We start from the raw sequence: 132613 nt of genomic DNA, 5'->3' as shown, positions 1-132613 counted from the left end.
ATACGTTTATTGTTTCCGAAAACAATTTATCCTAATTACTTAGTGGATCGGAGCGGACGTTATTCATTTAACTAAAGCAGTCAACCACACGCCGCGCGTCTCAATAACTCCTGCCTACCCCACAATCTGCGGTACAAGTGAATATTATAGGAAATAAAGCTCGTGAGCTTTTTTAATTAATTCCTGCTTAGGAATTGAACGAGTGGCTGTTTATGGTTTAAGTCATAAGCAGTAGCAATGTAAGATAATTGATTTTATTATAAATTTCACTTTGTTATGGGTAAAGTATTTAATATGAACGTGAGTTAAAGGAATATTCATAAAAAGAGAGTAAGCTTATGTATAACAGGCGATAGGAAGAGTGGATGAAGGTGCCGTGCTGCATCCCGCCTATATAATGGGGCAAAAGCTGGTGATTATATTCCATTTGGTATAATTTTTTTTGTACCTACGAATAAGTAGGTACAAAAAGTTGAGATTCCAGTACTATTTGATATATTTCGTCAAATATTTCCACTAAAGTAGATTTTTTGTTTATAATACGACGGTAGCAAACGAGCATACGGCCTATCTGATGGTAAACTCCTACCGTAGCCAGTGAACGCCTATGAAATATATTAAAATTACTTATAAAATATTTTGTATTACTTTGATTAAAACTGTGCAAAATTTATGCATGAACATTTTATTGAATCTGCTAACAGATGCCTAAAATATTATCACATTATAAACATAATTATATTTAATTAATGAAAAAATAATATTAATATTTCAAAAATATATTAGTTATTTTAGAATATAGTTATATATGTTTCAATATTGTCTGTAATCTCTTTTAATTTCTAACTAGCTGTAGTTTTGTTAAATCCGCTAACCGCTCATGCATTGTCACCCACGTACCTATTATAGATACGGGACCGTTATCAAATTAACTAGATCGTTATTAGCTGACATAAATTCATTGTGCTGCATATAATCCGTACTCCCCTATATTTAGGTATAATAACGTTACTTATGAATAATGTTATTTTGTAACGAAGGGCCAAATAACAAATTGGTAGAAGTAGATACATTCGCCGGAGAATAAGAAAAAATTTAGATACATCATTACAAAATCATTATGTATGCGTTAATAAAAACAGATTTTATTCACAAAATATCTCTTTGTTTTCGAACAATTCTAATACTGTTGGCTACAGCTTTACCGAACGATACGGAACGAATGCAGATGGCACTCCAAACCCGGCAAAAGGACATAGGGTTCGACTGAAGGTCAACTCCTGACGGAAACGACTAGTCTGAGGGCACCGCTAGGGGTTCGAACCTAGGCACTGGCCGTCGCAGTTTCGATCAATATAGAGGAGTGCAAAATGATATATTTTTTTAATTATGCGTGAAAAATATATTAAATCAAGAAAATAAAACATTACCTATACATATTTGACACATACGCATATATACTCTTTTGTTTATTATTAAAGTCTGTGGTCAAATTTAGATTAATATTATTTATCTATAGTACAAGTTTAAACGTAGACTAGGCTGTACGGTCTAAGGATCTTTGCCTGTTCCATCACTGAAAAGGAGATGGACGAATATGGGAAAAAAAAATCTCTATAGTACTCTATAGTGTTACTGAATGTTATGTTAATTATGGTCGAATTTCGACCACAAGGCGACTACTAGTATGAATAATGAGGCGTCCATGTAGTATTCGTGAAAATCTCATCGTTTGCAATGCGTCCTTGTGTGCCTGTATAAATATTGAATTAACAATGTAATATACACACTACACCCATATGTAAACTGAATATCATTAATCAAGTAGAAACGGAACAGGAGATTGTTGTCAAGACCCGTATCTTATCTAGGCATCCGTCTGCCTGAGGACTAGGTCTTTATCAATGCTAATATGTACTACACCCTTCGATAACACATGTTGATAATGTCCAGTCGACGACAATGTAAGCGAGCTATACTCCACACAATCTTGACGTTAATAAAGAGGTCTAAAGCAGAGGTTCCGAAAGCGATTTCCGCAGTGACCGTATTCTACCCGGGGCTTTTAAAATTAACTATGATTTTTACTGCCTATGCTGTAAATAATATAAATGACGTACCTAGTTGAGTAACTTGAAACGGTCATGCTCGCTATAAAGTTCAAACTTGTGGCGGCGTGGTGGGCCGAGTCAATGTGCTCTCTTTAATATTATTGAATACAATGTTGGCCGGCTCATCCGTCATACTCGTGAACGTATGCTGCTTGTGGGGACTGGTCTATTCAGGTTATGAACACTGATTAGGCTTTTTGAACTACAACATTTATTTGAAAAGATTGCTAGCTGAGTTTTTTGTCATTAAGAGTCTAATATACCTACATGAATAAACATATTTTGAAATTTGAGCAGAGTAACCATTTTCTGTGTATTGTATCGGCTAAATGATTGCAGTCTTTATACGACAGCATAGTGAGTCAGGATTGTATTCATAGTCATTCAGGGATAGGGTACTCTTTTACATACATTTACTTTATAGCTTAGTTTGGTTTTTTTATAAAAATACAAATAGGTATATACGAGATTATTTGATTGGTTTTCATGTGTAATATATATTTATATGTATTCACTGATGGTGAATGGACTTTATTGATTTGAGATTTTTTAATCGTTTCTCATAATCGGTTCCTATTAATATTTTTAATCTAATTATCTTTATGAAAAATAGGGACACTCCCGCTTATTCACAAAAAAACAAATATAATATGGCAGTAAAAAATAAACACAACCCTAAATTTTCATCCTACTACCATCAACCCCTACTTTTTAATAACGATTTTAATTTATATGGCGAAACAACATTTGCGGGGTAAGCCGGTAATATATATTTTTTCTTTAACTATGTTGTCCTTTATCAAGCTATTTTCTTTATGTGAAAATAAATCAGAAAATAATATATAATACTAACAATCAATCTGAAATATATTATAGTTTTTATAAACGTTTTTACGTTGCTTTTGTTAAAAAAATAACAAACAAAACAATGTAATCGAATTACAGTCTTCAGGGGCCATCAAAGTTGAAGAACCACTGTTCTAAAGTGATGTATTCAGATGTATCCATATGTATCCAGATGTGTAGGCTTTCTATGAATTTTTGAAATTATCATACCTATTTGTATAGGCACATATCAAAGAGCTCAACGTATGTAATATCACTTAATATGTACATAACAATTTTGTACTTAGGTAGTTGAGAACCATTATTACTTTTGTTTTTCTTATCTCAAAAAACAAGAAAGAAAAATATAGATAGAAATTGTAATTCTTGCCAGTTCTTCTCATATAAACTAGCTAGCTGAACTGTACTTGGCCCACGAACAAAATTACTGCAACCGTAACTAATTTAGTAATCTGGCAACATGGTATCATCAAAATCAGTGCAAATTATATTAAGGTAATAATAATCTCCAGCGCCATCTAGTTCCAAGCGAAGCAGAGCTTATGTATACAGACATAACATACATATAAAACACCCAAATGAACACAAACAGTCATACTCATGAATATACATGTTTGTTCCGTGCTAGGAATTGAACCCGCAACCGAGGGAGGTGTGTTAAACTGCTAGTCCACCGAGGCCGTCAAAGAATCGCGTAATAATAATATCTATCTACACTTTTTCATTTTAAATTGGTTGCGTAAATGGAACTCCTTAGTGCAACAACTCGTAATATGATAACAGAAATCAGTATTTACTCGAGTTTCAATAGATTTCTTTTAGTTCATGACTTTCTGCGATCTAGAGGACATCATGTTCAATTTAACCAGTGGGCTATCAAAAAGCGTTTATCAATTTGTGATAAGTAGTATGCTCCAACCTCCTTCGGGGCAAAAATACTTTTTTCAACTCTACTGCACTACTTACATCCGAAAAGAAGAATTTTTTTCATTAGGAGAGTTTTTGAGAACATCTTTTAGTTTACACAGCGTTTTCTTTTTCGGACTAATCTAATGCTGTTGGCCGCAGCTGACCTTCACAGCTTCACCGGATGATAGAGGGCGCTTGCAGATGGCACCCCAAAACAATGGACTGGCTATTGGAGCGGCTGAAGACCAACTCCCGCCAGACGGATACGACTTTACTCTGAGGGCACGGTAGGGATTCAAACCTCGGCTCACGCAATTTACAGCTTTTCACTAAATGCATATGAAAGAATGTATATACGGCGTTTACATTAAAACAATTAATAAATAAACATTTGTCAACAATTAATAATTGTTTCTTACTTAATCTTTACTTTATTAAAACAATTATTAAATATTCTGGATGTTTTAGACTCTAAAATATAGGTACATACAATGTATATTCTTGTTGTACCTACTGCCACATTATTCATGAACTTATTACAAAGTCAGGTACAACTTGTAACTATGACTTTTATACTTTAAATATTAATCGAATATACGCAACATCTGTCTCCAATTGAGTTTTTGTGAACATAAAATTAATCAAGTACGTTTGACACGCCTCAACTTGTGTTCCGTACATATATATTTTTTAATATGATTGGGATGGCTGAATTAACTAGAGAATTTATACAGCAGTGTCATCATCATCATCATCGCAGCCCGGAAGACGTCCACTGCTGGACATAGGCCTCCCCCAAAGATCTCCACGACGATCGGTCCTGCGCTGCTTGCATCCAATGCCTTCCAGCGATCTTGACCAGATCGTCGGTCCACCTTGCTGGAGGCCTTCCCACGCTGCGTCTTCCGGTCCGTGGTCGCCACTCGAGGACTTTACTGCCCCAACGGACATCTGTCCTACGAGTGTATTATACAGCAGTGTAATCTTACTTAATCTTATTATACATGGATGGATGTCTATTACTTTTTCATGCAAAAACTACTTAACGCATTTTGATGACACTTTTCAATAGTATAGGTTATACATCAGAATAATACTGGCAATTTAAAAAGTTATTATGTAAATTGGGCGTAATAAATCTCAAATAAGTGTAATGCAGACGAAGTTGCGCGGGTTAGCTAGTATTTTATAAACGCGAAAGAGTATGAGCCTAAATGGATAGATGAATGAATTTTTGTAACTCTTCACGCAAAAACTTTACAGTAATATAGCTCCATCAGAATAACACATACACTAAAAATTTCATGCGGGTCAAACCGCGAGCACAGCTAGTATTGTTATACGATTAAGAAAAACATCTGCGTAACGAGAGTCTGCGTTCCGAATGAGTGGTAGATAGATTATAAAAAAATATGACTATTCTTATAAGTATTAGAGATTAGACTATGTGCTTATATTATGTTTATTAAAATAAAGATTATTTATATGCTATTCTATTTATAAGACTTGTTTTTCTACTTCTACTTCTTACTTCTACTGTAGCTTCTACTTCTCTTTTCCAGATATTCGAGAAGAATTAGTGGAAAAAGCGTTCAATCTATTAATTCACATAAAAAATAGACATGGAGTAGGTATGAGATATGCGAAGAGAGTTGGCCATAGAGTAATAACAATAATTTTAGACTACAGAGAACCATACATCTGTTCTGTATTTATGACAGAGTTATCTTATCAGTCTGTGTGAACCCTAAAAAGGGCTAATAACTAGTTACAAATAGCAGACGTAATGAAACATGTCCAGCCACCACTGCCTGATGTGACAAGACTAGGAAACTACTTTTTACCGGTGACCACGCTCCAAAAAAGCAGGCTATATTCATCTCCATGTTAAAACTGTATGATACCAAATTTAATAGCCATAATGTATTATTTAGATTAAAAAAAGACATAGCCTATACCTTTCTAAAGGTTATCATTGCACCTGTAATCTGCGACGGCCTCGGTCTAGCGGTTAGCACGCCGTACTTCCGATGATTGCGGGTTCGATTCCTCGTTCGTTTCGATTAATATTCAAGAGTATGATTGTTTGTATTGCTATGTATGTATTTGCAAAATGTATGCATCTAAATATTGATATCAGTTGTCTAGTATCCGTAACACAAGCTCTGATTAGCTTGTGACGAGATAAGTCTGTGTGTATTATAATCGTTATTATTATTATTATAATTCCTTTGGTTTACCAAATGCGCAGATGCCCACCTGAAAGAAGAGTCATCGTTTTCGTTCCCATACTCCTCCGAAACGGCTTGACCGATTTTCATGAAATTTTGTGAGCGTATTGAGTAGGTCTGAGAATCGGCCAACATCTATTTTCCATCCCCCTAAGTGTTAGAGGTAGTCCACCCCCAATTTTTTTTTAATTTTTAGGCAAAACAACGTTTGCCGGGACAGCTAGTTATATATAATATAAGTTTCATCATATTCTGCTGTTTCCAGCGTACAAATACTAATTCTGTAATCCAAGCATTATATATTCTAAACATTAGTAATTCTTGATAATTTCTTACTTTAAAAACATAATGGAATATATCATATTAAAGAGGTGGTAAAAGAATTTTCAAATTACCACCTCTGTTTACGGATTTACGCGGGCGGGCACCAGTGAATGATGATAAAATCCCATCGTGACAAATTCACTACCAATTTCTCATGATAGTAACCAGGATGAACTACGTGGAGGTCAACTTGGCATACATTGCTAACAAAGGCGTTAACAGTCCATATTACCACAGATAACATAATATTACATATAACAATTGAGTCTCCATTTTACAGTAGGGAAATATCATATTCCGTCCGAAGCAAGGACAAGTGGCTAGTTTAATATATATATATATTGACAGTGATTATATATGATGCATCGATATATGAATATTGCAGTACGCATCTATGTGTAGTCATATCTTATCTAGACAACCGAAATTGACTCCTTTTTGATAGCCACTTCATTTTGCTCCATTTCAGAGGTTTGATACAGTCCGATAATCTATACATGCATTACTTATTATTACATAGCACGGCCGAGGTGAATATTAGTCAGAGAGAGGGGATTTGTTGGGGTTTTTCAAGAAGGGTATATTAAGGCTTCTAAAGGGTCGGCAAAGCGTCACATCCCTGGTGTTTCAGGCATCCTTAGGCTACGGTAACCGTTAAACAGATAAACATGGAAGATATGCTTGTTTGCCACCATTATACTATAAAAAAAATGGGCGTAGTGGCCCAATTGGTAGCAATGGTCAGTTTGACCTCCAAAGGTCCACAGGGTCCGCCTAGAAACCATTTTTAATTTCTAATTCTACACGATGGGCTCTTAATGCTCATTATATCATCCTCCACTGGTACCCTGCAGCGAATACCTTTAAGACAGATGGATGTACGATAGTAATATCGTACATTAAAAATATATATAGTATACTAGCTTCCCCGCGCATTTTCGTCTGAATTACACTTACTTAACATTTATTATTATATTTCGACCAATTTACATATCTTTTTAAATTATAGGCCATATGTGATTCTGGTGTATATGCTACTAAGATTAATTAATATACGTTTGGATGTTTTTGCGAGAAAGAGTAACTCCATCCATCCATACTCACAAACTTTCGCGTTTATAATATTAATAATATTAGTCACTAGAAGTAGAAGTACATAATCATTATATATAGAAGTATATAGACATATGTATACACGATTATTGCAATTATGTACATACTCGTCAGACAGGTGTGTCGAGGCATGGCGGACTGACTGATGGTCGACCGTTGGACTTGTGTCCAGCTGCGGGCGGAATTGCGTTTGGGAAATTCTTCTCCATTCTTCAAACTTAATGCTAAAGTCTAATAATCTTCTATACGTGTTATAAAAATGTTAGTGCGTAGCATGTCTACGCGAAAAAATATTATGAGACTTTGTCTACAATATCATAAAATATAAAATAATGTTTAATAGAGTATTTGTCTATGCGTTTGTAAGAGAAAATCTTAGAAATGACATGTCCAATTTGTGTGCAGTTTTCACTATAGTAAACTATGGTGAACTTCAATTAAAATACTGTTTATGTTATACCAATCGATTACAGTGTTGTGTAAAACTCCACGTACAATTTTGTTTCTTTTGTTCCAATCGTTTTACAAGGAAGAAAAAGTTGTACGTTACTGAAACAGTATGTATACAATACATAAATAGCATACAAGTTTAGTTTCTATTATACATAATATATAGTTTAATTCGGTTTATGTATTACAGTGTCTACTGAAAGGCAAAAAAACAACTGAAACAAATGCTTCTCACTTGCGATAATGGTGAACCAAAAAAATCCTGCCATTTTCCTCTTTTTACTATTATATGTATCACATATTTTGATTTGTTCTTCGTAGAGTAGTTTTAGAAAAATATAATAGAAAAAACAGAATAGTAAAAAACTGTTTCATGTAAAATTGATTATTGATGTAATAAAAATTCTATGTTTTAAAAATAATATCTGAAAAGAATATTCTTAACTATAGTCGAACAACAATTTTTTTACATAATATTTTTTCCGAATCCGCTATCCCGCTGTCAGTTGCACGGTGTGTAAGTACAGCGGTTGGGTGGCAACAAGCTGTCTGAAACATGTCCAATTATATATCGCGCTATAACAGATACTGCAAATTCGAACCTATATACATTTGTGGGTGTGTGGAGATTATTTTAGACGAGTTACCATCAGTAGTTTTTCTCCTGAACTGGGATTAATATGTTCTATGAAATTATTACATTATTTATGTAGCTGTTTTATTTGAGATAGACTTTGAGTAAAGTTGCTGGGGTACCTTTATCTCTAGTTTGTCTATCTATTTATGCTTATTTGCCTTTCTAGTTATCATTACACAGTATGACAAAGTCACTGTCGCTGTCTGTCCGTCCCTATGTATGCTTAAATCTTTAAAACTACGCAACGGATTTCGAAGCAGTTTTTCTAATAGATAGAGTGATTGTACTACTAATGTAACACTGAACAAATGTCTGTTTAATAATAATAAAAGTATAATTAAATCTAGATAAGGCCCATATTGTCAGATCGAACTCCACGCGTTCTACATGTAAATCATAACAGCTAATTACTTGAGAATTCGTTGCCAAGACCTAAATGACCTGATTGACTTTTTTTTTTTATTAGTTTTATGTCATTGAATAACAAACAAACAGGCTGACGACCGCCTGACGGTAAGTGGTAAATGTTGCCTATATACATGAACACTACGAACACCATGTAACGTCCATGATATCATTCACGCGTTGCCATTGCAGAGGAGTAAAATGTCGAGTCTCTCGACTACCATTTTACTACCATTTTCCGTATGCTGCACAGCCTGTGTTAATGAAGCTGGGAGAACCATTCCATTCTCATCCCTGAAAATATGTCTGTCTATTTTACTGTAATCTGAAATACTTTACCGTTTTTTCTTTACTTTTCGTACGTACTTTGGGCCCATAAGTGTTTGTGCATTGTCTAACAGATAATCCACTAATTTATTATTTATTTATTAAAAAACCAATGCGAAAATTTCTTGCTCATACTCCTTGTTCCGAATGAGTAGTAGAATAAAAAAATGACTATTTAAAAGTACTTCATCATCATCATTCCACTGCAGTCCACTTATGAACATAGGCCAACCAAGGCACGTCACGAGGATCGATCTTTAGCACTTCTCGTCCTGTATTACCTGCAACCCTACGTAAAAGTGCTTATAGTAAGTTTTTATTTTATATGATATACCAAATTACATACAAATGAGTTCAGCCGTTCGAGTAACAGACATATTCACATGCAATCGCAATAGAATGTAGTACATATTTAAGATTAAGATATTTGAGTTGGTCAATGCGTCAGTACCAAGTAAGTAAGTACCAAAGTAGGTTACAAATACATTATGCCTATTTACTCAATACACAATAAATGATAAACTAAATATTTACATAGCTTGAAAATATGCGATAGTAGGTACTAAACTCGTGTATTTCTTCATCGCTATTAATATTATGATACAGTAATGGTGTCTGTTACATTTTTACAAGCTCCAAATTAAATTGAAATGGCGTATTATGAAAAATGTTAAAAATTGGTGGTTAAAAAAGTGCTCAAGATACCAGACTCGATCAGAGGTAGGGGCAGACCACGCGCCACTTAGTGGAACAATGTTAAGAAGCAGATGGACGAGGACAACCTTACTGTTCAGACAACCCTGAGTAGAGTTCTCTGGCGCAGATGTACAGGGAGACCCGACCCCAGGTAAACTGGGGACATGGGTTGGACAGACAGAGAGCATTATTAAAATTCTCAGAGTAGTCCTAGAAATAACAAAGATGGCGCTGAAAATCTGACCCGCGATCTTATGTAAGCAAACCACAGCATCTTGATCTAGCAATACCTGTGATAATACATACATAATAATAACACTATATGTCTTTAATAGTATATTAAAAAATGTCAATCTGATTTGTCATATGACTAGCAAAGGGACCCTTTGTCCCCATTACTGGGGTGAAGGGAATTGTTAGTAATGTGAACTAACAATCCCGTTGCTAGCAATGTACCATGTCAGTTTAACATCCACACGGTGCCCGCTGGAAACCATCGTGGTAAATTGTTATTTTCCAAGATGGGCTAACTGACCTCAGTTATGCTCATTTTATCATCCTGCACTGGTGCCCTGCCAGCCCAATCCGTTAGCGTCTAAAAACAACATAGTCTATTTAAGCAAATGCAAAATCTGCTGTTTTATAGCACAGGGAACAAACGAGCTTGTCCCCTGTGCTATAAAACAGCAATGAGTATCCGCAACACCAGGGTTGCAAGTACGTTGGCGGCCTTTTAAGAAGGAATAAGTTATTTTCGTAAAGGTTTCAATATTCGATTCGGAAATACCATTGCTGGAATAGTCGTCAAGCAGGATTACCTTTCAACAATGGAGTGTGTATGTATATATATTATACTTAATTTGACGTGAGACTGCACTATAATTGTATACAGTATTACAATAATTTTATTATTTATGTAATTCGAATAGCAAACAATCTTACGTCCACCTGATGTTAAGCGGTAACCGTCGCCTATATACATGAACAGCACTACGGACATCACGACATCATGTGACAACCGTGATAATCAAATCTAAAATCATTTATCATCTAGGACATTGCAGCCGTTAATTAACGTCAAGTTTTTTGTATTAATATTATTTTCCCTGCCATCCAGTTTAGTCTTCATGTCTTCTGTCCTGTAATTTTACTTTACACTATAACCGAAAAACAGCTTACAATCTAAACTCCTTGGCGACTAATAAAAATAAAAAAATAGTACCTCAAATTTAGTGAGAGTTGCTGACGATTAATTTTAGTTTTTTTTAATTTAAATTTAATTTAAATTCATTTCAATAAATAATGGTAAAGATGAATTTATTCTAATTTATTTTGATAAACAATGCTCCGAGTTCTTATGCTGTAATGGCCCCAAAGATTATCAAAAAAGACGCTTGGCTGTAAAATCACTGTATGGAAGTGTCCTATTAATATTAAACTGCGTTCTTTTTGTAATAAAAAATGACAAGATTATTCTCTAAAAACATATCGATAGCTAATCTATACCGTTAGGCGTTCGTATAGATGAAAAATTCAGGAGGGGATTATAGAAAAGATCACGCGAATACAGAAAAATATTTCATGCAGGCAAACTTGCAGTCAACGGCTAGTATTATAAAATATCGTAAAGTAGGTCTACACGTGTGCATAAAATCCATACATAATCTAACTACATAGAAATGAACTACATACGAGTACATGTTTCCAGGAAAACGCAGGCAGGCTTTAAAATTATAAAAGGTGATTTTGAAACATTAGTGTTTTCAGTTTTTTTATATAGCACAGTGCACAGTAACTAAATTCCCTTGAAGTGGCCACAGCAGGCTATGAAAGCGAATGAACTTGTGTACTAAAATCCGATTTTCAGTAAAAAACAAAAGAAAAATTTTCAAGCAGTGTTATGTACGTTATACTTACTTAGGTGAAATTCTGTAATGATGATGTTAGATTTGACCATCAAATAGCTTGCCAGTTGTGATTTAATTTGAACGGTGAACGACATTGCTGGGAATTTACCTACTTTCGGACGAATAATATCTTAGTACTCCTGGTTGGTACTGTTTATAAAAAAAATGATTAAAGTATGCATTACATTGCCAATCAACTTATTTGCCATTGCAATCATAGAATATAGCGATAAAATTTGTAATATCTTTTCATCTAATTCGATTCGAGAGCAGTAGAAGCGTGAAAAACAGCACTACTGATATTATGTAATATTATGTAATGATAATGAAGTAAAATGTAGTGGTTACTTGCTTAATTATAATGAGGATAATTTACCAGCTATTATGCAATACATTAAAATATTCAATAAATAGGTAACGATGTTATAATAAATACTAAACTAGGTATTATTACAATTTTGTTCAGATTCTCTTAATATATACTGTCAAATAATCGCGCGCTTCGTTTTTATTCGATCAGCTCCATCTATGATAAAATATGGTACTTAGTACTGCGGAAAAAATGAAATGAGTGCTTTTTATTTTATGTATGATATTTTAATAGCGACAAAACGAATTATTGTACTTTTGTCTTAACTACAATATTAAATAATTAATTTACAATGTCATAGGAGTCAAAATATCAACAGTATTAATTGAACATTATTACAATCGACAGCAAATGTACCATTATTTGAAAACTGCCGCTACGTGACATAGTGTTTTCGCCACCTAGCGTTGAAATTAGGAAACAGAAATGAACAAAGAGAGCTAGCTAGCCACCACTAGAAATTAAGGTTGTGTGTTATCTCTGTCAGTTGCGCATGGATCGACCGAGCGTGAATGCGATAGACTGTACTTTCGGCCATCATAACCATCTTTCTTTCTTGTGCAACTGTTTCTCTTCGGCCGTGTTCTAGTGCAAACGCAGGATGGACGCCATTCGTGCGAGATAAAATTTTCTTCGCTCGGGAAGCGATAGTTAAATGTGTGTTCAGTGGCGGGCGTGAAGCTATGCTATAGTGTATTTGGTGTTCCGTGCTTACGGTCTGGCCGTGTGGTGTCGACGTACGAGGAGCTCGGCTTCGGCGCGAGGCGAGAGGCGCGTGCAGGCAGAGTGCAGCGCGAGGCATGGCGGGCGCGAGCTGAACGGACGGCCGCTACTTCCGATATCAGCCCGCTCGCGCTCCGCCGCCGGCCCAATGAGCGGGGCAGGTTCTACGCGGCGGAGGTTATTTTATGGGTATTTGCGTGAGCTGCCGGCGCCGCGAGCGGAAGGCACCCGAGAAACGGTCGGTGCCGAGCGCGGGCGGGCCCGCTAAGGGCACTGCGGCGGCTGAGTTGCTGCCGCGCCGCGTCGATCACCTGCCAGCCATGGCCAACTCCATCTCCAATATCAAGATGACGAACCCTATCAAGGGAATAGTCAGCAAGCGCCGGATACGTTATGTTAAAGACGGATTCAACCTGGACTTAGCCTGTATCCTTTTCTGTGTTCAGTGTTGTTACCGTGTGTGAATCGCTTTATTCCGCGAGATCGATGTCGCGAGCGATAGGTAAGTCCTTTTTGTGTCACGCTCAGGTTCGACCTTGAAATCTCATTAGGTGGCTCGTTCTGCTGGGCACGGGCAGTGTCTCGCCGTTGTCGTATCGTAACCTCGGAATACGTGTGACAACTCGGTCCGACCATCCTTTTAGATTTGTCAAGGGCATTCGACTATAACCTATAAATTTTATACGTAAAACCGCAGCTACGAAATTGGCTTCATGTTGAAAGTCAATGAAATTTAGATTTGTTATAGATATCGATATCTAAAGTTCCATTAATTTGCGGATGGCTAATTAGTATACACAATAAATTAATGAGTTTGTGAGTGTTGGAACAAGAAAAACTGCTCAATTAGCTAGGTTGAAATAGTTCACATTAGTGTCGTAAAATTAATATTAGACTTCAAGAAATGACATTTAAATGTAGTAATGAAATATAGACGCATAAACAGCGGCATATTATTCAGCTAGACAGTGTTAATCTTGCATAGCAACAAGCTATATAACCTATACTATTGTATACACAAGTTGTGTATACTATTTTTCTGTGAGACTGTGTACACAGAAACTATGTGATAGTAATTTTATATAACTACAAAGATATGTAGCTATAAATACTGTGATTATGAAGTCCTACACTGATAGTGTTGTGTAGATATTGGCTGCAATGTGGATATGAATTTATTTTGTCTAGCGATGAGCATATTGGTAGTAGTATGGGTTCATATCTAATTAATGTTTATCAATCTTGTTATTTATATCGCTAAAGATACATCAATTAAGATTTTATGGGTGGTTAGGTTATCTGACAAAGTCTAAGCTTGGTGTGTGCACACTCGCTCAGTGTTGTACGCAGTCATAACTCAACACTTGCTAGTGTAAATGTTAACAATTTTAGTCATATTCATAGTGTTGCTATGATGTGAGACAGCAATAAATTATCTTATGACTAATTATAATATTTATTCTGTGAATTCTACACAAATGGTATAGGATTTTAATGCAAACAAATCTATGAAAAAAATAGGCTTACTTTTTCATTTATTTGCATCTGTATTTAAAATCTATGCTATTAAAACTAACATTAAACATTATTAATTCACAATTCTAAGTGCAATATGAGATGTTTATTTTATTCAATCAAATTTGAACCATCATTGTATTAATCTATAAAATGAATTCTGCATATTGAATGTCCCTAGTTGAGGTCACTAACCCATCTATATAGGTACATAATATTAATATATATCTAGTCATTCTATCAGTCTGTTAGCATTATTTTTTATTATACAACATTATTGTTGAATGTCACTGAGCAAAGCATTTTGTACTATGAATATTAAATAAGAAAGTTAAGATATGATGTCAATTACCTCAAATATTTGCATTTGACTTAGCAAATGCATTTGTATATTTTTTTTCAATCTCTCGTATTTACATGCATATGCATGCTATTTTATTTCTCTTTATATTTAAATTTGTGTGGTAAAGGAGGCCTTTTCTTATGATTTCTATTGCAAATCATAGTGTCTTCTCTAAATTATAGTTTTCATGAAGTTAACAAATTATTCTCTCTAAATAATGATTTTTATTATAATAAACTATGGCTACATTTAATATCATATCAAATAATTGTGATTTTAGACTTGGTAGTGTACATAATACTGCTACTGCTTCAGGTATCCATAAGCTATTGGTATTGTTACCATCAGATGGATATGCTTGTTTGGTACCATTGTGCTATAAAAAAAGACTGAAATCTTTTAAATTTGTTGAATATCTTACAATGCCTTTGTAATAACATATTAGTATGTAAAATGAGATGTTAATATGTCAAATACAGAGTAAGGCTTATTATAACTTCTAATCTCCATCTTACCAAATCCTTATTTTTAATTAATAAATAAAAATTGGAATAGTTTTTGGGTGTTTTTGGGTTTGGTTGATTAGTACTGTAATTTACATGTAATTGCATAGTGTTGAAGATGTATCAAAGTTAATTAAATATAGGCCATTTATAAAAAACAGTATTCAATGAGAATAATGAGTATGCAAGTAAAAAACATCAATTGAGATATTAAATTTACTGCTATATACTTTTGGACTTTCTCATACCTACATTCATTAATTCTAGTAACTTAAATCTACATATTATATTCCAATATAAAGCTAAATTATAAAAATAGTAATTAATATAAAAAAAATAGTACTGGTGGTGATTATTCTGTTAGGCATAGTTATATGAACACTGGCTATATTCTATTGCGAAGAAAGAAAAGAGGTAACCATCTTATTATCTGTTGGAACATCATCATCATTGACTTTGGTGCATCTTGTAAAATTTCTATATTTATAGATTTTGCCCATCTCATCAACAGCAAATTGCCCAAGTTGTAAATATTCTCAATATAATTAGTAGATTTTCTGTAAAAGTTTTTAGTTGTCAATGTTAGTGTGACAAAGAAGTATTTAGTAATTGTTACTCCTGTACACTATACTTGTAAGAGTTTTATAGTGTCCTCATAGAGATTGAAAGAGTTAAATGCAAATTTTATACTTGCATCTGTTCTTTGTGGTTATATTTATATACATATATTAGCATTTCCATGTCACATTCAAATATTACTATATGACTTTAGATTGGGGATAGTGTAGTTGTTAAAAAATAATGGAAAATAAGCTCACACTGTTTATTGCGAGGAAGTAGTATTATTCTAGTAATTTCACATTATTAGCTCCCATTTTTATATTAATTTACCATTTGACTAGGGAGGTCTGTGTGGAATATAGTTATAGACTAGTTAAATATAAAATTAATAAATAATAATTTATAGAATATTATTTATAAACCATGTAAAATTTTCTTGGCAAGTATTTGGGTCCTCAGTTTATAAAACTTAAAAATTATATATTTCTATTTTTATGTTAAGGATCAGACACACTCATATAACTTAGAAATATTTGTATAATAACACCATGTGACTTCCATTTGAAATTGTTACTTTTTTTCCTCTCTCTTATTAATTATAATTAAGACTATATTTTCTATATAACAACCATTTGTCTGTTTTATCAACTCTCTGGAATCCTTCCATCTATTCAGTTGCCATATTCCTTTTCTGTTTTTTCCCCACAATTTGGTGTTTTCAGGTTATAACAATGTTTTCGACGGATTACATGCATAACTTAAAATCTTACCCACAAAAGCATTTACATATGCATTAGTTCATCTATGCACCAAACTATATCTTTTCGAAAATTAATAAATATTTTAAAACGGTTAGTGGTTACTAATGGTTCGTTATACTGCATTAACAAAAAATATTTTTATTGTAAAATGGATTTTACAACATCAGCATTAAATTGAATTTTGCTTTTTTTTTAATAACGTAATATTATGCCATATAGCCACAGACAATATAGCTTATGGTCTATGTGTCGACATACGAGACGGCGCGGCGGCAGTGCCAGGCAGGTCATATTGTATTAGATACAGATTGACTTTTACCCCGACTTCGTTCGCGTTGTATTAATATATTTTTCCATTGTCACTTCCTCGATCAAACATGTAATAAGGGTATATATTGGCAGACAAAAAAATCGCATAGTATTTAAAAATTACAAATTTTGTTGGAACGGTTTTCGTTAATGGCAGTCTCTGGCGATGAACCATAGAAGAATGATAGGATAAAAAAGAAGTTGGTTTTGTTAGCCCAACGTTTTGAATTCATTAGTATTTAATTACAGTCTACCTGATATGGTATATTGTTAGCGAAAGATGTACCAATCCATATTGTTAATAATCCCGTCCTCTCAATACACGTACAATTGTCCCCCGTCTGTGCAGATCCTAAGACGAACTACACATGACCATAAAAGAGCAGCGGTGGTGAGGGCCCCGGATCGGTTCCTAGATTGTCTCATGAATGCGAAGGTCGTTTATATCTTCAAATTATTGTCCTATATGTATCACAAGATTATTAACCAAGACGCGTGAGAGACCTTTATAGAGTTATAACATTTTACCAATTTCTGTCTGGTCACGTTCATATAATTCAATTTATGGCATTTCAATGCCCAGTTTTTAATATAGATCTTCCTTTTTTACACACGTACCGGCTACTGATCACTGTAATAGGGATGTGCGGAAGAGAAGCGTCCAATTTTTACCCGGGGCCGAAGGCATTGTTTGTAATGGGACCCTAATAGCACTGTTACCTTATCAGGTCCACCCCGTGGACGTGGTCCGCTCTGGGGACCATTGTATTTGATTTTTTATACTACAATATTTTATACTACATCTGATGGTAAACGGTATCCGTAGCCTATAGACGCAGAGTATTTCAGATACTCTGGGTCACGTGCGCGTTGCCAAACCTCAATTACTGTTAAATTCTCCACAATGGTCTAAGCGGTATTCCCAAAAAAGACTTTGTAAAAGTCTTTTGCGTGGGTACATCAGTCTCACCTATTTTAGCTGCCAAGGAGCTTACTTTGTAAACCGTGATTGTGAGGGACGATTACGGAGTGAAATTACAGGATAAGAGGCATGACATCTTAGTCCCCACTAATGGTATCAAGGGAGTCACGTGATAATGTGAGGTCCGTGAATTACATAAAAAACATCCTCCACTGAATTACCGCCAACGTATACTATTAGTAGACGGGTTCTGTTCCATATTCGTCCAAAAGAAAAAAGTGTTACCACTGCCATTGCTCAGATATTGCCACTAATTTTAGGGTCGTGTGTAGACCGTTTAAACGGTAATGGTATAGCAATCACGGACACGCGACTATCTCTGACAGAAACTGTCTCTGGCCTGCGCGACTACATTGGGTGCGTTTAATCAGGCGGCCATTATCAGTGACCTAGAATATTTAGCACATTGTCTGTCTGTCTACCCCGTATCTCATTGACGTGCAATAAAAATATATTATTCTGTGATTCAAATGTACTAGAAATGTTTATTACCAACTTATATAGTTTATAGCTTTTTTTAATATTGAATGGCTGACAAGCTTACGCAACACAGGATGGTAGGTGGTAAACGTCGTCAATATACTTTAATAGTTCCACGGACATCACATAATATATCCGTCGTGTGCTGCCTAATTCCGGAGGTCTAAGACGTCATACCTTCGTAAATTCACTACCTTATCCCACCTTTCAACCGAAACACATCTTACAAAGCTGCTTGGCGGCTGAAATAGGTGAGGCAGGGTACCTCTGTACGTAGAGAACTTTATATATATATATATATATATTAGTCCACATCACAAAACGCCAAAATAAAAATGATTGACCATGAAAAGAAAATTTAAAGGTGAACGTACCGCAACGTGCAATTATTGTAAAATTATCTTAGTCATAAAACAAAAGTTATTTCTGCAATTAGGCACTTACATAAGGCTTGTACTAATAATAAAATGGCTCCATATCAGGCAATATTAACATAGTTCTGACACCAATATTACTACCGGCTTTTGCCCTTTAGTTCGCTTTGGATACAGTAATCACAACTAGTACTTCTAAAATGTGAATCTGCTAATAGTCTTATTAGGGTTGACGCCTTCGCTAATGGTAGAATCAGGATGAAGTCAGTTTAGTTAGTTCATCCATCTTGGTGATATCGCCTCTGGATGTAAACAAAATGGTTTCGATAGGTTTCCACAGGCCGGTCACCACAGCAAACCGTCGTGGTCAATATCAGATCAATGTGTTACGATGGACTAACTGACCTCATGCGTATCTTATCATCTGCCACTGGTGTCCCGCCATCGTATACCGTAAGCAAAGGAGCGAGCAGCATTCCATTATCATCCTTTAAAAAAAAACAATGGGTATTTAGGGGAACTGCGTGGTTATCAATCTGACATGGTACATTGCTATCAATGTGGTAATGGCAAAGGAATAACATTTTAATCCATAGGAATTGTAACACATGTAACGGCTGTTTTTCTTGATGGTCGAGTTGCTATTTACGTGTATTGAGATAGTTACCATTTTCCACCACGTTGGTCGTTAGTATGTCTGTCATTCAATAGTTTGATAAAAATAGTAGCCTAACTCTTTTTAATGTACAATATCTTTAAACTGCCAATGAATTATAAAAGATAATCTAATAATAAAAAGTATAATCAAGTTCAATATTTTATTGCTGCATGCATATATATATGTAGATATTACGTTATTAATGAATATCGAGTTATTATTAATTAAAGTTTGGATAGATATGAATTTCATATGGGCTTTTTTAAATAATTAAAAATCTGCAAATTAGTTGTGGCAAGGAAAGTTAATTATCGATAAAAACGAGATTCACAGGTTTTAGGCGCCAGCGTTAAAAAATATTCGATAGGAGACGTGAATAAATCACATAAGCTACAATTACAGTACTTTATTATTACCAACTTAAAAAAATGATGTAGCTTCTCCAGTTGTTTGTAACTCGACATATTTTCTTAATGTGTGTAAAAAAGATTAAATGTTACCCGCGAGTATTGTATATTTATAATTTTATGTAATTTCTCTCAAAGTTATTTACAGTTTTCTACGAGTCATTTGTGTAGTTCTATTTTAAACCTATTTAATGGCATCTCAATTACCTGCGGTATTCTATTAAATATTTGTGTCGAACTGACATGGGAGTTAGTTTTATGTATACATGTAGGTTCTACATGGTGGTATTCTTAATGTAGTTGGGTCTTGTAAATTTACTATTATTATTCGTTTTCTCGTATAAAAAGGAATGCTTTTTACGAACATACCTGTTTCTCATATACGTGGTGTAAGGTGTTTTTTTATTGATGATAATGGAATGGTGTACCAGCCTGCGCCAACGGCATCTACTGGTGGCCCCACCAGTGAAGGATGAGGTCTGGTCAATTAGCCAGTCATGACAAATTTCTGCTGAATTTGTCTAGATGGTTTCCAGGAGGTATGGTGTTAGTTTTTCGTCTCTTATTATATTATTATGTATAATCTTTCTGACATTGGGATATCTGGTGATGCGTAATGCGTAACATTGTAATAGTAATGATATGATGCAACATGGTAAGATATAACAACATACTGCGAAATTATCCCTTCAGTGTTGCTAAGTGGATGTGTATTTCTAAACTGACTTCAATAAGAGGTTTTTAACTACGTTCTTGTTTGTATATACATACCGTACGTACTATACTTGTATGTATATGTAGTCTTTTTTCAGTTATGCATATTTTGATGATTCTTTTTGTTCTTTGTTCCCTTGTTGGTCTCATCTTTGTTTTTGTGGAAAATAATCTTACTAAATAGACCTATCAATATTGTGGTTGGACGAATATCGATGAAATCATCGTTTTGTAATGGAGCAGGTATTTCATGTTTCCATATTTTTCATCTTATACCACTTGTGCATATTATAAGGAACTTGTTACTAGCGCAATTAACAAGAGAACAATAGAAAGTAATATAGAAAGACAATTAAAAGTCTATACCGACCCGCTTGGCTATTTATTTCCGTCTATTTCATATTATGTAACATAATACTATGTAAAATGTATAACACTATATCCAACGCGGAAATAAGCACTATAATCTATTTGCCTACATAGTTATCCACATAAATATGCAACAAATTGCATGAATAGGCTGTAAAATTGTTCAATTTTCTGAACTGCTCAATGGAGTTTAAATTGTATACTGTGGCCAGAGAAAAACTTTGTATAAAGTTGTGAGTAGGTACTCGTAGGTATTTGCATATATGTACTTACCTCTGCTACTGTGTCACCTATTTCTGCCAAGAAGTTTGCAAGTATTATTCTGGTTTTAAGTGAGATAAGGCGGTAAAATACTTAAGCCTTGAGACCTTAGTCTTCACGTATAGAAACGCATGGTCTTCACTGTGTATTTGTAAAGTCCTTGTTGCTGTTCATGTAATATAGGCGAAGTTTAACACTTGCAGTCAGGTGGGCAATTTCTCTGACACTAAAGTTTTTAAAAAAATTGTACGTATTTTGAAATTGGACATACAAGTATTTACTTATCGATACGGAAGGTATAAAAATATTAATACAAAAACTTGACTTTCATAAGCGGCTAAAATGTCCTACGTGAAAGATTTTTAATTTGATTTGATTACTATGTAGGTATTATATCAAGATAATTACGGTGATATTTCAATCAAATTCGTTGATCTGTTCAAGCGTGATTGAATAAAAACCATCCAATGATCTTCATTCTCACATTTACATATATCACACTGACTCTAACGCATAGCTTTCCTCGCGTGAATTAATATAAAATTTCTCTTAAGTGTTAATTTAGTAGTGTCTATTTCCAAATATGTCCTAAGCCCAAATGATTGACATGTATGTCTTGGTTGGGGTAGTTTTTGGATGTTCTATTAGCAATTATAAATGCTATGAAGTTTAATCAGGTTTAAATTAGAATTGTTCGTAACAGTGTGGCTTAAGCACCCGAACGATACTCGACCAAAGACAAGACAAACGTGAAATGTTTAAGATTTTTTAAAAATAAACTATCAATAACACAAAAATGTAAAAGGCAAAATAGCAATATATATAATTAGAAAAGACTAAGATAATGTAACACTCGTAGTGATTACATCAGTCCCTACAAATAGTACCCCTTCACGAGTAGGGCCTATTTATATTTTTATATTTAAATGAATGTTTATAATTATAACCTCAAATAACGATGTCATTGAAAATATATTATTAATTTGTGCCTTGTACAGTTATAGTCCTAAATATCATCACTGTCTTACCTTTATCGCTTTGTTTGGATTCTGCGCAGTATGTACTTCTTCCACTGATTTCTATCCGCCGTCATATCTGAGCTTACTTTCCATTTATACATTTTCTCACTCAATCCATCCATCTTTATTTTGGTCATCCTCACCCTTTCTATCCATCCACGTGCATATTAAACTCTTTTCTTTAAGACAAGCTCGCTCCTCTGCCTAACATATATTGTCCTAAATAAAAAAAATATAAGTCCAATCAAAATTTTTATTAGCGAAGTAGACATGCAATGTAATGTAATGTTTATTGTGTCACTAGGAGTAGTGACACATTAAACGTTAAATATAGTTAGGTCGGACAGAATAAAAAGTCTATACAGACCAAAACGAATTAAATTCACAGTAGAAACTGTCAGATATTTCGGCAGACGATTCCAATTTGTCAATTGTTAGTAGACCAGCAGTATATCCATTTATTTATACAACTCAAAATGAAGTCGTTATTCTAATATATGTAATAAATTTGTCGTTATATATTTTTATACGTCATTCTGCAGCCTAAACACCTAGTTTAGGCTGCGGAATGACGTTAAGGTTTTGTAATGCAGATATAGTATTTAAACTATGTTTGCCAAAACTAGAGGATCTACTCTGAAAGATAAATTCGATGTTGCAACAAACAAAAAAACATGTATGAACATATCGAGTTAGTTTCAATAGATAGCTTAGCGACCCGGCCTGGTTTTGGACGGATGCAATTATAGAAACATCTATTTTTTTCCTAAATAATATACTTTCAATGTCTTATCCCGTATGTAATTGACTATAGATGATTAAATTTTATTACAAAAAATATCAAATCTTTCATTATAAATTTAGATCGATGCATTGATTTTAAATATGCGATAATAGATATAAATACGTACCAAATCTTAACATTATAACAACACCATTTAGCTTACATTCCTACTTTTTAATGATTGCACGTTCTATTACACGATTCGAGTCCTGTATATTTGCAATCTTGAGTATATGATAATGATGATTTGGATTTGTAATATTCAGATAATTAAAGAATTCTTTATCAGGTGTCTAGTATACATAGTAGACTCTCTACATAGTTTGAAACTAGATAGCACTGAGATTCGATGTCCCGGGTTATTTATTTATGTCCTTTACTTTTATAATCTATTAGAAAATAAAAAGCAACTAATATAATTATAGAAGATATCTCTATATTCTCTCTCTATATAGTTCTAAACTATCATATTTCATGTACCTACTTATGTATTGTAAGATTGCAAATATATTATTATTATTATTATATATATAAAATATTAAATGTGTAAATATGTTCAACCGTCCCTAAGTAAACGAGTAACAAACATACTAACAAATTAACAGCCTTTCACCTTCATAATATTAGTAGAAAGTAACTTACAATATCAGTTAGATTATATTTTACATTAATTCAGATTAATTATGAACATCAATATTATGTAATATCTTTTCCGTACACAGTTCTAGTCTCGGGCACGGGTCTTAACGATTTCGCCATGGCGCTTTGTTCGTCTGTGCCAAGGTCAGCGAGATGTACCGAATTTTGTTCACCAGTAGGTAGGTACGCGCATAGCAACAAACTACATTTACATAAATGGGCTCCGGCGTTCTTAATTAACTTTATACTGCGCGCAGAGATTTTACTATGATATGATGTAGCTTATAATAGAATTAAATGTTCGCTCTAAAAAAGTACTCCGTATATAGAAAGTGTGTTTTGGGAATTTGGCATCTGCGTTGAATTGGTAGATACGTATTTAAAGATTAGTTTTAGCGAGCGTTTTTGTCCGTGTGAAAAAATGGTCTATGTCCATATTTATAATGTACTGTTACGTATATGTTAAATTTCATGATATTTAGTCCTAAAAGCATAATACTCGAATAAACTTTTCATTTAGGTACCTCTGTTCAGATGTCAGAACTCCCTTTCTTATCGTGTCTGTTCGACTCTTATTAGGGTCTCCTTTGCCTTTATTAAACTATACACACTTCGTATATATTTGATGAATATATCTAAGAAATAAACTATCGATATTGACATAAAGTGGCTAATAAATGAGTAAACGTCATCTCTTCGTTGCGATTTCAAATCTAAATATCTATATTCAAGTCTATTACAGACTCTCCTACTTGACGTATCATAGTTAAATCTATCGTCAGTTCGCAGTGCTTCGGAGCTAAGAAGAACTGACAAGGAACTTGGGTCTTATTTTAAAATGAAATGCAAATGATTCTAAAAATTCAGATTCAGTTTTTAATTCATTTAGGTAGAATTTAGTTTGTATGTTGCATTTTTGTCAAAAGGATATAATTTAATCAGTTAACCCGAACAGAGTAGTCCCCACAAGCTTTCGATTTTATCCCAATTTGATTCTGTCAAATATTACCTTACAGGTGATTGTTGAATTCTGTGTTATTTTAGTTTACTGTTTTATTTCTTCGAGACAAATAAAAAAACATTTTGAAGTAGGTTGAATACATCATCATTTACGGTCGTAAAATATTATTGGATTGTGTCTACCTGTATAATTATGAACTAAGCAGAACTACGTAACTATGCTTAATGTGTTTTTTTTAATTTAAGAATCTCGATTTTCCTTGTAGGGGATTTTATAGTTCTAATAACGTTTATGTTTTTAATCCTATAGGGTTTCTCGTTGTAATTCCAGAGGATAGATATGATTCGTTACCAATCGTCCCCATGTCTGTAATTTAATTAAGTCTTAATCAGATTAAACGAGATTTATTTACGTACACGCAATTCTATTGTTGTAAAATTTACTTTCATATTAGTTATTACATCCTATTTTCTTTATTATATTTTGGTGAAGTTAAGTGAATTCTATATTATATTTTAGTAACCTTAATAACCTTATTTTCACAAATATCTACTTTTAAGTTCTAAAAGCAACATGCCTTTCCTACTTAACAATTATATGGTTGGTTGCTTAAATAAATTTATTTCAAAAAAGTTATATTAAGAACCTGAGCGCATCAACAAATCACTTAGGAGCTGGTATTAATAAGTTGAATCTGAAATTATATACATATTTAAAATTAATTAAATAAAGACAGAATCCAACACGTTTTATTGTAAGTTAAGTAAAACTTTCCGCGAGTTTACTTCATTACCTCATAATGAATTGTATCAATGCATCAAATACTTTCACCGTTTTATATGTACATTATTCCAGATTAACATAGCCTATATATTATATTAATGTACAGAAAATTACAAATTTATGCGTACAGAGCGGGCCACTGGTGCATAACTATGCGAAGTATTGTAGAGTAACAAGATCTATTAATCATACTAAACTAAACTGGAGACACTAACGGTGAAAGCATACATAAATGAAAACATACAGACAATAGCAACAGTGTTGCATTGAGTACACATTGAAACTGCACTGTTGTCGGCGTAGCAACTATCTTTCATTCTATTTGCATAGCGATTGCGGGCGGTGTATCATTAAAGTTAATAAGAAACGAACGAAAAACGATGACGCAACGCAACGACTGTTGGTGACACGTGACCGGTTAGGGGTAGTACTATTTTGTGGGTTCTCTCTGTATTCGCTTATAAAAGTATGAACTCGGTTAAGGTTTTATAAAGAAAAACTAGCTGACCGAGTGTCAGCTAGTTTTTTCAGAGTCAGCAACTTCGTCTGCATCACACTTACTTGACATTTATAATTATATTTCGCCCAATTTACATAATATCTTTTTAAATTATAGCCTGTGTGCTATATTCTTGTAGTTTTTGCGTGTGTAACTCACAAACATTCGCGCACATTATAATATATATAGTAAAATGAAGTAGGTATTACACGACATTATTTTTGTAATTATATTGGTAAACAAACTGGCTATCCTTCTGATCCAAAGTCACAATATTATAAACAGTACAATGGCCATCACTTATTGTATTTCAATCTTTTTGAGCGACCTAAAAGGAGATATACTTTACATATGGCAATATATTTGTACCTTACGAGTTGCTGTTCAAGTAAACTAAGATCATGCCTCCATACCCTGGGTCTTCGCTAAAAACAGCGTATTTCTGTGAATGATTTTTTTTACAATACCAAAAAAGTCGATAGGTTTTTCGTATGCTACGAAATAACAATGTGTTACCACCCCTTTTCATCTCAAGAGTGTAGTAAGAGGCGACTAAAAGAATAGGGCACTATTGTGCTATTGCACTGGTGTATTCAGTGCAATAGCAGGAAAACCCGAAATAAAATACCCTATACTAAAACCTCCTCTTCAGCGGTAATTATACGCTAATGTATGCTTCTCATGTGGAGAGACTCGTGTCCTACAATGGGACATTAATGGGTGTTTATTGTTTAAAAAAAAACGTAAGTGGGTACTAAAAGTTTTAACGTTAATAGGTGACAAACCTAGTATAAAAAAATTTTGAACATATGTCATAAATAAAAAAAATGTTAAGACTTACTTAATATTTAGTATTGTACTCCCGTGTTAGTTATATATTAATTTATTCACACACTGCTTTATTTCTTGTGGAATGATAATACGTGGGTACTACTACTTCTTCAGATGCATACGATAAAGTTATAGTTGGAAAATTTTCTATTTATCTCAAACTTTAGCCCACCTTAGCTTCGAACAATGCATATGTAGTATGATATATATAAAAGTAACGAAAGAAATTCTCGAAATTTTAGTGAAAACCGTATCAAAATCCGTTGTATCGCTATAAAGTGGAAAAATAAACAAATGAAAACAGCGGTTTTGTTTTTATACTATTTAGATTACAGATTTTTTTTGTCGGTTACATATGACATATTACCGTGTTTTCGAGCTTCAACTTATATATAATAATAATTTTGTTGCTGCCTCTACGCTTTTCGAGAAGTACAGAAACAATACATTATACTTTTGATTTGATTTATTTAAGGCTTATCTGATGACAGTTTGGAGAGGCCTTGTCATATTTGTTCTATTTTTATTAGAAATCTCTAGGGCTGATGGATTACCTCAATATATTGAAGGATAAATTATGTCCTAAAAATCGAATTTTGAGATAAAACAAACGGTCTCGAACCCCGATACCTAAATGACCAACTCACCCCGCGAATATAAAGCCTTTAGCACACGGTTATAATTTACTAAAAATAGGTTCAGTTATGTAGAAATTAGTTGAATATTAAGTTTTACACTATGTCACCTTAATATTGCGTTTTGGTTATGATATATGAGTTGTAGTAATCGTAACGTTTATAACAATACTAAAGTAATTCTGGACTGTATATTCAGTGTCATTGTATATTATGCAAAATAGTATTTTAGATTAGGCAATAAAATAAAAGGATACGAGGCCATGAGATATTAGTTCTCAGATGTGATCTTCAGTTAGTGGAATGGCAATGCATGAGTAGTATCACAACTGTCACATGATTACGTGATGTCCATAGTACTGTTCACGTGTATACAGGGGAAGGTTCCCACTTACCATCAGGTTTATTCTTAGCTTGATTAGCCAATCGAATTATATAAATAGATACAGATTTAGTAATGATCATTTTGACTTGTTACTCCATCGAGAGTCTGTGATATCCACTGACTAATATTAATGTTCCAACAGCGCCGTGTCCCGTGAGAGTGAAATGTTATGATTTTATATCTAACTTAATTAAAATGTAATCTCGTGTTCGACCCTTCCTGTTCATTCCTGTTCCTTGTTTGCGCATGTATTGTAAATTTTATGTAGACTCGTCTAATTTTATTCATGACTTAATATAGCGGTTGTTCTACCGAAATTTTCATGTGTTGCTCCCGCGAGGCTAACTGTATCATTCCCATTGTAATTTATTAAAAATTATTACCTTAATTGCAATCAGTTTTTTTATGTATGTGTTTGCGTGTTGAAATAGAGGGAACCCTTTCATCAAAATTGGATAAGTCATTTAACCGTGAAACCAATGAAATAAATATTATCTTTGGTATTTATGATAGCACTAGTTTATGCGTGAAGCTTCGTCCGCGTGACCATGATTGTTAGTCAACAGTCTATATTCTTCCTATCCCAACTGCTATATATGTGTTAAATTTCAGCACAAATGGTTAAGCTGCTAAGATGTGTAAGCGTAACTAATAATCTCATTTTTGCATGTATAAGTACTAATTTATACCCGAGATGTTAGCGTTTTTTTTAAGTAAACATAGTCATTCTCCCCCCACACGATACGTACTATCTTGTACTAGCGACTACATTAGCTTTTTTTTTTAAATAAAAATAATCTCTCTCCACACGATACGATCTGTCGTCACGTGGAATTTTATTCAGATCCGTTGAGCCGTTTAGTTGTACCTGAAAAGGTAACAAACGGAGAGATAAACACACTCGGGTTTATATTATTACTATGGATTTCTTAGGATTAGCAATGTCCGCGTCCTGGTCCCCGTGACCGGGATATATTGATTGACCGGGATAACAAGTAGCCTATGTCCTCGGTCCCGCCCAAGCATTCCACTTATTCATAAAACGATTGACGTCTAATAAACCTATTTCAGCTATTGAACTCTTTCCTGTTCTTTGTCCTGGTTTATCCTGTTCTATCGAGGAATTTTCTTTATTTCTTTGGAATAGGGACAGCCACCTTCAGATAACATGATCGAAAATAGAGACTATACATATACATATAGGTATATATTTAAATATATAAATATATATACGACGAGCGTGCATAGTATGGGCATGGGATTTTCATTTAATGTTAGACTTAGTCACCTATATAAATATACATTGGGAATAAACTGGCTTTTAAAAAAATAATAAGTAATTCAATTGAGTTTCTTTCCAGTTAAAAACAAAACAATTATAATATGAAAAATTTTACGTTCATAAGCGGCTAAAATATCCTACACGAATAAATGTTTTTTTAATTTGAATTGGAATATTGTGTGTGATGTGATGTGATGTGGATAAGGAAACAATAAGGATCAATTTGAAAATGTACTCTTTCGAATAAAAAAGTCTTATAACGGAGTTGTTAATTAATAAACATTAAAATAATAGGCGAATTGAGGAACTTCTCCGTTTTTGGAGTTGGTTAAAAAAATATATGCAACACTGCTTCCCGACATACAGACTAGAAATCAAGTTAAATAAAAGCTTGTAATAAAAAATCGCGCTCTAAGTAAAGATGTTGTTGATATTTAATTTTTTCATACAAATATTAAAGAAACAAACGCATTAAGGACGTTATTTTTTGGAGTCGGTTAAAAAACGTTCGACTCCAAATCTTGTAATAAATAAATTGCGGACAAAGTAAAGTGCACATACGTGATAATTCTTTCCGTAGTTGTGAATACGCCGCAAAGCCCTATTGATTGACGCAGGTCAACAAACTGGATTCCTAAAATAGGTGTAGTGTTAAATGTGCCACAAATGCAAATTAAATTGCGGACACTGCAATTGTTCGGTTGACACAGTATTTGAGGAGCGCACTGTCTCCAATTGCGTTATTTAATCATACGATATGTGGGTCACGGTGGTGATTCATCCGCTCGTTAAAGGTGTATATAATATCAGTGAAACGGTCGAATCTCTAAAATAATTATGTTGCTGTTTTTGTCTGTTTGTTCGCACTTTTCGCATAAACGACACATCTAATTTTGGTCGTATAATTTAGACAATATCTTCCGGAAAGTTTATGTATAGATATTATATAAGAAAAATGTAACTAATGGATATCTGTTCATGGTAGATATACGAGTAAAACTACTATTAGTGGACTTTATCGACGTAACTAAAACTAAAAAGTCATTATTATTTTGAACAAGCTAATTAGAAACAGGATTAGAGGCATGACATCTTAGGTTTCTGGAATGGCAACGCATGAGTGGTATCAAGAGTGTCACATGATAACGTGTCCGTAGTTCTGTTCAATTACCACTTACTACTTAGCATCAGCTTGTTTGCATTCGAATTATATAAAAAATGATAAATAAGTAAGATAGACATTTTTTTAATAGAGATCCCTACAATAGGAGCAGTCGTGAGGAACCGGGGCGCGTCGCTAGTTGTACGATAAAAGGACCGGTAATAATCGAGATTTGCTACGTGTAATGATATTTAAATAATCACGGCACAAGACCGTGATCGGCGTTCCTTAAATGAATTCGTTAGCCGACGTAAGATTCTTTTGAAGTATACGTGATTTTCTTATTATTTTTATTAGGAATGCCCGTTGTACAGTTACGTCGATATGATTCATAGCGTCACATCGTTAACGTTTTATCGTTCCACCACTGGGATTACTCCTATTTTTTTTTGGACTACTCTAAAGCTGTTGGCCGCAGTTGGATTTTACAGCTTCACTGGACGATAGGGGGCGAGTGCAGATAGCACTACAAACCTACGGAAGGTCAACTCCTGAAGGATACGACTTTAGTCTATAGACTGTAGATCCGAACCTCGGCTCAGGCCGTCGTAATTCCGATCGATATAGAGGAGTGCAGATTGCTAATATTTTATTAAATTATGCATGAAAAATACATTAAATCAAGAAAATATATATTACACACATTTAAATAGTTAATTAGGCATATTGAAAATACAGTCAGAGAGGACTATAATAAATACTACATCAACATAAAACTGATAGTTTTTCAAATACTTACATTACATATAGTATTCTTTGTGTCTAAGTGAAACAGACCATAGAATTATTAAAATTGTAATATAACAAAGAAGGAAGTTATCATTGGTGGATACTATTATTATTATATTATTAAAAGGCGGGTATGTCAACAGTCTTGTATATTAATTGATTATTATGTAAATAATTAATTACAAGTAACCGCTTCCGTACAGCAGATTGGATTTTATCCGTGATAGCATTTGATTTTTAATTCTGAATCACTTTGTTAGGATCTTTTATATATGTACTTAGACTATTTCAAATACTTTAGTCTTCTTCAATCAAATATAACTATTATATATATATGTATAGATTTTTTTTTCTTTAGGAATATGTGGCGATGCATATTATAACTTTTATATTTTGAGTTTCCATTAACTTCTTATTTATTACTCCTTAAATATATATTTATATATACGTATATTAAAACTTTTATAAATGAAATAACGTAGTAATTTTTAGATTCGTTGTACATTTATGTGCATTATATAAGCTATATCTACCTACTCAAATTATGTACATATTTACATGATTTCAACTGTATATTATTATTTGCAAGCAATATGTTCTAGTTATGTTTTGATATGAAATAGCGGATTCTTTACAAAATTAAAAATACAAAATTCTTTCATTAAATTTAAACCAAAGTATTCGTCGAATTAATTTATCCATATTAATAAAATCGCATTTTCTTTGACATTGATCTCACGAAATAGTCATTGAAAGCGACCAAATATTTCATATTTCAATTTATATCACCGTACGATTTCATGGTGAGGGAACTATAAAAATATATCTAATGGTGTGACATACACACAAACACGTCATCGTGTCCGCCTTGACCTATTATTGTGGTCGCGGTATGTATTTCTTCCTCCATTATTCCCTATCATTCATCACCCCTGCGGCGTATCACATCATGTACTCAGTGTGATGACGTGCAGTCAGTTTATATGGGAGCGTTCGGATGATTAAAGTTATCATCCAATTCTGGTTATGTTTTGTTGTATGACGTTGGAATGGTGGCCGGGCGAGCCCACTAGCCGCTCCAATACCACAAAGATTTTAAACGTAATTTATTGAAACCACAGAATTGTATAATGAGTTTGATTTGAAGTATTAACATATGGAAAAATTGTAACAATAATAATACATTTATACTTTAGTTTCATTAAATAAGGAATACAATGAGCAGTTATACGCAATACCATTATATTATTTTATTGGATAGTAGTAATTTACTTAAAGAGCATTTTCCTATAAAAATTGTTATAAAATATGATACATATCGCTAGTCATCAGGAATTAAGCTCAATAGTTTCGAGGAGGACCAATTGGTCTAGCTAGATCTACCTGGCATTGTCAAGACCTTTCCATTATTAACCGTCTCTTCTATCCCTATACCTACTGGATTTAGGTTCCCAATTAATTCTACCATCATGTGAATTGGTAGGTTTAGTAATTTCGTAGCTACGAATAGATGTGCCGCTCGCCGGGTTTATTCCATTCTCTATCTTATATTTGCTAATTTTAATATTTGTGGTCTGATTTTTATGTAACAATATTTATAATTATAAAATGGCTTAACTGACAGACTGATTTAATGACGCACGACTAAAACGGCTAGGTTAGAAACTAAACATTTATAATATGTGTTCCTGTTTAACGTAGGCGTCCACTAAGAAAATATTTCTCATATTTCCTACAGGAACCGGAAGTAACAGGTTTCACACGAGTAGAGCTACGGTAAACAGCTAAAGTATTTATAGTAATAATATAATAATAATAATCTCAGGAAAGTTTACACAGCGCCATCTAGACCCAAATGAAGCTAGCTAAAGCTTGTGTTATGGGTACTAGATAACTGATACAATTAGATATATTTTTTCTTAAATACATACATATTATACATAGAAAACACCCAGACCGACACAATCATACTCATGAATACAAAAGTTTGTGCCGTGCGAGGAAGCAAACCCGCGACCATTGAAAGTAAGACAGTGTGTTAAACCACTAGATCATCGAGGCCGTCAAATCTGACTGTGAAGATGTCTTTGTGAAAAAGTCTTTTATTATCAGTCTTCATGTTTTCTTAGCTCCTCCTATTACTAGGATGGGATCTAGCCACATTAACATTTTAGAAACTTTTTGAAATATGGGTTTCGTTCCTTCCCATAACGTGCGAGGATAAACGGTTACTTCCCAACTTTACAGACAGACAAACACTGCGAAGTTTGCCATGAGTCGAAACTGTTTTGTAAGATGTAAAATTTTGCTGTATGTTCGTGCAAGTAGTGATGTTACGAAGTTTTGGAATTACCGCATTTTTAACCAAGTATTCTACATGTTGAAAACCGCATTGAGAAATCTTATTTCACACATATTGACCATCATTTTTTTATTGTTAATTACGTATATTATTCTTTAAATATAGTGTACAATAATTTAAGGTAACAGGTTAACATTAACACCTAGATTTATTTCAATTAAAGGCCCCAGGGTGATCACCCGGTCCCAACGTGTAAATTTACTTTTGTTGTGGAGTGACCCACCGGTGGGCATGCGGTGTTTGTGTTAAGATGGTTTTTTAATATTGCAAACAAGAAATGGCGAGTATGAAAAATATATATTTTAAGTGAATATCAAATATATTTTACTTTTGGCATCAAAAACAATTTGTTATATTAGTTTGCGGTAAACATTTTGATCGTCCATTAAGTTAGTATTCATCCAAGTTGTAAAAGCACTTACTTAATAGCTATTTTTTAGGGTTCTCTTATTTCGTCCAGGATCTAATGATTTGATGTTCAGGTGAATGATTTATTCCACTTATGTACGTATGTTTATTATTCATGGAACTGGAAAGTAGTATTACAAATGTTATAATTATATTGCGAACAAATCGTTCAACATCGATTGAGTAATATAATCGTTACAAATTCGATTAATATCACTCCTTTAACAATTGATTCTTATTTTCTTTTACAAATAAATTTATTTCTATTCTACATTAAATAAATTTCTTAGTGATTCATATTTATTGAAATTATATGTATGGTCCGAAGATATTTTTTTGTGGAGTAATTGGTGATATAGGTAATATATATAATAAAAATATTTTTCTTCTCTATCTTTGGGAGAAAAACTTCATAAACTATTTATCTAAATCTGTATATTATATATATATATTGAAATACTATCACAGTACATATTTTGCATTAATTTACAAACAGTACTAGGTACTTAATAAAATTTGTTTATCTTGATCAAGTACTTATCTGTCTGTCATCGTTATTTGACGGCCTTAGTGGTACAGTGGTTTAACATACTGCCTCACCTTCTAATGCTTACGCGTTCAATTCTCACATAATACAAAGCTTTTCAATTGTATCAAAAAGAAGCGGTAGCTCAACGGTAAGAGCTCTGGCTCTGGTATGCCAAGAGGTGCGGGTTCGAATCCCGCCCGCTTCGAATTTTATCATTTATTAAAAGGTATTAAAATATAAAAATGACAATTGTTTTGTATACTAATAGCCCAACCCATTACTGAGTTATGTATATGTTAAAATAATATATTTTCGTAAAAACCTACATAATATATATAGAAAACACACAGACGGATATAAAAAAATCATTCTCATGAATATAAATGTTTGTACCGTGCCAGGAATCGAACTCGCGACCATTGCATGTAGGGCGTGTACTAAACCGCTAGACCACCGAGGCCGTTTATTTAATAAATGTTGTTATTTACATTATAACAAGATAAATAAATACAAACCTAAACAGCGACTTGTAACTTGCAGAAATGTGTCAAAAGCAATCTTTATTGCTGTTATCTTTATTATTCTTATTATCCTAAATGACTAATGTAATATAACGACATGTGTTGCAATAAACGAAATGAAATTATCGTTCAAATTAAAATAATTATCGTGTTTCTAATTACAATAAAAACTATTATCATTTTGTGACCTATTATAGATAAAATGTGTATAGGTATGTTAGAGGCTTAATCCAATCAGTATCTGGTGCGCCTAATACACGATAGCGTCGATGTGTCCATGCCTTTATGTGCATTTCCGTGTATTGACTTAATAATCCCTATATTATATGACGTCTCAGCGTCTTCGTTCTTTGTAATTGGATTTCGATGGGTTGATGCACTGTTGTGCCGTTTTAAGCAGGGTTGCCAGCTTTAAAACATTTAATTTTGTACGAAAAATTAAAAAATTCGAATATTGATCGATTTTGCTTTTTCAAAGTACATTGTCCTATTTTGACTGACTTCCGAAGGTCAATATTGTTCGATAATGAAATCGTTCATGTACCGATCAAAAATCTCGTATCTATATGTAGTTCCCTAGTACGATTAACATTGGATTGAGTCCAAAAGTGGAACACACTTCCAGCTTCCGTGTGCCCGGAGAAATACAACCTCGGATTCTTCTAGTCTATGGTGAATAGATTTCTTCTAAGTAAGCGCGTTACATTCTACGTCTTGCCATCATTAACCATCAGATGAGGTAGTCATTTATAATAAAAAATAAACGATTGATCCATGATGATTAAAACGGATTAAAACACATCCGTCTATTGAACAATGTTCTCGTATAGCCAAAACACGTACCAGATGGAGACAAATTGCGAGGATTTCTATCACTAAGGAAGACAATGCCGAACCGAATAAATTACGAGAAGCTCTATCACCAAGAAACAGAAGAGAATCCACTGATACCATCAGAAAGTTGTCTTTCTGATGGTAGTGGTTGTCCACTCTGTCTCAGAATGGACTACTAAAGAAAAAGAGTACATCTGGCATCCCTGGTTTTAAGGTAGAGTTTGACTGTGAACGACCGACGGTAATGCGAGCCGTGACGGTCGTCCTACGATTGCGCTTCGAATTACTCAGACAGTGCTACCTATTGTTGGTTTAGTAATGTAAATGTCTCGACGGGACCAAATTTACACACACAATATTAACAAAATCCATCGTAAAGTTTAATTTTGTACCTAGTTGTACCTCGATCCCGGTACTTATAGTTTTGTGAGTAGCCTATGACAATATAGAATAATGTACTTTTTAAACAGAATTAATATTATAATCATTGCGTTTACCTTTAATTTTCTCATTCACTATATTTGCACCGTCTATAATTTTTCTCTGCACTGCTCATGGTTGATTGATAGAAAATGCCAAAAGATGTTACTACACATATGTACTTTTAGTGTTGTAATATGTGCATTAAAGTTATATACATAAATAAATATTTTCTTATCGTAATATAGTAAAATTATTCAGATAATTTAATTAGGTTATTAACATTCTATAATTAATAGAATGTTAAGCATACAATTAAAATACCAATAATAGCATTATTTTATATAATTTTCAAAAATAAACGTTGGTTTCTGTTCGCTGTACGGATGAAAATGCCACAAGCTGTTAAGTCCGCACTATGCAGTTGTTTATGCATTAAAATTTTAATAAGTTAAATAAATTAATAATATATCGTACTATTATATTATAACACTTTCCTAGAGTACTTTATTATCAATTGAATGCAATTTTTTGCACGTATAATAATCCTACTAAACAAATAGTAATCTCGATTACACTAGTTTAAAAAAATACCGTTTACACACTTCTAGTGAAGCACTCTTATATGATTGTTTCAGTATTGTAAACCGTGCCTTCTTGAGAGTTTCCTGGCCGTTGTTGCCAAGCGAGAAACGGGCGAACCAAACGCATCATTGTTATCGGTACTGTGGTCGCATGATGTGTCATAATCGCAAACAATCAAACTGTACCTTTAGGCCTTAGCAACAGCGAACAGTGAAGTAACGCTTAGGTAATTGTATTACTTTTATCGCTTGCCTGGCGTTTCGACCTATGGCAATATTTAAAAGTAACGTGAAACCAGAATGGGTTCTCTGTTTTCCATACAATGTATGCTTCTATTATTATTATGTATGAGCGGAATTGCGTGTCTTTGTATTTCATGTTGTACTGTTTGCTAGACTTCTCACATAAAAAATATCGTGGAGAACGGACTTTGATAGGCGTCTTATATTTTTTGTTATAAAATACTTATTAATAAATTTCGAAGAGAGGTCTCTTTAAAATTAGTTAAATAAATAGACTTCGAAAACCAAGCGTTACGAAAGTCCTGATTAATTAGCGTACAACTAAATAAGACGAGTGGGAGGGGGTTATTTTATTTGTAATTATTAATAGATTAGGTATTCCTAGACCCAGACTAGACCTAAACGTATTTTTGTACAAGATTTATAAATATTGAATACGCTTAGTAATAATATGCGATGTTGAATCAATATATACATGACTACCTGTGGCCCGCAACGTTACCTGCATGAATTCAGGTAAAAAGAATCCGATGTGTTTATCTAGGATGTAATATACTCGTCCAGTTTTAATTCGAATCCGTCTAGTCTTGCGTCTACACAACTTTCAGAACAATAATATACCTTTTGGATAATAAATCTTTTCTTTTATGCAAAGAATGACCTAATTTTATATATGTCGGATAGGACTTGGCATTAAACAGGATAAACTTTTCCAAAATGGAATGAGAGGCATGCTCCGCAGTCTGCACAATGATCTTCGCGTCTATCTGATTCTCGACTTTGTTTCTGAACTTGAAGGAATTGGCAGCGTTCCATTTACACAGCGTAACGTTAAAATAAATCGTTTATACTGCTACTTATCTAGTGAGGGTGGCGCCCTCTGCCGTCAGGAGTTTAGGTCGCCTACGTTGTACAAAGGCTTCTGATGTCGCTCACAGGTCACAAAAGGTAATTAAAGTGGGCTTACATTGGCATTTTTTAACACTAATAGCGCCTCGGTGTAGTGGTTTACTACGGTGATTTATAGACGTACGTGAGTTCGAATAATTGACCGATTCTAAAATGCTTGTGGCAATTTTCTGATTAACACTCCGGTAACAAAAATAAATAAATCCGGGAAACGGCGATATACTTTCGTGCTCCACTGCACATTAGATTCAAATATTTCTAATGATTAGCTGGCACTACAAATTGTGCCGCTCGATTAAAATCATATAATGAACATTTTCTTTATTAGCAATATTTTAAACTTTTTGTTCAATGCTCATTCTTTCTGAATATACGATTATTATAAGTCATAATTATTAATGTATGTTTTAAATGTGAACACATATCAAAAGTAGATATCGTGCTTGTTGGTGATTAAATTTAGTAATTGCTGAAGTATAACAAAATCCCGTGACTAAATCTTCAGTGGAGTAGTGTAGCGAATTTGCAGTGGTCCAAATATGGACCCTCACAGTCGCCGTGAAAAATTGCTAACTAATTGAAAATTTTGTTCGCGTAGACTGACTCTTGCATGTTGCAAGCGTCACACACGATACCTAAATTAAGTCGGAAGGTCTCTCACTAAGCGGGTGCTAAGGTAACTTATTCTCTAAGCACATCGTCTCTTGTTACATTTACGCATATAAAAAAAAACAATCGAATTAAGACGACGTTTGCCGCTCCGACCTCCCGTCCAATTCAAACGGAGATCGAAATTGCGACGGCCTAGCCGAAGTTCGAACCCGCTCAGACGAAAGTTGTATCCGTCAGGCGAGAGTTAGCCTTCTGCCGTTCCATAAGTCCTTCCTTTGGTTTTGAGTGCCATCTGCACTCGCCCACTATCGTCCGGTGTAGCTGTAAAGGCCAGCTGCGGCCAACAGCATTAGACTAGTCCGAAGACGCTCTTACTTTGAGGTCGTTCGAATCAATTGTTTCCTTTTTCTCTTTTTAATATTTTTAAGATTTCCAAATCAACATTAACCCAGTATTATCGTAGTTTATATAAATACAGAACTCTACGATTTATTTAATTCTATACAATTTCTGTATTGTCATTAAAGTTATGTGCCTTATATCCTGGCCATTGTTTTTATTTATCTGTAATTCGCTGTGGTCATATTTAATAAACCTATTTTATATGTCACACTATATAATTTTATTATATTACGTAGTTCTTTATTTTGTTAGTTATCAGATAGTTTAACATGAAAATTACATTGTTGAAAATGGCCATATACAAAATTGTAAGCCTATTGTCTTGTTTTTATAATAATTCTCTCTCCATCCCTTCTGAGTATTATTTATTAGCAGAGTTTGTGCATACATAGAGTATGAACTGATTAGGGTTAGGAAATGGTGGTATTAAAGAGGTTCTTGGACTGATTGACCTGAGGACTGAATATTTCTCTATAACAAAACCGCGCCTAACAATTCGTTGTTTATAATTATAACATAATAAAGTCCAAAAATTATAAAACTACTATTGTAATGTACAATGAATATAATATACTTAATTTATTCAATAACGTAGCATCTATAATATTCAAACCTTCAACATTCAACCTTGTAGAAAATTGTACCGTAACTTAAGTAGGTAATATTTAAAATTAAGTTTGGATGGCAACAAATCTACACCTTAGTAACTGGATAACGGATTACATATGTAGAGAGAAATCCTTTTCAGATAGTACTCGTTTTAGGTAGTTTTAATATTTGCGTGGAAATTATAACTAAGAACAATAGGTACTGTCGAATGCTTTCAACATCATCCAAGGGCCTCCGTCCCAACTATGGCCTCGGTGGTCTAGCGGTTTCACACACCGCTTTACTTCCTATAGTCGCGGGTTCAAGCATTACTAAATTATCATAAACTAATTGTATCACTTGTCTAGTACCCATAACACAAATTCTTCTTAGCAAGGGACTAGATGGTGCTGTCATAATTTTCAATGGTATGCAGTTATTATGATTTCTCACGCCAAGCAGCTTAGTAATTTGTATTGAAGGGCTCACCTATTTCACATTATTATTTAGTCAGGTATGGCAACGAAGTAAGGTTACGTGAAGACGTGATGGCAGTGGTACTGTTTATCTCTAACGATTGCTAGTTTCCATGAGGTGGACCGTCAGCTTTATAGAAATTCTTGTATTCTATAAGGTATTTATAATATGGCTACTATAATATGGCCTGAAATGCAAGCGAGGATCATGTCCTAAAGAAAGTATATAATATGAACGTGGATACATGGAAAGGAAGAGGACGCCCTAAAAAAAGATGGATGGATGGATTGTGTGAAAGATGATTATAAAAGGAGAGTATGCTCAGATATGATGGGCGATAGAGATCGGAGGAAGATAATGACATACTACGCCGACTCCAAATAATGGGATAAAGGCAACGCAATGAGTAGCCTGAAATAAATAAATAAAAAGGAGATGGTGACCACTGTTTTCTTGACGTTCATGTTTTTTGTTTAACAAATACCAATTTCCGGAAGGTAGAACTACTCTAGCTTACTCTGTATATATCGCACAAATAATAATAAACAAAAAAAAAAGTGGGAATTGGACTTTAAAATGTGAAACTTTAAAGTTCATTTTCTACAATTGCTGTTTTAGTTTGTCTAATACAATATTAAGTATTCGATGACGACGTATATGTAGACCGTATCGCATTGTGGTTGAACGGTGCCATGCTGTGCCACAGTTGCCAAGCAAGGAAACTACCACTGTGTTGCTACCTAGTTCTTAACGTGCCATTTTCATAAGTATTCTTCGACCTTGATACCTACGTCCGTGTGATGAATGAAACAGCTAGATTATAGAAGCAGAAGTTTTCTCTAAGGAGTTATATTATCTTATTAATATTATAAACACGAATGTTTGTAAGTATGAGTGTTTGTTACTCTTTCAAGCAAAAACTACTGAACGGATTTTGTTGAAACTTTACAGTAATATAAGCTATATTACTGCATCAGAATAACACAATGGCTATATTTTATATTGAATTTTATTGCGGGTGAAATCGCGGGCACAGCTAGTATGAAATAAATGACAAATAAATACAAGTTCAAAGATAAGGAGATGCTAACAGGAGATCTCTTTCATAGATGTTATATATAATTTACTAGCTACCCACCCCGCCTTCGCACAGGTGTACATATATTATACATATAATCTTCCTCTTGAATCACTATGTATTGTTAAAAACTATTAAAATCCTTTGCGTAGTTTAAAGGATCTAATCGAACCCACAGCGGAAGCGACATCATTTTATACTATGTAAATTATATGGAAATAAAAGTACAAAAGCTGAAATGTACAAACTCATTTTAATTAATTAGTATAACGTTCCTTCGAATTAAGAAATTAGCTTAAACAAAAAAATACAAAACAGTGCATTGTCAAAAATATGTCGTTGTTTTTGAATAATTTACTGAATTAATTGTAAATTATTCAATAAAATTATATTCTTCTTTATTAATATCATAAATGTGATAATGAGTTTGTTTGTTACTTAATTGGGTCTTTAATAACTCAAGTAGTTGTCAGGGTGAAGGACTTAGGCTACACCCCTGACACGTGGACGAAAACTATTAATTAAAAAAAATGTTTTCAATTATAACCGTGTAAAATTGAATATCTCATTAAAAGAAATTATGTCTTTTAAAAACATACAATTAAATACAATTACAATTATATACCAGCAAAACGGTATCTATATAAATGAAATTTTCTCTGAAATTATATTCCATCTAATAAAAACGATTTTTGGTAAACCAGCGTATTCGGAATCATTATAGTAAACGATTGTCGATTTCAGATCGAGACGAGATCTCAAATATATTATAGGATATGGATCTCATTATAGGTAATGTTGTATGATGTTGGAAATAAATAATAAATATATAGATACATGGTATATATCACGAATTCGATACCTTAGTGGATGTTAAGATAATATTTATTCGTTTGATGGCTCCGGGGTTGATGCAATATAAATTATGGGATAATTTATAGATCAATTTGTAAATTTATGAAACGAGAATGGATTTTGTTAGACAGAAAGTAAACTCTAACAACCACTGTAACGATTTGAGAACTTCATTACATAGTATAAAACAAAGTCGCTGTCGCTGTCTGTCCGTCCCTATGTATGCTTAAATCTTTAAAACTACGCAACGGTTTTTGAAGCTGTTTTTTTTTTAATAGATAGAGTGGATTCAGGAGGAAGGTTTATATACATATACAATACATGTATACTCGTGCGAAGCCGGGGCGAGTACTTAGTCTTACTTAGTGATAGAGTCTGCAAAAGTTGTTTATTATAATAAACAACTTTTCCAGACGAAGTCGCTGTAATGAGTTAGTGATAAATAAACGCATATAAATATCTCATAACAACCCATATTCTGGAATAACTTTCGAGGCATGCAATTTTGTGGCTTCCTCCATTTTGACGTTCGTTTTGCGCAAATATACTATACAGCGTTTGTGGTTTTGTTATTTTTTACTGTCAGTTAAAATTAGGGTTTCATCTGCGGTAACGGTTGACTTACGTTGTGTATATCGACATTTCAAAGAAGGCACTTATTAAAATCTGTGAACGCAACGCATTTGTATTAGCTTGTTTAAGTTATATTTTATTGTATATATATAACAACCTTTCAATATTCGGAAATATATTTCAAATTTCTTGTGTCTGTTTATCATTCTATTTCTCTAATTGACAATAGTTACGAACCATTACAACTGCAACTGTTAAAGGAACTCTTAACTTCAAATGGGAATAAGATTCATAAATATTTTATATCAATGTAGCTAATTCACATTTTTTGAAAATTATTCGATTCTCCAAATGACAGATGCTCTTTAAGAAATGTAAAAATAGTAAAACGAATAATACAATAATTACCGGCTGCTAAAATAGGTTGAGATTTATTTTACTAAATCACGATTATTCTACTATAATTGCACTAAATAAATATATAGCAATAACTACACGTAGGAATAATATTAAAAAGGTAAGTATAAGTTTTTTGAGTTTACGTTTTCCTACAATTCCTATTGTGACGAACCACGAGTGTCATACTATACGTTAACGGATGAGGATTTGTGACCGCAGATGATCGTGACGTCACTGACCACATGGAGGAAGTTACAGCAGTTAGGTGTTGTAGAAATTAGTACATGAATTTGTACTTGGCTGTTTACAAAATGTTATAATCCTTATTATTGTCCTTTATAAATCAATTGAGTTGGCGTTACGGACCATTTTACTTGTGAATGGGTGCTGCTTGACTGGTCTGCTCTGACTTTGACTGGATATATTTTGTTACTCAAGTAGCTATTATATTTATTTAGTTTTGTAAATCTTACTATTTGACAGTTCGTATTTACACAAAATCTGTGTATGTAATAATGACAATGTTTATTTAAAACTGCATTTTCACGAAATGAGCGATAGACTAAATATATATATATATATGACTATTAAAAAGTGCTTATGAATAGTCAAAAGTTTCTTTGAATAAAATTATCTTTATTCTATTTCTATTTGATAATATTTTTGCCTAGCCACGCCAGCTGTTTAAAGATAAATAACAAATTACGCCATCTATTTTTGCCAGTTTTATCAAAAATTGTATTATAAAAAGATATAGAAAGGTAATAGTATATTTATTTTAATTAGAAGACTAGTTTTGCTCGTGTCAAATATTTTTTTTCGGACTACTCTAATGCTGTCGGTCCCGGCTTTACAGCTTCATCGGACAATAGTCTCCAAAACTCCAAACTTCCAGAAACTTATGGAACGGCTGAAGGTCGAATACCGTCTGATGGATATGAATGTGGAGTCCTGTTCTTGACCGATATTAAGTGAGAAGTCGCGGGCCATTTAGCTCCATGAACCATTTTATACTTCCTTGTCACTGATATCAAATAGCGACGAGTTGTCTTAATTTTAAAGCCTTTGAAAAACAAACTATATCACACCCACAGATATAATTCACGTGGTACAGTTTATTTTATATCTATAACGATCAAATGCTTACTGTTTACCTCCTGGAAATCATAGTCGTGAATTTGACACATCCTATCAATCTCCTGGTGTCCCGCCAGTGTATACCGTTAGTGTAGGCGGGTGCATTATTACCATATTAAAATATTTTTACTATTCATTATTTCCATCTTTTTTTTGAGGAAGTGTTGTTGTACATTGTGTATGTGTATAAATGGTGCCACGAATTTAGCAGTCGGGGTTTTTCAATTGTTTACGATCGTTTGTTTTACATAATGTTATACGTTTGGTTCAATTTCAGGAATACTTGAAATATTTTCAATGACTCATTGATAATTTAAATATTTTCCTATATATTAGAATTTAATACAGCCCGACTGTGTACAAAGTCGTTCTAATTTTAATGTACTTACACGATCATAGTATGGCATTTCATTTCTTATACTTAAAATAAATAAATATGTATTACCTGCTGCTACCCGCGACTTCGCGTTGTTTACAACTTTTTTTTAATAAATAAAATTACTAAAATAATAATAGTCTAAGTTACTCCTTATAACTTTATCTTCCAGTGAAAGCCCCGTGAAAATTGGTTCAGAGATTAGCAATCCAATAGACATACAATTTTTGTTTAATTATATTTTTTATTGAAGTATCGTATATACTTCATATGTATATGCATTTAGTGAAAATCTGTTAATTTGAATTATAAATAGACACTACAATTTTATTTATTTGTACAGATTAAATTAATTAATATAATATATTTATAAACCTTTGTTTATATCCCATTTGTGATACTGGTTACTGATTACTGACAATATTAATTCTTTAATTAATATAGTCAGTAATCACAAATAGGATAAGTTAGAATCATTGTCATTAATGGAAAACACTGAAAACGAAACTTAGACGGGCGTAGACAATGCTACTGTTTTCCCCAAATGCCATTATAGTCGTGAAAGTATATAAAAATTAGATAAAGCGGCACAGACTGCTCGAGGTGTCGTGTATCTCTATCTGCAACTCGAACAGTTCACGGTTGTCGACCCACAGCACCGCGCCGCCGCCGCTCCGCCCCGCCCGGCTCGGTCTGTTTCCACGTGTTATGACGTATGTGTTATACCTACCTAATGATAACGCATGTAATACCAATCGCCGACTGAGTGATCTATCATTGCGGTCGAACTTGATACGATGGAAATCAGTGCATCGCCATCAGCGGTAGGTTTTCATGACATCGTAACGTGGACGGTAGTTTTTGGTTTTAGTATTATTCAATTGAAATTCAGATTCAAAAATCATTTATTCATTTAGGACATTTTAGCCGCTTATGAACGTCAAAATTTTTGTATTATAATTATTTCCTGAATATTACAATACAGAACTGGGCGGTAGGCCCAGTTCAGTATATAGATTCAATCGAGAAGAACTGGCAAGATACTCAGTGGTTTTGTTTTTTTTTTTAATAGGACAGTTTAGTTCCAATATTTATTTATATAGGGGTCTATGTCTAACATTAAATTAAAATCCTGTGCATGAACACCTATTGCCATACACGCCCGTCATTCAAGAAATCGTTTAGTAAGTAACAGGCTTTGCTTAGTATAGTATCTCAGATACATATATAGTCCGTTCTCTTATTAGTTTGTTTCTTTATATTATTATGTTAAGCATTTACAATTCAAATTAACTTAAAATTTGATTTCTACCTAGCCAAAATAGATGTACCTATTTTGGCTAGGCATCGTATAACCATTTTAAGGATCGTATATACTTGTAATCCCTTGATTTGTTTGAAGTTAAGGTCAGAGTAATTCAATAACTACAATTTAAGTTTAATATTAATTTATGACAATATCAATATAAATATTAATACAGAAGTTAAATAATAATAAAAACCAAATGTAACCCCTGGTGTTTCAGGCGTAACCATTTACCATCAGATGGGCCGTATGCTTGACTGCCACCTTCGTAGTATAAAAATTGTTGCAGAATTTGGTTTGATGACCTCGGTGGTCTCGGAGTTTCGCTACTAACTTATTTTCCGATGGTCGCGGATTCGGTAACAGTATAATACGAACATTTGTATTCATCGATATATCTGTTTGTATTGGTTCGGTGTTTTACTTTGTATATATGTTTGTGTTCACAACAAAATGCATTTAAATATCTCCATACTATATCAGTTGTCTAGAAAACGTAAATACAGGCTTAGATTTTAATAAAAAAAGCATTCGAATGCGTGCAATACACATTTATGTATAAAACCGATATAACCTGATAGTAAGTTCTTAAATCAGCGATTAGGTGGTATTTTTTTAGTTATGTGTGCAGCCTGCGTTAACTGTTTAAACTGGCGGAGCACTAGTGGAGGATCAGTTAGGGTCAGGTCAGTTGGCCCATCGTGACAAATTAACCAGGAATTTATCATGATGGTTTTCAGGATGAACCACATAAAGGTCAAGCTGGCATGGTACATTGCTAGCAATGGGTTGATTAGTGCTTATTACTAACAATCCCATTACATCCGTTCAATTGTAAACACGTGTATGCATGCTGAATAGTTACAGCATTAAGAATAAATATGTAATGAATCTAAACAAGAAAAAATGACAGGTCTGCGGCATGCGAGAACCAGAGCAGTACAAAGTAATCTTACTTCGTTACTACACGGAAAATATACTAAAAATGTATATCCTATTTGAGGAAGTAGGAACTGGTCACGTTTATTTAATTGGTCATTCTGTCGTCTGTTGGCGTCACGTTACATTGAAGGTAATACTTTGTAATGTTAATATCTTCTCTTGTAACTAAACGAAAATCTTACCAATATATTATTTTTATACTACGTACGTGGCAATGAAGCATACGATATATCTGATGGTAAACAGTTACCGTAGTCTATGGACGCCAAAACACCAAGGGTGTCTTGTCGCGTTGCCGACTTTTAAGAAACTTTAATATAAAAACCACATGCTGTAGTTTCGGGAGAAAACCTCGGCAGGTACTTCATTCCACAATCTTAAGTGTACGCGGGAAAAAGCTCTACTCTGAAACCACAATGTCCGAGACCCCTTAGGTTCTAGTGCGTAAGTGAATTCCCTGTTAATGGCGAGCGGTGCGATGGTAAAAGGTAGCTACAGAACACAGAACATTACGTTGTCAAGTAGTGCACGCGGCATCTCTCATGAGTTGGGAACTCACTTCTTGAGAAATAAGATGTTACGTTTGTTCTTTGCCGGCAGAAATGAGCGAAACAGAGGTACCCTTGTAAAAGACATTGTAGAAAGTACTTCGAGTAAAGGAAATATACTACTTACTTAAGAATTAATTAGGTTTATTAAAGTTTATTGGAAAATGCAATTCATATTCTACACAAAGGCACCAGCCATTTTCCACGAATTGTAATTAAAATATTAAGATGACAGATTTCACTCTCTTCAGATTAACAAAGGTTTATATATACAATGAAAGTAATAATTGGTTTGTCTAACAATTAAATTTGAAATAACTTTGAAAATGGAAATTGACAAGTCGTCTATATATAGAGAGGTATCTAATCAAATCAAAATATCTTTATTTATGTAGGTCTATTATAGACTCTTTTGATATGTTAAATCTAATCTGTCAGTTCATAGTGCATTCGAGCTATGACCTGACAAGAAACTTAGCTCAAATGAGCACAAAAATACAGATTCGTTTTTAAATACAATTATGAAGAATACAGTGACCACCATCATATGCTATCGCAATTTTGTCAAAAGGAAATAATTCAGTCAGGCCGTAACCCGAACAGACCAGCTACCACAAGCAGCACCTGTTAACGAGTATGACGGATGAGCCAGCCATCCTTGCACTCAATCATATCCGTATTAGGGGTTCTATTAAAAATAAAAATAGTGGAAAGCGTTAATACCATGAAGGTCGAAGTCAAAATTGTTCGTGACTTTGACCTTCACGGCCCTAGTAATATAATCATATCATTACATCAGAATCGCTAATGAATCCTTTATCAACAAGTAGACGTTAATAGATTGCCTAATAATGCATTAATAATCGGTGATGGAAAAGATATTAGTAATAGCCGATTCGTTTCCGTGACTGACGTGACAGTTAATACAATTAGTGCATTCCTTTCCAAAATAGTGCCAGAGTCCCCAATTTCCATCCTACTCACCAACTCAAACTATACTGATTAAAATCTTACAAGTAATAAGTGTTATTAAAAAAATGTATTTATTGCAAGAAAAAAAAAAGATTTTATATCTGATGGCATTCTCTACCAGCGAACCGCGACAGTATGGGATTTGTCTGGTATAGAATCAATATTTTTATTGTACTCACTTTTACTGAGAGTACAATAAAAAAATATATTGACAAATTTGTAAAAGGAAGATTTGATCTCATTTTCATGATTAGCTATGCGAAACCGGGGAGCTTAGGTAGTATAACATAATGTATATGTTATTATCTATGTGCTGATTAAGCTTTATAGCAATTGTATGTACTACATGTACCGTAATTCCATTACAAATGCCATAGACTATCACAAATTAACTGGTCCGAAATGTAGAGGCAGCAAGGCAACATTAACATTGCACAAGTTAAAATAATTACGTTTTATATCCACAAGTGAACATATTAACCTTGTTCCGTCACGAATTTAATCGTACAAGTGGCTTACATAAATTTGAGCATGTCTATTAATATGGGTATTTACGTACAATCGACACTAAAATATAGACTAAAGTATGCTCGCGTTTCATCACGCCGTTTTTTTTTTGTGGCCCACAACGGAATGACCTGATTTTAGTCATTGCACTTTTTGTGTTGCTACGTAGAATAAACTTGTGACTGCGGCTTTACTTATCGATATTATTTATTATTAGGTAATTCAAGTGCCCTTGACAACAACGAGGTAGTATAAAACCGGTTCCCAGTCGAGTGGGAGTATCGTAGTGTGGCTCGGATGGTAACTATTCACCTGAACAATCCTAGAGCGAAGTAATAGCATTTTTTGTAGTTATGGAATGATTCTGTATTATTTAATGGTATTCGTTGGAGGAATAACAGTAATAGGATTTACTGATGACCACGTAATCAGGTCAGTTAATACATCTTTGCGAAATAATCAGGAATTAACTACTGGTTAGTTGTGGAGATACATTGAGTTTAACATTATACTATCATCCGAAACTGGAGCCCCGGCAGCGTTTACTATTAAAGAGTCCTTTAAAAATATATATAACGCGTAACTAGGTTGGAAAGTCGCACAAAACCACTCGCTGAATCTATTGCAAATAAAGTATATTATATATTCTGTGATAAGGCTTACATTATCTATAAAAGATTCGTATTTCACACACGTGTTCCGAGATTGAAAGTAGATATCTGTTGCAGTGATGTAGGTAATTAATGGTAGATAGGTATAAGTCGTGGTAATTACTTTTGTGCGGTGGTATGTCATGTGTGTTGTGATGCAAAAATTGACTCTAATGTGTTCGCAATTAGTACTATTCTTGCATAACGTCTAAAGGTTTAGAAACGTCACTTTACAAGAATTATAATAAAAACTCAAGCTTGGTAAGACGCAGAGCGCGATGTAGTTCCAAACAAAGCAAAGTTTGTACTATTGTTTAGTAAATAAGACATAGCATTAATACCATATAATAATTAAATACATTTGTTCTTGTAATTACATAATATATATAGAAAAGCAATTGAATTTGCATTGATAGTGCCAATTATACTGCTGATAACATTTTAGCTTAAATATATTCTACACCAGGGGTTTACTTAAAATGGTTCATATAAAGAAAAACGCAATATAATTCGTGTAAAACAGCACAGTTTTAATATTAATAACAAAAATATATCACACGTCCTATAAAAGACAGTATGTCTACGATATTAGATACTTTACTGATTCATCAATGTGATTTGATTCTAGTGTAACATTTATTAAATTACGTAAAACAGTCTTGTTAGTCGGTGCAACTACACTTTGAACTGTCATAATTAGCACATATTTTAATGTAATGCCGTCATTAGAGTCTATTTCAATTTGAGTTATTATCAAAAGCTACCCGCCCCGGCTTCACACGGGTGTACATGTATTATATATATAAACATACATCTTGAATCACTTTATCTATTGCTATAACTGCTTCAAAATCCGTTGCGTAATTTAAAAGATCTAAGCGAACAGACTTCGTTTTATACTATGTAAAGAACATAAAAACAAACGAGATTACAAGTTACGTAGGCATTACATTTTAGTCTTCCAGAATGGCAAAGTGTGAGGGGTACTACCCGCGTCCCCTGTTGACCTGATATCTATGGTGCCCTTTATTAGTATAGGGGACGATTGCCAATTACCTCCAGGTATGGGCATTCCAGTTACATTAAAAAAAACAATTTAACTTATTATATCTATCTAAAACTTGTGCCCTATTCTTTCGAACTATTTTCTTATAATAAACTAGGTTTTAGTTCTTATGAATGAGGGTTAATTTTAATATAGTCTATTTACCAATTCACAATTGACGTATGTGGGCTCTAGGAAGACGTCACTCTTCGATTATTTTAGGGTAGGTGATTAAAAATGAAGATCATAATCTATATATGGGCTGTACGTTCATTGTCCTGATTGATTATCAACGCACAATCAATATTACTTATTCTAAAAAGCTGTTATTTGGAGAATATGCTTATTTGGGAACGCTTATTATACTCATCGTAAAGTGAGATACTGCGCAAGTAAACCCATCCGAAATATTTAGTGACGAATAAATACTGTCAGCAGAAGAGGAAACGCCACTATACATCTTATGTAGTTGTAGCCATCTCATGCATAACCGGAATATCTCCTATGGAAAGTATACCCTATCCTGAGGAGATAAAAACTGTCGCTCCTAAGAATATCCTTAAATTTTTGTCCCTCACGAATCTAAGTAGCGAACGAAATGAGCGAGCACAATAGATCTATGCAGGCTGCAGTGTTACAGGTCTTAACACTCCAGACAATAGCCCAAAACCCACTATAAAAAAAATGCTGTCAGAGTTGTAATTTATTGTGTTAACTGTGTTTTTTGACAAACTTTAAGTTCCTTAACGGCGCAAACAGATATTACTGATAGGCTCATAGCGATGGGCTTCCCTGCAGAGAAGTTGGAAGCCGTATACAGAAACCACATTGATGAAGTGTACAGGTTCCTCGAACAGATGCACAAGGACCATTACAAGATTTACAATCTGTGCTCGGAGAGGTCATACGACAAGAGCAAATTTCACGAGAGGGTGAGTACATTTTTTTTTTTTATGTTTACCTAAGTACTTTCAATTATTTCAGTACGATTGTATTTTTTTTGTGTGAATTATGCGATGTTGATGTGAAATCTTAACCAATTTGTATCATTCTTTTTACAATCGATAAGGTTTCCTCCTAATTAGTGCCAAATTTTGTCACTATTGGTAGAGCAGTGATTCTGATTTAGGAGCAATATAACTACTAATTAATTTACTTTTTAATTATAATGTTGTCTTGTACAAAGATATCTTACGTATTTGGGCAGAACTTTTTGCTCATTCTTCTTGGCCAAATCTGAATTCCGAGTAGTAAAAATAAGTTTATATACTTAATTGCACTTGTAACATTAAATACCAAATATAGTTATACAAATTATGTGCAAAGGTAATTACTATTCTAAGAGAGCTATTTCTAAAACCTATATTATGCTACTATAAAACAATCTACCTGTATTAGGTTTACTTGATTGAAAATGATTCCTATTCTAATCTTTCTCGAAATAATGTTCTTAAAGACGATGAGATAGGTCAGGATTTTCCTGGGTCAATTATATTATGGCATATTGTCATTGTTTCCTTTACACAGTGACGCTAATATATACTGAACAAGTATAACCATTGTTTGAAGATAAATAATTACAATCTTTCCTTGTATTGGTTTATTTAGCCTTAAAATTGTCCATTTGGGATCTTGACAATCCCTTTGTTAAGTATGTCCTAAGTACTCAGTTACTAATAACTAATACTACTAATACTAGGTATTTAGGACTAAGTATTAGAACTTAGTCCTAATATTTAGGACTAAGTTCTAAAACTTAGTCCTAAATACCTAGATACTTAAACTAAGTATCTGGGTCTTAACACGAATAATTTTATTTAGAACCCGGTTAATAATGTTAATAATGTATAATAAACACGAAGTTTAAAAATAACTAAATATCTAGGTTTGGCAATTGGTTTTTCATTATTAAAAAATAAGAGATATAAATTGACAATGTTTTTTTTGGTAGCGGACAAATTCGAATTCACGACCTTTTGGGACTAATTCGTGTTGTAAATCTAAGTAGGCTACGACGTACTCTATTTTTATTTATTATAGCTAGCTGACCAGGCAAACGTTGTTTTGCCATATAAATGTCGCTATTAAAAATAGGGGTTGATTGTAGAAGGGTGACAATTTAGGGTTGTCCAAGTGACAATTAGGGACCATCCTTATAACTTAGGGGTAGGAAAAATAGTTTACGTCATATTCACTTCTACTGAATATACACACAACATTTTATAAGAATCGGTTAAACCGTTTCGGATGAGTCTTACAAACTTATGAATGAATGAAACCTCATTATATATTTCTGTATAATCGAATAATTTGAGTATACTCATATATAATTGACAGCCTCGGTGGTCTATTGGTTTAGCACACCGCTTTACTATCCGATGGTCGCGGGTTCGATTCCTCGCACAGCACAAACATTTGTATTCATGAGTATGATTGTTTGTATCGGTCTGAGTGTTTTCTAAGTATAATATGTATGTATTTACGAAAAAAAATTATCTATGTATTTGTATCAGTGGTCTAGTACCCATAATGTGTTATATGGCTATATATATATAGCTTTAGTTTGTTTAATTTGGGTCTAGATGGCGCTGTGTGAATTGTCCTCAGATTATTATTATTATTATTATATATGTAAGGAGAGTAAAGTAAATAAACTGCAATGTATTCTATAATTGCAAATAATTATGTAAACACAAATGATGGCAATACTGATCCCAATTTGGTTATAATGAACGACAAGCCTTCTGAAGGTCATCAGGGACCTCATGGCACGCAATTATAAAACGAGTCACCTTTATAGGTCATTTCCGGTCATGTATTATGTTTTCATTATTACATGTGTTATATTCTAGCTTATCTCTGCATGGTAACGCGTACTATAGGTATATATATATGTCTGTGCTGACGTGCATCCAGTCATGTACACATTCGAGCGCTCTTCACGAAAGAATTGAAGAAGAATTTCCTTCTTCTATCTATTATGTGACTCGAACTCGTATACTCAGATAAACGTGTGAGTTTCGAGTTTATAATCCTTAATAATATTATAAAAGCGAAAGTAACTCTGTTTATATATCTGTCTCGCTTTCATGCCAAAACTGAACCGATTTAAATGAAATTTGGCACATAGTTAGTTTAGATTTTAGAACCTAAGGACGGACGGAGAAGGACATAAGCTACTTTTGGGAGTGAGTTTGTATGGAAATCGTAATTTTTTGTTTGTTTCGTTTTTTACGTAAGATTATTAAATATTTTTCTTTATTTAATCAAGGTCACTATAACATGCGGACGAAGTCGCTGGCACAGCTAGTACGAAATAATTACCTGTAATACTAACCTGTAACAAGTGTGATATTCATAATTTAGTAGGGACTTATTTAGTTATCAAATTAAGATCATTCCGTCATTTGACCTTAATTAATTAATAATACATACACATTAATAATTGAGACAATTTATTAATAATATTTATTTATTCAGTAAGCAATATGAATGTATATGAATACATACTTTAAAGATATCAAACCCAAACTCAAAAAATTTCATAAATAAGGACCTTTCGGCATCTTGTGCACCTCATATTTTTTTTTGTATGACTCAGTATGGAATGGTTCATCTGCACTAATGGTATACGCTGGTGGGGCAACAGTGGAGGATAATAGGAGGTGGATGGGATAAATTTAGGTCGGTTAGTCGTTGTGAATTCATCAGCCCAGAATTCATTTGCCCACAGCGGTTTCCACGGGGAACCGCGTGGAGGTCAACTTGTGCCTCTTACTAATAATCCTCCTTTATTAGATATTTAAAGATTCATATACATAAATGTAAATAAATTATAGTGACGATTTATATATGACGGTCTTAGTGGTCTAGCTGTTTAGCACACCGCTTTACTTCCGATGGTTGCGGGTTCGATACCTCGCACTGTACGAACATTAGATATGAGTATGATTGTTTGTATTGGTCTGGGTGTTTTCTATGTATATTATGTATATACTTAAAAAATATATAGATATATTATCAATTACCTTGTACCCATAACACAATCTCAATATCGGACTAGATGGCGCTGTGAGAATTGTCCAGGTTTATATAGTTTCCGAAGTCACAAGTAAACAAGAGTGATGACGGTAGTCTACGACAGCGCTGATATACCACTCCCTTCGACCGGTAACGCACTTTGTTGACATACATTTGATAGACGTCGGACTATTAATGTCTGGCCGGTTGAATCGTGAATATGATTATATTCGAGTCATGTGATTACGAAATTACTATCGAATTTTTATATCCAAACTAGCTGTGTCTCGCGTGGTGATACCGTATTAAAAGATAGACAATTTGATAAAACACTGAAACAATTCCTTCTTAATAAAATATTACAATATTTCAATGAAGATTTATAGTTATATTAGGTTTAATACAGACATTGGCATTATAATGATTGACTTTGAATTGGAAAGGTTTAGTTTTTTTAAGAGATTTTGTAATGTACATTTATTATATATTGTATAGGAGACATTTTTGACATTTGCATTATAATATTATGAGGTCTTGTTGTATATGAAAATATATATATTTATAATAATATACTATAGGTATGTTGTGTCATATTGCCATGCCCTTTCAGGGCGTAACAAAAAAATTATAAAAACTCAACCACACTTTGTATGCATGTCCTTTATATTTTTGTGATACTGCAATAAAATAAATAAATAAAGTATCCTGGGTTCTAATATGGAAATGATTTGTTTTCGTACCGAGATTTAAAATAATCTTTGCAGTAAGTTTTGCCTAAAACACTAGTATACTTTAATACTCGTATACCATTGGGGGAAGAATTTTGTAATATAAACTGATCAGCCCATTGTTAGCAATGTACCAACATTATTATCACTATATATCCCGGATCCCTCAGAAACCATCATGATAAATTCCTGATGGGCACGTATATATATGCACATATATATACTCACACATAGTTACGATGAGCTGACCTCATGTTCATCTTATCATCCTCCACTGGTGCCCCACCAGCTTATACCGTTAGTTCAGACGGATGCAACGTACTATAATCGTCCATTAAAAAAAAAGGAAAATTCATATAACCTCATAAACTTTCGCCTTTAAAATATTAATGGGATTAAATTAGTTTGTGTTTCTTTCAACAGAAACAAGTTTTAATAGTGATAACAATGTTGGTGTCACGAAATTTCACTTAGTCTAGACTTGATTTGATTTCCTCACTAATAAATAATATTCACGGAAATGGGTACGAATGGCGGAGGTATAACGCTGTTGTTTTCACGAAATGCAAGTGAGGCAACAGTTGACGGCCACAGTGGTATAGCGGTTTAGCACAGCGCTTTACTTCTGACGGCCGCGGGTACGATTCCTCGCAACGGCACAAAATTGTATACGATATGTAAATAATGTGACAACATGCCGAGGGAATAAGTCTAAACTTTGTAACTTTAATATTCCTTTGAACTGTTGTGATCATGTTTAAAGTACGTCTATACATATAAATAAAATAAAATTTAAGTGTGTTTGTAATTTAAATTGAACAGCTTTTGAAATGAATATGATAGTATATATGGTACTTACATAAAAAAAAATTGATAATTTTTGTCTGTCTGCCTGTCTGTCTGTTATTGCTAATCTATGAGTTAGCTGCATCAACGTTACTTTCACTCGCAGTTAATGTTATAAGGAATAACTTATGCTACTATTATTTAGTAAATTTATTTATTTTATTCAAAAAGTTCAATTCCACGTGAACAATGTCGTGGGTTACGACTAGTCTGAAATATATAAATAAGAGCCTATACGGTGGCAGTTTAATGACACAGTATTCGTAGAAAAGGGAGGAAGATTCCACGAATCGAGTAGTAGTTCAGTATTAATATATTTACAAATTATAATGTTTGACATTTTCCTGTTGAAATAATCCGTAGTAATATTGTAAGTGTGCCAGCCTTGATGTACACAGCCGACGCATCTTAATGAAATTTGGCATGAAGATGAACTGGATCATGATGTACATAGGCTTTCTTTTATCTCAAAAAATAATTAAGAAGTCGCGAGGATCAAGATGTAATATTATTTGTAAAGTATATTAATTATTTACGACTGTTTTTCATGAAATAATGTAAAGGTTATTAGAATTCTTCCAAATATTGTTCTTAGTTCCTCTTATTTTGCTACGTGTTTTAGTTATATGGGTCCATAAGTTAAAGTTAAAGTCATTTATTCGTAGGAGAACGAAAAATGTTCTCCTACGAATATACTCATATCATTATAATAAAATATAATCGTAATGGTCAAATAAAATATTTATCTCTCTATCGTTATGGAAAACTCACTTCACTATCCAAAATATTAATTCTGATCATTGCCAGCAGCAGCAGTTATACAGAACTAGATATACCGAGTGAAATTTATAGTTTATGTGTTATTCTGATGCATAAGCTATATTACTGAAAATTCCAGTTACGTAGTTTTTGTCTGAAAGAGTCCATCCATCCATCCATTTGGGTGAAAGATAAGAAACATCCATCTATCTATATATAGTCACAATCTTTTGCGTTTATAATATTAGTAAGACTTTTCAACTATTTAGAAACTCTCGCTACAGGAAACATCATTAAAGTCCAGTCTGTCTCATTTCAGGCATCTCTGTCTGTTTCATCTCAAACTCGTCATCGATATACACAGCATCCATATACTTAGGTTCCTTAATAATTACTTAATTAACACATTAAATGTATCTGTTTTTAACAAACATTATAGTATCGTGTGTAGGTACGTATTTGTTTTCTAAAAGACCGGTTTTGTTAAGACCTTTGCTAATGTGTTTAGTGTTTTTTTTATTAAATTCCAATGTTATGGCGTATATTCCCCGTTATACAGGTATACTATACGCAAGCATCGGTTAGTATTGAGTCATACTCTACTTCAATGAGTTCCGTTCAGCGAGATTGAGTTTTTAATTTGAGTCACCGCTTACAGGTTCTAAACTTGCAGGATCTAATTTTGATGTTTATATCAACCTAATCCCAGTTGGACTATAATGTCATATGTTCATGAAATGTAATCAAGAATTTGGTTTACTCCACTGCAACCAGATTACAATGTTGTTTAGTTTATTCACAGGTCATACAGTAAGGAATAGAAATCACAATCTGTAGTATTGTAAACATATACAATATTTATTTGAAAAGAATACAAGCTGAGTTCTTGTCAGTTCTCATCTCGAAATCATTCCGTACTGACGGCCAGCCTAGCCAAATGCTAGAAACCATTACTTTATAAGGCTAATTCTTGCGGTTATACGCTTTAATTATTTTTCCTCTATATATGTTAGAACCGGGGATCGAACTCAGTATTCCAATTTAATAGTCACCTTCGAGACTTGCCTCCATACAATTATAAAGCTAACAAATCGGAGGCAGTATTTGTAAATCGTGTAGAAACCAGAGGATGTGTAGGTACATGCAACTGTTAAGGTGAACGCATACTTAAAGGTACCGCACGCGCCGCTGTTTTTAAATTTTCGTACATTTCTCATACACTTATTCGTATGTGGATGTCGTTAACAAAATAATGTTAATGGTGGTGTTGCACAGTGTCAGCTCAGGTATTTTGCTATAGATACAGAGTAAAAGAACAGAAAACAAATGGTACATTCAATTTAAAAGAACTTAAGAACAATGAACAAAGTGTTCGTATTTACAATAGCATACAAATTAGGAATGAAAATTCGATAAATGGATTTATACTAAAATAACAGAGAGGACATAACAAAAGTTATAATGAATATAGATTAAAAAATAACAGCTGAAGAATAACATTCAAAATGTTTAACTAAACTAAAATTGAAGTAGTATCTGATGCACGAGAATTCACTGGATAATGCATTTTTATTGTTTTTTTTTTATTTAATTGGAAAGGCAAGCAAGCGGACGGCCAAATGATTAAGCGGTAGCCGTCTATATACATAAACAGCACTACGATATCACGTTATCATGTGACACCCGTGATGCGTGATACTAATGCGTTGCTATTCCAAAGGACTAAGATGTCATGCCTCTTATCCTGTAATTTCCTGTAATCAAACGTGAATACGCCACAAATTAGTAGAAAGAACAGTGAATACGTACTCTGATATTATGCGTCTGGCGCGTTTATGTGTGCGTTCGTCTTTAGTGATCCAGTCGGCAATTTAGTACGTTTGTTCATAATCAAATTCGTATGTCTGATTATGGAGTCAACTCACGCGATGCTCACTAAACAGTGGTATAGCTGGAATTAGTTAGATAACAATCTTTATTAGGGTTCCTTACCTTAAACGGGGGAAATGGAAACCTTTCGAGTTCACAACGTCTGTCTGTCTATCTAGCGAGCCCTATTGCTCTTAGTAGCAGGTACCGAATTGAAATTTCTATGAAATATTGTGTTGAAAAAGTATTATTTAAAACATTTTAATAAAACGTCGTTCTATTATGATCAAGTATTTCCGTAGTAATTGGGTCGAGGTCCAATTCTACAAAATATATCCGGTTATTCTAGAATTATGAAAGTTGATATTAAGGAAGAACTTGAGAGCCCAAATAAAAATTTTAGTTATTTTAGTTTTTTTTTATTCATTTTGCCATTTTTAACAGACTTCTGTCCGACTGATGTTTTTTGTCTATTTTGCTTTTTGACAGGAATTTTTACCTTTGCATATTTGCAAACCAATTTTGTCACAGTCATGTAACTAAAACTTAATTATTTAAACGGCACTAAACTCTCTCAGTGTTGTAAGTCCAACTCGCGCTTGGTTTTATTTTTTTCTATTTCCAATAGCCATAAAATACAGAGAAAGGTAATGTAGAGAGTGGCAGCCATGAACACACCTTTCACCACACACCTATGTAGTTAAAAAAAATGTCGCGACTGATTTTTTAGTTGAATTACATAGATATATAGAATATATATTATTATTACTAGCTGACCCACGAAACTTCGTCTGCATCACACTTACTTGACATTTATTATTTATGAATAATTTTCCCCGTATTTGCAACACTGTTCACTAATGCTTCGCTTTTATTGGTCGTAGCGTAATGTAATAGCTTAAAGTCTTCCCCTACAAATGGACTATGCAACACAAAAATAATTTTTCAATTCGAACTGGTAGTTTATGAGATAAGCGCGTTCAAATAAACAAACTCTTCAGCTTTATAACAATAGTATAGATTTGTAACATACAGTAAAGAAAAAAACATAAACAATATATAAAAGAGCACATGTATGGTTACAATAAGACTTTATCGATTAAAAGTGAATCATCGAAATCGGTGAGTAATAAGACACAAAATTAAAGATTCAATTGTTATTAGTTGAATCTGCGACGATATAATAAAATAATGATTTCGAAAACGGTAATTATTAGTATAGAGATTATTTCAGGTTATAGACGAATCTAGAATCTACTCTTTGATGTAGTTTGATTAATAATATAATCAATAATACACAGTATTTTTTTTGTATGTTCGCGTTATTAACATAGTATGAACGTGAATGTATGGAAAGGTAGACGACGCCCTTAAAAAAAACATGGATGGATTATGAGAAAGATGTTTAAAAGGAGAGTATGTTCAGATATGACGGCCGATGGAGATCACTGAAAGAGAATGACATACTGCGCCGAATCCAAATAATGGGATAAAGGCAAGCCAATGATGATGAATGATGTTCGCATTATTAACCATCATCATCATATTAACCATCCTGTTCCTTTAGACTTTATTAAACCAGCCGAACACCAGGCCCCAGGTAGGGACCTGCAATTGCCCACTTCGAGGTACAATTTGGTAAAATGGGGTGTCGCTTCAAGGGAGGATTGCGACTGCGTAGCGCCATCCCAGACTATGGCTCACCTATTGTCCTGTCCTTTGTGCCCATCAACCTGCAGAAAGGAAGATTTGAAAAATGCAACAGGATGTGCAAAAATCGTCGCAACGTACTGGGGAAGGTACATTTAGTTGCAGTGGAAACGAAAGAAGTAGATGTTATTAACATAGTAGATAAACTATAGTTAACAGCTGAGCGAGCGGTGTTCTACGGCTAGACTAGTTGCCGCCTTTGAGCGCCTATCGCACTATCAGTTATTCACCCGATAACACTATCACATTATCATACGTATCGTGCGCAGGTACTCTTCATACATTATGCTTCCACGAAATGTATTCGTAATTCTAGAAAACTACATGATTTTCACCGTCCTTCGAGCACGATCAAGGTTTTCTGTTTGGTGTCAAATATACACTAATGTCAGGAGAATATGTTTTTTAATATATATCTGGAAAATAAATCTTGATTAATAATTCTTTTTAATTAATTATAAAGAATTATTAATCAAGATTTATTTTAATATATATAAAACATAACATAATATAAAATAAAAGTAGCCTAAGTTACTCTTTTTAATACTAGTAATCTAGCAGTGGAAGTCCCGTCCAAATCGGTTCAGCCGATTCTGAGAGTAGCAAGAACAAACAGACAGACAAAAATGCTTATATGTATTTAGTGAAAAGCGGTTAATTTGAAATTATTAAATTGTTTATTTGCATTAGATAAAAGACTTGCTGACTATCGCTACCTAATTAAATTTATCGATTATTTTGTATTTGTGGAAGAACGGACAAATAATGGTAGATTTTTTTTTGTATAAAAAATTAAATTTATAATTATTAAAAATATTTTATAATAATTTATTGTACAAGTAATTACATTTGTACAGTAAATTATCTTAAACCGTAATAGTTACAAAATGAAACCCAGTTTTACTAATTTTGCGAACCATTATTAAGATATATTTTCTTCGAAAGACAACCCTTTTTTTCTGGACGAACAAGAAGACAACGCTTTTTTTACGTTATATTATACAATCTACCCGCCCCGCCTTTGCACAAGTGTACATCTATTATAGACATAAACCTTCTTGAATGCGTAGTTTAAAAATCTAAGCGAACAGACAGCGAACGGTCTTGATTTAATAATTAATTATAAAAAATATTACACACACGAGATTGAAATAATCAGTAAGAATACAATGTCGGTATCATTTTGTTAAGTTCACGAGAATCTGTCACTTTAAAGATTTATCTCGTCATTAAATTGTTTATAATAATAATAGTATGTTTGGGTTTTAGTTTGTGTCATGTAAATAAAGTCTGCACAATTATTTATTTGTTACTTATTATTTCTTTTATACTCGCCACTTCGTCTGCGCAAACTGTCATCCCCTATTTCATACCCTTTCGGATTAAATTTTGGTATTAAAAGCCTATGTGCTGTAGAAATATGTAGTAAAACTATGTAAAGGGGATAAATGTTTAAAGGTAATGGTAGAAACAGTAAAGTGACATATATAAAATTTTGTTTTATGGTTTTTGATCAAAGAATAAAAAAAAATACTTTGAACATATTAATATCAAAAGAGTTTCCCAACACTATGTCCATTCTTGTTATGCAATGTTCTTCATGTTAAATTTTGTAGTACGTACCTGTAGTTCATAGAACCCGAACCGATGGACGTAACTCGGATAAATTTTTGGTTTGATATCGGTGTTTCCTTCAACCTAGTCTTGTTTTAAATTAATGATAATGGAATGGGGCAGCCCCCTATGCTAACAGTTTATCCATGTGGGGCACCAGTGCAGGATGATAATGATGAATATGAGGTATCTTGATAAATTCAGCACGGATGACATTTTTTTTTTATACTACTATGGTGGCAATCAAGCATACGGCCCATCTGATGGTAAATGGTTACCGTAGCCTATGAACGCCTGAAACACCACGGGTATCACATGCGCGTTTCCGACCCTAAATGACATCGTGATACCATGGTTTTAGGGGGTACCGCGTGGAGGTCAACCTGACACGGCACATTGCTAGCAATGGGAGGAATTGTTAATAATGACAGTCCTTATTATTAACATTTCCATCCTCCCTCCTCCTCTTCGGAGGTCAATCAGATCTACAAAAGACAAAATTTTTTTAGTGCGGCCAGATTTGAACACCCGACCTGTTGAGTGTGATTAGGTGGCATACCACTAAACCATGAATCTCTTGCATTCGTTCAGGAAGGATAATGTGCTAGTTGAATCTGACGTAGCGTTCTTCTTCTATTTCCACTGTGACCGATTTCACCTTTCCTGCTATGACCGGAAAATGTCAGCATTAGGTATGTTGAAGTGGCAATTAATTTTATATATAGTTACAGATTATTAAAATCATAGAAAACTGCAGTTCCAAGGTTTTTGTTGAAGGAAATGTCATATGTATATGTTAATTAAAGTGTCCGTTTGTAATTTCAAATTAACAGATTTTCACTAAATGCGTATCAAAGTATTGTATGGTAGGTACTTAAAATAAAAATCCTTTTTGTCTGTCTGTTTGTTCTTGCTAATCTCTGAAATGGCTGGACCGATTTTGACGGGATTTTCACTTGCACATAGCTAATGTTATAAGGAGAAACATAGGCTACTTTTATTTTAGAAATTTTGTCTGTCTGTATGTTTGTTAAGCGCGTAAAAGCTACCGATTGGAATTTAATACAAGTTTGACCGATGCTGATGATGATGCCATATTAATTTGTCGACTTGGTATAGGCATATAGGAGAGCGATGACCATGTCTTAAAGAAAGTTTATAACATGAACATGGATGAATGGTAAGGGAGAGGAACCGAAAAAAGATGGCTGAATTGTGGGAAACATGATATGTATAAAATGAGAGTATGCTCAGATATGACGGCCGATAGGCATCAGTGGAAGAGGATGGCATACTGCACCGACCCCAAATAATGGGATAAAGACAAGGCAATGATGATATATGGTTTACTAGCTGTGCCCGCGGTTTCACCCGCAATTAATAGCCTATATGTTATTCTGATGTATAAGCTATATTTCTGTAAAGTTTCGTCAAAATCCGTTCAATAGTTTTTGGGTGAAACAGTAACAAACATCCATCCATACTCACAACCTTTCGCGATTATAATATTATTAAAATAATAGTGGAAGTGAATGTTTATTTTTAACATTCCATGTATATTCAACATTCTTATTATAATTACATTTTTAGGGGGAGGAAATTACTATTTTTACAACGTCTTATATGTGTGTTTTGTTCACGGATCACGTAAACATAAATGAGTTTTGCGATGCTATATTCAATGTTCTGTCCTTTAGTGTACAGTAAAAGGATAATTTTACTGCCACTTTGATATTTTGCCAAGAAACTGAGAATTAAGTGTATACATGTATTCTATTATATAGGTGTAGTCGAATATATGAAAATTGGGCATTGTGTTGTTGTAACCCTATTATTTAATATATATATATATATATATATTATATATAGATTTTGTATCAATATAACAATTCACACGACTCTGACCTTCTTTTTTTTAAAGTAATTTAATTAGGTTACTTGTTTTGTTCGTGGTACTTCTTTCGCCTAATTTAATATTTTTAGTACAAGCTACCCTATAGCCACTTTGTATTGGTATAAGACCATCATAACGTTTATATACGTAAAATCGGACAATCTAGTCGAAAGATACAATATTTTTATCTCATTCTCAAATTGCATTAATTGTTTTGTAAGTAATTTGATCATAGTTATGACTTTGCTCTTTATTACCATATTACTTGGGTGCAACGCAGTATGTCACCCTCTTCCACTGTTCCCTATCAGCCGAAATTTATTTATTTAAACTTTATTGCATTGTACAAAAGGCGGGCTTAATGCTATTATCATTCTCTACCAGCCAACTTTAGGGAGTGCAGAGATACTCGAAAGCGGTTTAATAAATTAAATAAAATGTATTAAATATATACACATATTATAAATAATGAAATGTAACATACATACTCATAATATATATTATAAATAAACTACACATATAAATAAGATGATGATGCCTTATTACAGTACTATGAGATACAATTTAAAAGATATTCATTAACTCTTTTTTTTTAAAGTATATTTAGAAGAAAGTGTGCGGATGTTTTCTGGCAGTGAGTTTCAGAGACGTGAGGCTTGTAAAAGAAAAGAGTCGGTCATGAAACTCCTTTTATATAATGAGTGACGTAGTCAGAAGGAGGTAGTTTTTAGAGCGCAGTTTACGGTCATATGGGATGCGCTGAGAAACTGAAATTTACATTTCAAGTATTCAAGGGAGATGTGTAAAATTAAATATTTATTTCTGTGAAAAATATTATTTTTGTAAACAAACCGATAGAAGCCTGATAGTCCGGTACAAAGGAAAGATCCTAACAAATCCGGATGGGTGGCGCGGTAATCCTATACTCACCTAGCCCACCCAGTGAAATAATACTTGTTGACAACGTCGCGATCCTATGCTACCATGTGGATATAATTACTACTTTGTACAAAGTCGGCAACTTGGGTATCTCTGCCTCATCTGTTTGTGCCGCTAGCAGTTTGCTTGGTAAGGTATTTGTAAATGGTTGAATATTTATTATACATATTATCAAAGTACATATGGCAGACTTACCATAATACCATACGGCATTTTCTACCAGTCAACCATGGATGGTGCAGAGAATAATTATACTAGGTTATAATAGAGAATAATATCACCAGATGTACTACAAAAAGTCGTCTTTGTGGTTATTTCAGTCTCACCTATTTCAGCCGTCAAGCAGACTGCTTTGTAAATTGGGTTTCGATTTTAGGGTGTGATTAGACAGTGAAATTACAGTATAAGGGCATAACATCTTAGTCCTCTGGAATGAAACCACTCATGCGTTGCAAACGCATGCAGCTATAGCTAGCTTGACACCTGAAGCATTGATACCACAGAAAATTCTAGAACAACAAAAATGTTCCCGGTAATATAGCGTGTTACGTACTGTTTGTTAACTGTACTAAGCCTACAATCTTCCTGCAAATAAGTTGACAAAGTTTTATCGCAATGGAATGAACCAGCATATCAGCACGAAACATACGAATATTGATTTTTAAATATAAGAATGATATGTGCATAAAAATTAGGTCATATAAACAAGCTCCAGCACAAGGACTTCGTTGCATAATAATTACTCATTTTGATCGATAAGTAAGAAGTAATGGAGACATTACGGCGTGTCGTGTCCCACACTTGACACCAGGGTTGCCAGGTGTCCGGTATTCTGCCAAATGGTTTAGTATTTCAGCACTGTGTTTATTGTTCGATATGACACGTATTGAAGTATAGCGTATATAAGTAGGCGATTTTGTATTTTTTCTATTCATTTAATATCTTATTAATTTTTTTTTCCTATTATTATTCACTAGTCATCTCGTTATTTACTCATGTCGTACATCTCTTTTTTGGCCTTGCTCTGCCTTAGTAACCATACACATTCCCATGTAATTTATTTAATATGAAATGGAATATTAAAAGAAACTCTTCATTCGACGTCAGAGTTCCTAAATTCTACTATGGATTTGTAACGTATCTATGTACGTGAAAAAATAAGTAAGTAGAAATATCATTTATAATATTGTTACGTGTAACAATAGTAAATAAGTAATTAAAACATTTGTTTTCGGGTAATGTTCGGTTCTTTTTAAAGAGACCTGGCAACCCTGCTTGGCACTGATTTGTGTATATTCAACACACGTACCATTACGGTGAGTCATTCACAATAAATCCTCTTAATAATGTTACAATTTACACAAATTATATTCTTAATTTGCTATCTTGAAGTCGAAAGTGGAAGTCGCTCGTTTAATGTGAACTCAATTCATTGGCAAAGAGTTATTTTGCTATTTATTATTTGAATTTGGGATTCCGCCGTCATATTCGTAATGTCCACTGTCTCGCTATACTTAAGACAAATCACAGTACAATGAGCCGTAGTTACTATTGATTGTATTATACCTTTTATAGTCAAAATCAAAAATAAATATAAAACTTTATGGAATGTTAGAAGATATAGAACGCATATCACTGTAATTAAAATGGTTTGGAATTATTTATTTAGATAAGATTTTATTCCATAAACCTCGAATATTTCAGTCATCTGCTAGGCTACTTCTTTTTGTAAGTTATGTTTCCGTTCGTGGCTGAGAAATGGCAGTAAAATTAAACGGTACGGAGACAATATCTTAGTTTTGTGGAATCTTCTCCACATAGAGTCGTGATGTTCGTGGTGCTGTTCATCTATTTAGCAATTTACCACTTACCCCTAGGCAGTTGAGGTTGTTTATATATATGTTAAAAAATACATGCAAATGGTAAATAATGCAATGGGAGACATCGGTTCGGTATGTAGACTTATAGGAATGTAGTGAAAATAAAACGGAACAATTCTAAATAAAATAGGTTTATTAGACGTTCGACCTGAATGCATAAATGGGTAATTTTGTAGAAGGAATTTCGTCTATGATATATTTATGTCACGATAAAATGTTTCTAGATATTTTTTTAGACACTACAGTTTATATTACTGTTATCTCTAACATACTATGTATGTAGTTGCAAATTAATTACATGTCACTACAAGTTCAGTGTGTGCGACTTTATCTACATGAACATTGAATTGAAGAGTATTATTTCTGAATTATCTATATTGTATATATATAATAAAAATGTACCTGATTGCTGTTTCTACATGAATTTGCATATTAGAAAAACTATTAATTAATTATTTTAATATCGTAATAGACCCTAAATTAATGATTATTAGTATGTTTATGTAAATAGATGAATATTTAAACGCACAGGTACATGTATATGTCTGTGCGTTTGTGAGAGCTAATCTTTTTTTAATATTTTTTGTGCAAGTTTTTCAACTAACGTCTTTTTCTTATGAATGATAATAGAATGGTGCACCCGCCTGCGCTTACGGTTTACGCTTGCGGGGCACCAGTGGATGATGCTAAGATGAACATGAGGTCAGGTCAGTTAGCCCATCGTGGTAAATTCACCATGAATTTATCACGATAGTTTCCAGGGGGATCCATGCGGAGGTCAATTTGATTTGTGGAGGTCATTCCTAGCAATGTACCATACATTGCTAGCAATGGTCTAGATTACTAACAATCCTCTTCCCACCTCCACTAATGTATTTTTTTTTTGTGTATGATAATGGAATGGTGCACCTGCCTGCGCCAATTAATGGTTTACGCTGGCGGGGCACCAGTGGAGGATGACAAGATGAGCATGAGGTCAGGTCAGTTAGCCCATCGTGACAAATTCACCGAGAATTCATTACGATGGCTTCCAGGGAGAACCGCGTGGAGGTCGACCTAACATGGTACATTGCTAGCAATAGGAGTTATTAGTTCCCATTGCTAACAATCCCCTCCCCCCCCGCCCCCACTAATGTATTGTGGTAAGCCTCATTTAATATTCGTTTTATTCCAATCGATTTACAAACAAAATGAAGTTAGTTAAGTGTTCGTACTTCCAGGCTTAGGTAGTAAGTAATTTTGTGTGCAAATGAAATTTGTAATCTTTCAATATGTTGCGCAATATGGCTGCATGTAATTAAGTTGTCTATGGATAGATGTATTTGTATAGATTGTCTATAGCAATGGCTGACGCCTGACGCTGATACGTCCGTTGTTCGCGCTGCGTTTGCACAATTCGCTTGTAACTTGTACGCATGCGTGATATTACATTTCTATATTGATTGACGTATGTACCTCTAATGTGCTAGTGTTAACTATTGCATAATTAAAAGCAGCCTTATTGTTATGAATTTAAGTCTCATTTGATTAACAAAGAAAATCTTGGATTTCAGTGATCGCTAATCAGTTTGTTTGAAATTGATTGCAAATGCGATTATTTTATAGTTATTAACATGTATTTATGATAGTGTTCATGAAGAAATATCTACAAATCTACTCAATACTTGTCGTAAAATGTGAAATTTTGTCTGTCAGACTGTTTAAATTTTCACTACTAAAATGTTTAATAGATTTTAATTAAATATTTAATAAATTTACTGTATTTTATTTTATTTTAATATCACCTATATGGAATTAGGCCATATTTATACGAAAGAAAGAATACGGAGTCGCAGGTAACAGTATAGCATAAAATCATGTGATTAAAATATCCTATATGAATAAAGACTCGAGTTGGAGTTCAGAGTTAAGAATAGTATCTATATGTAGACGAGAATGGTGTATGCTGGCGGGACACCATTATCAGGATAAACTAATTTTAATTAACCCAATATAATGATTGTACCAGGAATTAGCTACACGATAGCTTCCATAGTCATAGACGGGCATGTCTATGTCATGTACATTTCCTGTAATAAATCATTAACAAACCCTTTTATGGGTCTTAAATATTGTCTATGGATTTCATATTACCTTTCTATTATGTTGGTAATCCTTCATTTGAATTAAATGCAATTATGGCTAAACCATACGCAAGCATGCTTTGGGTCTTTACAATGGTAATAATATTATGAACGTGAATAATATTATGAATTTGTGAGTATGATACTCTTTTATGCAAAAACGGATCACTGACGGATTTTGATGAAACTACACGGTAACTTATGCATCAGAATAACGCATAGACTAGAATTTTTATTGAAATTTAACGCAAGTGAAACCGCGGGCACAGCTATAATCTATTCGTGTAAAGTCGGTTGAAAACGTAAGTACTTAGTTTAACTACGAAATCCTATAGACGTTTATCCTAGCATTTTCCGTACACGGACGGCAAATACTGATAACGTATTCACCAAGTTGTGAATGACCTTGAGTCCTCGAGTTCTCTCTATATTTAACACGTATGCAATTTAGTCCAAAAATAAATACATAACACTGTCCCGACCTCAAAATGGGATTTCTTTTGCGAAGGTCTTTGTCGCCTGTTTTAGTATTATTAGCATTACTGAATTCTGTTGACGAAGTCGTCCGCGTGTTTGACTGGGAAGAAACGTAACCTATGTCAATCTTTCTCTGAAATATTGATTATATTTTTTCAAATAAATACTTATGCAATAATACACTAGCGGTCTTTGTCTGAAATGCTGAATGTATTTTATAAATACTTATGAAAAAATGCACTCACTTGCACTAAACCAATACGCTGGTTGGGAACTAGTGTAGGATGATAAGATGAGCATCGAGTGAGGTCAGTTAGCCCAACGTGAAAAATCACCAGGAATTTACCACGATGCTTTTAAGAAGGGCGTGGTGGACCTGAGATAGTGTATTGGCAGAATATAGCACCACAAGTCCACATTACTAGCAAGTCCAAGAAGGAAAATGTTAATAATGAAGAATGTGACGCATCATGTCAGGCTGACCTCACGTAGTCCCCCTGGTAACCATCGTTATGAAGTGCTGGTAAATTTGTCACGATGAGATAATTGACCTGACCTCATCGCATCTTATCATCCTCTATTGGAGCACCATACAATATAACCAATTAAAAAAAAATCCTCCCTTCACAAAATATACCTTAAAGAAGTATTTAAACACAAGAAAGTACTTGCATACTGTTTTCATATCTTTAAAATCTTATCAAGCTTGTTGCTATGGGAATAACAAGTATATGTATAAATTTAATATATTTTTATTACGAAACGCAATGTTAATACATGTATACAGAATGGTTTGATAAGTCTATCATAATTCTAGTGATAAGTCGGTTAGTGATAAGCGTAATCATTGCATTTTACCCTGATAGATGCCTCTGAAAGATCTTTATCCACGGTGGGTGTGGCTACAGGATCTCTCTTGGAGTTTTTATGGTACCACATTGACTGTTTATGTGTGTCGGCGTAACTTATAGACAAAGAACCTACTCATTGTTTTTTGTTTTCTTGTAATTATTACAGATTAGACATAACTTGCCATGTTGTTATATTATTACCAATATTATTCTTTACCTTTACGATTGTTAGAATATTTGCTAAATAAAATTGTAGGGTGTACGGCAATGAATGTTAAAATATATGATAAAGTATAGAAATACTCGAAAATTGTTGTTTTGATTTTTTTTATTTTATTAAACTTATTTAAATAGTAAACATTAAATAACCGCAATATTTAAAACTGTAAGTAAATTAGCAAAGACGTAAAATAACAAATAATAAGATTGTTAAATGTATGTGTCAAGTAACTACATTGATTCGAAATTATTAGTTTTGGATTAGGTTCATTTTGAAATGAAATTCACTTCTACTCGTATTTTACCATAATTGGGCGAGTTCTAAATGTCACTGGCACGGGAATGTGTTTTTTTTTACATCGATGGTTACGGAAACAACGTCCATTGCACGAGTTTGACTCGCACTTGACTGTTTTTTTTTTTTACTTTTGGCTAGCCCTCTGGAGCTTGTCACGGTGAGGTTTTTGTATATGATCGTTGTCCACGGTCCATATTATTTTATGGATAGTTCACTGCTTCTTGGAAGAAATACTTTTTTGTTACACAAAAAACTCGGATAAAAAAGTAAATTGGTTACAAAAAAAGGACTTCCGCAGGAGAGCGTTTCTACAAGGTGTAACAGAAATGAAATACACGAGGAGCATTTACAAAATTATACAGTTTTCCCCAAGGAAGGTCGTAGGATGGACTACAAAAGAATTTAATATTTTTGTCCACATTAAGATGATTTTAATCTTGACCAAATTAAAATAGAGTCAAGGCGACGATATTTCAATAAAAAAAAACGAATATGCATAATCAAATTAGAATGGGAACACCACGAGGCAGTTGTAATTATAAATATGATTTGTTAATATTGAAAATATCACTAAACTAAATTTAACACATGAAAAAATAGGTCAAATTGAGATCGTAGTAATAAAATTAATATTGTGTAATTTAGTTCATATGATTGATTTTATTCATTAGGCAGAAAAAATAAAATATAATTCACTGAATTTCTTGAGTTCCTACACAATATTTATGTCGAGGATGCGTACAGATAATATTTTTGTGCAGCTAAATAACAGATGAACCAAAAAAATGTAATTATTCTTTCAATGTCTTCTATAACATTACGAGAAGTATTTGAGTAGTCTAATTCTCTTTTTAATAAAAAACGTCTAATAAATCAAATCTATTTTAGCTATTGTGTTGATTTTTTCTTTCAAGCTATTCTCTTCATTAAAAAGAAAGTGACAAAACATGTTTCTATGAATAAGGCCGTTAATATTGTATTATATTGTAGGCTATTTTCCGCACTAACAACTGAGTAAAAAATCGGCTACCAATATTTTGAATTTACATTAAATAGGTCTATTTTAGAAACTAATTCCAATCTCATAATATTGGATTGTTGTTTTGCACATTTTTATGTTATTCAATTTTAAACGTATTAATTTTATATTTTGTGGGTCATTAACCACAAAATATAAAATTAATACGGTATATCAATTATATATAATTGATATATCCTCATTTTATTTGATTTAGTTTGAAATAAGATTCAAAAGATAGTATAAAACTGGATTTGATTGAGATCGATGTGGAGATGAAACTCCAGAGTGAATCTGGCTTGAAACTCATGACCACTCTTCCGGTACTATTAATTCGATACAATAAATTCAGTGGCAATTCTCTTGTACCCATTAAATATATGAAAATTATTATAAACGAACCCTCACTGTATCGTGTGCAATTTAAGCATTGGGTTTGATTGCTTGCCAACATAAGTCGCGTCCGTAGCGTTTACAGGAGAGTTGTCAAACACAATAGACTCGCAGACTGGTCGGTCTATACAACATAAGTACCTTTAGATGTAATAAATATTACGTAATCTATTATTGCTTTAAAAATAATGATAATAATATACCTTAGACTGTTATCCCTAGTTGTGGTAGTCAAAGCTATTGTTAACTGTACCTACATGTTGTGGTGAAGGTAAAAATTGACATGCCTATATTTCGCTTGGTGTATCTGAATCCATGTGGCAAATAGCGATTCTCTCGCGCCGTGGAGAGTCAGCGAGAAATATGAAAAACTAACTTTACTAATATTATATTAATTAAATTTCTGTACCTAATGGATAAACCCAAAAATACTCAAACGAATTTAACAGTTCTTTCATTTATCAACTAGTAACATGGGATATATTTCACATGGGATGTAACTAGTATTGAATAATAATATAAACTCAATAATACTCTAGACTTTAGCGTCTGTGGAGTAGGAGCCTGTCAGTTATTTTTATCGCGTTACGACTAGTGCTGGATTAAGCCAGCGCGAGGCCTGTAGCAAATTCTTTTAGTGCGCAATGGTTTGGGTTCGTAGACTGATTTTTAAGTTTGAGTTAAGAAAAATCAACACACAAACTACTAACCATTTATATGGTTTAGACTTTGTCTTTTTTTAGTGTTTCTATTTGTTCTATTATGTTCAGAGAGTAGTGAGTGTGCTGGATCCCTTATTGTTCGTGGAGTTTTTTTAGCATTCGCTAGTATTGCTACTGTACTAATACGGCACTGATTATCACGGACTTGGTGTTCATCGAAGTGTACCGTCTGTTTGTGTCACATTCTGTTTAACCAAAAGTAATTTTGTGGCTTCCTCCATCGATTACACATTTCTATTGACGGCCACGGGGGCGACAGTGTAATGTTTGGTAATTGAATGAGTTTCGGAGGTTGTGATGGGCTGCAAATTAAATTGGGGTAGTTTTGCATTGTGCTCAGGCCGTAGTGTTTGTTCAGGGTGGCGGGTTTCTAGAAAATTGTCTAAGTTCGCACTTACCTCTTGTTAACAAGAAACGCTATTATTGAAATTTTGTAATTTAATATAGTTATCACACTTGTGAATGGTTCAAGTAGTAGGTAATTAAATTGCTCTACGAGAGACCGACTATATTGTTGAAATAAATTCTACACAATACTAAGTTCAGTCCGCGATGTCATCCGTATGTCCAGGATAGGATAAAAAAATTTTGACATAAAAATTATAACATAATAACGTATTATATAACAAAGTTATTTTCATATTAATAATATAATTTATAATTAGGATCATTGATTGTAAACTCTCTGACTAAAAACTCAAAGATTCTTATGGACATGCTACAACATTTCATCTCAAAATTACTCTGTCGAGATTTTCTCGAGATACTACAGCGTGGGGTTTTTATTAAGGTTTCTTAAGTCAATCCGCACGTGACCCCGCACCCTTTGTGATTCTGGTGTCCCTAGGCTACGGTAATTATTTAGATCAGATGGGCCGTATGCTTGTTGCCACCATAGTAGTATAAAACAAACTTAGTGCTAGGAGGTTTCAAATCAACATTCTTTTTATGTGTATGTTATCCGGGTTTTAATTTTTTTTTTCATATTTATAAAAGTTACTACCGTTATTACAACGTTATTTTTATACGTATGTTACAGAGAATATCCGAAAATCAATACTATATTAAAATATCACTTTTTTTACATCATATTAATCAAATCCTTTTTCAGTTGGGAAGTTAACAATTGTTTTTGTAAGAGTTGTTTTTATAATTAATTAATACTCTATTTTATTTTGTTTCTAGGTCGAGAAGTTTGCGTTTGAGGACCACACCCCACCGAATATAGAGCTAATTCAGCCCTTCTGCGAGAGCGTCCACAAATGGCTCAGCGCGGACCCTAAGAATGTGGCCGCCGTGCACTGTAAAGCAGGGAAAGGGCGGACAGGTAAGGGTACTTTTATACGTCTTTTACCACAGCAAGACTTTGTACAATGTTTTTTTTAATTGAGGGTTTTGAGCTATTCTCAGGTGCTTTAGACCTCTAGCACTGCGACCTACAGAGATCTTATTGTGCTCGCTCTTTTTTAAAGTTAACTACCTAGAACCGTTATGGATAAGAATCGAAGGATATTCCTAGGAGCGACGATTTTTATCACCTCAGGATAGTGTACCTACCACTCCATCCTGAGGTGATAAAAATCCCCGTCTGTTACAAAGTTACATACGTGGATACCTCTGTCTCATAATTCTAAACGGAGTTGAATGATGAAATTTTGAAATTATATTTCATTTCTTTGTCATTTACAAAATCTAGTGTACGGGATCACTATATAGATTTAGAAATATAAATATAAATAATAGGTATAACAGGCGTCGTAGTACATTCTACGACATCAATGATACCTTCTAAAGCATTGCAATTCCAGAGAACTATAACGTAATTTTTTGTTACTCTCTAATTTTACTGTCGTAGAATATAAGTGAGACAGATGTAATGTATGTTTCGAATACATTACATATGTATCTCATATACGAATCTGTATCTCATATCTCGTATACGAATATTTATTTCTCTCAGAAGAATAGGTTCGTTTTCTATAGTTTAGTTTATTTTCTCTGAAATTAAAATGTGTCTTGTTTTCATAAATGTTTAAAGAATTATGTAATTATATTTTTTTTAATTAGGATTCTTTAAGTAAGTGGTAAGACAACGGAACTTTTCCAGTTTTCGAATCTAATTCTACTTACATTTTTTTATTCATTTGTTATTACTATTACTTATAGAATGGGTTATCTCTCACAATTTTTTAAAATTATGTTCATATATGTCTGTATTCTTCAGATTATTTTATTACATCTCTCTGAAAAAAATATCTTTGGATTTAGGACAATTCTTCTGACATCATTAGATTTGGTGGCCATTATTTAATGTGCATTTGAAATTTATTTTATATATATAGGTAAACATTAAAGACTACGGACAGTCAAGATAAACTATCCGCGTGTCAGTGATAAAATAAGTCCAAATATTCAAAATTCCATATAAATATTTGCCGTGGTTCCGAGGGCATCGTAAAGGACATTTTACCCTCGCATTTTTTAATACGTATAAATCCTTTGATGCGCCCACAGAAAAGATCAATGCCGTCATTCTCTGTAGTTTCTATAGTATTTACCAACTTTTAGGGTTGCCACCTTACGATTACACACCTTACGTATACGATTTAATTGGGATTTTTAGGGTAATTGATATGGCAGACATAACCCATAGTCCACTTGGTGGTAAATGGCAACCGTCACCAATATACATGTACAGCATCACGGATATGACGTCATCAAGTGACGCCCGTGCCACCACACATCCGTTGCCATTCAGAACGACTAAGATGCTAATGGAATGAACAAGGTGTAATTTCACAGCGTTATCATATAATTCAACTGAAACTTGGTTAGTAGGGGTTTAGAAACAGAATGTCCCGATTTCAGTAACTTATTAAAGTAGTATAAAAAAAGTTTGTAAGCGTTTGAATTTTTAGTGGCCTATCTTATTATCTAATTATTGAAGTATTAGTCCCAAAAAAAATTATTAACAGAGTTGGCCATCCTACCAACATTACACGCTTGTCTTTTATGTACATATGCTGCCATTGTCGTGAGCAAAGAATACCCCTATTGAAATAGAATAAAAAAATGAATAAATTATTACGTATCAATTTCGTTACAGAGATAATAAAATTTAGTTAGCATAATCGCGCGGTAGCTCGGCAACAAAGGTTAAGGTTCCAAATTACGTGGAGCGTTATTGGCGTTATTGCCTATAGAAATCGAGTGCAAACAAAAAAGCGCCCAATCCCCAATGTCGTAATTGCGAAATTTCCTCACAACACATAATTGGTCGAATTACTGTCGCGCCGCTTTCACGCAAAAGTCGTAAATTTCAAAGAGGGACCCTTCGCAACGGTCGCTTTTTTGTGTTTCTCCCAATAAAAGACGTAAGGCTGTATAGAAGTGCATGTTTAGTGCTGCAAGCTGGATCATTAGACCCCAAATTTCATAATAGCACATTTTTTATAATGAGCTCTTTCATACTTGCCTAAATTTCGTATGAAAGCTTATGGCATACAGGGTTACCAACTTTAAAATACTTATATTATATCAATCTGGCTTTCTACGTCGTATCTCTGACCTGTATGAGGATCCTGGTGCATCTTTAGTCTCTTATGTACCTTTGTAATACGTGGCAGTAAAGTGTATACATAATCCAAATTACATTGCACTAATAGTATGACCTTTGTAAAATAACATCAAATTATCTATTTACAGATGACAAAATAATTCTGACTTTATTTAGTAATACTATAGAAACTATATTTGCTATTATATATTTACCAGATTTCCGGAGACACTGATGTTTTTCGGTACTATTCCACAACTTTTTTATTTATTTGACACTGTTGCCAAGTAACTTTTACAAGACGACTCTAACGATAGGAAACCCAATTAAAATCTTCACTAGCCCCACTTTGCGCTTAATACCTTTACTTTCTTCGCCAATTGGGTAAATATAACATAGGAAATATATTTACTCAACTTGTTATTACATACTGTGCTAATTAAATGGATTATGATTAGCATTTTTAAATTTGATCATCAGAATTTGACAGATTTAAAAATACTTTTTTGATTTACATTTAACTAGCTAATCGCCCCGGCTTCGCACGGGTGTACATGTATTATATATATAAATCATCCTCTGGAATCACTCTATCAATTAAAGTTCCGTTGACCGCTTCAAAATCCGTTGCATAGTTTTAAAGATTTATGCATACATAGGGACGGACAGCGACAGCGACTTTGTTTTATACTGTCTTAATTTTATCCGCGGCTTTGCTTGCCTTGTGTTATCAACTTATCACTTATTTAGAATATATGTTATATTATATACATAACTAGACTTTCTCTTAACGAATCCTTATTTTAAAATATAAAATAATGTAGCCCCAATTAGTAGTATTAATTTGACCACTTCGGTGGTCTTCTGGTTTAGCACACCGCTGTACTTTCGATGGTCATGGGTTCGATTCATCGTACGGTGTAAAATTTATATGATTGTTTGTATCGGTCTGGATTTTGCATGTATATTATGTATGTGCCATATATACATAAAAAATGTATCGAAGTATTTAGAACAGTAGTCTAGTACCCATAACACAAGCTCTGCTTAGCTTGGGGCTAGTTTGCGCTGTGTAAATTTTTATCGTTATTATTATTATTAATTTTAGCTTTTTAGACTTTGTAGTTGTAGCTGTATATTGATAGACAAGTTAAAAGATTTTATTTAGTTCTAAAACGTCGCATTTTAGAACTAAATAAAATCGTTTATCGTCGTATCGTTATCGTATTATCATCGTTTTAAAAAATTAAATGAAGCCTAATTCTCTTAGCATTCATCCTCTCTACATTATCTATATTTATGACAAATTTAGTTACAATTCGTTAAGTCGTTTAATCGAGAAATAGTAACAAACAGACAGACATACGGACAGACTTTCACAATTATATGTACATCGATTTATCAATATCATCGATCAAGATAGCCGCACCACAGATAACATAATATTACATACAGATACCCCATCCCATACAAGAAAATGGTTCCTTCCTAACTCGGGCTATTCTTCGGGCTATTTTATTTCGCCACCGTAGCCGCTAGATGTCGCTAGATCTGAAGCAGTTCGGATTACTAGTGGGTGCTTAGTAACAAAGCATGAAAATAGATGGCAGTGAATTCAGTCTACATGACATCTGTTTTGCAAAGATATGTATATAATAGATATGTAGGTAACTGTATCGTGTACCTCATTAGGGACGATTCAAGATTCAATGTAAATGTGTAGGTATAATATCGTTAGCCGACACTCTGCAGATATGGCTTATGTGCCAATGTACATACCTATTGTGTTATGGTTTATTTTACATTCCATGCCTATTTTTTTGATATGTTGTAACGCGTCTGCGCTATACGTATAGCCTGATTTTGATACGTTTATACTCGTACGTATCAAAATCGGGCTATACGATTTTTTATTTCAATCGTTATATGTATGAGACTGATTTTAGCTACAATTAATTTACTGGTATATACCTCATGTATTCTACGATGTACCCCTCTTTTACCTAATGAAATTCCGCTATATCTTATATATAAATTTTGTATCACAGTGTTAGTTGCCATATTTCTCCCACATTTTGATGAAATTTGATATGTATACTTCCCAGGTCTGAGGTAGGGTTGTTATCTATTTTTTATACCCCTAAGTCATAGGGGTGGCCTACCCCGAAAAAATATTTTTTTGTATTATGGACAATTTTTTATTTATTTATAATGTTACATTGAAAATACATACACGCCTAAATTTTCACCCGTCTTTCACCAACCCCTATTTTTAATAGCGATATTCTTACAAATATTATAAATGCTAAAGTAACTCAGTCTGTCTGTTTGTCTCGCTTTCACGCCAAAACTACTGAACTGATTTAATTGAAATTTGGTAGACAGATAATGTAGACCCTGAGAAAGGCTACTTTTTAATGCGAAAAAGTATTGAAAGGGGAAATGAAAGGCTATATGAGGATATCGTAATTTTTAAAGTCAGATCTTGTAAGATTAAGTGAACAGGGTCGGTCTAGGTTTTTCATTATTAGAAATGTGTAACGGGGTAACACGTTATTTAGTGCGAAATTGTGTATATTACAATAAAATTTAACGAGAAAATATTATAATGATATCACTGGGACACTCATTGCCTTACTACTATATCGTCCGTTACACGAGAGGCGCTATCCTATTGGTCGGTCGGCGCGGTTACCGCGCGCGTAGATGAGTAGATGAAGTACTTAGACGAGTCTCACGGCGCCGCAGCGTAAGTACTTACTATACATACGTAGTATACATATGGGTATTACAAATGTTTTTATTACTAGTAATATTACTCTGTTATCTAAGCAAGTAATGTGTGCTTATTTTGAACTTGATAACATTCTGAATTACTCGTATATCTTTCAATATCTTTAGCGGTATAAACCAGGTTATGTACTACTACTAGTATTGTTAGTGAGGGATAAAGTTGATGAACAAAAATAAAACAATATTCGTATTAAAAATATATTCATCTAATATTTTTGGCATTAGTTTCTTCCAAATATAAGGGGTCTGACATGGGGTGTTATGTACCTACATTAAAAAATACTTTTTGAAATGTATGAAAGAAACGTATTGTATGAAATTTTTGAAATGTGTGAAATGTATGCACCTACATTAAAAGATAATTTTTGAAATGTATGAAAGAAATGTATTGTATGAAATTTTTGAAATGTATGAAATGTAAGGACCTACATTAAAAGATAATTTTTGACATGTATGAAATGTATGAAAGAAATGTATGTACCTACATAAAAAGTTCATTTTTGAAATGTATGAAATGTATGAAAGAAATGTATGTACCTACATTAAAATATAATTTTTGAAATGTATGAGATGTATGAAAACAATGTATGTACCTACATAAAAAGTTCATTTTTGAAATGTATGAAATAAATGTATGTACCTACATTAAAAGATATTTTTGACATGTATGAAATGTATGAAAGAAATGTATGTACCTACATTAAAAGATAATTTTTGACATGTATGAAATGTATGAAAGAAATGTTTGTACCTACATTAAAATATAATTTTTGAAATGTATGCACCGTACAATAACAATACACGTTAAACATCATACCACAGAGTCATACGCAAGTTAAAAACAAACTGCTATGATATTAATGAGAAAGGAAAATAAACTTTATGGTATTCGAGTTAGGGTCGATTTATCTCTTTTTTTTAAAACTATTTTAATCTTACCAGTTGCCAGTATTCGAAGACAGCTACGATTCGTACTCGATATTTTAAATTATTATGTAATCGATTTTTCAGTACAAATGTAAATAACCAACGACACTAATAATGTACTACTATATTCCGTTCTTTGAAACGGAATACTGCTATACTTAATACAAAATAATGAAAATTTACTGTTCACAACGACTCATTAAAAGCATCATCGAATAATGCGCTGTAATAAAATCCTGTTATCGATTATTAAAAAAATCGATAATACATGTATTTATTTTTAATATGACAACACTTCATACATAAGTATTATTGGAAATAGTATTATTTGCTTGTTCGGCTATTTTTAATTTACTTAAACTTTTTTTATATGTTTAATTTACAATAATAATATATTAAGTGCTTATTATTGGAAAATATAAAAAAGACATTTAATTAGGCCGATACAAATGACAACAATGCCATCTATGAAAGCATTTTGAAAACATTGAGCCCCGTATTAGCACTGATTAAAGTGTAATTAAGTACTGGAAAATAACAAAATGAGTAAATATATGAAAATTACTTTTCTAAACGCATTATTTCATTTTAACATGTATATATATTTTTTTAAAAATGGATTAAACTATTTTGAAAACACAGTTTTGTTTTTTAAAACGTTTGCAAAACTATGAAGAATTCCATCGATACCAATCACGCCATCTATATGCAACTTTTAGCAATAATAATGGCTATTTCCTCATTGAGTGCCACTGGCCGCACTGTCAGTTAGTGTACTTGATTACAAGTTGAATGGTGAAAACGCGGCTTAACAGGGTGCCAGCGAAGTGGTAGTCACCGAGGATATTAGATAAGGATGCGCGTCTTTGATCAAATTACGGATGTTGCTCGCCACCATCTTGTTTTTTTATGTTTACTCCACGAAATATCATAATTTACACAGCAGTAAGTTTTGATTTCATATATATATATATATAATCCAGGACGCCCAGCACCATCTACTCCCAAAATTAAGGCAGAGCCTGTGTCATGGGTACAAGACTATCTACTGGTCAATTTTTTTTTTGTAAATTTATACAGAATATACATAGAAAACATCCATACCGATATAAACAATCATACTCAATCGAACCTGAGACCATCGGAAGTATGACAAACCGTTACACCACTGAGGCAGAGAATATAAAAAAAATGTTAATGATTTATGACATTTGGTGAGTGATTAGTACAAGCCTTATTCAATTTTCATATAATTTCAATACGTTGATAAGTTGCATAGCAATAACTAAATTCCTCTCAGGGTCGCTATATCTCTTCACCTGAATAAATTTCTTTGTTGTCTGTCCATATTTCTGTCAAGGTCCTTTTGCACCAGAACAAAAAGAAATACATATAAAACGCAGTGATTATTTACTTTGTGTAAGAGTATTATGTTCATTGCTCATATTCGAGGCAATAAAAAAAAATCAGTCGTGATAAGAGGGTACCGTTTTGTACACAATTATATAAACGGTATATTTACCGTGATTATTTTACTATTTATGAGTTGTATTATAAATATCCATTTACATAATGTGCAAAATTGTAAATAACCGTTAAAAAAGAGTACTATGTTGGTAGTGTCTGTTGTCTACAAAAAGAAAAATCTAAATCAGTTCAGAATTGACGATAATATTACATAACCCATTAAAGTACAATTAGGTTTTTTTTAATTTGTCAATTTGCGTTTATAAAATTACTAGGTTTCTTTTAACATTCAAAACCTTTCGAGGTATGAGAGAATAGCCCCCGATTTTTATATTATTAACTCCAAATGTTGATGATGTAAATATGCATATATCTTTACTAATGTTATAAATGTAAAAGTAGGGATGTTTGTTACGCTTTCACGCAAAAGCTACTGAACTGATCATGATGAAATTTTGTACACATGTTCTTCGAAGTATTAGAATGAACATAGGATACTTTTTATTAAAAATAAAACAATATTTTTTATAAAAAATAAAATATCAACGTCTTGCTACTTCAGCGCCATCTAGCAGCAATTAATAAAGTTATTTAATGGATTCAATGCGAGCGAAGCCGCGTGTAAAAGCTAGTATTTATATATATTTCTTTTATTTCATATTTCAGGTACAATGGTGTGCTGTTACTTACTGTACAGCGGGCAGAAGGCGACAGCAGATGAGGCACTGCAGTTTTATGGAACTAAGAGGACACACGACGAGAAAGGTAAAATGGCGGGAAATCATAGAGGGCAAAGTTTATGTTTTCTATTAACTAAATTTATAGTAAGAAATTAATTAAAGAAAAAAAATACGGTCATGATTTCAAAAGCTTATTACCTATGAACCTTCATTTATAAGAAGGATTTAAATACAAATTACATGCATTTTTTATTATGCTACACAACCACGGCCAATATCGACACCTTTTTACGTGATTAAAAAATTAAAGAGACTTTTTGTTCCAAATAGTATACTTGGAATATTTTTTAATTGTTTTTATACACTTGCAAGGAATGACGACCTACCTGACAGTGGTGATAGTGAGTCAGAGGGCTGAGGATTTTCACACATATTTGATTCATCTAATTTCACAATATTGTATTTCATTAAATTTTAGTTTATATATAGAGTGTTTTATCGCAGACATATTTAATAATACTGTCATATAGTCAGCTGCATTAAAAGTCCAAGAAATATAATTGAGTTCGCCACTTCAAATCAATAGTCCATTGATTTCTTTATCCTTTATGCACGTCTGTTATTATATTTTCAATAACACGTTGCTATGCGGGAACGCGGGGTGCTTTACGTGCTTACTCTTTATAAATACGCTCTAATCCGTTTCACATTTCATTCATCAAGAAACATGTTTGTAACTATCTCAGAATTAAAAATATACCTTTGCATCTATTTGTTATATGTACACTTATTCTTATGTATAATTATATACTATATAATGGTATATCCACACGTATATGTTAGTGTTTACTATGTACAACAGTGTTTACATATAAAAATGTAGAAAATACATGCACCTATATATGTATTTCGATCTGTTTAAAATTGAGTTCTCGAATAAAATTGCTCGGTCATTTTATTACACTGACTGCTCATCCCTTTAAACGAAACACAACTTACAAAAAAGTTGTGTGGCGGCTGGTATAGGTAAGACTGAGTGACTCTCGCAGTCGACGTTGTATAAAGTTTTCATCAATTTCTTGCAACAAACTTGTGGTTGTTGAAGCGTCTATATTATTTTTCTTCTTAAAATTGTATAATGCACATACTTAGATCTGAAGATTCCTTTGTAAAGAAAATCACGTTTTGACACATTAGAGGTGCAATCATACGTACTGTCTATCTTATATATCCCAGTACTCCCAGTATCTAAATTTACAAAGTAGTCTAAGCAAGCTTTTTTAATAAGATATACTTAAATTTAACCAGTTTCAATAATCATACTTATGTTTTTAATCTACCGCTCATTCGGAAAGCTTATCTTTTCTTCAATCACAAGAAGAATGAGCAAGAAACTTGCTTGTTGCTCTTATAAATAACTCGACTATATTTTAGGGAACCACTAACCAGGCCCGCCATACTGTCACAAATAAAAATATAAATCTCTTGTTCAAACGTTTCAGGTGTGACAATCCCTTCACAACGACGATACGTGGAGTACTACGCCGCCCTGCTGCGTCCCGGGCTCCAGTACACAGCCACCAAGATGTACATCCGGGAGCTATCGATGTCACCGCCGCCCATGCTGAACGGCGGACAGTGTACCATCGAGCTGACCGTCACACAGGCCAAGCCGCAGATGAAGGTATTGCACTCACTAAGAGGTCGAGCGCAGTCGAGATGGTCGAGCGCAGTGATGGCTGGCTCATCCGTCATACTCGTGAACAAGTGCTGCTTGTAGGGACTGGTCTGCTCTTATCACTACGACTGATTTAATCTTATTTTACATTTGAGCCTAAATAAATTAGTGCTGGTTGGTAGTTTGTATTCACACGTTTCGACTTGTAAAATGTGAACTTACAAGGATTGTTTAAAAGAGCAACACACAAGTTTCTTGCTTATTCTTCTTGTGATGAGACAGCTTTCCGAATAAGCGGTAGATTTAAAAAATGTTGACTATTCAAAAGTGCTTAAATTAAGTTTATTTGAATAAATGATTTTCTATTCTATTCTATTCTAAGATTTAGAGTATCCATGTTGTAAACACTTTCAAATATGAATAGGATAGAATAGAAAATCATTTATTCAAATAAACTTACATTTAAGCACTTTTGAATAGTCATCGCTTTTTTTTTCTCAATCTACCGCTCATTCGGAAAGCTGTCTCATCATAAGAAGAATGAGCAAGAAACTTGCGTCTTGCACTTTAAATAATTTTATTGTTATTTTACATTTTTAAGTTGAAGTGTATGAATACAAACTATCAACTATCACTAATTTAAGTAAATACTCATTAGGAAAGAATAGGGTTGTTTTAACATTTTGTTAAGCACATTTATACATTGTGTTCTTTTTGTACTAATTTTACTAGCGCGCAATAAATGAGTTTATGTATTAATTTATTACTAGCTGACCCTAGCAACTTCATCTGCATCACACTTACTTGACATTTATTATTCTATTTATCCCAATGTATATATCTTTTAAATTTATAGCCTATATGTTACTTTGATGTATAAGCTACAATACTGTAAAGTTTCATACGCACAACGCACTTGCAATTCCCCTGGTGCTGCGGATGATCATGGGCGGCATCACTTACCATCAGTTGAGCCGCAAGCTGGTTTATCCATATGCTATGAATAATAAGTCATGTTGATGTCTCAGTCGGAATATGAATATATTATATGTTTTATTAAATATATCTATGATATCGACCGTCATTTTGTCGGTCATTGACATTAACATAAATCAGCTAGTTGCGGTAATCGCACAGTCACGTAATCATAATGTGCATGTAGATTGCACATTGTACTGAGTTAATCAATCATATATTGATTTTATCAGTCCTGAAACTGAAACGTGCTAAATTGAAATAGGCTAGTGTGCTGTTATTAATGTTTATATAATACTAGCTCACCCCGCTAACATTGTTTTGCCATATAAATTAAAATTAAAAATAGCGGTTGGTGATGAAGGGTGAACATTTAGGGTTGTATGTATTTGTTAATTATAAAAATATATATAAAAAAAGTTAAAAAAATGAAAAAAATTTTGAGGTGGACAACCCTTATCACTCAGGAATATGAAAACTAGTAACCGATTGTCAAACCTAGTGAATATGCATATAAAATTTCATAAAAGGCCGTTTCGTTATCCTTAATAATATTATAAATGTGAAAGTAGTGATATTTGTTACGCATTCACGCAAAAACTACTGAACTGTCCATTCTAATACTTTCAAGAACATCTATACAAAATTTCATGATGATCCATGAACTTTTGTACATGTGTTCTTGAAAGTATTAGATCCATTCTAATTCTTTCAAGAACATAGGAAGGTCTTTTAAATGGGTTTTTTAAAAAAACTAATATTTTTGATTCAATGCTCGTGAGTGAGATGCGGCGGGTAAAAGCTAGTTTTATATGTAGCTAGGAATCGAGTGAGAGAGTATGTGTGTATGGTTCAGGCGCCACCGGGCTCGGCGGTGTGGAGCGGGGGTGGAGTGCGGGTGCGGCTGCCGCACTGCACGCCGCTGGTGGGCGACGTGCGCGTGGACGTGTACCACAAGCCCAAGATGATGATGCGCAAGGAGCGCCTCTTCCACTTCTGGTTCAACACGTTCTTCGTGGCCGCGCAGGTCGGCGCGCACAGGGTCGACTCGCTGCCCGACAGTACGTATCGTAGTCTCACACTGATCATATTCTCTATGCCTACTTATACTAGAAGGAATTCTCATGTTTTTCATGATTTGTTTTTTATTTTTATTAAGGGTTTTTTTATTATTTTAAATATTTGAATGACGATGGAATGTTGCACCCGCCTGCGCTAATGTTATACGCTGACGGGGCCCCAGTGGAGGATGATAAGATGAGCATGAGGTCAGGTCAGTTTTCCATAGCCCATCGTGATAAATTGCATGAAACTTATCACGATGATTTCCTGCGGGAACCATAATGGAGGTGAGGTGAACCACAATGGGTTCTCCAATCCACATTACTAACAATTCCATTATTAAAATGTTTCGGCTACTTGGTGCTACAAAGCACCTATAGCACGGCGACCTACATCTATTGTGTTCTTCCATTTTTTTAGAGGTCGCATTAAAGATGACATGTTAGTCTCATCTGATCGAGTGCATCAGACCAATCTAGCACAGCACTGGTGAAAAGCCGACCCCTCGTCTACTCTGTACACATGTACCGAGAAAAAAAATTGTCAACCAGTCTAGAAGAGAGAGAAGGGTAACCCCTCATCTTCTATGAACATCTGGTCGAGTGCTAAATTAGACCAGACTAGTACACCACTGGTTTCCCATCCTTGTATACTAAAGACGTTACAATCTATAAGCAACATAGATTGTTTTTTTTTCTAAATAGGTACTTACTATTAAATGTTAAGTGTAAAAAATAGCTGAGGTATTAATAGAAATTGTTACTTAATAAAAAGATATTTTTAACATAATTAATAGTAGTTTTTTAAAAACTTTGCAAGTAGAGTTACTTCACTTGACAGCAATTTGAATTTTGTACAGTGCAGGTTACATTATATATTTATTTAATTAATGTTTATAAAATGGTATTATCCTGATTACGCTATGCTAAATTATATTATGTTAACAGTATACTTCCAAGGCATCACTGAAAGATGATAGAATAATGATGAAGTCACGTCATAACATTGTCCAATTCACTATAAATTAACCACTGTGGTTTCCAGGGTAGAGCACGTGGAGAATGACTGTGAATGACGTTTTGTCCACCTTACTAAAAAAATCCCCTCTCATAAATTTATAATTATATTAAAAATAAGTATTGTATAATACAAAATAAGTTGATGTATCTACAATATTGTCTATCTGTTCAGTTCTCCAAGGAGTCACTGCTAGAGGATATAGGATATCATAAATTTGGCCCATTTTATTGGTCAATATCATTTATATAGTAAAATAATTGTGTCGTTGTGATAATATTTCAGGTAAAAATGAAGAGACCTTCAAATTAACTTTAAATAAATGGCAGTTAGATGACGCGCATAAAGATAAACAACACAAAATATATGCGCCGGACTTCAAGGTAATTTTTTTATTTTATCCAAAACAGCTTAGTACTTGAATGGGAATATCGTATCGTGATGCTGTTCATGTATAGTGGCGATAGTTACCATTTATCATCAGCTTAGGAGGCATAAGTTTAGTGCAAACAGCTATTATATTGGTCATAGTCTTAAGCTGAGTGTTTGTAAGTACGGGAGTAGCAAGTCGGTATGAATTGATGTACAGTGTGCTGGTATTGTTGTTATTATTTATGTTGGGGTTTGCTTATTATCTGTTTTTGTTCCTACTCGTAAATAAAGTATATATATATAATAAGGTTATTTTTTTATGTTTAGTGCAACTTATTTCTAATTACATTGCGGATTAAAAGTACACACTTGTCGTAATCGTATACGTCGTAGTTATAAAAGAGTAGCAATAATTCGTTTACCTCGGTGGTCTAGTGGTTTAGTACACCAGCTTAATTTCGATGGTCGCGGGTTCGATTCCTCGCACGGTCCAAACATTTGTATTCATGAGTATGGTCGGTGTTTTTATGTATATTATGCATGTATGTACAAAACCAGTCGTTTAGTCTCTATAACACAAGCTCTGCGTAGCTCGGGACCGGGGTGTTAATTGTCCGGAGATATTATTTTTATTCCGGATGTAATGTAAGCCGCTGTTATAAATAATAAAGCGAGATCGTCCCCGGCAGGTGGAGGTGATCGTGCAGAAGCAGCCCGAGTGTTCTACGTTCAAGGCGCACGCGCCGCGCCCGCCCTCGCCCGCGCCCGACGACGAGTCCTCGTCCTCGTCGTGCTCCGAGCCCGACGCGGAGCCCGACGCCACCTGGGACTCCGGTGAGCACTTCCCCTACACGCGCCTGCTGCGCCGCCCCAGCCTCGGCCCGGACCTGCGCTGCGGCCACGCGCCCCGCGCGCCCCACGCGCCCCACGAGCCCCACGCGCCCCACGTGCCCCACGAGCCCCACGCACCCCACGAACCCCTCGCGCCCCACGCGAAGCCGCGCCTCTCGCTCGGCGACATGCGGGCCTCCTGGAGGGAGTTCAGCGGGAAATTTACAGAGCACAGAAAGAAAAAGGACACTGACGACTCGTAGTGCATTTGTACGTGTATAGGTTATAGTGCGTCGCGGTTGCACGCAGTATGTGACAGTCATTTGACTGTTATAAAGGCATTCGTTGGTTCTACTTTGAGGCCGATTGTGATGTATAGGCTAATTGACGTGTTAGAATCGAAATGAAATCGAAATTATATTAAATGGCTTTGTTGAATATATACAGAAATATAATATACTAACCTCTATGTTCATAGAAATTAAAACGAATCTATATTAGCTGTTAGAATGTTCTTTCTAGCTAAGAATTTAGCTCGAGAGTAAAAGATAGAATAGTTTAATAGCTAAACTAGATTTGTTGATCAGTTAATGTTATTTTTATGAATAGAGGCTTTAAAATTTAAAAGTTCTATAAAAGAACAAATAGAATTCAATGCATGTCATTTGCTAATTATAATTTCGACTTGATGCCGATTGTTTCGCGTTAAAATAAGCCCACTAACAGTGTAAGCACTTCGCCGGCACGCGCTACTATATTTATAAACACAGCAGTCTAAAACACAACCCGCACTTATATAATATTAACACACTTGTCCAACTACACACTATTGTTTTAACCGCATATATAGAAGCAACGAAACTGTAAATTTGTTTTGCAGTACAAGCACGTACAGTCCTTATTTTGTGGTACCTTTGTTTTGTTAGAGATTATTCTGAGCTCGCCACTTTGTACGTGTGTTATTGGAATTTAACAATAGGTTATATATTTTTTGTTTACAAACTGATTCGAATTAAACAAATGACTGCTATTCCAGCGTCAAAATCCAACGCTCTTAAGAAAATCATTCAATTCTTGTCTCTCACGGGTCTGGATAGCGAACTTTGAATAAGGGCGAGTAGATTTAAACAGGTCGCAGTGTTACAGGCACCAAAACCCTCAATAAAAAAATATCCAATCCATAGGCTACAGACAGCACTTAGTTACATTTTTATTATATGTATATATTATACATGTATATTTTATAATATTCTGTTAACTAACTCTGTGCATATATAAATATAGTAGCGCGTATCAAAATAACGTAAGAAATTATAGCGGTAATAATGTAATTATGTATAATATAAACTAAATATAGTTATAACATTAAGTGGGAATCGAGCAGTTCTTCCATATGATCTCTTAAACTGATTACGAGTTTATATTAATGCAGTAAGTAAATTAATATTTAAGGATCTATGCGTTCACGAGCCGTGTCTTTATATATTTTGAGAATGACATTTTAAATAGTGTTAAGTACTGAGTCGAAGAATAAGGATTTCGACTTGCAATATGACCTGTAAGAATTAGCCCTTAGATTGGACAGGACATTTTGTTCCTTGCTTATAAGGGATACAACTAAATTTGATGTAAAGAGAAATATAACGCTGGTTATTTTTAAAATTGTTAAATACACATTAATTGTATTGTTAGGGGCTTAACACAAAACATTTTGTGGTAAATAAGTGTAATTCTTGAAGTTTCGATTAGGTTACACTAGCCGTGGTCACGAGCTGACATGATAACAATGTAAATAATTCAATTCTAATGATCTAAATAAAAGGGTATTTGAAATATAAAGTGACAATAAATCTAGGTACCTTTTTATATGTACTATGAAATAATCTAATAGGTATGCAGATATGAGTGGGTATGTAGATACCTACCTACCTACATTTAATCATTACGTAGATATTCGTCAAAAGAATTTATCGGATTCATCTATCTGCGTATGGATTGTTACCGAACGTATGGAGAGAGACGGAAGTATCCGTCGTCTTTTTCTTTTTACATGTATGCGGCATCAATGATTCGTTAACGATAAAACTGTTTTGCGATTTGTTCAAAATGCAGCCGGATGATTTTTGAACGCGATCAGATAGAAGTAAATGTATGAATATAGTATATTTACATCAAAATATTAATAACCGACTGAATGTATCGACTGATGATACTATAACATGATGTTAACTCGATTTTCAATATGAACATCATTAATTTTTATAAAAATAAATCATACAGGCATATTCTCAAAATATTTATTAGGCATGGCTTTTAATATTCATTTGTCACGGAAATAGGTGTTGGATAAATGAAAACTTGAATAGAAAATAATAAGTTTCATTTATTTACAAAAAATGTTTGCTATTCATGTATATTACTTGAGGTGCTTATTCCTATTTCTAGTCAAGTATTCATTGACATTTTGTGGTGTGTCCGCGTCGCCGTTCGATGGAAAAAGGTCTTTATTTGTAAGTGTGTACGATTCATAATATATTTTTTATATTTTATCCAAGGACAGACAGTAAAACACGTCATTTTTACCTTTTTCTACTACACATTCTATCATCGGTACTGGGAATTGGTATATTTTTGTAATAGGAAAACAGGCGCCAAATTTAGATGTTATATTTTAGCGTGAATGGAATCTAATTTCACATTCTCGAAATATGTATAAGAACATTGAGTTATATTTATTTGTATGGGGGAAATAACATGTTTTGAGATGATTAAATTGAATTTGATTTGATAAAAAATACTGGGCTTTCATAATGTCTATAGAAAGTCGCATCGATGCCGGAATATTTTTTGCAGAATTACATAAACCCCACCGAGTTCAAACTAAAGTTAATTTGATAATATTCTATCTTCTAAATAGTTCTCGATGTAGTCATATTAATAATGAACCGACGTCAATCTGTCTCGGAACATTCAGTCCCATTTCGGTCCCCCATCACATCATCATCTCATCACAATTAGTATATATTACGGCTGAAATACATTCCTGAAATCCATTAAAAAATATTACAGACAATTATCGGAAAGTCCATGACATGATGTTCATATTTGACATTCAACTGTTTTGTCAGTCAATGATTGATTCAGTAATTTATGAGTTCAATCTCTAATTAATTAGAACTGATTTATTTTATTTCCAACAATGTGTTTTTGATATAATTAACAATTTCATTTATAAATCAAATTAAAATTTAAATACATTTGAATCGATATCGTAGTTATGGCTATAATGATGATGTCGTGAGGTTGTGACCGAGTGTGACCGAGTATGACCGCGTGTGACGTAGTGTTGTGTGCAGGGCCGGGATGCGAACGTGTCGGCCGCTACCGCCAGCTGTCGCCCGACGCGCACACGTAACTATACTACTCTTGTCTGTCTTGCTAGCCCTCTCCTGCTAGCTCTCTCTCGCACACACACATAGATAAAGATAGACGACGCAATTCTCTATTTGTGTATAGAATCTAAGAACTAAAATACTTGCCGTCATGTTATAACAACTAGTTATGGACTAGATATTATATTTCGTAAACACTTTTTTTTATATTGTAAATCACAATAACACCTTTTTTCAAAATTGCTGTTCCTGTATACAGAATATGGTTACCACTTACCATAGGGGGCCATCAGTATGTTTGCCGTTCAAATTATATAAAAAATAGCATGAAAAACAGACAGACTGAATAGTTTTACTATTAAAATTTGGTTTATTAGACGTTTTTATATATACAGGAATTAAATACTCAATTTAATCGAAATTAAACTCTTTTCTTCATAATTTACAGTTGCAAATTCATTTGGCAAGTGGTGAAGTTGCATCGTCTTTTTTAATCTATATTTGTGGTTTTGCGAGCTCCTCAACGCTAGCTGTCACCTGCTAGTTCCGCCGATTTTGTCTATGTGCTTCTTGCTAGCGCTTCCAAACCACCGCGCTTGAAACTTGCGATTTTATTACCCACGTGATTAGTAAAACATTTGTGATCAATAAAATGTATCAAATTCGATTGTTAAATAATTTATTATTAATTCTGTTATATACAGGATGTCTCTTTTCTTATTTATTTTGTAATAAAGTATTTTATCTTGTTTTATAATCGAAAATGTATCATATTTGTGTGATAGTTAATATTCAAAAATGCTCACCTGAAGTTATTTGACAGTTTTATTGATCACAAGTTTAGTTTCCAATTTTTCGTTGTGTTTACACGTGCACGTCAATACGCACTCTTTTGTATAAAGTGATACGAATTGCCCATCAGAATACTTCTCGTCATAATTATCATTATTGCATTGTAAATAATATAGTTTAATTTTCGTTTTAATCGTAAACATCAAATAGCTAAGAACTATATTACACTGTCAGATAGAGGATCATATGTTTTACTTAAAGGCATAAATATCTACTGAGAACGACTCGTAGATAGTAGTATTTTTGTGGATGATAAGGGAATGATGCCCCAGCCTGCGCTAATGCCTGGTTGACGCTGACAGGGCACCATTGCAAGATGTTAACGTGAACATGAACTGACATGACGTCAGTTAGCTCAACATGACAAATTCTCCAAGAATTTGAAGAATTTATAATAGTATATTTGTACGGAGAAAGATATTGTAAACTCATACAATAGTCTAATATTGTTTATTAAATATCATAAACAATATCTGAAATTACAGGATACGAGGCATGACATCTTAGACCTCTGGAATAGCAGTAGTATCACGGGTGTGATAACGTGATATCCGTGCTGCTGTTAATGTATAAAGGCGATGGCTACCGTTTACCATCAGGCGGGTCGATAGCTTGTTTATCATTCTAATTATTAAAAAAAAAAACACGTAAACTCTGAAGGTACATTAATGCTTTAATAAAATGACCTAAATATGATACTCAGTATTTGATAGTGTAATATATTCGTATTATTAAAACGGTTATCTAGTTTCGTTTCACTGTTTTCAAATAAATCAAACATGTTACAGTTTTTACGTATTTTAAGTAATAGGTTATTCAATAGATTTTTTAGTTTTGCTTTTGTCTACTTAATTGATTAGATAATCGATTCTGTAATTGCAAGTTGACGTCTAAATTACGCACGATACAAATATTTGTATTTATGAGTTTGATTGTTTGTATCGGTCTTTGTATTATACATACATAAGAGATTTACAATAATGCATCTAAGTATTTATAACAGATGTCTTAATGCCCATAACACAAGCTCTACTTAATGCGGGACTAGATGACGCTGTCTGAATTGTCCAGGGTCCATGCTGATCGTGACAACTGCCTGTATATGTCAGTTGTCACCAACGACTGTTTATCATGTGCATTGCTTGTTTACCATTCCTTTAGAGAAATAACAGTCAATAAGTAGTGGGAAATTTCTAAGCCTCGTACAATAGTCCTCAATGAATGGTTATTTTCTTTTATTATATTTTACAGCTATCTATCTGTTTTTAGTCTATGACATGTTAGCAAAGTTTGCGTTCAAAAATTTCTTGACATATTCGTGTTTTGTACCCATTTTCCTTATAGGAAATTGTTCCCCCTTTACATTTCTGTACAACTATATAAAGAAAAACCAGTTCTCTTATTACATTTTTGAGGTTTCATATGCTAATTATAGATTTGTTTCCGTAATTATGAATTAATTATACTATATATAAAATTTTCATAATATTTTATAAATGCTAATTAAAATTAATTAAAACGCATATTCATGTGATGGCGATATCGTTTTAGAACTAATTAATGTCGACATAATTATAATTCTGAATGTCACAGCGTATTTAAACAAACACTTAATTTTTTTTATAAACATGACTTTAAATCTTTAATTTTTAATAGATATAAACAGAATCTGCTTATATCAAACTAAATAGCTTGCTTGTTTTAATTAAATGACTTATTTTCCCGCTTACAGCTACTTTTTCACTTATATTCGTTTTATTATATGTATGTTCTAATGACTTGCTTTTTTTGTTTCCATGTCGATTTGTAAGGATCATCACTAATGTTTGTACAGGTCCATACATTAATAAGTGCCAATAAATCGTTAATAAAATATAAACTGTAACGCTTGAGTAACAAAGATGAATGTCGAGATTATTTGTTATATCTGTTACGACAGGATAGTTAGGTATACGTAAATTAGAATTATTATATATTTCCATTTTGTACCTAAATTGCCATCGAAGTTTTTTCGGTTTATGGTAGATCATAGACAATAATTTTATGTAGGTCCATCTTTTTTAATAGTCAATAATTTTTGGCTCTAAAATATTAACAATCATATAATTGTTGTAATAATTATCCAAATGGGAGTATATTTTGTAAACATTGATGTCATATTTTCAATCGTTTTTAAATCTAACGTAGCCATCTGCTGTTTGTTAATAAGGTGCATTCAAAACACAAGAGTACTAGTTCGAAACCTGTCCTGAAACATTAAAATTAAAACCACATGTTTCAACAAGAAATCATCTACATATTTTTGGTCATCTGCGGTCTACCATTTTATTGGCTGTTTGTCCGTCTATTTATTGTGTGTTATAATGTTTGTGCTTGTTTCATGTGCATGCTTTTTTTATTGTGAAATAATGCTGTTAATTACCATTTCTATTTATACGTAATATATATAAATAATGATAATTTTAAAAGGTATGTAAAAACTATTCCTATTGATTTTGAGTATATATAGTATAGTTTGTATATCTATAATTTTAAATAATAGTCAGCTAAATCAAAATACGTTTTAGTATTGTTTTATTAAGATTCAATTTGACGTATTTAAGTTTTGACTCATATATTATATATAACTAGCAGTGCCCGCGTTTTCACCTTCGTTAAATTTCAGTATATAATTTTCAATAAAAAATATAGCCTATATATTATTAAATTTAAGATTACTAATTGCACTAAAATAATATAAATAACAGCATTGTTTCAAATCATAAACTAAGATTATAAAGAACCCATAAAATAGTTTCGCATTCAACAGATCACCTATTTAACCAACTAAACTAAAATGTCCAAATGTTTTAACAAGGTTGTGATTGTAATGCGCCACTATATATTTTTTTCATTAATTTACTGTCGTGTGGTATATGTTGGAGCACGGATCTGTTCGTTGAATCAATTCACTCTATTATTACATTATTATCTGTACCTCGAAATCTAACCTAATACATATCGTGATGTCAGACAGTCTACCATATCTTTGCTAGTGAGGGAATGTTCACTCTCAAACATTGCATTCTTAGGTTACAGTTTCAGGCTTTCTCATTCTCTGCCAACAGTTTTCCGAAATATTTGAACAACATAGTGTTCAAATAGTTCGGGTACAAATGGGGGGATGTAACATTTCTTGCCGTCATTTGTACAAGTTGATAGGCATGACATTTTACCCCTCAGGTATGCCAAGGCATGGGTATCACGGGTGTCACATGATAACGTGATGTCCGTAGTGCTGTTCTTGTATATAAGTCACAGTTATCTCTTACCAATCAGGTAGTTCGTCAGCTGTTATCCCATTCGAATGACTTACGTAATAATTCAGTTACGTATATATAACCGCAAATACGAAAACGAAATTTCAACATTTCCAATATCAAATGGTATTTGAAGTGTGGTTAGCATTAAAGACAGTATAAAATAGAATTTATAAGTAAAATCTCAAACATTTCTAATATAAAATGGGCTGTATTTTAATAATATTGACATTTATAGTAAGTTATGGTCGTTTTATACGTTTTCATCATTATCAAATTGTTAGAATCACAAAATATTAATATTTAATGATAAAATAGAATGTTATAATTTGTTACATCATTATTGCATATTGATGTTGATTTAATTTAGTAATATATAGAAATCTAAAATGTCTTATGGGTAACGGAAGACATAAACTTGTTATCATTCTTAATAATTCCTTATGGAAATACATATACAACATAAATGCCCATCCATTCATTGACTGTGCGGATTTTATAAAGAAAATATTCCTATCTGAAAATGTAAACACACTGAGATTTTTTATAAATTTTTGCAAAGAATGAGTCATAACAGTTTTACTCCTAGAGGAATTCTTTTACTACACACTTGCATTTAGCAACTATTCGCGATTACATTGCTTGAAATTCAGTAAAAAGCATTCAATGTGTTAATCTTTTATTTGTTTCATCATATAATTTTTATCTGTTAGCAGTTTAACCGCCATAGACTGTGCCAAACTTTTATAGTATTAGTAAGATTTCGAGGTTTTGAATAATAATTTAGGTGTTTGGTTATGTAACGCTGTTGCAAACAGATTGCAATTAAACGATTTACATCTATGAACTATCAGATCGGTCATAGAAAAAACGTTTTGAAATAAAACTGAAAAGTTTTTAAAGTAATAAAATTATTTATACAGCGTTACATAATGAAATCCTAAGACAATCATTTATCGTGGTGTTTGTGTGTGTGAGTGTGAATTGGTTCTAAATGTTTATAATCATCCTGTCCCTCTCTGTGTGGAGTGTGTTATGTGTAAATTTATCCACTAAATTCTCTCATCCATCCATTTTGTATATCTAACTCCCATACATTCGCTGTACATCGAACGCTTAGCACAATATGAACGCATTGCACATGCCACATACAGATTTTTTTTAAAATTTCAATTGCAACGAAGACTCGCATAACGAGCGGACTTTGATTTCTTGGATTTTAAAAATAGAAGAAGTTATGATTAAAAAAAATGAATATATTAACATAATATTACAATATTACTCGATTGCATCCATCAAATAAATTTTAATGAGCAATTTGATTGTACGAAATAATATATATTTTGATCGTTATATACACGATAGAATTATTGTTATATTATTCATGAGATTAAGACCAGGAAATACAAAGTTTTATATCTGTATGTGGCTTGTATGATCGTTTGGTATGCTTATATAGGTTTCTTACATTTTTCAGGTGAATCCACATACTTGTGAGGGTGACACGGGATTGGTGACCACTACACACTTCTATAAATAATCCTGCTTTCCCCTCATATATGGCAAGGCTAGTACCTAACCTGGTGACTCTGAGACTTGTGTAGAAGCCTTAGTGATTATGCAAAACAGTGTTCTGTGTTGTGTATTAATATTAACTTGGAGGGTAGTACCGCGGACGCGGCGTGATATGTGATATAACGAGTGCTGTACAGACTTTGGACGCGGTGGTATCGAGTCGGTACTAAATATGGCTACCTCGGTGTAAAAACATAATCCTTCTCCTTCGGTACTTGATACTTTGTAGAGTATGGTCACAAGGTAAGATTATAATGTTTGACTGAGTACATTGGATGTAGTACATTGGATAAGTGTTACCCGCTACTTTATAATTGTGTTGTAGCTCTACGGGCCGATGTCCCCTTACTGTCAGGGACATGTAACCTCATACGTTGGCCAGGTAACAGCTTTGGTTACGTGGCGTTAAATACATAGACTAAGTAATACACAGTGGCAGACATTTTGAATGTTCGAAATTTGAAAACACGAATTATTGTTGCCACGTTGAATGAAATAGAGTTAATATAACCGGCCAGTGTTTGTCCTTCATTTAACGACATTTATAACTTAATTTTTTTAATTGAAACTATATAAGTATTATGTTCATATTTAAATAGTTTCGTGTTGTCTTCAGTTTATATACATATCTGTTTTGAATTAAATGTTAGCTACATTTGTTTTTATTCCATGTACTCTCACAATTAAAAAAAATAAGGATTCTTTTGTATTGGGGAATTATGAACCGGCAGATTCCAATTTGCGGTGCTTTTGTTATAAATGAATATTTCATTGACCATGTATGTAATGTTTATATTTTTAACTTGCAAGACCTGTGTGAATATTGTATCCTTTCATTTTGGTATTTGGCCAACAACAGTAATCAATACACAATGTGAGACGAAACATGATTTTTATTAAAAAGAAAAGAATACAGTTGTTTACAAAAGTATTCAGGAAAGGGTATAATGAACTTGTTTATAAAAAATATTTAATTTAAGAATTTCTTGTCAATATATTAGTTCGTGGTTACTGACCGCTCGTACATCATGACTTTACAGGATCGCCATAAACCTGGCCACATTTTAAAAAGAAATCTCGTTCTAAATTTAAATCATTTGTTGTCTATTACTTATTTTTTCTTATGATCGTAAGATACACCATTGTTTATTTAATTGGGCGATTTTAAATACGTCTAAGGCGTTATGTCCAAGCGGTCATATCCACCTAATATGTATGATCTTCTAATTGTCATACTGATAATTTCTATTAGGTAATTCTATATTATTTCTTTTTTTATAATTGCTAATTGTTAAAGAATTATTTGCCGTACGGCGAGGCAGTACTTCCCACCCTTATTGACTAAGTCCTAAGACGGACAGTTTTATTTTGTATAGTTCAGAAAGATCTCAGCGGCAGTCCTCATAATTAGTTTGTTTATACTTTATTTAAGCTGCGGTCAGTGGCCGCTATGCAGTTTCCTAGTTGTGACAATATCTGTAATTTATATTATAAATTTCTTTTTAATAATGAATAAAAAAGTGTTAATCTACGATATATTTTGACATTGAAATATAGTTCAGTTGTTTCAGTGTCCACACCCTTATCCGTATGTGCTAAAAGTTTATCATTTATAGTATATTAAACTGTATTACGCATAGTCTAAAGACAATTGTATTGGTTACTATAAGAAATAATATCTCAGCCTATCTTTGGGAGAGCGAATAGTTAATATTGTTCTGCTTCCATACCGTAACTGTATAGTTTCCTTTCTTTTAGAATTGTATATAAAATTATTAGTACATATTTTTTTAAAGTAAAATCTATCTTTACGTTAAACTTCATTAATATGAATTCAGCTATTTAGTCATGATAAGGTAACGAACAGAGAGACAGTGTAGCAATTATTACTAATAAAGTGCATGGATTGCCTCAATTCCCGTAAACAAGGGATATATTTATATAAGAAGGGATTATGTCAAATATTTCGAGACGTACTTCTTACCGTACGGGTGCAGGTTCCATCGTGTGGTAAAGAAGGAAACTCCGAGCGATTCCCGGGACTTGTGACCCGGGTGTAGGTTTAAGGGGACCCTTTGCCGACGTACCTCAACATTCACCTTCATTGCTCGTGTTTCTCTCGTGCTTGCCCAACTAAATCTGGTAGGAGGGAGCTTTAGATACACGTTCTAGTATACTCACTGCAGCGGATATTTGACATAATTCTGTAATATCATTACTAGCTGTGCTCGGGAATTCACCCGCGTGAAATTTATAGCCTATATGTAATTCTGCTGTATAAGCTATATTAATGTAAAGATCATCAGAATCCGTACCGTAGTTTTTGCGTGATAGAATAACAAACATCCATACTCACAGAGTTTTATTTATAATATTAATAAGACTAAGATTTGTCGATTGTTATCCAATAACATGATATTGTCATAGGAAAGAAATTGCATTGTGGTCACATCGCTAAAATGAGTTACAATAAAATTTGATCCGTTGCATAGTTTCCAGCTGTAACTGAAAGGGAATTTAAAAATATTTAGTTTAATGTACAAAGGAATTCAAAGGAAATCATTGACTATATGTCACCGCCTATAAGTATATTTTACAATGTAAATGTTATTAACTTGATAAAAAGATGCCCACTAATTTTACAAATAGTTTTTTTTTTTACTAAATCAATACTTGTCATGATAAACGCAGCGGTGGCGCCCTCATTTTTTATTATTTGTTGACTGAGAATACGATGAGGTACACCTTTGGTTGTACGAATGTTATAATTTATTTTTACAATTCGATAATGAAGTTTATTTTAAACTAGCTTTGCCCGCGGATTCGCTCGCGTTAATTTATCTCCTTGGGGGTAGAATTAATCAAAATCCTTTCTTAGCGGATGCCTATGTCATAATATCTACCTGCATGCCAAATTTCAGTCCGATCCGTCCAGTGGTTTAGACTGTGCGTTGATAGATCTCTATGTCAGTCACCTTTGAGTTATATATATTTAGATAGTTGAATGATAGTAGTATATTTTAACGCCCAATAAACTCAATAGTTTGTTATATTTATAATTTACTAGAGCTAAAAGAATTATTTGATTAATTTTCATTTGAAAGATTTACTCCCCACATTAAATACATGTATATATTAAAGTTGTTTTTGATTTTTGTGAATTTTTAAACTGTTAGCTACGATCTACAAAAAAGTCAGATTTTTTTTATATAAAACAGGCTATGTGCATCTTCGTTATATAATCTATATTGATGTTAAATTTCATGAAGATCTGTTTAGCAGTTTATTCGTCAAAATGTGACAAACAGACTGACAGATTTCCGCATTACTAACATTAATATGATGTTTATAAATTTAAAAATATTTGAGGGCGCCACTATTATGTTTAAGTCAAAAGAGTATCCTATTCACTAAAAATGGTATATAATAATAGAGTAACAGAAAGTGTTTATTACCCAATGATGGTTTAAAAATATTAGGAGGGATCTACATAAATTTATGGTGCCAAGTCAGTCGCAGTAAGGGTTCGAGTTACTGTTCTATTGAATTAAAGCGGGTGGATTTAAATGCAGTTGTAAACTTAATTGATTTATTTTATATTCAGGCCTGAGCTTGGGAACAATTGACTCGTATGATTTAGGTCCTCCACCGTGTTATTTTACCGAAACTTGTTTCACACACACATTGTGGTTTCATCTTCCCGCAATGGTATTTCCGTATCGATACGATATTGAGAACATACTCTTCTGTACTTCCCTGGTGTTGCGGGTGCTCACATCAGGTGTACCTCAAGCTCGTTTGTTCCCTATAAAAAATCTTAATAGCACATGTAATATGGATTATGAACCTTTATTACTCACTTTGTTTATTCGTAGATTAGTTGCAAGTCATTGGTTTCAATTATTAATTTTGTTTATATCAAATAGTTAAATAATAGTTTACTTATTTATTTGCATAGGAAGATTACATATACATAGTTATTTCACTTTCTCAAAGTAGCAAAGTGAATAAAATTTGTAAATTTATTACAGAATTGTTTCTTTAATACACTTTATGAAATCTTATGTTTCATAAATTAAAATGAAAGTAATTTATTTTTAGCCACTCATACATAAATAGTTTTTTATCATTATCTCCACCTTCCAGTTCGATTAGTTACTGCAGTGGAGAAGAACTAGCAAGTAACTCAACTGCCACACGTCATGAGAATCTTTCTGTGTTGAGTGAGAAAGGATACAATTAGTTTTTTTTTATTGGAATGCATAATGAATGAAGTTAATTTTGTTACACGTTGTGTGTATGGAGTTACCCAAAAGTAAACATGTCAATTGTTCCCAAAATGAAAGTCATCTTCACACAAAAATGGCGTCTTTCACCTCTATTTTTATGTTTAATTGTAAATATTATCGCTCGTTACGTTAGTGTTAGCGCAGATCTGTACTAGTTTAAGTAGACCGTCACATGGTGATCGGGCACGTTGACTGACCTGTGTGAACGTATTGTGGGAAACGGATAGTTCCTAACTGTACATGTTAAAATATACATTTTACTTGGTTGAAATCATTTGTAATGTAACTACTTGGTTGTACATCAAAAAATCATTCTTCATATGGGACATTTTAGCCGCTTATGAAAGTCAATTTTTTTGTATTAATATATTTTTTCCTATATAGGCTGTGTGGGTTACGCCACTACCTTTCCCGTAAAGAAATTATTATTGAATTAATGGAAAGTGTAAAGTTACAATTTCATCTAAAATATTTAATGAAACTAATTTTTTTGAATTGCCACAAATTTCGTTGCCATCGTTCTATGGGAAATTGTTCAATGGAACAATTTCTTTACAAGTACAGCACATTTAATTATTCTAATTACAAATGTTGCCATAAACACAGAAAAAATATATGGTTAGCACTTTTACAATATTTATGTAGATTTGACTTCTTGTTATTTTTTAATGTTAATCGAACAATATAATCGATGTCATTTAATGCAATAGATATTTTTAGAAAAAGAAAAATTACTACAGTGTTTTTCCAGATATTAATAATTATAATCATGAAATTAAAATCAACAAATCAACATAACACACGGAAGGTCAAGGTGTCATTTTCACAATATTGACTGTATATGGCAGGCCCATAGCGCGGTTTCCGTTTTTATTTCTATGACGTTTCAGGAGTGATGTGTATTTGATGGTTTTGGGTGATACTGGTCTGAACAAGTTGTAAGTACATGAGGTCGGTTCTGAAATTAGAATGTGGCCATGATTTTTGTTGGTCAGTGCAGTATTGTTTCTATATACTAAAGGAATGGCCTAAAGATATTTCTAAAGTTAACACATATTTTAGAGAAGGATATTTCAGAATCCACCTCGTACAAAGTTGGGTCGTGGTGCCGAAACAGCGGGGCGGATATGTTTCAGTCTTTCCATGAATATGTTTAGACTGTCGTAAGTGTACGTTTTGTACGAAACTGGCAAATAAAGCACGTTAATTATTCTACAATAGTATTTATTTAAAATACTGGCAACCTTAGATTTTACACATGTTTCAATTTATGAAAAAATTAAGCATGAAATTCAAAATTACTAATCATGTGGTTTCATTCAAAAAGTAAGCAACGAGATTGGTGATCGATTTCCTATTATATTCACGCCAATAGATATAATCTATACAATAATTATTGTTCAAATTTTAAATTAATTTAAAATGTCTGATTCAATTTATAAACTACTTTAAAATAAAACGTGCTTTGTGTAAGATTATGTTCTTTGTTAGAATTGTTTTACCACTATTATTTTTAAATCAAATTGTAGCGTCAGCGGCCCTGCTGTTTCGCATTATCGACCTTATTGCTTCATCATTAATATTGAATATTTATAAACGCTAAGATTGCATTTAATTGAAATGGAACTGTGCGCCAGTAATTTAGTTGTTAATCGATTTTTAATTGTATTGTATGACGCGAGTAGGTAGATATTTATTTGTCTAATAAATTGCGGAGGGCCCCGGAGTTTCGTGTTCAGAATACGAAAGGGATGTTACTACAATGCCAATAATATTATGACTTTTATACCTAAAGTATTATGATTAATAAATTGGCGTCCGTTTGTGATGTGGTTGGTAGGCGGCGTGGCGATGCGTTGCGTTGCGATGCGATGCGACGCGATGTGGTGCGGTGCGAGGAGTTCAAAACGTGATCGATTTTTTAAATTAACTGTTTACCTGGTATTTTGGTCAAATTCAATAGGTTTATACATTAAGGAATGGTTAATGTAGGATAGAATAGTTCGTTACTGTAAGGTAGGTTAAGAGCGTCATAGAAATCATCTGAACGTGAACTTGAGCTGCAATGTTTAATGAAAATTATAAAACTGTGTTAGTTTCGATTCGTTTAGGCTTTATGGATTTAGTTTTTTTTTTATAAGACTAAGGAGTCACAGTCAGGGTACGCGCAGACTATAGTCGTAATGCCTAGTATTTAATGAAGATATGGCGGAACCGATGATATCAGTGCTTGCACTGAAACTTAATATCTTATTTTTTTTAATTATGAGTTTGGATTAATTGTCCCTATAAGACAGATCTGTTAATTTTACGTAATAATGTTTTGCGACAGTTAAGACACTTATTAAAAGAAACTATACCATGGTTCATATACTTGTGAGTATCACAGTGAAGAAATAAAAGTAACAGATATTAACAAATGACAAACCTGTTACGTTTCAATATTTTAGTATTTGGCAAGTTTATTATTAAATATATACGATGCGGCCTATCGTTATCGATAACAACGAACGATACCCGTACACGGACTGTACGGTCGCGAATATTTCGGATGAGAGTCTATAGTGTGCGCGCACCCTAAATATCATGAACATTACATTTTTGAGTTAGTTTATAATTTATTTTTTAAAAGTATCGCTTGAGAACGCGTGGTCGTTCTATATTAAGTATTTGACTCGGATTTGTTTGTGAACGTTCCGTTCCAACGTTGTAGATAAGAACGGCGAATTCTTAATTGCGTACTTTGTGTTCCACAAGTGTTATTGGTGTAAGCAGCAAATACAATGTACTTGGCGTCCGTGTTATATACGATACATACATACATACATATTATATCAACAAGTACAAAATATAGGTCTTGTTAGCAGCGTGTTCCGTCTAGGGCGAGATGGAGGTGACTAAGTCATAACTTATTTCTCTTAAATTTACTTTTAAACTTTTTTTTATGGACCCCACTAGTGTTAATATTTTTCCATATTAATGTAGATTTTCGGATTTGTTGACCAATTTCGTTTTAGGTTTTTTCGCTCGATTCCCTTCTCCCTCCTCCTCCCTTACATAAAAGGTTTAGCTTTAAAAGATTGTTGTTTGCCTTATAAAAAAATGTGATCTTATGATGATTATACTTAAAGGATGTCGCAGAACGCCGCGCGCGCAGCTATTTGTTATTCTCAATGTTTAATTATCATTTGTTTTTATTGTTGTTCAAGGTATGTGGTGCATATTTGTTGACAGAATTAAATTTATACTATGATAAATTTAAATTAATTACAGTCGAACGATCCTATTTTTTTACAGTTTATATATATAATTAATTTTTACATTTTAGACAATATCGTTATTATTCATAAAAACGTCAAAGGGGCAATGAACCTATACACGTTTTCGTCTGTTTTAGAGCTAAACTATCATTTAAAAAATAATAATAATTAGAGTCAGTTAGACACGGATTTCCCCCATATGAAGATATAAATCTACTATTATTACGCTGTGTAAACATTTCATTTTAAGGGTATATTGCCGTTATGATTTTCCTGTTGTTCTAGTATAGGGAACAGTGAATTTTATCAATGGGGACGAAGAGCTAGTAATACATTCTGTCCTGGTAATAATAAAAGGTGTATTTTATTACTACGTTACATTCACAAATTGCAGTTTTTAAAGAGGTTTATTGATATTTTTACGTTTTTATGAATTTTAAGATATTATGTATCATTGTGTCAGCTATAACTATTATTTTTGTTTATATAATAAAATCCTTGTGAATAACAATGGCTGCGTGGGCGGCGCGTATGAAAGAATATGCCTTGTATAATAAATATAACACAATGAATTATGTAATATAATAAGACAATGCGCGATATAAAGATAGGGCTCAGTAAAGGATACTGTCAATTGCGGTGCAGTGTAGAGGCGTAAAGGGCTTTATTGGTGCGGTCGAACGGTTGCAATGGGGCGGGAACACACCAGCCTGTAGACAAGACTACACTTCTATTGACGATTTTACAACAAAACTACAAATCGCATCTCAGTTCGAATTGTGTGAAAACAAATCACATTAAAAAATATACTATTGACTTCATAATTCAACATAACTTTGTCTAGAATAGTATTTTTATATGCTTCAATGAATTCATTTGACCCTGGTTTGTTCTAATACAAAAAAATGGAAAAATGAAAGTAGAGTAAATTTGGAACACCCTTTATCTCACTAAATTTTTAGGCGCTATTTGAGCGGGACTACGAATTATTTAGGATTGACGCAAGTAAGTGAAGTTGTTAAAAAATAAATTACAATGATTGTATTGGAATTACGACGACCTCAGCTGGAGTTCGTACCCCTAGCGGTGCCCTCAGACTAAAGTCATATCCGTTACGCAGGAGTTGTCCGTCAACTGCTCCATAAGTCCTTCCGCGGGTTTGCGTGCCATCTGCACTTGCTCCCTATAGTCCGGTGAAGCTGTAAAGACCATCTGCAGCCAACAGCATTAGGATGGTTCGAAATAAAAGTTAAAGTTTAGATTAAACTAAGTTACTTATGTGAAATCCATACAAGTGGAACTATGATATCGTCAATAGAAATGTCCTTTGTCTCGGCGGCCTGCACTCCTAGATAAACGAGTCTATGTATAATCGACACGTCAGGACGTACGAGATAAAAAAAGACATCCGATATTGCTGTCTCGTTTTATCTCACGCGTGTGGTAGTCATTCATTTGATATTGATAGATTCTTGTCTGGGGGAGCTTCTGTATAGAATGTAATATTCTGTTAGCGGTATAGTCAATGGACTAATGGAAATGTATGAGATTGATGTTAAATTGTATAAGAATAGTCACGTGGACTGTTAATGTCAATCCCACACATTTTAACACTAATGGAATGTTATTATAGTCTGGTCTGGCTCTCTTCACAAGTGGCACACGTAGATATATACACTGCATTCCAAATACGAAAATATTTTATAACGACATGCAACTATGGTTTTGGGATGAGATTTTTTTTAATTTTAACGAAATTTTGTATTTGGAATGAAGTGTAAATACGTTTACCGCACGCATAAGAAAGAGGGATAACCTGCGTCGCATACTTTTTTTTTATATTGGCGGTAGACGAGAATCTAGTGGATTCTTTTGCGATTTGTCCAGAAGGCCTGCACACTACTTAATGTCGTATAAGGTTCCGAATGACGTCACTATATGTGATTAATGATTATAGATGTGTTTTAGCGCGAGGCTAAAAGAAATTCGACAATTGATAGCGCTATTGAGACTTCATAATTGTATTTTATTTTTATACCGACAAGTTAGCCGATGCTTGATATAAAATGAAAACCGAAAGTCTCACTAGCGCCGTCTCTTGGCGTAGGTACTGAAGAACACTTAAAAATATATTTTAAGTGTCTTCTGAAGTTAGTAGAGATGTTTTGGCTTAAAGGTCATCAACGAGGAAATGTTTGTAATGTATTGTGATTTGATAAGAGAGGGCATTAACATAAGCAGTTTATCGCTACTGTGTAACACGATACAATTGTCTGTGCCGCCAATTGGATCGACCTAACGTTGTTTCCTATCGGTTCCTACCATCTGTGTTCACTAAATTGGTGCTCGGGACTAGACAATTGTATTGTGTTAACTGATTTGCACTGACTAGCTTCAAATACTTCAACACCTTTGTAAATCTTTGAGCAAATATTGGCACGGAAGTGTGCCAACATCTGTTTACAAAACATGTTTGCTCTCCGATTTTGCGCAAATGTATATCGCTACGTTCACGTTTGAACTTTGTACGCGTTCATAAACGGATACGTTACGAAAGTGCAAATGTTTGTCCAATATTTGAAAACAATACTTATTATCGCGTCTTATAAATTTTATTTGAAGCTATGTCAGGCGCCGGCTTTACGGTCACACGAATTTCGAGACGAGGCTTAAGGCAGAATGTAATGTAAAGGTTTAACGAATTTGGAATTGCTGAGTTTCTCATTTCCTAATCTGACCCTGGCCTGAATGTGTTGCAAGGTTTCATGTAAATTAGAAGTTAAATACGATGTCATAATGTTATAACACTTTGTGAACGATTACTTTTAATGTAAGCTATGTATTGATATTAGCATTCAGTTCTGTCTAGTAATTAAGTGAAATGTTATAGCCCGTAACCTTACTTGTGACGCTCCTACAGGGTAGGGTTGCCAGTCGTACGAAAATCCTCGTTAGAGCCACTTGTGCTTTTAAAAGAGATTTTGTCAGATTGTTTATTCATACGAGGCTAAATGTTTTAAGGTTGGCAACCCTGTAGACAGGCCCACAGACGTGTAACCTGGTTTTCGGGAGCGCCATGAATTTACGGGATATAAATCTGTCACAGAGTGTTATTTCACAAGTAAATTTCTTCTCCTTCTAGATGATGGTGCAACTAGTCTCGACTCTTAGATATAGTTTAGAAATGGTGTGACACGAATTACTTCAATGATTTATTCTCGCCGCCACAGATACTAGTAAAGCCCTCTCCGCATTAAAAAGGAATATAAAACTTTTTTATGAATCGTAAGAAACATTAGTTCCACAACAATATGTAAATTTTTCTTATAGTAAGTAAAAGATCTCATAAGTCTTATATTTGTTTTGTCTTTTTTATATTTTGAAGGAACTATGGCAATGTCGAGTGATTAAAGACAACCTATGTAAAATAAAATATATTGATGTATATAATTATGGTGTTTCATTTGCAATAGGCCTAAGTCCATAGAATTTACTAAGCCGTATCTATTTAAAATACGGTACACAGTCGAAATCCCAGGCACCTTTATATTATTTGTAATGGCAAGACTACTCCAGACTTATTTAGACTATTTTTTAAAAAGTTTCTACATCTTTGCCTCAACCGTTTCAGCTCCAGAGGAGTTTCTTTGGAAGCTTTTTTGAATGGGAGCTGAGATATACCTGCCAGTAAAATTTTAGGCTACATAATAACTTAGTCGTCCTGAATGGCAACGCATGTAGAATATCATGACGTGATATCCTTGGCGTTACTTATGTATATAGACGACGATTGCTACTTAGCACCAAGTGGATTGTCTGGTTTTATGCTATTCAAGTTAATAAAATAAATATTCAATATTTCTTTATTGAGGCGTTCGTTCCTATTGCCATTAAAACCTGTTTCAAAGTTAGCTGTGCTCCTTTTTCAAAGTTCGCCACCGTGGTTTTTATCTCCTCAGGAGTGTACTTTACAACGGAGATAGATTATTCTATATTCATTAAAAGAATGCACATTAATTTCTTTTTAATAATAAAGAAATTACGAACCCATTATATAGTCCAACAGATAACTACCCCACTCCAACCAATCAAGACGAGTAGTAGAAAGTTAATTTACAATCTTTAAAAAATTTACAGACAGAGATAGAAAAAACAGTCACAATGACTGGAAATTAAATCTCCAACATATATAAAAAATCTTTAATGTTACAGTCATACAGATGTCAGAAAATACTTAGAATTATAATACTATACATAGGTACAGTGTAATGTTTCTTTACACATTATATAGTTTATTATTTTATGTTATCCATGTAATGACGCAATAGTCTAGCGGTTTAGCACACCGCCTTACTTTCCGATGGTCGAGGCTTCGATTGCTCGCACGATACAAACATTTGTATTTATGAGTATGATTGTATTGGCCTTTTATTTATTATGTAGAGTTTTTAAATTCGAATGGCAAACAATCTACGGGATGGAGTACAATTATCGCATCATTTATATAACATGAACAGTACCACAGACAATATAAAATCAATTTGACGGCAGTACAGCCATTCATGACGACTAAGCGGCATGCACTTAGTCGTTTCCCTGCTATTCAGAAATAGCTTACGAAGCAAGCTATTTTGCTGTGAAAATGGGTCTTCCTTCGGTTCAATGGCAACTATATGTATTTACACCGGAATGTTGGACAACTTTAGCGCATTCGGTCGCATTTTTGTGCAGGATGATGGACACAAAGGACAGAAAAGTAGTTGGGCTGGTCTAGGTACTCCGTAGTCGCAAGCCTCCCTTGAAGCAATACCCCATCTCACTATAGCTACAGCGGCCTTCCTGTGTTCGCAGTCTATAAAGGGATTTCTAAGTGGGCTATAGTAGGTCCGGCCTTTTGAGTAGGTCGGCCCATGTTTATTCAACCAACCTAACACCTGCCCGCAGGTGTTTGGCTGGTTGAATAAACTTGGGTGAAAAATAGGAGCCTTCCAGAGGCGATAACTCCTAGACATGGTCTAGCCTAGCCAATTCTCTCAACACAATGTCAACCCAAATCTAAAACCACATTCAAGTGATCTCAGTTAACATCAAGGGCTTCTTACAATGTGAGATTATACATGGTATTATGGGTAAGATTGTACAAAGACTACCTTAGTAGTTTGTATGTACATATGTATATATATATATATATTTTAATGAATGATGATGGAATGGTGTGCCCGTTTGCGATTATGGTTCATGTTGGCGAGGTACCAGTAGAGGATGATAGGATGAGCACGATGTTAGGTCAGTTGGACCATCGTGAAAAATTCACCAGGAATTTATCACTGGTTTTTAGAGGAACCGCATGAAGGTCAACCTGACTTGGTAGGTACATTGCTAGCGATGGAGTAATTAGTTCACATTACTATTCATTCCTTTATGCACGTATGTTACTATATCGCTGCTCTTCCTCTACCCCTGCCTCTAAACCCGCCTCTTCCTCTGGGTCTAGCCCCTTTGTTGGTGTTGGGCGGACTCTTAGGTCTCAATGCTTCTATTCGCTCCGTGCAACCAGTGCTCTCCCTGCCTTCAGTGAAGTTGGATGCGTATAGCTCTGCATTGAAGTTCGAGTTTGTCAATTCGTGCCCGATGGTCACCCAGCCAGGTCTAATGGTGGAGTCTCGTCCGAAGAGATGTATTCTGAAATTCAAAGCATAATATATAGACTTAATGAATTATATATTGTTTAACTCCGCAACCATTAGCATGTATGACACCACAAATATTTAGTGCGGAAACCTGAACACAGCTACTGGAAGCGGTATTACCGTCCCTATTCGTGATCAAATTACGTTATTGGATGTATATTGCGACAAGTAGTTTGCCTCTAAACGAGGCATCATTAGGCATTGAATGTATTTTGGAAACCTAGTGTTGACTGCTGTGCGTGCAGACTACGACTTACAACATATTATATATGTACATCGATAAAATGTATGTACTTTTTTATATGTCATTGGATTGGCCAACAATTTGAGTGGGCATTTAATTTCCATATGGTTGTTAACTATCGTGTGACGCACCCTTAATTAAAAATGGTAAAGTCAACGACTTACAACATATTATATATGTACATCGATAAAATGTATGTACTTTTTTATATGTCATTGGATTGGCCAACAATTTGAGTGGGCATTTAATTTCCATATGGTAAATGAAGCCATCGACTATATACCTGAACATCGGCACGAATATCCTCATCATGTGGCGCTCGTAGTAAAAGGTATCCATTAACATTCCTGAGGGCTAAGCCGCCGTACCTCTGTAACTTCACCGCATCCTTTTACTCTTCGCTGGTTCCCCGTTAGTATATACTATTAGCACATGTGCAACCGCCATTCCATTTATTAAGATGGAATGGCGGATAAATCATAATCTATATAGGCGGGGGAAAATGTTAGGGCACTCTTGTCATATACACAAGGAACTTATTAATAATATTATCGAAGGAAAAATAGATGGAAAAAGAATTAGAAGACCAAGACAAAGCTATATCAAGCAAGTTAAGGAAAAGTTTGAGTTGTGTCGTATCAACAACTAAAAACATTGAAAGAAGATCGTGGAAAATGGCAAGAGCTCCACCGACAAGAGCGCAGCTCTTAAATTAATGAATTAATCTATAGATATAAAGCATATGAAAGTATATACGGTACTTAAATAAAAGTAACTGTCTGGTTTTCTGTCTATTTGTTCGTGTTAATCTTTGAAATGGCTAGTACAAACTAAATTTATTTAAAATAAAATAACATACCTTCTTCGCCCCAAACAGAAGTGCTCCATAATATGGAATATCTCAATAGGCTTCTCAGTACTACCAAATTCGGGGTCCTCTGATATTATTAGATCAATATCCACATTTGCGTGAATAAAGTCACCATCGACAGACCTTCGGACGGTGCCCTTGATTCCCATCAAACAGTGCTCCTTGGTCCTTTGGAAGACTGCATTGTGTTCCAAGTTTTTCGAGTGTCCAGGATTCTTTATGTTGGTTTTGATCCAGCAGATGTCCTCGCAACGTCGGAATCCCCATTTCTTGAGGCATTCACGGCCCATGTCTAAACCTGTTAAATATATTAAACCTGTTAATTACTACTTATAACTAGTATGAAAGGAGCAACAAAATAATAATAATAATAACTTTGGACATTTCACATAGCGCCATGTAGCAAGTTATGCAGAGTTCCTGCAACTTGCCCAATGATTTTTTTTTTATAGCTCATCTAATTTTTCCCTGCTTTTTCTTTAATGTTAATGTAACCTACTCAAAGTTTGCCTGCCAGTCATAGTCATTTTGTTAATTCTTGAGTCCACCTTTTGTTTCTGTACCTAAATACACAGGTTACTAGGCTAGCTAGATAGCATTTCTATCCTAAGCCACAAATTAATACGAAAAAATAATTGAATGAATTCTGAACTATATAACCATGCAATGGGACTATACAATACCTTCGGAGCTGCCGCACCAGAGGAATATGAAGGACCTGGCCTGCGCTATCTGCTGTAGGTCGAGAGCCAGTACATCCTGCCAGCGCCAGCCGGCGCCTAGCGGCGGCTCCACCAGTATCACATCGAACTTGTTACCCATTTGCTTCAGGTCAAATGTCTGGAATCATATATTTTAAAAATTGATAATCTTACTGAGATAAAGAAATATATAAAAGTTTTTGACCAACTTGATCAAGATATGGTGTTACATGTTTCAGTTGCTTAAAGCTTTTTTTCTTTCACATATTTAGTAATTTCTTATAGGAATAAAAAAATATTAGCCAAGTAACAACTTAGATTGTATTTTATATAAGTAATACAGATACGTCTATGTTTTGTATTAAAATACACTATTATTTTAAGGGTTGTTTTCTAATACTCTCATGTTAACATACACCATGTTGGTGGGGAACCATATGAAAGATCATCGGCTGAAATAGGTAATACTGGTTTTTTTTGTGGATGATAATGGAATGGTGCACCCGCCTGCGCTAACGGTTTACGCTGGCGGGGCACTAGTGGAGGATGATAAGATGAGCATGAGGTCAGGTCAGTTAGCCCATTGTGATAAATTCACCAGGAATTTAACACGATGGTTTCCAGGGGGAACCGCATGGAGGTTGAGCTGACAAAGTACATGGTTATCAATGGGGTTGTCAATCCACATTACTAACAATCCCCTTCCCCCCCAGGTAATACTGGTTAACCACACAGTCATTTTACAATGTCACCATCAGTGTAATTTGAAGACAAATAAATATGATGTGTTGTGGCCTCCTTGACCGGACTGCTTGCTGGCCAGTTATAAGACGTGACTAGGACAGACGAGACAATTGACAAGATAGATATAACAAGGAAAAAGACGGACAATTACATAGAAATTTGACTAATTATATTTTACATTTATAACAAACTCTCTTCTTTCATTATGATGACATTTCTTGTTTATATATACTGTTTGTACATAAAACACATAACAAGTTATTTGTGAATCCATATATAACAAGTTTCACCTTCAGATCACATTTCAAATACATAGGTGGGGCAGCTGTCTGGGCAATGAGGTCATCCTTCAATTTGATGAGCTCCCTCAGTTTAGGGTACTCCTCGAATCTGTCTGCAAGACCCACATCCCTGATAAAGTTCTGCGGCCTCTGTCCGGTGTCCACAAAGTGCTGGCAGTAATCATTATGAGGATTTGAGGACTGTGTACCCTAGAATAGAATTTAAATATTTTTTTATATTAAAAACACTTTATATTAAAAAGTTTATAACATTATTTTTAAATACTTATAATGGAAGTTATGACCAGACAGAAACAGAAATTATATAAACTATAATATAATATATTATAAAAACAGAAATTTATTGCATCATTGTATACTTGAATTTCTTGTCAGTACTCGCTTCTGAATACATTCCAAAAAACAGTAGATTTTATTTATTATAAGTCCTACTTAACAATATTAAAAGATCACACATAAAATGCTTATGACATAATAAAATTCAGTGACTCACTGTGGATGAGACTGGCTAGAGAGAAAAAGATATGGAAAACACTAGAAGCCTTTATATACAAAGACATACTGAACAAAAATGTCCATGTATATTTCAGTTTACTAAATAAAGACTTGAAGTTTTTAACAGATTTAAATGAATAAAGATATTTTAATTTAAATTGATTTAATAATAATTGGTCACTAAATAAACTTTATGGAATACCTTCAAGAATGTAGAAGAGTCGGTATAAACTAATTCATCGGGTTGATCTTTCGCGGCGGGTTTATCACTTCCGTCAGTACCGGTTTCTGAAGCCGCCTGCCGTTTGGGAGGTACATCTATTGCAGCACCCAAAGCCTGCCTCAATTCACTAACACTTGACACACCCAGCTGAAATATACATAATATTATTGTCTCCAGATAAAAGCGAAATATAATTGCAGTTCTAGGTTATGTTGTACCGTTTGAGCGAGCAATTTCTTTCTCTTCTGAGATCTCTCACGGACTTCTTTCAATTTTTCACTCATTGTTTAGAAATACTTTTATTTAATTTAAATTGTTTAGGTACATTTTTTTAATAGTTGGGTGAAGAATTATTAATTTTAATCAATGTAAACTTAATTAAATATTTGTGTTTATAAGAAGCAAATTTTTGTTTTTGGAGCATTTCACCACAGAGTACATTTGCAATATTTGACATTGACACTAACAGATAGTTTTAGACAACCGGCAATGATAATAATGTGAAATTATGACTATAAAATTTAACAATGTTATACTTACTAATAACGTAATGTTTGATTTTATTGCTTAATTAATTTTATTCATAAAAAATAACTATATAAAAAAATATTTCCGTTCAACACAGCTAGTCATACAATAATTCACATTTAAGCAATCAATCCTCGGTAGTATAGTGGTAAGTATCCCCGCCTGTCACGCGGGAGACCGGGGTTCGATTCCCCGCCGGGGAGGCATATTTTTGCCATTATTTTTTTGTATCTTCGTTTTATGACTACTCCTACTTCTTTATTTTGCTCTTTCTTAAAAGAAACTAGCAATAAATTATACACTAAATTTTATAACTTTGCACTGTACATTTAACGTCTGAATCCTAACCTGAGAAATCAGTGTTTTATCTTAATTTAATGCATTGTGATTTAAATAACCATCGAATGGACTAGAAGAAAATAAGATTCTTATTAAAAATAAGAATGTACTTACTAAAGGAACAAAAACCTACTCTATTAGGTACTATTAGACGTAGATAACAGTAAAATATCTCCACTCGAATTTTTGGCTTTTTCTATCTATTTATTTGCGTATATTTGTGTCTTGTACATTATAAATACAAATAACCAGTTCAAATTTAATAGCAATTTTATTATAAAAAATAATTAACAATTTCATTTAAAATTATATATTTGAGTCAATTGATTATTTAGATCTACATTAAAAGGACTGGTCAGATTGTTGCGTTCTATTTTTGAAACTTGCGTACATTTATTAGGAGTTACACAATTTCCACTAGAATCTCTCAGTAGGCCCAATTTGCAGTGGCAACCGAGAGTGCAACGCGTTGGACGTACCCTACATGCATGTTTCTGACATTTCGGCTCACAACCGTACCGACAAACAAACTCTTCGTGTGGCTTCGTACATCTTTCTGAAAGAATAATTAAAATTATTGGTATACCTTAGGATGTATAATACTGAAGTCTGTACTTTAATCTTATATAAAAAAATCTCGTGTCACAATGTTAGTTACCATTCTCCTCCGTAACGGCTTGACCGATTTTTATGAAATGCTGGCTGACCCGCACAACTTTGTGTGCATCACACTTAAATAATATTTTTTTAAATTATAGCATATATGTTATTCTAATGTATAAGCTATATTACTGTAAAGTTTCATCGAAATACATTTTGTAGTTTTGGCGTGAAAGAGTAACAAACATCCATTCATAATAACAAACTTTCGCGTTTATAATATTAGTAAAATAATATTAATTATCAGTAAGTACGTCTGAGAATCGGCTACTATCTATTTTTCACACCCCTAACTGATAAGGGTTGTGCACTCCTAATATTTTATTTTTATTTTTTTATACAATGGCATCTTACCTTAATAATATTATAAACGTGAAAGTTTGTAAGTATGGATGTTTGTTACTCTTTCCCGCCAAAATGACTGCACGGATTTGATGAAAATTTATAGTACGGCATATACGATCCATAATACAAATATAGAGCAAATAAAAATATAGGTATTATATAATTTAGGTATATTTTACATGTTATCTTATCTGTGATGTTACTATATATTTTATGCGAACCACGCGAACGAAGTCGCAAGTAAGAACCCGCTATAAACAAACTTTTGCTTACATAATTACGGGCAATATGTTTCAAATAAAAAATCCTCAACGGTAATTATTTTATTACAGCCATTATTCGAAAAAGCTCTTAAAAAATTTAGTACCATATTGTACCTATCTACCTATAAGTATTAATTTTTACAGTCAGTTATAAAAACATATTTATTAAGGTGCAAAATATAAAAGTTAAAGTTCATTGATATAAATATATAGGCATAAGGAATATTGGAAATAAATTTACAGCGCAATAAACTGGTGTAAATGAATCTCCAATAAAATAATAAAAATATAAACAAAATAATAAAAATAATTTATCACTGTGTATAAAAATTAATACTGTTAGGTTATTCTTCAGGTATGGGTAAGTATAAGTTGTAAAAATTTACTTAGATTGCTTAGGATGACTTAGATGTAACACCATCTAAGTATTTATATTTTTTACTATACTGAAAATATTTAAAACAACATTTTGTATCATAATTATGTTATCATAAAATATACTCTTTGTAAGTGCCATAATAAGTTTCAATAATTTTTCTCTTAACTCAACAGTCACAGAAAAAAATCTATTATCTAAAAATGTCTTTTTGTTTATGTCTCTTTATCTATGCTTTTTAAATAGAGGCTAAATTATGACATTCCAGAGGCCTGGCAAAGGTTTGATTAATGTAATGTCATTTTTCACAAATGGCGGGAACTATTTATTTTTATGTCAGACATAATAAACTCGACCCACATGAAGTGTATTGTATTTACAAGTATTTTTCTATTGACCTAACAGAATGTAGATAAGATCTTTTGATTACAAGGTTCTATACGGGGATCCGTTGAGACAAACTGAAGCCATATTTTTTTAATTGTCTAAATCTATTTTATTGAAATACTAGTCATCACCAGTCGAGTTTTTTTCAAATTATTGGTATTAGGTGAATCAGTATTAGTATTAATTTGTACTATCACATTAATTTACTAACTTAAGTAAACTGAAAGAGAAACAATAGCCACTAAAACAAGAAGAGTATACTGTGTAAGTATATTTAGGAATCCTGCGTGCATTGTTATGGTTTCGAAAATTCTAAAAAAATAAATAGTTTTTTTTTTAATATTTCTAGTTTAACCTTGCGCCGTGGTTCAACGGTGATTACGAGAATAGTTGAGCCACTAGATTTGTTGTAATGATCCAAACTTAAAAATATAGAACTTAGAAATCGTTTTATAGAAAATATTTTGGAGTACGCTCGACTTCATGATTTGGTACTTTCATTACGCTCTCGGTATGGGACTTCTAAACGGTAACAAGGCGTATAACGTCTTTTTCTCTTTTTTCGTCTTTTACGTAAAAACGGAATTGTCGCGCCCTCTCTTTTACTTGACTCATAATCTGCAGTTTTAAAACGAATTTGAATAGCAAAAATATTACATAATTTCCTGAAACTTTGTTCAACGGGTTTTTACGAATGAGACTACGATGACTGGTTCCAAGAACGAACTAAAAGTCAGTGTTACTACTTCATTGAAATTATGTGAATTCATTACCACGGCCGCGTAATACAAGGTCTGACAACTTGTCTACGTTTATGCAATCACTTATAACTAATGATTATTACGGATTAGGAAGTTTTAAGAAAAAAAAAATGGTAATAGTATGTTATCAATATATGTCCGATGTAAATTGAGTCTTATGTACTTCATAATACCTAATGCTATCGTACTTAAAGCATCACATATTCCCTGTTTTTTGAGCACACGCAGCCTAGCTCTTATTGGTGGTAGTGTGATGTTATAGACTAGAAGAAATTTCAAAATTGGTACTGATAGTAGTATGTAAATAGTAGTACCGAAACCGAATATCCAAACAGAGGTATAGGAGAGGTAATGATTATAATAATAACCCTGGACAATTTACACAGCGCCATCTAGTCGCAAGGTAAGAAGAGATTGTGTTACGGGTACTAGACAACTGATATAAATACATAGATACATTTTTTTGTACATACACATAATATATATAGAAATGATTGTACCATACGAGGAATCGAACCCGCGACCATTGGAAGTTAGGTGTGCTAAATCGCTAGACCATCGATACCGTCAAAAGATGTAGGTAGATGTGGCTAGGATTAGTTGCGATATTTTTTTGTTACATTATTAATATGACTTGGTTTCCTACGTGGCAAACAGTCTTTCGCTTCAACACAGTGTCCACTCCAATGTCTCAGAAGTGGAGGCTTGCACAGACACCCGCTTGTGCAGATCTTCAGCGGGCACTCGGGCTGAGGTTGGGAACAGTTCGGTTCGCACCAGCCGCACGATAAGAACTCCTCGTCCGGATGACAGTCATCAATGGACGTGTCATGAGCATCTCCTACGGTTACCTCGGCTGGAAACATTTTCTGAATGAGGTTAGGCTCAAAAGGACTTGTATCCAGAGCCGTAAAATATAATAAATAAATAAAAAAAATATCATGAATATCAGACGTCAAGTTACTATCTTAAATGCTTATTGAGCCCGTTCCTTATATGAACCTACCTCATTTATAGACTAGACTAACTTGTTACTTTAAAAGTTCCTACTTCTAATTTATGTATGTTGGCTCCAGATTATTCTATTTATAAATCATTAGCTTCATTTATCAATAATAAAACTGTAACTATAGTTCATAATCCTTTCCTAAATTTCTATTTAATTACCCGTTTTGTTTCTCCATCTATTGTACGTAGTATATAGGGCAATACAGATCCATTGCCAAATAGAAAAAAATGTTTATTAACTCAAACAATAGTCAGTTTTTTTTTTAATCGGAGACAAATTTAATGTTGTCAATATTTTGCTATTCTTAAATAGTGTTGTGGCACTATCAAAATATTTTTTTCATTTATTGGACAACTTTTTTTATGATTCGGCATTTTTAATGCATACACCCCTATATTTTCGTAGCGATATTAGTTCTTCAGTTTATATGGCTAAACAACGTTTGCCGAGACAGCTGGCGTATATATAAAATTACAACTCTATATAAATTTCCGCTAATATATTCCCTACGTGTGGAGCGGGTTAATAAAAAATATCTTAGTCTTGGATGAAATGAAGTCAGGAAAACTTTTTGTATATTTGTTACTAATAATAAATATAAGAAATATAAATTATTATGTAAGTACCTACATATATATAGTGAGATATATGGATATATAAGGTGAGATTAAATAGAAACAAGAAAAAACCACAAAATTATTATTAACGATTTATTTAAATATTTTAAATACAGAATAAATAACTTATCTTAGTACAGCATAATTGTTACAAAGGATAGTTGTTTAACAAATAAATATACAATTAAATATTAAAGCACTTGGCAAATATAATATTAAATAAATAAACAAGATAGCAGAGGACGAAATTATTCAACTCTAGGATCTCAACAATAATTGAAAACAACAAACAATTACAGAAATTTAATATAAATAAATGAGGAATTTCTAAGGATGTAAAACCATTAAAATTTTAATTTAAAATCAAGCCCATCATACTATTATTAATGGATAGTCTTAATATACAATAAATCATTCTGTCTGTATTCGTGTTTATCTCCTAACTCCTATGTGGCTGGACTGATTTGGATAAAATTTTGTGTGTAGATTTAAAAAAGTTCTTGTATGAATTCATTTAGATTAGGTAGCTAGAACAGAATGAGGTCTACTATTAGACGAGTACTATAATTTACTAATAGACGAGGCCCCGCGTCGCTTTGACCCTATATTAAGGTCACAAAAATTAGTCCCAACTTTTACACAATTTCTAAAAAACTGGTTTAGTAGTTTCGGAGATTTCCCGGTCAAACAATGTGACGCGAGGTTTTTATATGTGCAAGAATAATCAGAGTGTTTTCTTGAAAAGCATATTGTCTCTTTTTGTAGACTTACATTTAAGGTCTTACGTCTGGAGTAGGTACAACTCGGTCAAATTAGAAATTAGGTTTATTTTATCTAATTTCACCTATTTTGCCTCAGTACACACCTTCAGGACAGTCTTCGAGTTTCACACAACTTCCATTTGGTGCCTTATAGAAGCCATCATTGCAAAAACAACCCCTGGTACATTGAGCAGGACATATTGGGTTCGGGTTGCTGCAGGTTTTTTCGCAATTCTCGCAGATTTTGAAGATCTGGTGAGGGCCACAGTTTATCTGATAGGGTAACGGTGGAATTGGTCGAGCTGGAACAAAAGATACATATTTGTTATGTTTGGGTCAAAGTCTCTAATAGTAGAGATGTTAAAATGCCTCTAAGCACTAGTAATTTCACTGATAATTTAATATTTATTTCTGATGGTATTCTCTCCTGCACCAAAGATATACGTTGGCGGGATAGAGATTGAGATAAAGTCAGTGTAAAATGACAGTATGAGCAAGAAATCAGATCAGTTAGCTCATCATGTAAATTGTATACCACCACACGGCGGTTTACAGGATGTAGGATGTGCCCCGCCAGCGTAAAGCGTTAGCGCAGACGGGTGCACCATTCCATTATCATCCACAAAAACAAACACTTCTAAAAATGTTTTTTGATGTAAGTTAATTACTTTCATATGTACTTAGTGAACAGCTGTCAATTTGAAATTACACATATACTTTACAATTTTATTTATATATTTGTAACCCCCTTGATGGAATGAATACAATCGTTTAATAAAAATAGAATATATAGTAATAGTAAATTACTCTTTCTTCCCTAATTCCATTTCTGTAGACAAAGGAATACATAATAATTTAGGTATATTTTTATTATCATTTTATAGTATAACCTGCAGCAATAATTTTATGACGATGTTAATTTTATAGTCTACATGTTTTTGAGTAACAAAATTTTGATGGACAGGTAAATAACATATTTATTTCCTCATGAACGCATCAAATATTTTTACTTTCTATTATTCTTTACGACATTAAATATCTCTCTTACACAATTTAGATAGTGTTCAGTCAACTTGCTTTGACATCGATTAGCAGTCGGTTTGGAAGTCGTTGGTGGGGTTTGCGATCTTTGAAATAGTATAGATACTAAATCCAATTTACATTATAGAAGGAAAAGAATTAAAAATTAAATTAATGAGATTATTTAATAAAGGATTGAAAATAACTAAATTGATATGTTGGGAAATATTTTATACATTTCGTTTAAATAACTCTTCCCGCAATTGTGAACTTGGTTATTAAGGGTAACCATAGACTAGATAGAAATCGCGCCATTTTTTTTGTACCTATAGAAAAAATGGCGCGAACATAGATACATACATACATGCTTGCCATACATTTCGAGTTTGGAATAACAATTTTATTCACACATATTAATTAATCTATAAAAATGCATAATTGTTTCTGTTTTTTTACATGTAATAAAAACGTGAACGACTTGAAAAATATCTGTTTTTTATATTAAGGCTTTACGCAAAAGTTGTCATTAGTATGAAATTTTCATAGAATTTTTGGTTACATGTCTGTCAACATATAGGCTAAAGAAATTATAGAGCACACACGAGGATGTATTCGTGGACACTAATTATATAGATATATATAAATAAATCGCCACTGCCGTGGTTCAGAATCTGTCTTGTCATAAAAACAGAAGAAAGTATGCCTGTATCACAAGACTTGCATTGCGGAATATAATATCTAAATATATATAACTCAAATGTGACTGGACGTAGTAATCTATCAACGCACAGCCCAAACCACTGGACGGATCGGTTTAAAATTTGGCATGCAGGTAGATGTTATGACGTAGGCACCCGCTAAGAAAGGATTTTGATTAATTCTACCCCCAAACGGATACAATATGGGATGAAAGTTTGTATGAAATTTTGTCACTTTTAAACCGATCAGGCATTTTGCATGCATAAAGCTACTATGACGTAGGCATCCCCTAAGAAAGGATTTTGTTAAATTCCACCCCTAAGGGGATAATGTACGCGAGCGAAGCCGCGAACAAAAGCTAGTAATTAATAAATGATTTATTTCTTAGTAACTTTACCTGCAGGGCAGTCCTGAAGTTTGACACAGCTACCATTTCGTGTTTTGTAGAAGCCGTCGTCACAGAAGCAGCCTTTACTGCACTGTGCTGGACATTTGGGATTAGGGTTGTTGCAAGTCTTCTCACAGTTCTCACAAAGTTTGTACACTTGGTGCGGAGCGCAGTTGTGCTTGTCAATTACCGTTATATTATTTGCTGGAACAATGCGGATGTAGTTTTAAAGCTTTTGCTATGCAATTTTATGATTGTTACAATATCATTGTAATAGATTTTTCTACATTCAGTTTAAAAGCGTATATTTCTTTCACAGCGTTGGAGATTCACTAATTTTAAACTTACTAATCTAGGAATACTACTGGCAGTTTACAAAAAAAGTAACTTATACTTATTTTATTAGGTTCTATCTGTCTTCTATTAGATTTCGTTTGTTTTTTTTTGGGATATGGGATAAAATATGTGATTGCAAAGATCCCCACATCGTAACCAAATTTGCTTCAAAAATAATTATTTTACAGTAAGTAAATAGTAGCTCACCAAAGTTTATGGTTTGTCTATTAAAGTCATCTGCTAGGGTACCTAAGTGTCACTCATTTCAGCCTCCAAGCAGCTTTCATTTCTAGATGTAATTCGGTTGGAAAGTAAAATAACGTAGTGGAATTACAGGATAAGACATATTAGACCTCCGGAATGACAACGCATGAGTGGCCATCACGTTATCATTAGACACTCGTAAAAACGAATGACGTGATGGCCGTAGTGCTGTTCATATACATGTAGTATATAGGCGATGGTTACATAAATAGTTATTTAATCTACCTTCAATTTGTGTGAACTTCGAACATCGGTTATATTTCACACATTTCCCATCTCTGTCCCTCACCAGACCCTCTTTACAAAAGCAGCCTCTGGAACACTGTGCTGGACAAATTGGGTTCGGATTGTCGCACGATTTATTGCATGACTCGCACAAGCGATACTCTTCGTTCAGTGGACATTCCACATCGTCTGGATTTGTTTTGTATACTGAAAACGTAAAAAGAAATAATTATAATAACTCAGCATAATATACACTGCGTCGTATAATCTCGCGATTAATCGTAGCATATATCTTGGGACAAGTTCAGTTATGATTAATCACGAGATTATCAGAATGTTGCTATTCTATTCTATTCTTTTTTTAAAGTAAGCAGACCTAGTACCTCAGTATCATCTCTTTCACCCGTCAAGCGTCTCGGTTTGTAAGATTATTGGATATTTTATTTAATTCCGCAACAATTAGCATTAACATGTGCGAGACCATAAATATTCAGTTCGCAAATCTGACCACCTCTACTGGAGGCATTACGATATTCTTTATTGGTGTCAAAATTTCGACCGTTATTGAGTCTACACCCATATTACGACTCGTGTTTCGGTTCTGAACGACGCATCATCAGGCATTAAATAAATAATGGATATAGCTTGGAAGCCGGGTGTTGACTGCTCGGCGATCAAGATGTGTTGTAAAATGTGTTTCCATTTGTAGGGTATGAAATTTTGCAGTGAAATTACAGGTTACAGCCATGACGATTACCACATATCAGGTAATCCTACAGACTTCAGGACCAGTTAAAGGCCAACTCTTGTCTGCTACTATTTTAGTCGGAGAGTTTTATAGCAGTGATATGAATATTTACTATTTTATAAATATGCACGGGAATTTAATGAACACAGGTACTATGTTTTTGTGTTTCGCTTTTGTTTCGGTTTCATCCGGAAGTCTTCTTATGGGTGATTAAAGCTCGTTCGTTACAGCGTCTCGCCTCGCATTGATTCGTTGACAGCTTCAGTCTCCTACATCCCGTAGGAGACTGTAGCTGTCAACGTCCGCGATATAATAATGTGAAATACTATGAATATTTACCAACGGGAGGACAATCGGCTAATTTAATGCAATGTCCGGTAGCATTTCTAACATCCCCTTCTTCGCAGTAGCATCCAGTTCGGCAAATACCCTCGCACCGAGGCACGGGATCTACGCAGGTTTTCTGACAACCCCCACACGTCAGCAGCCTCTCGTTACTGCGGCATAATGACCCTACCTGTCCTGTAAAAATAAATGGTATTTCTTAGTTAGACACCGTAGAGATCTAGTGGATTAGCTTAAACCGTAAGATTTGAGTACACATCTGACCGAAAATTAACTTCACCAATAGAAATTGATAAAAAACAACTTAGTGTCAGTTTCTATATATAACTGACTCCCCGGTGATGAAAACATACACCACAAACCAAATAGTTAATGTTTTTTTATTTCCACTGAATTAAAAATAATCTACACCAAGCAAATTGTGGAAACAGTAATTCTTGGTCTGCGATGCATTTCACACGTATTGAAATCTAACACCTAAATACAATTAGTGCGACAGACAAACGCACAGTTCTTGTTTAGTAAACAAATCGATTGTACTCATTTACGAAGAAATACCTGTTACCTGTTTACCAATTCTGACTGTTTTCGAAGATTATTCTTGTAATCAAATGCCTCCTATAGATGCTGTACTAAGTTTCTTTTTTTATTATTAGTTTCCTATGAATATATTCCGAAAGTGCATTACTGTATTTAAAAAATATTACATCTATAAAAAACTATACAGTTAGTAACATGAGACTGTTAAGTAAAGAAAACAAATAAAGGTAATTTTGTAACTTCAATTTAAGTTTTAACAGAATTTACAACAAAACATTTCTGGACACAGAATAAAGGAAAAGTTACCTACCTCTTGTGACCTACAAACAAACATGATATAAGGTGCGGTAGTTAACAATACCATATCATCAAGACACAATAAAGGATACAGTTGATATGCAACAAAACTTATACAATTGATGCTAATTAGTATAAAACCCGTTGGTCATATCACAAGACCGGTCCTATTGCGTCCACGTCACGCCGCATAGAGTTTATGCAACGTATAATGTTTTTTTTTACATGCTATTCTAATGCTGTTGGCCGCAGCTGGCTTTTACAGCTTCACCGAATGATAAGGAACGGGTGCAGTTGGCACTCCAAACCCGCGGAGGGACTTATGGAGCGGGTGACAGCCAACTCCTGCTTGACGGATGCGATTGTAGTCTGTGAACACCGTGAGTTTCGAATATAGGCTCAGGTTGTCGTAATTTGTATATCCGTTTGAATTGCTTGGGGATCGATGGGATGGTATTTGATAGCGATGTTTAATCGTATCGATTTGACGGTCTATCACAGGCGAATTATCCATAAGTCTTCGATCTCTCTTTAAATAAAATATGCAAATTTTTTTTGGGGTTTTTTCATCAAGTTTAATTAAACTTGATGAAAAGAAAAAAAAAATAAAGAAAAAAACTTGACGAAATTCTGTCCATAAGACAAGGAAACTATTATGAACGTTTCATATTAATCAGATTTTTGTGAACAATTTTCGTTTATATTTCGCGTAAATGTAAAATTAGATTATCAGCATTGGTGAAAATAAAGTAAAAGTACCCATCTTTAACTCATTTGTATGAACAATCCAAGACAGTATAACAGTTTGAAAAATGTATATGACACAAAACGAAAAAAAAAAAAAATTTTATGTAATGACGGGTTACAACACCCGAAAAAAATGGAAGATTATTTTATCGGCAAAATTTCGTCTGAAAAAATTGCTGTCGCGCTTCGTTGAAGGCGTCTGCCTTAAACGAAGGTCTTTGAATAAAGATAGAACGAATACTGAAGGAAGTATATCGACATAATTTTAATGCGTGGACACTTCTATGAAGTCAAACTAGGCATGTGCCTAGCGGGGCGACGTTACAAGCTGTCGGAAGTTTACTATACCAGCCACGCAGACGACTTTTTACAGTCTATATCTCACCTATTTCAGCCCCCTAATAGCTTACTTTGTAATCCATTTTTCAATCGAAGGGTGAGACTAGGCAGTGAAATTTGTCTCACCTATTTCAGCCCCCTAATAGCTTACTTTGTAATCCATTTTTCAATCGAAGGGTGAGATTAGGCAGTGAAATTGGTCTCACCTATTTCAGCCCCCTAATAGCTTAGTTTGTAATCCATTTTTCAATCGAAGGGTGAGACTAGGCAGTGAAATTTGTCTCACCTATTTCAGCCCCCAAATAGCTTACTTTGTAATCCATTATTCAATCGAAGGGTGAGATTAGGCAGTGAAATTTGTCTCACCTATTTCAGCCCCCTAATAGCTTACTTTGTAATCCATTTTTCAATCGAAGGGTGAGACTAGGCAGTGAAATTTGTCTCACCTATTTCAGCCCCCTAATAGCTTACTTTGTAATCCATTTTTCAATCGAAGGGTGAGACTAGGCAGTGAAATTTGTCTCACCTATTTCAGCCCCCAAATAGCTTACTTTGTAATCCATTATTCAATCGAAGGGTGAGATTAGGCAGTGAAATTTGTCTCACCTATTTCAGCCCCCAAATAGCTTACTTTGTAATCCATTATTCAATCGAAGGGTGAGATTAGGCAGTGAAATTTGTCTCACCTATTTCAGCCCCCTAATAGCTTACTTTGTAATCCATTTTTCAATCGAAGGGTGAGACTAGGCAGTGAAATTTGTCTCACCTATTTCAGCCCCCTAATAGCTTACTTTGTAATCCATTTTTCAATCGAAGGGTGAGACTAGGCAGTGAAATTTGTCTCACCTATTTCAGCCCCCTAATAGCTTACTTTGTAATCCATTTTTCAATCGTGGGCTGAAATTAGGCAGTGAAATTGGTATCATCTATTTCAGCCCCCAAATAGCTTACTTTGTAATCCATTTTTCAATCGAAGGGTGAGACTAGGCAGTGAAATTTGTCTCACCTATTTCAGCCCCCAAATAGCTTACTTTGTAATCCATTATTCAATCGAAGGGTGAGATTAGGCAGTGAAATTTGTCTCACCTATTTCAGCCCCCAAATAGCTTACTTTGTAATCCATTATTCAATCGAAGGGTGAGATTAGGCAGTGAAATTTGTCTCACCTATTTCAGCCCCCAAATAGCTTACTTTGTAATCCATTTTTCAATCGATGGGTGAGACTAGTCAGTTAAATTTGTCTCACCTATTTCAGCCCCCTAATAGATTACTTTTTAATCCATTTTTCAATCGAAGGGTGAGACTAGGCAGTGAAATTTGTCTCACCTATTTCAGCCCCCAAATAGCTTACTTTGTAATCCATTATTCAATCGAAGGGTGAGATTAGGCAGTGAAATTTGTCTCACCTATTTCAGCCCCCAAATAGCTTACTTTGTAATCCATTATTCAATCGAAGGGTGAGATTAGGCAGTGAAATTTGTCTCACCTATTTCAGCCCCCAAATAGCTTACTTTGTAATCCATTTTTCAATCGTGGGCTGAAATTAGGCAGTGAAATTGGTATCATCTATTTCAGCCCCCAAATAGCTTACTTTGTAATCCATTTTTCAATCGAAGGGTGAGACTAGGCAGTGAAATTTGTCTCACCTATTTCAGCCCCCAAATAGCTTACTTTGTAATCCATTATTCAATCGAAGGGTGAGATTAGGCAGTGAAATTTGTCTCACCTATTTCAGCCCCCAAATAGCTTACTTTGTAATCCATTATTCAATCGAAGGGTGAGATTAGGCAGTGAAATTTGTCTCACCTATTTCAGCCCCCTAATAGCTTACTTTGTAATCCATTTTTCAATCGTGGGCTGAAATTAGGCAGTGAAATTGGTATCATCTATTTCAGCCCCCAAATAGCTTACTTTGTAATCCATTTTTCAATCGAAGGGTGAGACTAGGCAGTGAAATTTGTCTCACCTAGTTCAGCCCCCTAATAGCTTCCTGTGTAATCCCTTTTTCTATCGGAGGGAGAGTCTAGGCAGTGAAATTGGTCTCACCTATTTCAGCCCCCAAATAGCTTACTTTGTAATCCATTATTCAATCGAAGGGTGAGATTAGGCAGTGAAATTGGTCTCACCTATTTCAGCCCCCAAATAGCTTACTTTGTAATCCATTATTCAATCGAAGGGTGAGATTAGGCAGTGAAATTGGTCTCACCTATTTCAGCCCCCTAATAGCTTACTTTGTAATCCATTTTTCAATCGAAGGGTGAGATTAGGCAGTGAAATTTGTCTCACCTATTTCAGCCCCCTAATAGCTTACTTTGTAATCCATTTTTCAATCGTGGGCTGAAATTAGGCAGTGTAATTACTGGATGAGAAGCAGGACATCTTCCTTATACATAGTCAACATAGTCCTCCAGAATGGTAACATGTGAGTGGTATTGCAGGCGTCATTAGCCGTAGCGAGGATTTTTTACAAAGTATAAAATGAAGTCGTTTCCATTGTATCATTGCTTAGATTTTTTAAACTACGCAATGGATTTTAATGCAGTTTTAGCAATAGATGGAGTGATTGAAGAAGAAAGTTAATATCTATAATAATTGTAAGCCCGTGCGAAGACGGAGCGGGTAACTAGTTGTATACGAGTGACTGTTACCGCTTACTAACAGGTGGTCTGCATGTTTTCCATTTCATATAAATAATTCCATGAAGAAATCGTTATTAAACCTATAATATAAGAATTAATTATTAATTAATATTCTGACAAACCGAACTCATTAAATGGCGGGTGCCCTTTTTGATAATACCAATATGCAGTAATATTGCAATATGACGTAGTTAATTGTATACGATGATTGCGAAATTAACAAAACCGTACAGACATTTAAAACAATTTTCAGATAACAAATACATTAATAACAAATCACTGGGAACTGATATTAAAGAAGAATAGTGTCTCAAAATATTTTCTCTTGAAATACTGTGAATAATATTTTATTTGAAATATTTATTGTAGTTTTATTTATCTAGCAATATAAGACAAATATTCAGAGTAAGAAGTTTCAGATAGAAAGATAGATAGAATATACTTTTTATTTATACTATTCATTATATACAAGAGCAAAAATATTAATTTCTAAACATTTGTATGATTACAATAATAAATTAAGTGAAGTGAACAGAAAGTTGAAAACATAACAATAAATTTAAATACAAACTTTAGAATATAAAGACATTTCTGATTAGCCATTACAATAAAAGGTGTCTAACAGTTTGCTTGCTTGAGCAGTTTTTGTAAAATATTTACTCATATGTATTTTATTTATTATGAGATACGTAATGCGAAATGAAGACTAAGTGACCAGAAAAGTGATGGCCATTGTCGAAGGCAAGCGGAACAGAGGACGTTCACAAACAACCAGGATAATACTCGTCCAGCAGGATCTTTTAACGTTGAGTTTAACACCGGAGATAACGCGAAACAAGTATGGTATAAAAGTATCAGAAGAACTAGCACCAAACAAGGAAGTAGCCAGCAAAATTATGGTGATGTATTTTGTTGCAATTTAAAAAGGATAACAAGTGACTAGTGTATTTTGTTTTTTTTTATAGATGTAACCGGTAAATTTGAATAGTGACTATATACAAAAAATTTACTTCGTAATTGAGAACTCGTAATATTTCTTCGATGGAATAATGGGAAACGTAATCAGGGGTGTTTTAGAGATGCATGTTTTAATTCTTTTATTTTAAAATTTTTAATATCACATTTTTTTATTAAAATATAAATAATAATATTATTCCAGGGCGCTGTCAAGTTCATTTAGTACCAAGCTCAGCAGAGCTAGTGTTATATGTACTACTATAAATAACTGATAGAAATACTTAAATATTTTTTTTTAAATACATACATAATATACATAGAAAATACCCAGACCGATAAATAATCATACTTATAAATATAAATGTTTGTATTGTGCGAGGAATCGAACCTGCGTCAATTGTAATTAAAGCGGTGTGCTAAACCGCTACACCAACTTAGCCGCCGTAAATGACATAAATATGAATTTATATTACAGTTGTAATATTAATCTTATTAATATTATAAACGCAAAAGTTTGTGAGTATGGATGGATGTTTGTTATTCTTTCACGCAAAAACTACTGAACGGATTGCGATGCAACTTTACAGTAATACAGCATATACATCAGAATAACAATAACTTTCACGCGAGGGAAACCGCGGGCACAGCTAGTATGTTATAATTCCAATGAATGTTGTACCCACCTAGTATTTGTTTAGTAGACAACACAAAAAACAGACACACAAACAAGCTCGCGAACTCCATAACGTATCACTGGTGCACGCGCGACGCACTGACTGACTCGTGCTGCCACACTCGATTTATATCTCCTTTGAATATGATTGTGTTGCTGTAAACCAAGAATTTTGACTATATTAAAAAAGTACAGTAGTTTTAATTAATTAATTAATTTTAATCCCTAATTTTTTAACAACGACTGTTTATTTTAAAATCTTTTTCTGCATATGTAGTTGAGGTTTTATGTTAATTTATTATTCAATGTCATTTTTTACAAACGTATTATTTATTTTCATATTTAGAACATTATCAATATAACGATTTTTTAATGCTGATTTTTTATTTATTACTTTTTTTTTCCTAAAACGAATTCGATTTGGGCGTTCATTTGTGTGTTTGTGTTTATATTAATTAACCATAGCACGACATTTTGTTTTCTTCTTTGGTTTAATCTGTGTTCTTGGCTCTCTCTCTATAAATGCACTGTTGATTTTATAGATTGGAGTTATAATATAGAACTGTTGGTTTTATAATATAAACTAATAATACTTATGAATGTGTGTAAGCTTGAGCTAAGTGTACCAACCAATTTGAATGAATATTTTTCTCAGTTCATAAAATTTGGTTTGCCAGTATTGGTTTCATACGAAATTTGTCATATTTCGTATCATCATTTTTTGTTGGATTAATCAGCTGCGATTGTAATGGAATTGTATTGGACATATTTTTATTTTTAAATTATTGAAGCACTACGTTGTGACGAAAATTTGTTACGGTAGTAGTATTATATCAATACGTGAAATAAAACCTTTGAACCCCTTTTTACGAAAATTGCGTGGATGGAGGTATGAAATTTCGCACATTTATGGTTTACATAGTGAAGAAGTGCTGAATACTAATATATATTTTTAATTATGCATAAAAAATACAATAAAAAAACATTACACACATTACTATGTATTTTACACACATAAAAGTATAGTTTTTGACAATAAAATACGATTTTAAAAATGTTCTTTTATAATTTTGTGAATTAATATCACATTAGCTGTTCCTGTTGTACCTGTAGGTACTTTTTCGTACTTTATAATTATATTAGTCCAATGCTCGATTTTTGATCATAAGTTATTTAAATTATAAGTTAAAATATTAGTAAGCTTCTACTGTCAAAAGTATTCTTCTGCGTGTGTCAAATACATAGTAGTTGTTTTTTTTTTATTGATTTAATGCATTTTTTATCTATACATATAGAAAAAATTGGAGTGTCTGTTTGTAATATTGAAATAACCGTTTTTTACTATGTGCATATGAAAATGAATACGGTACATACACCAAAATAATAATTTCTGAAATGGCTGGACCGATTTTGATAGGAATTTTTTTGGCAGGGAGCTAATTTAATAGGGAGTAACTTAGTCTACTTTTATTTTAGAAAAAATCTTTTATTTTAGAATTAAAGTTATATTCCACGAGGACTATATAGTTCTGTAGAATATAATACTCTACCTGGTGCAGTTCGAACGATAAGGTTGGTTTATGAGGCGGTTAATGACTGCTGTCGTGAGTTGGTCATTTCAACGTGTGTCGTATCAGGCCAAAAGCGGCGAAAAGCTATTTTTATTCTGAAGGTCACCGTTCTCATTCATTTCTGATTCGTTTTTCTTTAACGTCAACAGTAGTTTACCTTTAGTTTATCTGTAAATAAAAACATGTGGTGGTTTTAATCACGTTTGGTTGAAATTTATTTATTCATTGGAATGACAAGCTGACTGCCTACATGATGCTAATTATCTTATATGTGGTAATGGTAACTGTGGTCTGTTTAGGCATGAAGGACATCATCATATGAAGCCCACGGTAACTCTCATACGTTGCCTACCAGAAGAAAAAGATGTACTATATGCGTCTACTTACCCTGTTAATTCACTGTTAGTTTTTACCTCTCCAACTGAAGTTCATAAAAATTTGACGTCCAAAAACGGCTAAAATGTCCTACATGAATAAATGATTTTTGAATTTGAATTTGAAGCTTACATAGCAAGCTGTTTATCATCTAAAATACGTTAGACAGTAAACATATCACAGGTACGGCATCTACCGTAAAATAAATTAAAAATTAAACATTAAAATTTAATTGTTTATCTGGACATTTTGTAAATTAATTAATTTTATTATTTTACTATCACATTCGGATTGATATATGCCTTGTGTAAATTAAAAAGAGAGTAATGTAGCGTTCATATGCAAACGGCCGGAAGTGTGTTGTCTTATTTCTGATGGTGCAACTGATGTACATATAAAAACAATGGTACCACACCAGGTGAACCAACTGGAATGTGAGACAGAGCTATTCATGAAGAGAAGTTTTTTAATAATAAT

The 132613-nt window shown here is 33.5% G+C and overlaps 3 protein-coding genes and 2 non-coding genes across 6 annotated transcripts; 3 read left to right on the top strand and 2 right to left on the bottom strand.

Moving 5' to 3' along the window:
- The first annotated feature begins 12593 nt into the window (after positions 1-12593).
- LOC131848908 (phosphatidylinositol 3,4,5-trisphosphate 3-phosphatase and dual-specificity protein phosphatase PTEN) lies at positions 12594-98750 on the top strand. Of its 2 annotated transcripts, XM_059198864.1 has the most exons (10): positions 12594-13475; positions 51032-51204; positions 73818-73959; positions 82042-82140; positions 83558-83739; positions 85565-85769; positions 87073-87170; positions 87849-87993; positions 91347-91401; positions 97011-98750. In XM_059198864.1, exons 1-10 carry the CDS (start codon positions 13235-13237, stop codon positions 97012-97014), a joined length of 1344 nt encoding a protein of 447 aa, XP_059054847.1. In that variant the 5' UTR covers positions 12594-13234; the 3' UTR covers positions 97015-98750. The 2 variants fall into 2 exon arrangements, with proteins under 2 accessions (XP_059054847.1, XP_059054848.1); XM_059198865.1 differs by lacking the exon at positions 91347-91401.
- Trnat-ggu (transfer RNA threonine (anticodon GGU)) lies at positions 34426-34499 on the top strand. The gene has a single exon. It is a non-coding gene; the product is annotated as a tRNA-Thr (tRNA).
- Positions 98751-109578: 10828 nt separating the features above from the next.
- LOC131848923 (N6-adenosine-methyltransferase non-catalytic subunit) lies at positions 109579-114347 on the bottom strand. Its single transcript, XM_059198884.1, has 6 exons — positions 114146-114347; positions 113907-114074; positions 113198-113398; positions 112146-112302; positions 111451-111760; positions 109579-110339 (listed from the first exon to the last, which is right to left on the bottom strand). Exons 1-6 carry the CDS (start codon positions 114209-114211, stop codon positions 110093-110095), a joined length of 1149 nt encoding a protein of 382 aa, XP_059054867.1. The 5' UTR covers positions 114212-114347; the 3' UTR covers positions 109579-110092.
- Positions 114348-114586: 239 nt separating this feature from the next.
- Positions 114587-114658, top strand: Trnad-guc (transfer RNA aspartic acid (anticodon GUC)). The gene has a single exon. It is a non-coding gene; the product is annotated as a tRNA-Asp (tRNA).
- Positions 114659-115090: 432 nt separating this feature from the next.
- On the bottom strand, positions 115091-130284 carry LOC131848929 (zonadhesin-like). Its single transcript, XM_059198889.1, has 7 exons — positions 130201-130284; positions 123993-124175; positions 122906-123112; positions 122090-122284; positions 120078-120275; positions 118233-118442; positions 115091-115350 (listed from the first exon to the last, which is right to left on the bottom strand). Exons 1-7 carry the CDS (start codon positions 130259-130261, stop codon positions 115091-115093), a joined length of 1314 nt encoding a protein of 437 aa, XP_059054872.1. The 5' UTR covers positions 130262-130284.
- Between the last annotated feature and the right edge of the window lie 2329 nt (positions 130285-132613).

The sequence above is a fragment of the Achroia grisella genome, unplaced genomic scaffold (genome assembly GCF_030625045.1).
Source record: "Achroia grisella isolate CSIRO2021 unplaced genomic scaffold, CSIRO_AGI_Agris_v1 utg6026, whole genome shotgun sequence".
NCBI lineage: Eukaryota > Metazoa > Arthropoda > Insecta > Lepidoptera > Pyralidae > Achroia > Achroia grisella.
Note: the sequence above shows the minus strand (reverse complement) of the source record. Positions and strands in the feature narration are given on the sequence as shown.

Excerpts from the sequence above, each read along its gene's own strand:
- LOC131848908 (XM_059198864.1), top strand. The coding sequence starts at position 13,235 with ATGGGTATTTGCGTGAGCTGCCGGCGCCGCGAGCGGAAGGCACCCGAG. Across the intron at positions 13,476-51,031 it reads ATTCAACCTGGACTTAGCCT|ATATTACTGATAGGCTCATA; the intron begins GTATCCTTTTCT and ends CGGCGCAAACAG. Across the intron at positions 83,740-85,564 it reads AGGCCAAGCCGCAGATGAAG|GCGCCACCGGGCTCGGCGGT; the intron begins GTATTGCACTCA and ends TGTATGGTTCAG.
- LOC131848923 (XM_059198884.1), bottom strand. The coding sequence starts at position 114,211 with ATGAGTGAAAAATTGAAAGAAGTCCGTGAGAGATCTCAGAAGAGAAAG. Across the intron at positions 114,075-114,145 it reads AGAAATTGCTCGCTCAAACG|CTGGGTGTGTCAAGTGTTAG; the intron begins GTACAACATAAC and ends TGTATATTTCAG. Across the intron at positions 113,399-113,906 it reads ACTCTTCTACATTCTTGAAG|GGTACACAGTCCTCAAATCC; the intron begins GTATTCCATAAA and ends ATTCTATTCTAG.
- LOC131848929 (XM_059198889.1), bottom strand. The coding sequence starts at position 130,261 with ATGGAGTTCGCGAGCTTGTTTGTGTGTCTGTTTTTTGTGTTGTCTACT. Across the intron at positions 124,176-130,200 it reads GTCTACTAAACAAATACTAG|GACAGGTAGGGTCATTATGC; the intron begins GTGGGTACAACA and ends TTATTTTTACAG. Across the intron at positions 120,276-122,089 it reads ACTTCAGGACTGCCCTGCAG|CTCGACCAATTCCACCGTTA; the intron begins GTAAAGTTACTA and ends CTTTTGTTCCAG.